This window comes from Synchiropus splendidus, chromosome 17, assembly GCF_027744825.2.
Source record: "Synchiropus splendidus isolate RoL2022-P1 chromosome 17, RoL_Sspl_1.0, whole genome shotgun sequence".
Lineage (NCBI taxonomy): Eukaryota > Metazoa > Chordata > Actinopteri > Syngnathiformes > Callionymidae > Synchiropus > Synchiropus splendidus.
This window is the reverse complement of record NC_071350.1, coordinates 11,212,692-11,332,181: the sequence shown is the minus strand read 5'-3', so window position 1 is coordinate 11,332,181 and position 119,490 is coordinate 11,212,692. Positions and strand designations below refer to the sequence as shown.

Below are 119,490 nucleotides of genomic sequence, written 5' to 3'. Positions count from 1 at the left end.
GTCATATTGTGATACTGTAAGCACAAGAATGTAAAGCATTGTCATATTTGTTCATAAAAGCCATTACTTTTAGAGTTAAAAAAGCTCATAAAATGCCGACAACGTATATTATATTACTGATATATTATAATACTTTTGTTAAGAACTGAGTTCAGACTTAATAAACCCTTAACTAAGAATATAACATTAGCATCACAAATGCAGCAGCGTATCCGAGTGTTTATTCATGGAATATTGATACAGCGGACTTTAAATATCGATACGATATCGGGTGATTAAATATCGGTATATTTTCTTAAACCCCAAGCTGTGACAAATCAGAAGGCCATTTTCTTTAGCCGATAATTTTGGATATGAACTGCTCACAAAAGAACTAGATCAGTAATAAGTGTGGTTTGCATTAGCGCATAAGAGATGGGTTTCTGTTGGGGACTCTAACTAGATGTTCTGATTCGGCACTTTTAGCTAAAAGATAGCGACGGGAAAAAATGTAAAAAGCTAAATCTGTTGCTTGTGAACCAAGTATTACCGACCTCAAACTCACAGTTTTGGCTTGGACATCTTGTGAAAGTGTCTGCGACCAATCAGGTCTGTTTGCATCATTTGAATTACAGTTCTACTGGCAGCGTCTCCCAAAGCCGCTCGGCGTGTAAAAACACCATTCTTCAGGCTCATTCAAGTGTCCTGTCTGTCGCCTGCCTTTTCTCCCCGTCTGACAGACAAAACTGAGGTACCACGTCTTGTCCTGGTTCCATGAGTCAGACAAGTACGGTTCATCGCAGCTGCCCAAAACACCCTAAATAACAGGCTCAGGCTGGCAATATTTTATCGCCGCTCTGACAGCTGTTATTTAACTGTGCTTTATCAGGTTCCGTCTAACCTACTGTGTGTAAATATGTAACTGAGATAAAGCCCAAGTTGTTATATCCGGCTTCTTGCAAACACAGCTGGGATCACTTCCAGCACTGCTGACAGGAGAGACTTGCAAATATGCTCCCAAAATACATGTACGAATGATTCACTGCTGACCCGTCCGTCAATTATCGGCGCCACTCGACCACTTGGATCTAAAATCTAAAATAAAATCCCGCATTTAATGAGGTTCAAAATATTGTTAAGCAGTTTGTTATTGAGAGCGTCTGTGAGCTCGATGTGAAAATGTGGACCTTTAACTCTTACAACAGCTTTGAATCCATATTGGCATGAAAGTATTGCAGAGTTCTAGTGACTGGAAATCACCCACCAACAAGCCTCATGACTTTCACAGGGAACTGTTGCCTCAAGTGTCCACTGATGCACATCACCCTCTCACCATGAACTCATAGTTTCTGAGCCAACATTACGTATCAGCGGCAGGAGCGAGGCATTTTACCTTGTTACTACAAATGTAATATGTATGTAATAGCCACTTTCACATTACAATACTGTATTTACAAGCGTCTATATTAGTAGCGGAGTTTCCATATTCACTATTTTGTAAACCTTCATTTCTCTTACAGCACAACAGTTGGTAAATATATCCGTGTTTTAGAATGCGTGCCTCATCATGTGTTGTTCAGAAACTTAAAAAAAAAAGATCACAAATCCCTTCATAAATACAACCCAGTTCCCATGAATCAAGAGCCTTTGGCATGAATAAACATATATCTGGGGAACCTATTAAAACTTACCCAAAAGCCAGTTGAGGGTTTTTGTATTTCACTGGTGAATATGGGAGTGTCAGGAAATGACACTCCCATATTCACAGCGGTATAAAACTATCTTTCTATTCAGCAAAGCTATTCAATTTTAGTTTATTAAAACTAAACGATTATGGTAAAAATGTTTTTATTTATTCATTTTTAACAAAGAAAATGGCAGTGATAACACTCGCACACTAAATCTTGTTAAACTTGTTATTGGATTTTTAAAGCGCAAAAAAAAAAAAAAACAAATTTATGATCCGTGAGAACGATTCTGCGCCTCTGTTGAACTGTTTCCACCAGAATCTCAACTACAAACATGACAAATTTCCATGTTTATTCCCTGCACAGCAGCGTTTTGCCTTCACCGTCTTGGTGCAGCAGGTAATGAGAACTCTTCTATTTTGGCCTAATAAATAATAAATAGACATTTCCAATAAGGTCAGTCCAATGAGACCAATATGCAGATACTCACTGAATAATTCAAATGATCTCATTTTATGAAACTGTGCACCTGCACAATCGACCTCCATCACACCAGGAAGACCCTAAACTTCATCCAGTCTCATGCAACATGCTACCTGTGTTTAGGTTCCGTCCTCGTTTTCTTATTCTTCCGACGGAACTAGAAGCAGGCCGCTGTCTGTTTAGCCCGCTACTGCCACCCGCAGGTGATGGATAACATTACAGCTGACATTTCTCATCTATTAATTTTATTTAAGCAGCTGTAGGTCATCATTATTTTAAGCTCCAATTATTCGGACATTTTTGAAGCCTTGTTTAATATGTATACACTTTGAAAATGATCTAGTTTTGGAAATAATTCCAATTGAATTAATAGTTCATAGCCTCATTGTAAATTCACCACAGTGAACTCTGAAACTTCAGTTAAGATCCCCCCCCCCCTTTTTTTTTTTTAAAGAAATGAGCATCATTTGTGGCATTAGAATGCATGAAATGATAATTTAATAGTCTGTATTAAGGTAACAGTGTGAGCCATTTCAAGCAGGATGTGACTTTGAGACCATTTATTTTTTATTCTTATGAAGTTATCCAGTGCATTATACTAAAAACAGTGAAGACACACTAAAAAGAAGCTCCATCTGATACTCCCATGATGCACTGCTCAATAAAATGAATTTACGTTAGGTGTTTTAGTCAAAGTTCAAGGTGATGAACTGCGGCCGACGGATCTCACCTCACACTTTCACACTTTCACTCCTCAAACCTGTGAGTGTCAGTGGCCATGTTTCTAGTGCAGACCTGTGGCACCAGAACATGAGAGGAAACACTGACAAGAAGTGAGAGTGACTCCCAACATGTTGGGTGACGGGAACATGAGTAAAGATGGAGGCAACATGTATCAACTGGGTGGTTTCTCTTGGAACTCTGCTGTGCCTTTCGAGGCCTCTGGAGGCTCAGATTTGAGTTCATACATGGCAGTATAATAAACATTATCCGGCAGAAAAATAATCTACAGCCTAGTACAACTACGGATGACATCGCTTTATAAATGTGAACTCAGTATCAGGTTCACGTTGTCATCACAGTCCAACTTACGCCCGATTCAGAGTGAGTGGTTACAGCTGAGATCGCTGCATCTGTGCAGTAGACCTTATGTACAGTTCTTTACATTCAAACACGTTTTTGTGCACATACTTAAAAAGTTCTTTTCAGAGTTGCACTTTAGTTTCTGTCTCCAAGACGTAATCATACTGTACCAAACGTCTGTACATCTTCTTCATCTGTTTGAATTTGGATGCTGACTGAGTTGGCAACGCAGATTTTAGATCAATACATGTTCATGCTTTGCTTGAACTCAAACACACACAGAGACTCAACAGAACTTTGGATTTGACCTCATTAGGTTTTGTTTTCTGAGATATGAATATGATTTCATGGAAGGAACGGAGAGAGAGAACAATGCAGCTCGAAGGCCGAACCTGCTGCCAAAACTCCCTCCGAGGTTCAGAGTCCCGCAGTGTGGCTCGTGTCCTGCTGGCCCAGTCGTCCTGGCCTATTCACTCGTTCATGTTCTGAACCCGGGGACCGCCCTCAATGAACCTCAGGACCTCCATCGGAAGCCATGTTGCCCAACAGGGGGCTCATTGTGGATGCTGGTTTTGGACTTGGACGCCGCATCATCTTCACCTGGAGGGTTCCCAGGATCTCACGCACGAATATCTGGGTTGAAGTTTGGAACCTAACAAGCCATAAAGTCTCCCATAATAAAGAGCTTCGCGGGGACGCGGCATCAGTCGGGTCAGTCAGGAAGTTCCCCAAAAGGGGAAATCGCTGGGCTTAAAAGCTACAATAATGAAAACATGTGGACTTGGCAGCCATCAGGACCAACATCAGTCACAGAGACAACTTCTTCATTGCAGCTGCCAACATCAAGTTTACTGTCACAAGCATTAGTCAAAGTGCTGATATTAGCAGAGGTTCTTTGAGGACAATCTCATAAATACCTCAAACATCACTCTTTCCCTCCTGCTGCCAGAGAGCCGGAGGCTCCGAAATTAAACTGGATGCCAAGCGAGCTGGCAGGAAGAACAATGGTGTTAGTGAGTTCCTCGGTGGGGGGGGGAGGGCAGGATTCTAGACAAATACTATGGAACCCCAAAGCTTAAAGTAATGATTTATGACCCGGCGCGCTTCATGTGCCGCGTGCTCCGGGACACTCGCTCTCCAGAGTGGACGCCAAAAGTCATTTTGGCCGGTTGTGACTTGACCTAATATGGGAAATTGAATTTGGAATGTCTGGAGTGTTTATTGTGAGTGTTTCTGCTTCATTTCTTTCCCTTCGGTTTTACAGTTCTATTCGTTAAAAGCCCGGCTCTCAAAGTGGGCCGATCCGGTTCATACACAAACAGGCGCTGACATGTGAAAGCCCGGGAGAGCTGCTCGCAACCCAAAATTCAAGTGACTTTTTTTTGGTGCTCATCCACTGTAACTGCAAAATATTAATAACAAATATAAAACAAAGTATTGAGTCTTTTGACACAGTAGCACACCACCTATTTTTTTTAATTATAAAATTATATAAAAATATTGAATGTAAAAATAAGTTACACATAGACAAGACGTTTTAAAATATATATATAAAATTAAAAGGGTGTGAAATCATGTATATAACATACTAATTGACTCATTTTATAATGAAATATTGATATTTATCTTTTTTTTCCATTGTGTTTGGTTCACTGTCTTTGCTGTTGCATTTTATGAGATGACCGAACCCAGCCATTGCTCAATAGCAGCAAGGAGCGACTGAACTCTTAATGGGGAAAAAAAGAGAAAATATCTGAAGGAAAAATAACATTTAATTTCACTAACTCTAGAGAGAACAGTAGATGGAGAGTAAATACATAAATAAATACATAAAAAATAAAATACAAAATAGAAATTTATAAATAAAATGGACACACACTGTTCTTCATGGAGGAGGGAAACAAAAGGCAGAAAATAACTTAAACCCCTCAGAGATGCATCGTATTATTTTTATTTTTTTAATCGAATTGATGTATTTATTTCCCAAGAGTGGGGTGTGCTTTTAGCTTCCCAAATAAATGTAAAAAAAAGTGTTCTCCAAATAAAAAAACTAAATACATGAATAAAAATATTTGGGATAGATTACAAGATCTTATGAGATTAAGATATGTAAATACATCAAATACATTTAGAAAGGGAAGATTAATCGATGTATACTCATCCCCAAAACACTAGTGGAAAACCACAACAAAATTCCCTAAAATATAAGTTACAGGTAAATAAGTAAGATAAATGAATAAAACATAATAAAAAAAACAGAAATAGATTAAATAGCTATTGCTGTTATTTTCAGCTTGCTGATACAAGCGCCACAGCTCCCGCCCTAAATTGGACTTGGCTCCGCAGACTGCAGTCCCCAAAAGCAGTGGTCTCGACCAGCGTCACATGCAAAAATACTACCATTGGTTTTGAGAACCGCAACAGGCTCAAGATGTCACTTTGGCCTGCAGAATTCCCAGAACACCGTCGGTGGGAAGTGCTGGAATGGTGACGCCTCACAGGTCGCATCGCAAACCTAGCATGCTAGGGCTAACAACGCTAAGAATTAGCAGAGACGAATGTCCTGCTGAAGAGCCTCCCCCCACCACCACACCCCCAGACTCAGCTCACCTTCTCCTCGGCTGGCTCTTGGCCCAGATGGCATTTTTCACCCCACACCACTTTTGTCAGCCCATAAAACACCAGCCGCGACTCCCAGGAAGAACTATGAAGCGCTAAGTGAGCGGTCAGCAACTTGAAAATCCTCACATTCGTCCATTAGCTGCTCTCCAGGCCTTTCATACGGACGCTCCCTTTCATTGCTATTCAGCTCAGGGAGGACCAAAGACAAAGGCAGTTACATGAAATGTCCTTCAGAAGAAGCTGCACCCGGCGTGAACTTGAGCGCCAGACACCGCTACTTTCACTCAAAGCAAATAAGAGCTTGAGTTCCGGATGCAAGCGCCGCCGTCCTCCACAATCTGCTGACTCACCGGATGTGAATGAAGAGTCATCGCGGCGGTGCGGGGTCCCAGGCTGCACCTGTGGAATAGATAGGGTCTCGGAACAAAACTCCAACAGGAACATGCTCCAGTCAGTCTGGCAATAATCCTTATCATGGAGGGAAGGTTGGAGAGGAACAAACCTCAAAGCTGTCCAGGCTGCTGAGGACAGATAAAGCTCAGTCCAAGTCTATTAAAGGGAAACAAAAGATGCCCACTTGGACAGTAATCTGGGGCCGGAGGAACCACTGGAGTCAGGCGCCACACTGGGCCCTTCGCCTTCTGTGTTATGCAGCTCTCATGAGGACTTATTTTAATATACATTACTAGTTGAATTCCAAAATGTATTCAGGTGTCTGAAAATAAAGTATTTATTTCCAAATTTCAAGTGTCTTGAATTATAATTCTTGTCATGCTTTTAGCAACATTATATTTAAAGCCCATCAAAATAAGTAAAATATTTTGGAAACCAAAAGATTACCAAAAGTTCTGTCACCAAGACACTTCTAATTCATATTGAGAATAAAATGCACTTTAACTGAATCAAATTACATATTTTACATTTCCCCCTTGCTGTAGAATATTTTAGAAATAAAATATAAGCCACATTTAAGACTCTTTTTCTTCAGTCTTTTGGCCCAGTCGCAGTATATATTGAGGCCTTGAGGACTTGACTCGACCGCCGAGCACCAGTTTGCAAACATGGAGTTTGATCTCTGCCAGGGAAGGAAATCTTGGCAACCCGACGCTGCGGTTTCCTTGACACATTTATGTCGAACAACCTGCTTCAAAAACATCTCCCGGGACCTTGAATGAAGTGCATTGTTTCACTGGAAAAACACTTGAAGTTGCCAACATTGTCATGAGTCGTGTTGAAACGGACACACTAGCAATGATGTCAGCTCAGTCGTCCAGCCAAAATTTTCTGTCAGGGAAATATAAATATATGTTCATCGAGTTCAAGTTCATTGAACACTTGCATAAAAAGTTCGAATGTTGAATGTGACCTGCTTTGGAACAGCGCCCCCTTCTGTTAACTACGGCTCGTGACATGCCCAGAGAGGGGCGTGGCTTTATCGCCACATACTGTTGCTGCAACCTTGAGACAGAAGGAGGCGGAGGCTCACGTCTGCCGCATCCTGCGACACCTTCACTACACTAAACACTTCAATTGATCTTGCAGGAGCTGAGGCCTGCAGCTCAGGTGCAGCCATTTCAGTGTGGTGAGTCCAGCTGCTGCAGAGCCATGATGGGTTTGGGGGAAACAACTTTTGAACGAAGTTGCGTTCAGAGGTGTCAGCGACGCAGGACAACATCCTTCAGTCCCTCTTCACTGTGAGTGGTCCAGTCCTGGCTGTTCACGTCCAGCATCTCCTCAGGAGAGTCGCCTTCCACCCAGCTGTAAGGTGGCTGGTTAGACGACACCTCAGGGAGGCGGTTTAAAGGCAACACGTTCTGCTGAAGCAGTGGAGAACGCTGACCTCTGTCTGAAGAACAAAAACATCCTCAACCTAACCATCACTTACCTCACTGGCGGCAGCTCTACTGTCCATAAAGCTGTTTGCGGATCCCCCCAACCCCCCAAAAACAAGCAGTCCCACGTCATTTATTTGGCCTAAAAGGGCCATAAATAAAACTTTTATTCTCTCAATTTATTAACAAGCCACAGAAAAGTCCCTGGCTGTCTACCACAGCACTTTAAACATCTCGCTCTGGCGCCGTCCACAAAGACGTGACAGCCATTAGAGGAGCGGCGGATAATTCTGAAGGCTCTCTTCTTTACTTGCTTAGAAAAATAAAACAAAGGTGGTAATACTGTACCAAACTGGAGGCAGAGCAGCAGGGGGCTCCACTTCACGTAGAGAGAGAGAGAGGGGTGTTTTCAAAACAGCTTGACTGGGCGAGGGAGGGGAGCTTCAATCGAAAAGCAACAACAACAATAAACTATGAAATCCCTCAAACTGGTTTCGCAAATATAAAGCAGAATGTGCCTGGAACTGCTGCAACATTGTCTCCATTGATCATGGACGACGCCTCTTTTCTCCTCCACAAAGAGCCTCGGCCTCTTGCTGTGTGTAAAACAATATTGATAATGATAAAAACTATAGCAGCATCGGAGTAATAACAGCTAGAAAGCGAGTTAGCCCTGGACGGGGAGGAAGGTGGGTTCGGAGAGGTCCATGTTTGACGGCCGTCAGCTCATCTGCCCTGGATGAGGACGCGGCCCATTGCCGCCATGACGTGGCTGAAGCGCTCACACAGCTCCAGAGTGGAGTAGGTGGGCAATTTGGGGGGGTCGTGGAAGCTTTTGATCTCTGTCGAACAGTCCAGTAGCTTGGGCAGGAAGTCCGTCAGTTTCTCCTGCAGGTTCGCTGTGAACAAAGGGGAAAAAGATCATTTCACACCAGCTGACTTCCACGGTGACCTGGATGGATGGAGCAGCTGAGGAGATGTTCTCGTAGAGACCGGACCAGACAGCAGAACTCACATGCCATCTCCTGCCCCAGGTAGGAGCACCACCGGTTCCTCATGTCCTCCACCGCCAGCAGATCTCTCTCCACGTCGTGGACCAGCAGTAATGGGATGCACGGGACCACCAGCTCGTTCATGATGCCCAGACCGGTGGTCACCTCCGGTTCCTCGCCACACTCAAACATGGTCGCCGCCTGCTCGTTCAGTTTCTGCGTGGAAATAGAACTTTAAATGGCCACTGAACAACTCAAGTTTTAGTTCTACCCCAAATGATTGCCCTACAATAAAAGCAGCAGTGGGTGGACTCTGCAGCACCCACAAAGAAGAGCAGCAGCAAAGCAATGCAGGCTAGTAGCTGGTGCAGCTCCGAGCTCCACCACAGCTGGTCACAGGACCGACCCATGCAATAAGAACCAACAGAAATCTTGTTTTAGAGTGAACCAGTTTACATACCAATAACAAAAGAACCGAGACCTTTAACACCTTACATCAGCCACTTGTACAAATGACCATCGGTGGACGCGGTTAATGGGCATCAGATAAAAGATGGTCTTTAAAAACAGTTTGTAAAAGGGGTTTAAAAAACTAAAGTACAGACTCAGGCAGGAGTATCTCCTCGGGCAGAGTGTTCTGAAGTCGAGGCGCCCCGACAGAACAGCACAGCCCCTCCACTTTATTAACTAGTAGGGACCCGGCTGAGGATGAAATCAACAGTTCACCCATATATTGCTGTGATCCAGCCCTCTACTGCATGACTTAGACATTTTTTTGTTGTACTGTATTTCATCCTTATAATATATGTATGAAATTATATTACTATAATTTATATATAGTATATAATTATATTACTATTTTTGGAAATCCAAACTACTAAAGCAGTTTGGATTTCCGTCTGTTCCTCTGAAGAGACAGAAATCAGATTTATTTTTAAAAGATGAAAACATAAAAATTCTAAATTGAGAATTGCAAAAAAATAAAAAATAAAAAATACACAAATCAAAAAGATGAATACAAGTAGTATACAATGCTACAATGCAGAACAGGGTACATTTTTCAATTTAACAAAACATTTAAAAGTTTTTGAAAAGCAATTGAAACTGTTTCCAGTTTCAGTAAATTGACAGCTAGCTCATTCCAAACCATCCTGCCGCGCATTTTAACTTAAAATAGTCAGCAAAACATCTGATTTTAATCGAGTTTACCAGCAGAAAAAATATCTTTGAAACCAAATTTACATAGAGAAAATTGGGGAAAAACAAGGACCACATAAAGAGCTTAATCTAAGTCGAGATAGTGTCTTCAGAAAAAGTGCATATGATGCGACCACCGAACATCCGACAAACAAGCGGCGGGTGCAGATGTTTCCAGCCTGTTCAAACTCCCTGAACCCCGGAGTGAGGAAGTGACTGGTTGTATCACAAAGTTGGCATTATCTGCACCAATAATAGTCAGTGTTTAAAATCAAAACAAGGGAGGTAAACAGCCGAGCGGACACAGGCGGAGGTTTTGGCCTGAGATGCGAGGAGGCTGAGGTTCGAGGTTAGCCGAGGACACGCTTGTGTCTCATACTAATGTGTTTACACTCGCTGGCCCTCCTGCTTCCCATTCACTCTCCATTGATTACATTATGAGCGCAGTGCTGGTGTAAGGTTACTGAGTGCAGCAGCGCCAGGGCCGCCTCAGACCAGTATGAGGCAGATCAGACCCAAATACCCCCGGTTCTAACCACAAGCACGGACCGCATCAACTCTATGGGAGCGAAATGAAAAGGGCTCACATCACAATGCCGAGAGGATTTTTATCTGCCAGTATCAAATGAAAAATCCTCCATGGAATCTTCTGTGGGCTGAGAGCAAGCCAAAGCAATATCTCAGCAAAAATGAACAGATTATATTAGAGACCGACAGTTGAAGGGAGGCTGTCTGCCTGAGTTGATGTCAGTTAGCCACAAACAAAAGACCAGAGAGGCTCATCAACGCACACAAAGCATTTGGTTCCCAGCATCGCTTTCCACCAGAATATAATCGCAGACATGAGATTTCTCACCAGCAAACACTCCCGCCTGTAGTGACCCAGCAGATCTTCGCTGTGACCCCGGTAGAGGCCTTTCGCCAGAAGCTCCTTGTTATACTGGTACGAGTAGATCAGGTACATCAGCGCCTCCACGTAGCTGCAGATGAGAAGTAGCCGTTACCAATAGGTCATGATCATTTGTTTTCTTCAGACAGATGAATGGGGATTTACTATTTAGGCTGTACAGAAGTGGCCGGGAGTAATAAACCTGGTGAACCCACTTCTGGAAAAGCTGAGACCCAAGAGAGAGATGCTGCCCTCTGCAGGTGGATTTCAACAGTTCATCCTATGTAGCTGTGATCCAGCCCTCAACTGCATGACTGGGACTTTTTTTTTTGTTACACTGGACCTCAACCTTATAATTTATCTATGAAATTATATTTGTATTTTGTAAAAAAAAAATTGGGATTTCTGTCTTCTCAATCTAAATTGAAACTTGCAAAAAATAAAAAAGATGAATAACTGAAACCTTAAACTAAAACAGTGCATTGTAGTATACAATGCAGAACAGAGTACACTTTTCAATTAAAAAAAAAACATTGAAAGGTGAGGAGCCTCTACGTGACTGAAACTCAGACACTGCCCTCTGCAGGTGAATTTCAAACTGCTCTCAGTGCGTCTTATTTCTGCTTACATTGGTTAGCGGCGGTGTTTGTGAGATTTCTCGAACAGACAAGGACGCTGCTGAACCTTAAAGGCTCTGGCTGAGCTGTTGAACCCTGTGTGTGCACAGAGGAGCCATGAGGGTATTGGATCTGCAGGTATCATCCAGAGGGCAGCCATTCTAGTATGGTTTGGAGCGGAGTGGTGAGACGAATTTAAAATTCATCAGCCAGAATCCACCGATAAGACCGCAATGTTCAGTCCAAAATCACAATACTGACTGCACAGCAATGGGTTGCAAACAGGACTGAGGAACTTCGGCTCAAATGGCTGTTCTCGTACTTGGTTTTCTGGAAAAGCTCCAAGCCGGTCACCATCAAGACGGTCGTCTCTCGGAAGTTCCTGTAGTCCTGGTGCCAGATCTGTTCAGGGAGGAGCATTTTTCATGAATATTTTAGCACTCACTTCGATATCACAGAGCTTCGATATCACAGAGGTAGTAGTTAAACTCTCCATAGTGGAGGGTTAAAGCACCGGCCGTATGGAAGACACATAGGCATCAGTGAGGTTCCTCTCCACTGGACCTGTGTCCAGCTACTTTGTGAATTCCACATTCATTGTCTGCATACACCGGCTCTGGGATGGACTGGTCTGCAGCCTGACAGCTGAGTTTTAGATAACTTATCCCAGAAGGGATGAATTATAGAAATAGAGGGACTCATTGTTCGGCACTCAACCCACTAAACAAAGCATCTATTTTCATAGGAACCTCAGGGCGAACACTACAAGAACAACACGCTTTTTCACATGGCCGACTGGTGTGAATTAAAAAAAGATTCCCCTGCTGACCTCATATTCGTCCATGTTGACTTCCTCGGGCTTAATGAGGTCCAGTTTGGCACGTGCCACATTCATAATGCTCTTACATCTGCAGGAGAGACGGAAAAGGTGGTGAGTCATCGGGAAGCACTCGAGAAGATGAAGCACGGCCTAATGCGCAGAGGGTCTGCCGCGGCCTAATGAATCACTCTTTAGAGCCTGAGTGAAACACTCCTCCGGAGGCTCCTATTCAGGCCACAAGCACACGTAAATCTAATTACACAGCTCAAAATAGAGGAGAGGGGAGAAATCAATTCTTCACTCATGAATATGGATCAAGGCCAACAAGACCAGGTGGAAAGTTTTTAAAGTGAAGCATGACAAACCAACGAAAAGGACTGTCATCCACAGCCAGGAGTCAAAGATTGAACAACCACTCCGTCTGTGACTTCATATTTGCATGTGAAGACAGGATATATATTTTTTCGTAGTGACTTTTCCGTCAAACGTGTTCCACCAATGAGGTTTTGTTTACACTTTGCTGCACTCTAGTGGTCATTCGGGGAATGAATCCGAATGTTAAAAGCATAAAAGCAGATTTATATCAAATTAGAATGGCTTTACATAATGTGACATACTATGATAATGTTGGTGAAGAAGACGAAAGCAGTAAATCAATAAAAAGCATAAACTAAAAAATACAGAAACGTCACCTCTCATCAAAAGCCAAATTCCTGTCTGCAAATTGCGTGAGCAGCGTCCTCTCCAGGATCTTTTTGGGCGCTTGGTTTTGGATGAGGTAAACAATGATGTGCTGGAGTCTGTAGTCGTTTTCGGGAGCGGTGTCCTCTTGTGCAAATCTCAAGAGACGAGTGTATTCCAACTTTATTGCCTGAGAAGACAGAGACGATTCACAGATGACAGATGTGCGCAGGGGCGTGTGGATGAATGGATGAACCTGAAAATGTCACGTTTCACTCGAACATCTGGATGCATGGAAGTTTTAACTTTAACAAACACGGACGTATAGTTACCTCAGTACTGAATGTTATGAGTCACAGATGAGTTTGCTGCTGTACAGTAAAAATGTGCTCCATAAAGATTTGTGTTAATAGAGATTTAGAGCCACAAGCTAATGTAAGGTGTGTCACAGAGCTGCATCAGTTTGATCAGTGATAAACAAACATGAAGAGGTCACTGAGAATGGAAACAAACAAAGTGACAAAAACACTGCGTGTGTTTCTTCCCACCATCATGACCTCACTACCTCAATAAAAGTAGTGGCAGAAGCAACCATGAAAACAACAACCCACAGAGAAAGCAGATGAAAGAGACAGAAGTGATGAGGAAAGGTGAAGGTAGAAATGGGGTGTACCTTAAAAAAGGCTGCCTCGGGCCCGTTTGTGTCATAGATGCTGCTGGACTTGCCAATAGCCATGATTACACCCTGCATGTTGGGGGTCATCATCGTCTGCCCAGGAAGCAGGAATCACAACAACAGTCTGTATTTGTGACGCATCAACCTTTACTCCACCTCCACGTTCAATCTTCTCACGGCCAAAAATGCTGAGTCATGCCAGACATCACTCGGAAATCCATGCATCGGTTAGAGGGACGACACCCACCACCTCGAGGGGTTAGCAGCTTCAAAGCACAGCAGCCGCGTGAGTTTGCTCATCATCACCGCCACCGTTTTAGTAACAGTTCTGCAGTGTTTATTTATATGCAATAATAATCTGGCCATTTAGTATAAATCAACATCTTTTTAAGCAAAAAAAAAAATTAAATCCAAGCTCTGAGTACTCACGATTCATTCATGCAAACTTAAAACAAGCTTTTAAATGCTGCGGAAGCCGGTTTTAATTCATAAATTGAATATGAGTTTGTCTTCCACACAATAACGCTGATTTCAACTTCTAATCCCAGCATATTTATTGCTAAATTATTATCCTTTATTTGTCCCATAGAGGGGAATTTCCATGTGTCACAGAAGCAACAGTAGAAGTCCTGTTATTTTGCATGTTACTGATTTATAATTGTTCCAGGGAACTGTACAATAACTTCCTGTTTCATGCAGAATACTGTTAACTATCCCACATGTTTCTACTCTGGAGATTACAGTCAAATTCCAGGGGCGTGACTGAACAATGCTGGGTAGGTTTTCCTTTTTCAACTCAATTCTGGAGGGTCTATTTTTGCCTTCTGGAATTACTGTCAAACTTTTATGAAGTCACTTAAAAACCTGTTCATTTGGAGGTGCGACAGCCCCAAAAGCTCTGCTCTTTCAGCTGAGATGCAGACAGGCTTCAGAAGAGATTTTCCACACAAGTTTCATGCGTGAGGAACAGAGGGGCCTGAAGCTACATCAGAGGGCCACCCCTGCAACAGATATCTGGAGTGTAGACCAACGCAAGGAGCCACGTGACCAGACAGTGAAGCTCTCAGTCTCCCTATCAGACAAGCAGACGACATAAAATACAGTAACGAGTGAAGACTACCTCGTCGTCATAGCCCCCCTCCTCTGACTCTATGACAAAGGTCCCCACATTAGGGATGGCCACTTCTATTGTGCGCTGGCCAGGAGAGTCATCCTCCTTGACCTGGTCAGGAGAGGGAGCAGAGGAGGTGCTCACCTGGACCTCAGGCTGAGGGGAGGTGGGAGGGTGAGGAGACTGTAGAGAGAAGTAGACAGATGAAAGAAAGAGAAGATGGAGGACGGATGGAAACAACGGAATTCTACGTATATCAGAAGAATAAATATCAAAGGATTTCGGAAAGCAATTTCCTTCTGCATTGATACATCCATGTGGGCACATACCAGTTGAAATACATTAAGAGACCCCTATAAAAAGTCAAGATCTAAACGTCCTTCATAATAATCTATTAATATCAGTGGTGTACTTAAAAGGGAGTAGTCACCAAACTGACACCAAACATTCCTCATGACACTGCATTTACACAAGTACACATGCCTATCATTGGTGACGGAGCCCATAAATCTTTCTCATTTTCAGGACGAAGTGAAGCACATGAAAAAAGTTCACCACAAAAGAAACTTTATCAGCAGTTAATCTGTGTAATTTATTCAACGAAAATTAATGTCTGTCACTTACTAAGGATGCAAATCTCTTTTATGCCTCATGTGCAGCATGAAGGATGTGAATTTTACCCGACCCAAAACGCTGAGGTCTATGGTGATGATGCTGAAGGCACAGTATTTAAAAAAGTAGCGTTGGATGTAACAGATACATGCAAAGCAATGTCTACAAATACCTGGCAGTTCAGACTAATGACCCCTCACAATAAACGCACCATGAAAAGCGAAGTGGACTTCACCAAGACACTAATGTACCTTTGGGATATGAGCTTTGCAACAATGGGTTGACACTGAAACTGAGCAGGTAGTTTAAAAGCCTGCCACGTGCTGGTTTCATACGTACTGTGTTTAACAATGCTTCTGGACTTCTCTCCTCCAGTTCTGCTGCAGCTTTTGAGATGGCTCTCACAGTGTCCTCTTGTAGGTGCTTGGACTCATTAGTGGGGGACGGCTGCTCCATGTACTCTGGGTCTTGTTGGTGTGCTAGAGAGACATGAAGAAGTTGGACACACATCTGCATATCTGAGGAACAAACACCTGCAGACTTGTTTTCAAGCTAGATTAAAACTCCCTCATGTGCCGTCTGCTATTAAATTCATCTTCAACGAAGCATTGATTCTCAATTAAACATCCATCTTTGAAATGCACCCTGAGCTGCTGCATGCTGTGACCCTGACCTGCGTTGTCTGGAGGGCTGGATTCGATACTCATGGGTTGAGGAGATGAGGAGGAGGTGGAGGTGTTGGAAGCTGCAGCAGCTGCTGTGCACAGAGCTAGCTTCTCCTGCTGAGCCTTGCGGGCCTGAAGTGAGTCCCACTCCTCGATCTCCTTGTCAAAGAGCTCATTGTCCTCCTTCACAAACTGCTTCAGGTCAGGTGGGAGTTTGTCCATACCACTGAGGACTTGGCCCGTCTCTTTATCAAACTCTTCTGTGGAGGCAGCAGAGACATGTATTAAAAAAAAAAAAGCAATGGTAAGCAAGTAATGATGCTTACAATAATGAAGGGAGCAACATGACTGTAAACATCAGAACAAAAACTAAGCATAAACAGCCTTACCTTCTGTGAGAAAAGGCTTCTTGTCATTGATGTACATGAGACAGTATGCGCTGGCATTTCTGTACCCCCCGAACGAGTCTCGCACCAGCTCCTCCCAGGAGGATTTGGTGACTGAGATATCGTTGTACTTCATCCAACACCTCTGGTGTGGATCGTAGATGTAAGCCCAGTAGTGTCCGGCATTGGCCTGACCCTCGTGGACCAGCACTGCATGGAGCCGATAAGGAACCTGAAAGATCATGTACAGTAGCCTTAAGGCCGCTGTTTGATTGAGATACGAAGAGAGCTAAACGCTTTCTACCTGCATCATTGATTTGTCAGAGTACATCATCTCTATGGTTCTGTGGATTCTTGTTATGCTGCCCTGCAGATCTGATGAGCACACGACAAAAATGAATGTCTGCAAACAAACCAAAAAACAGGGGCCACCTACCGCGCGTGTCGTTCTCGACCTCACTCCTCCAGCGGTGTAAACAGCCCTCGAGGACTCTCAGCTCCTCTTCCGTGATGTGTCGTGGCGCGGGGTGCATGGGGAGGTCGGGGGGGAGCCGGGATTGGGTGAAGGGTTTATGAATGGGGACTCTCTGTTGCTGTGGCGCACTGGGAGCTGTTGTGGTACCTGAGGCAGAGACCGGGCCTTCTAAGAGGGGCAACGAGTCCTGCTCCACTGTGCTGCTCAACAAAGAAGAGACAGAAGCAGAAGAAGAAACAAAAGCCATTATTTTGTGAACATCAGGATGCTTTTAACATAATTGAATGAAGTTGCCAGTAGGATGAATTTATTTATGATTCGCCTAAAGAGACAAACCCAGTCAGGCAAGATTTAAACCATAAATGCATCTGCTTTTCAAACAAGTGAGATTTACATTTAAATAAAAAAGACAAAACTCCCAAGACCTAGAAAAACATAACCGTTAAAACTCACCTTGGTGGGAGCTGGGGCCCCGTTGTGCCACCTGGGGGCGCTGATGAGTCAAAGTCGTCCACAGGTGAAGTGCACACTGGCTTACTCGAAGCAAACTCCATAGCGTACTGAAGGACATCTGCCAGAGGAAACCTCTTGGGGCCTGAACCGTAACTCAGATACCTGATGCAATAATAAGGTTTTATTTGAAAGTGTGAACATAAATTAGTGCACTTCAAAGTGTTTACCGTTCCAGTCGCTGTTGAAGCAGCGTCAAATGCTCTTTGAGCCTTCTGATCTCCTCCCTTTTGATTCTGGTTATATCCCGGTTCCTATCCATATACCTGAGAGTGGAAGTCACAAGACAAGTTCAAGAACTGTAATGCAGTTACATTTATGCCCTCCATAGATAATGATCTGGGCACATCACCCAGTTCATTTCTGAGTTCATCAGGCAGCTGCTCCCTCAGACAGAAACATCCCTGTCCAGTCTGCTAGAGCACAAATGACTCACCTGTCCATGTACAGCATGGAAGGGAACTCTAGCTTGTTGTGGATCTTCTCTGGTCGCCCAAGAGCCTGATTGAACTCAAATCTGGAGAGTTCAAAGGTCAGCACAGGAGGGAGTTCTGTGAACCAGTGCTGCAAAAAGCAAGTTGTAGATGCGATCAATATACAATTGTTCTAAAGAGGATGACTGATGAGCAACCTAATAAACAGCGACAGGCCTGATGGAAAAATCAAATCCTTTATATACAAACCTAACACTTTCATCCCAACAACGGCAAGGAAGGCGGATGTGACACAAGGGGGAGAAGCATTTTGACTCTGGCCGCTCCACTTTCTTCTCTCTCTGCAGCCAATACTGACTACTTTTGGGAGATCAGGGCGTAAAAACCCATCTGTGCTGGAGCGGGGTAATTATCTGTTCACAGCTGCTGTGGGACAGTGGAGTCAAGGCTACTGCCAACTAAAGGTCAAACTCGAAATAGCAGGGAAGGAGGTCAAGGAGGTCAGAACTTTGGATGGGATCAATTTAGTAATGATCTCATCACGAAACCTACTATTGGTCGCTCACTACTACGACACTTGTCTGACATACTCTGACTGGTGATGCCCAAAATCAATGTGTATTTAGTCTAAAAACAGTTTAACTCTTCTATCCTGCTCCAGCAGTGTCAGTTTTGTTAATATACATCATTTGGTATCTTCTCCTGAACACGTACAACCTTCATTTTTCAAATGTCTGCATTTCAACAGTTCCACACATCACACTTCCACTCCAGTGCTTTTCACAAACAATCCCTTTCATCGTGGGCTTCAGTCTGGAATCCTGAACCTTCACAAGCTACCATGGCACTGACCTCTTGACCGGACCTGGCAGAGTTTTCGGCTGAGTGCAGAGACTCTATCTCGCCCTCGATCATCGCTGCCTCCAGACACTCGTGGAGATCCTTGAAGCCGTTCACCTGCAGTGGGTACTGCCCAAACATCTCTGTGTTCTCAAATTTCTTTCCTGGAGTGAGGAAGACGAAGCTTGTGAGTACCTCATCAGCGTTATTACACTCAAAACAACATGTCTAGTAAGAATATCTACTGCTATTGAGATGCTCACCAACGATTTAAACTGGACTTGAATGATTTACACTATGCATCTAAACAGTAACACACAAGCTGAACCACACGTCAGGCCGCGGGAGATGGTCTTACGATGTGGTAAGCTACATGATTCCACAAGGACGGTCAATGTTTTTCGGTTCACATCTCATTCCTATTCAATAATAATATGAAGGAAACCTATCTTCCTTACAGCTTGAATACTCTCCATGCACTTCTAGGCCCAGTAGTCACACAGGGGCCAGTTGAAGGATAAAGTGGAAGCTATGACAGCACAACAGTTCCTATTAAATTGGGCTGGTTCAGCATTCGATCATGTGAACTTACAGTGCTGCACTCAGTGCGCAAGAGACGAGAGGGGAGTAGATGAGGAGTTGCCAGCAGACATGCAGATGAGGCATTAAGGTCATTTTATGAGTGCAGCTTTCGGTGGCTCTGAGCCAGTATTGTCATGCATAATAAGCACAATGTCAATCAGCCGTCAAGGTCTTCCACGATCAATGCAGGCGCGCTCCTGCTCTACATGGGCCACATCTCATTAAGACAAGGTCATCTTTCATTACCAGGGGCAAAGACTCGCCTGCTTTATGGCTGCAGCAATCAACCCACACTCGTGCTTGAGCTCTGAATCCCTGTCACGTTTTGGGTTTATCAACTTTAACTTGGCACCTCCGCTTACCTTCCAGGACGCCCACAGCCAGGAAGCGGCCGTAGAAAAGTTCCACCATGGGGTTTTTGGGCTTCTCTCCCTCCCTGGGAGAACAAGTAAGACAATGGTTATGCATCACCTAAAATGGAAATGTTTTTAACATATACATGCATGGAGTTAGGTTTCTAAATTATGAAACAGTTGCTGTTGTCAAGGTAACACGTTCCTTTCTCTACAACCGCAGGTGGGATGAACTGCAGTTATTAATATTTGCCATTCTGCTTTCAAAAATAACTCATCCATCCTTAGATCACATCCGCTCTAACACATTTAATACAAGCAAGAGAGGTGAAACCTGCTCGGTTGTCTTCGATCATTCTTTTCCTTACTGAAACCAGGCAATATGAATGAAGTGATAAAACTGAAGCTTCACGGCGGTTACCTGTCTTCTTCAGCCTTTATTTGGAAGGCGTCCTCCAGCCAGTCCAGCAGCTTGTGCGTGAACTCGCTCACGTCCTGCTGTTGGACAAAGTTAGCAAATGGACAATTACCTCACAGCCTTGGGGAGAGTTGGTTACCAGAGTCAAAGTACACAAGTGCCAGCCAGAGGGAGCAATCAGACGAATCAATGTCGGGTCTATCATCTGCTGGTGAACACTGAGCTTCGGATCAGAGGCGGGTTGACATATGTTGATGAGCTCAAAGATTGCTCAACTTCAAGACAACCTGCAGACCCTCAGGCCATCAGCTCGCACACATCAATGCCGTGTAGTGATGTGGGTCAATGCCAGACTGACCTGACTAATACTCGGAGGATTGACATGACTGATGAGCGTCGAGGCCAGGAGCCTGACCTGAGTTAACCTCCACACATCTGCTTATGTAAGGAGAACAGAGGAGTTTGGTTCATTTGAAACGTAGGCATTACATTATAAGGTACGAGGACGGCAGCTAAATCCCTGTCAATATTATTTTTGCAGTTTAGTTCAGGAAGCGGATGACGTGGGCTGCAGGATTAATCGTGGAAGATAAGAAAGGTGAAGCGCCACACATCATAAGAGCTGAGTCAGTATGAAGATAATTCACTTGAGTGGTTAAGCCTGAGCATGTAGGACAAAGAACAAAAAGAGGATTAAAAGTATTTTGTTTCCAAATGTAAAAATGGGCTAGAAAAAGAGCTCACTTTGAGGGTTGAGAAAAGAAATCGGTGGATGTCTTCAACGGGACCCACATCCGAGTTTTTAAACAAGGCATTGGCTTTTATATGAGATAAACAGTTTGAAAAGATTTCAGTTTCCACTTGAAACATCACAGACAGTGGTCGGTTAGTTTTATTTTGGGGTGAAATAGACGTATTCAAAAAGTGCAAATGATAACAATAATAAAGATAAAAAATAACTGCAAGGCAGACGTACTAATGTGTGAAAAGAGTTACATCTCTCAATATTTTTAACGATAACCTTTACAAACAAGGTCACTATACAACAAACACAAGAGATGACAAAAGCTTATGCAGCGAGAACAGCATATACTATAGATAGAAACAATGGATGAAAGCAGGAATGTCAGGCGAACCTGTAGGTTTTGAGTCGGAATTCTGTAGGCCTCCAATATTAACCATGGACGAATCAAATTCCCCAAAGATTCACTGTCACTGCCAGACTTACTTGCTGTGACTCAGTAGACTTGAAGGCATCTTTGAGGATTTCCACAGCCCTAGAAGGGTCCACATATTTCCTCTTGGAACCAACCATGAGGGAAAAGAGGTTCCTCAGCTCCTGCATGAAGGGCAGGTTTCTGTGCTCCTGGGGAGCAAGAGGGGACATGGTCAGTCTCAAAAGGCATAAACGTACACCCCTTTGTGAAGTGTCTAATGAGTACAACAGTGTTGGACAAAATGCTGGTGTAAAGAATCATTTAAGTATTGAGGACTTTCTCATCAATCACTCTGCTCCACAAAGGCTTTGGTGACTTTTTAAACACCATATATTGTCTCACACTATACAGAAACGGCTCATTCTGATGTTTGCATCAACACTAGTGAGCAATGTTAAGACAAGTCGACGACAGTTTCACAGTTGAGGCTTAGTTCGGATTAGTGACACGCCTCCAAGCACGAGAAAAATATTCTGTGAGATAAGGTGCTGGAAACTGGAGCATGAAGAGCAGCTGAGTCAAACTTTTTAGAACAGCAACATTCACCAAATGGCGTGTCCTACATCATTTCAGCAGAGCAACCACTGCTAAACGAAGTACACCATTGCTTAATTTGCTGGGATGACAATTGTACAACAATCTATTTAGTAATACACTGTTTTGCACTGCATTTTGAGTTGAAACAAAGAGTGCACTGCCACTACAGAAAAAAACCTCTCAGATTCATCTCAGAAATGCAGAAAGATTGTGCTCATCTTATCTCCAGGGATCAGAGCACATTCATATATGCCTGACATCATAGAATGGGTATTTGTTTGTGTCACTGGCTTCCACTCAAAGAACTTTTGTGTAGTTACATTCTTACTTTCTGATTGCGAGGCAGGTCGTGAACCCTGGCTGGGGGTGAGTAGTGCAGCACCAGCCTCTGGAACTCCAGCAAGTTGAACAGAGACTACATAGGAAAAAAAAAACATTTTAATACCACATATGTGCCGTTGTGTGCATTTCTATTGAAGTAAAAAAAAAAGTAGAGACACACAGCAACATGTTAATGTTTTACACAGTATTAATAGGTGAAAAGATAAAATATGGTGGAAGAGTTGTTTACTGCTCTTCACACTGGATCAGGTTCAAACTGCGAGCATGTCTGCAGGAGTGGGTTCAATTACACACAGGAGCTGAGCAACATGTGGTCGAGTTTGAACCAGGTCACATTCAACCAGAAAAGAAAAAGAGCGTGATAAATACATTTTTTTAACATTCAAAACAACTGACATGGAATTTTGTAAACTGTAAGCAGCTGAACTAAACACTTAAAAATGCTGCTGAAATACAGCAACACAACTTGGAATAAGACGTCAAAACCAAAAAGACAATAAAGGAACTAACTAACTTTGCTATAAAATAAAAAAGGATGGCTCAGACTTGTAGAATTCCCTTCCTATTTTTCAACTTCATTTTTTTTTCTTCAAGACTATTTGATCTTTTGTATCCATAGCAACAACCGACAATAAAGTGCACCCCCTGCCGTTGTCATCCAAATTATAACTACCTATTTACGTGTTGAGAAAGAAGGGTGGTAATGTGAGGGCCCAGAGAATGTCTTCACGCTTGTTTGAAAGCTTCTGGAATGTGTGTGTTTCTCACCTGGATGACAGCACTGAACCAGCATGTGTTGCCAACATTCTTCAAGCCAACAGGGCAGCTTTCTCTCCTCTTCCTGTCATGTGGATTTGGTGAATCACTCCAGACTTCTGTGTGAGTGCGCTTCAGACATGCCTTGTTCTCCGCTATGCTGGCCTCCAAAACTCTACAAGAAGAAATTGGGACAACAAATCAAGACAATACTTCATTCATTGCAAGTCATTGAAATGAATATCATGTCCATGTTGATGTTAATCGTCTTTGCCTAGAGCGTATATAAATGACTGAAACAAGGCAGCTACCTGCTGATAGCCTGCTCCTCATCAGTAATGCCAGTCTCTCTGAATGCCCGGTTGGACTCCTCCAGGCTGAGAGCGATGGCCCTCTGCAGGTCATCTTTATCATCTCCTGTCAGGTCAATCACATCTGCACCATGAAAACAAAATCAGATATATGAGCACAGTGATGCCACTTGGTAACAGTTAAAATGCACCACATCAACACACTCAGTCTGCAAGCTAGTTCTTGCCAGAACATTAGTCACAAAGAGCATGTCTCACTTGTGTCAGCCTGACTGCCCACGCTGATGTATCGGTCACTGGCCACTTGAGAAGTCTGATAGTAGGTGGTCTCATCCTGTTGTGGTACTTTAGCGTTCTTCTCCGTCAAAAAGGCCACGGCCTCGGCCAGGTCTCCATTGCTCACCTACAACAACAGAAGATAAGGCTGCGAATCAAGATTCAGTCGATCCAGGAGGCAAATGCACACAAACCTGGCTGATGAATGCAGTGTGAATTTTCATTCGTTCCTGTGTTGTGTGTTGAGTCACCATGGATACTGATATCCGTGGAAATGAAAAGCAGAATGTCTAAACTGGCAGACAGAACATCTACCTGGATGCAGTTAAAAACAACTGTGGTTTCGGCAGCCATTAAGGCTCAGCTAGCGTTGTCCAAATATTTTTGCCAGCAGACCAGTTTACACTGTCTATATCTGCATGAGGTGATATTTATTCTTGATTTCCATCAGATCCGTTTCAAAGGAAAAATGAACTCAGGAGTGCGTCCAGCTTGGTTTTGGTCTGCGACTCACCTGAAGAGCTTGCTGAAGCAGCTGAACATCCTGGGTGCCCGTCACCTCCCTTAACTGGTTTAGTAGAGTCTGCTGGTGCTGAAGACAGAGAGCAACAACAGGTGGTGATACATCCAATATCTTAAGAAGCAACAACATGCACACAGTGTGACATCACTTTTCCTGAACATAAGTGACTTACTTTACAATAGGTGCTTTGGGAGTATGAAATTTGAAATGGATTTAGAACATGTTATTGATGTAAATTGTACTTTTAGTAGCACTAGTTCCCATTGTTGCAAGGATGATCCAATACTTTTACATGTCTGTTTAACACCCAATCCAACAACTGTTTCATATGTTTGTTTGTTGTTGTTTTTTTGTTATAAATTGAAGACAGGCTTAAAATATGCAAGAAAAAAATACATGTTTTCATACAAAGAGCCACAGATGCGTCTAACTTGTGAATAATATAGTCAGGGCAAATGGCAAATTCAGCTGGAGTGTCGTCCAGGGGCTTGAACAAGGGCACTTCAAGAAGATGTCGAAAACAGACGTCTTTGAAGGGCAAGAAAGAAGGGTGAAGCAGGTACCAGACTGCCTCTTCGTGGCTGCAGTTCAATGAACTTTACAGACCAGTTAAAGATACAGTTTATAACAGAGTAAAAAGGTGTTTCTTCCACGATTTGGGTGTTTTAGTTCTTGTCAGATTTGTCTCCGACAAGGTCATGGGAAGTGATAGCTGCGGGGTGTTACCAGCCCTAGGGCAAGAATTTTGCACTGCACATACAGTAATTTGGGTCACAACAAACAAGTGTGTTCAACAATATAATCCAATGAAAATTTAAGTGGTTCATTAAAGAATTGCACACATAAATATTACAATTGATGAGGCTTGCTTTTTTTCCTCATTTGAAGTGCTGTGAGAATATAATGCAGTGTTTAGATAAGAAAGAAACATCCTGAAGGATCCTCTAACAGCTTAACAGTACATTGCTCTAAAACAGTTTAGATTGAAAGAACTGAGAGCAAGTTCATCCAAATTTTAGAGGTACATCGATGGTAAGCACTCCAAGACTGCGCAAGTAAAGAATCTGACTTGGTAGATGTTAAAAACACACCACAGCATTTATGCAATTTAACGTCTTGTGTCAAACAAGTGTTACAAGGTGCAGTTTATCTCCAGGCAAGATGATGACCACAGGCCAGTATGTGACACGTTAGCCAGGGGAGGGAAGTAAACATCAGGTTCCAGAGTGTTTTGTTCTACGTTGTCAGCCTGATGAATGCAGTTTGTTGGCACGTAAGATCAGTGAAGTGAAAGAGAAGCCAGAACGGTGACAGATTTGGGCCAAGTCAACAAGAGCAGTTACTCACACACACACACAAATACTTCTCATGTCCATGTGACATGGTCAGCAGGGCTGTTGGACAAAGTGGGGAGCCACGGTTTGTAAACTAACTCAGTGCAGGCATCAGAAACCTGTATATTAAGCACATGGTCCACCTATGATGCTGCAAGCTATCAAGGCAACCAGAGGCTAGGCAAAATAAAATAGTGGAAATTGAAAGTCGGGAAAAATGTTGCATTTTAATCTGATCAAAACCCATAAGCAGATCGGACAAAAAGTGATAGCAGTTATGACGATATTAAGGATTTCATTGTGCAAAATGTGACTTAACCAGATGACCTAAATACATATAAAAACAAGAACAGGGATAAGATAAATATCATTATGCAGCTTAATAAAACCAAAGAAAGAACTAATGATGAACAAAACATTATTGTTATACTAGAGAACATTCAGTTTTTGTCACGTCAAATGAATCACATGAGGGGACTTAGGCTAATACCACACCTAACACTGTGGAACAGATAGTGGTGCAAAGAATTTGAAGCTTGAAATGAATTCTTGTCAAAGACAGTTTTATTCACTATCAGGTCATACTGAATGACACATCAACTTGGAAAAACCCTGACATTGGATCCAAGCAGTGGAGGGTTTTCCAAGCAACGTTTCATGTTAAGTTTAACAGTGATAACAGTGGTCTTTCTAACTGAGTCTAAATGCACTCATAACTGTGAAGGTATATTGACAAGAAGACAAATAAAAACTTAAGCATCTATTTTAAAAGAACGTGCAGACTGCTGACTGTCATGAATGACATCCAAAATAAAGAAAATTGCACATAAAGTATCTCATCTAATGACTCCCACTCATAAACTATGTTTGGAGGTGATCTACTTTTAAGTGCATCATTGAATTTCATTTGTATCAACTACATATTAAACCTCTCGCAGGCCACATAAATTGAAAAGGCAGGCCAGATAAACAGTATGGATGGAAGAATAGGCCTGATAAGGCATGAAAATATATGTCTCACTTTCTGCAACTTACAGATTTCCATTTTTATAATTGCATTTAACAGAATAGGTCTGTCACTATTCACACACGTCTTCCTCTCTAAAGGTCAAACTGCATTTTGGTAGAAGCTTTCTCCGTGTTCAAGTCATCGACCTTAGGCTTCAGAACTAATTTTGGCCTGTGCTTCATTCTGTCTGCCCAATGCTTATTATGTTACATATAGCCAATAAGATGTTACGCAACAGCCCTGTGATGCAAAAGTTGTGCAGTCTTCTTCATACAAGTCATAGCTGAAAAAGATATAAGCTCCTACGATGCATTTTCCTTAAACAAATTGCTCATTCTCACAATTGTTGATGCATACTATGATTGCATGTTATGTAACCGGCTCAGAAAAACCAAGAAGTATGCGAATAAACAGAAGGGTAGAGACATCACATCTGCATTACTCAGGCGATGGTGAGAAAAGATAGATGCACACTGTTTGTTTGTCAAACCTTTACTTTCATTTGTGACATACTACTGTGTGTGTGTGTCCATGTTAAGTCTGCTGACACTTTGACTTGAATCTAATGCAGGCTTCCATTTCTCTTTCGATATTCCAACGTGCTTTTATAGTACGCAGATAGTCGGGGGCGTGGTCACGACTGTACACACACACACACGCTTCAGAGCATCTTATATAACGCGTTATGTGCTTGACCGGACACAATAAATGCTAAGAAAAACCTTAGTTGCTGTAACCACCTCGTTTGATTTTCCGATCGTTAATACCTTCAGAATACTTTGCGCATCCTGAAGCGACTCGACTGCTGCGGCTGCGCCAACTCCCGCCACGTTTTGTAAACAAAGGTATCAAAATAGACGAGATGAGTAACTTGGGACACATGCATGCACGACAAGAACACACATGATCGCAATTCAAATAAAAACTGAAGTTTTTTTTTAAACAGTCGGGGATGTAGATTGTAGTACGGAGCAACCCGTATTAAAACTGTCACCGTCACGTGGCCATGTTTATTTCATTGACGACACAGTTAGCCGTGGAGGCTAAGCTAAACACGAAAAGACGCGTTTTTAGTGAGAGAAAGTTTCACTGTTTGTCGTTTATCACACCCAAAATTCTGTTTTGACAGCTGGTTACATAACTGCCTTCGCTAGCGTCCGTCAAAACACTGCATATGGTTTCACGCGAGGAAAACACTGGGCCCACTATAAACAAATGACGATAGTTCATAACGTGCTCCGCTTCATGACGCACAATCTCCACGACAACGATAAACACGATTAGACAAATGATCGATAATAATATCCCCAAGGGTTTGCATTCAACATATCCGACCCCAGAACTATGCTCCGGTACAGTTGTGAAAGCTAAAGTCTGCTAGCTTCTAGCAGCTTACCTTCTGAGAATGCTGCTGGAGGACATTCTGCTCCACGGTCATGGCCGCTTCGGAAAAATATGCTGTTCGACTGAAACCGTGGTAGTTGAACGCACCGACTTATTTCCAGTCGCGCCAAATGTTTACACGATGCTATAACGTCCGCTCCTTCATTACGGGCGCCATGGCAGAGGGACTGGCGCAGGCATGAAAACACAGCTGCGCCCTGATCTGGGCTCGACTACTCTGGTCTGCGTGCCAACTTACGTCACCAATAAAATATATATATATATATATATATATATATATATATATTTTTTTTTTTTTTTTTTTCCTTTTAAGACCATTGGTAATTGTTGCATTATGTAATTATATATTGCTACACACATTCTTATTTCTATAGTTATTAATTGTCAGCACAATTCTTGAATTTGAGTGTAATTATCTGGAATTCTGTGTAATAATACATATAATAACAATATTGTTTATTTGTTTATATATATATATATATATATATATATATATATATATATGTATATATATATATATACATATATACAAAAAAAACCCAAATATAATATATATACATATATATATATACATATATATATGTATATATATATATATATATATATATATATATATATATATATATATATATATATATATATATATATATATATATATATATATATATATATATATATATATATTATATTTGTTTTTTTTTTGGACATGCAGTTTTGTTTTTGGAAACTGGAGGCCTCAGACCGAAATCGTGTTGCCATAATATAGTAATATGTTTTTGTGCAATGACAATAAAGAAAGTCTAATGCTGCCTTACATACCGAGCATCTGTTATAACTCACGGACACACATTCTAACAGGGATACTCAATGTTTAACACACATATTAAAATAAAATACACTGCAGCTTAAAATAATAATAATACAAAATCAAGGCAAACACTTGTCATTTCTTATCTCATTCTGGGCCTTGTTTTTTATTTTATTTTTTTCATCGAGTGTTATGCCTCACCAAACCTGCACTCAGTTGTTTTATTTTGGATAAATACGTCTGCGAGTCTTAGATTATTATCTGGTATGTCGGTTCAAATGTTTATTTTTATTGGGTTCATATTTCTTTTTTTTTTTCAAGTCAGGCTTCAGATATCTTTTTAAAGCATCATGCGGTTCTTGGATGAGGTGTCAGTTGTTATTAATAACGCACGGGTATTTAAATAAAAATAGTTCGCAGTGAAAACACGATGTAATTCAATATGTCCCCAGCAGATGGAGACATCCTCAAATGCAGGGGCAGGTTGGAATCCGACAGAGAAGGTTAGTCGACCTTTAATAATATTTAAGTTTATTAAAATATTAAAACTCACTTTGGCGATATTACTGGTTTAGAGAGAAGCTGACAGCAACATTCAGCTTCTTCCAAGAGCCCCATGGTGTGAGGAGACATCCTTGTGATTCACTTGAGTCAGAGAAGCTGCTGGGCTGTCAGGACCCCAAAAAGAGTCAAAGTTGAAGGCAAAGCGAAATGATGAGCACTTCTGACTGTTAGACTGGAACCCTGACACACACTTGACATGAAGGGCTAAGACTTGTTTGTGGGAGATCAAACCCGACCCTGCAGTAAGCCTGAGGGCTGCATGTTAATAGCTTCTCTCACACCAGGACGTCGACTCAGTCCTTCTGTTATACGTCTGAATCAGTAAAAGACCACAAGTAGAACATGCTGTCCGGGGACGTGAGGGGGGTTGAGAACTGTTTTGTGTTTACACCCTGCAATCCGCATTACTGGAGCCCTTAAGATGCATCTACATGTTCTGGCAATGTTGAGCTAATACAGAGAGGCAAAGATGAAGATGGATCACACACAGAAACATTCTCTTTAAATGTTATGAATACATTTTGTCATAAATATATTTTAATTATACATTAACACAATATTATGAAAATAAATAGTTTCAGTAAACAGAAAAGTGGCAATATTATATCGAAAAACACATTATTAATTAAAAAAAAAATCAATTGCTATTGCATTTGAAAAGGGACCATTAAAAACATGACAAAAGCAAATTTTCCCCAAAATACAATGCAAAATAACATAATTACCTCCACTAGTTATGAAGTAAATAATTATGTGTTGTCTGGCGGCAGAATAAATTTTAATTTGTACTTCAATGAAACTTTCTGGGCTGGTTGGAAATGAGCAAACTTAAAAGTGATTTGACTTTCACTGGTGTTGTGTAGCTTCGTCTGGATTCATGAAAGTTCTACAGTTTACCCATAAATTTTCACTCCATCGCGCAGGACATCCGGTCACGTGACAAGCTCCGGGTTATGGGAAGAAAACACAACATTCAATAGAATCACAGAAATAAATCAACTGTCATGAGACTATGATGGGAAAAAAATGAGAAGTGCCCAACGTCAACTCAGTCCCCTGAGGTTGGCATCTTCCTCTCTTCACTCATTTGTCTTCTTTCAGAACTCCGAAACACTACTGCCATTTGCTGTCCATTTGTGCAGATAATGCTTGAAAAAATATTTCTGTTTATTTAAAAAAAATAAAAAGGCATATAAATGTCAATGAGGAAACAAAATATTGAGATGCATAAATAAATTACAAAGCTAATATTAAATAAAATTATGAAAACTTTCATATACGATCGAAAGCCAGTGAAAGCAAACAGGGTTGTGACTTGCTTTTACGGTGAATATATACTAAAATCTAAATCATAAATATTTTCTTTTCTAATATTCTGTTGTGCCTACCAGGTTTTGCAATATATATATATATATATATATATATATATATATATATATATATATATATATATATATATATATATATATATATATATAGTGTCTGCTCCAACAACCCGCGCTAACCGGGACAGGAAGTTGAAATAAGCCTCTGCTGCCCTCTAGAGTGTGTTTGTGCTCCGGCCAACTCATCTTCTGCGCTCCAGGACTGCAGATGGATTCTATAGAGGCATTGTGAACAAAGCGATTTCTTTTTTATTAATAATGGGTTTGAAGCAATTCCATGTCTTCAAATCCGGCTGACAAAGCATCGGCTCGGGCCCCGATCTGCTGCAGGGGACGCCATTGTGTTGGTCACTATACGGAATTGAGACGCCATAATTTTTCACAAGGGTGTTCCATGACACTTAAGCTTTAGGTCCAAATGAGTTGGCAAGCAGCAAAGGAATCTTCTTTAGAACAGGCTGATACTTAAATTGCACCAAAATCCATTATGTGCCTCCAGTTATAACAGAAGCAGCTCTACAAATACTCCATTACTTCCAATTTTTTGATGACCGAGGCCGTATAGGAATCGAGAATATGCAGAGAAATCTAATTTAAATCACACTTAATATCAATCAAACTTTGTTGCGGGGAAAACACGGGTAGTTATTTTCCACACTGCAGACTTCCCAACAGGATATTTATCTGTCACAGTGCATGAAACTATAAAAACTGACGCTTCATCTGAAGGTATTTTTCCAGACTCCAGAGCATGGAACTAACCATATATGAGGTCTGGGTCTTCATATACGCTAGATAAGAGAGGGTGTGTGCGCAGTCAGGGGAAATTAAAGTGCCACCCCGAGATTTCAGCGGCTGATCCTCATATTTAATATCAAACACAGACTTCTATCATAGATGTTATTATATGATATAAAGAATAACAGCAGAGAGGAGCCCAGCCGTGTACAGAGAATACAGCCCAGCCATGGAAGCAGCAATTTAATTGTGTCCTTCTTCGCTTTGTAGGCCTCCAAAGCTCCATCTTACAGAGGTAAAGTAGCTTGAGCGTGTTGTTCATCCTGATGTTTCCGAGGATTTTACAGGTTTAGACTGTGTAATGGTCTCAGCTGATCCCAGTCTGTCCCGTCTCCTCATTCGGCAGCCTGCTTCGCTTCTACATATATTTCTCCTCTCAGAGATTTGTCTTCCTAGCACATTCTTGTAACCCAGAAAAAAAAAAAAAATAGAATGAAGCTGATCAGTTTCTCCACATCATGAAAATCACGTACTGAGATTTACTGCATACATATATAGCATTCACTTGAAGAAAAAACGTTTTCCTTTTTTTTTTTCATTTTTAACCTGAGCAATAAACTTATTGGTTGTTTTCTGAGCTAGTCATTTTTCCATATCTGCCCAATTTATTTTGTGTTTTCAGGCTTTTTTTTTCCAGTTTTGGGGGTATTTTCCCCTTAGTTTTTCATGCTATTTGTTTTCCACTATGGCTACAACCTGCATGCCATGGATGTGGGGTGAATCATGCCTACCTCCCAAGCTCCTGCCCTATACATCTTTAACAAAAATAAATAAATAATAATTCATTAAGTAAATAACTCTCAGACAATCAGGAGGAATTAGGAAAAAATACAGCATTCAATATATTCCTCCAACTCCAAAAACTACCACAAATTCACAAAAAAACAAAGCAAAAAAATGTTTTTTTTTCTTCAAGTGGATGGAATCTTTGTAAAAATGACACTCGCTTCTCAGTAATAATATTCTATTATATATCTATCTATTATATATATATATAATTTGACTTAATGTTCAACTCGAAAGGCACTGGGGCAGTGCATACCTCTGCCAAGCCACATGGTTTCACCCCATCTGTGCCCTCCCTGTATCGATATATTGTAATTCATGTCTCATATATTTAGAGTGTAATAGGGGAGCAGGTAGCATTTAGAAGCTCCGTCAATACAGCCGCATTTTGACACCATGACAGTCGATTTATTTCACTGACCGAAAGAAGAAGAAACAACAATTATTCATCAGTGTAGAGGTTCAGGTTGTTTTATACCCTGACATAATCACATCAATAGGGGCAAGAATCCGCATCTGGAGCTCCACTACAGGTAGTTTAAAACTTCTTGTACACTTTTTGAGACTCTGAAGTGGTATAATCGGTGAAAATACAGTATTTCTGAAACAAGTTTTCATTCCAAGTTTGGTAAGCACGTAAAGGTGAAAATGTCCTGGACCAAAGTAAGACCTTGCCTGAATAGGGTCATTCATCGGTAGATATAATCACATCTGCTGCTCTGCATAAACAGAAATGACCATCAAAGCGTGGACTTAAATCTGGTGTGCCTTTTCCTAATGGTCCATAACCCCGCGGCACAAAGTTCACGTCCTGAGCTGGTTGCAAGCAGACCCGGTTACACTGAACTCTTTTTCAGCAGGGGATTTTCAGAAGTGTTTACATGGGAAGTTCGTGACCCTGCAGATCGACCACAGAGTCCCCATTATCAACATGTAGGAATTAGTGATAAATATGTTTCCGGATGAGATTTCACACAGAGATGAGATTGTCATTTATGCACTCTGTGTATCTTAAGACTAAAAGAGTTAAGGTCGGAGGGCGGTCATGGTGGCGTTTCGCCACATCATCCAGCACAAAGAGGACAATCATCAGATTTTACAGAGCTTCTGCTCAAAGAAATTCTCCGGAGAAGACCTTCTCTTTGGGAATAATCGAGGCGGTGGACAGCAGCGGGATGTTACTCCCTCTGCTCCTTCACTTGTTTGTTCGACGTTTACCCTTGTGTCTATCTGACATGGCAAATACCATCAATGTTTTTTCTACAGCAGCCAACATCTCTCAAGCTGACAGGCTACTCTGTGGACCTCAGGGACTCTGGTTCATCATGAATATAACATCACATTTGTTTACATGCTCACACATGAGTGCCCATCGTACGGATGTGCTGAAATATACAGCAGCCCTCAGTCAGTATGGACTTTCCATTTAACCATTTTCCGCCGCTAATACTCCAAGGCTGTGGGGTTGGAGACAATTCCAGTGACATCGGAGGCATCCTGGAGTGGGCCATTGGTGAGCACTTGCACATTCGATAACTACCGAAGCATTCTCATCTCATCTACACCCACGAATTACCTCACCAAAACTTAATCCTTTTATGTTGTTTATGCATTTTGGCAGGGGAATTTCACTCAAAATACCTGTCCAATAAGACAATAAGAATGCAATATTGCGAATTACACTCCAGAACAAGCAAAAAGGACGATTATTGGAGGAGAACTGGGAGCATGGCTTTTTGCTGCAACAGAAGACAGAAGTTCTTCTGGAGCAACATCATTAGCAAGAGTGTTGGCGCAGCATTTCTTTGCAAACCTCCCTGCTACCACTTTTCAGAAGTCCAAATATTCTCACATTAATGATTCAACTGTTTCCACTCGTAACGTGTTAGCTTGCAGTCATACCAGTTGTCCTTGGTACTTACCTAGCCCCGCCTTGCAAATGACATCACCAAACATCAACTTTTTCCAGTTGAAAGTGGGAGAATTGTCACCAGAATTTTATACTTCAAGCGCACAATCCAAGATGGCTGCTTGGAGTGGCAACAGCAAGGAGACCTCCTGTAGTTATTGGGTCAATTTGACTTCCAACTACAGTAGTGCCTCGGTTTCCGAACATCCCGGACTTCGAACAAATCGGAGTTCCAACAAAAAATTCAAGATTTTTTTGCTTCGGTTTTCGCCCCCCCAAAAAAGCCGGAAACAACATAACGCGCGTGGACCGATCAGCTGACGCGCGACGCGCTTTGTTATTGTGTATAACACAGCCTGTGTATGCGGACGTGTCCCGTTAGCTACATTTACTGACTGTTTCTTCTTCATGTTGAGGTGTAAAACCTTTCCTGTCTCCACACTGGACCGTGGTAGAGTGTCACAGGGGAGGTGCTCGCTCTCCACACCTCCGAGGCTGGAGCGCTCACTCCAGGGTTTGATGTCCTGTTGTGGGCTGGAGCTGGGACAGGGATGAGGCGAGTCTGGGACAGAGCTAAGTTACTTGGTTTATGACTTTGTCACAGCCAAACTGCACAGAAGCGCACATTCAGAGCTGGACACGCACCGGGCACCTCTTCACTTCTGGAGAGACGTCACTCACTCGGCAACCCCTCCCACATGCAGCGGCCACACACATAGAGGAACAGCGCACCTGCAGCAGACACTCTACATTCACTCCTACAAAAGCCTATTTTAAGGCTTGGAACGCATTATTTCTTTTTCCATTCATTGCAATGGGAAAAATCGATTCAGATTTCAAACAAATCGATTCTCGGACGGCCGTCTGGAACAGATTGTGGTCGAGAACCGAGGTACCACTGTACTATTAACTATATAGTGTAATTTTAAATATTTGTGCTGTATATGCAAACTGCAATGCGGACAGTGGCTCGAAAGTTTACCGCCCCAATTATGCAATCCAAGATAGCGTCAACAAAACGTAAACAGGAAGTAGAAGGTTTGAATCACCAATGTACGACAAAATAATTCTGCGAATTTGTGTTTCCTCTCTGTGTATCTTAAGACTAAAGGAGTAAAGGTCGGAGGGTGTGTTTCCTCTTTGTCCTTCGAGTTTTATATAAAGACAAGACCCACATGATGTTACTCTCTGATAAGTAGAACGCACTGAACATGGCTGTGAGAAGAGTTTCCACTGCTCTGAATGTATTTGAAATTCTTCTAAAATTGAAAATCTTATACAAATATGATCAAGACATTAAAAGAGCTTGAGGTGGTATAAAAACTTCAATATAGCCACCATTGTGATTTATTGTCAAACTGATGTAAAATAAACAATATTTAGTTGTTTAACTGTATGTATGTTTCCATTATTTGATTCAGTATTATACCAAATTCATTAAAATTGAAAAATGTGGCTTCTTGTGGCAAATATTCTTAAACCATTAAACTGCGATTAATTGAGATTAATTATTCATAAATTTTCTAAATAACTAGATTAATTTTTTAAATCGAATCCCACCCCTAACTTCTTCCACTGAAGTGTCTGTGAGGTGTCAAAGTTATTCACACAAGGGGACTGCAGCTTAACCCCAGTACATGTTGTGGGCCAAACAAAATGCAGGAAATACAGGTCTAAGCAGAACGTTTAAGCATGAAACACTTCTCACTCCTTCTGATAGCGCCTCCTTGTACGTCGAACATGCATCCGCCTTCCCTTACTTGTTTGAATTCCACATGAATGATTTGGTTTTTGGATATTCAAATCCACAAAACGCTAGGTCGAAAGTTTTCATGACCTCAGAAAATGACTTGGCTGGATTTGGCCCGCTGGCCTTATGTTTGACATGAGTTATGGAGCCTTAAGTATTGATTTCCACAATGAAGTCAAGCGAAAGATAAAGACTAGACCTAACTCCAGAAATAACTGACCGCCCACATTACCCAAAGTATCAAAATACCCAGAGGTAATCTGAAGATGGTGACACATAGCTCCAGAATCCTCCGGAGTGAGGAGCTCTGTCGTGTAGTGCATGTGGAAGCGGAGAAAGCCGAGCAGTGACGTCTGAAGGTGTCAGAGGAGAAGCCGTGACGCCTCCTGTCATATCTAAAAGCAGCCTTGCTGAGAAGCTCGCTCAAGAGGAAGGCGGCGCTGCGAGGGGAGTATCACTGGGGAGGAGGGCGGGGTGTGCGCCACAGCTGCGGGGCAACAGTTGATCCCGGGAAACAGGATCAGCCTGGTCGGGTCAAGGAGGGGCCGAAAAGGTCATGACCCAAGGGTGACGGAACAGACTTCACAAAGACACCCAGCTTCAAAAGCAAAGGGCCCCACCAGGGGAAACCGGTGCGGGGTTGAGAAAATAAACCCGTTTGACCTGGATTTGGGAGCAGCAGTCCCCCAGGTGTTTGCTGTAACCTCCTCATTGTTGTCTGACTGAGGTTTTGTTCTCATGTGTCTCACACCCATCCAGCCCTGCAGGGGCAGCAACTGCAGAGAGAAGCTGTTTTTCACATCTGTTAGGAGAAGGTCACACATTTGAATATTTTATTTAAACATTGTGCCTTTAAGCACTTGGGCAGAGTCGCGACAGCCGCTGAAATATTCAGTGGATGTATGTGTCCTTGTCTTATAAGTAGCTCTGTGTTACATTAATGAGCTCAAATACTTGGAGTGCACATCACAATTTAAATGCTCTGCCATGAAAAGAGTAAACAAATTTCTCTTTGAAATATTTATTCCACTCACACCTACGACGTAGCGTCGTCCATTAACCCGCGGTGCGGGGGAACTGCCCGGAGGAAACCCACACAAGGAACATGTAAACATCACTTCAAACCCAGAGTTGCCTTCAGCCGGATTGAAGACCAAGCTGATTCTCCGCTCCCCAGAAACTCTGCTAGTGGAATACAGATGCGCTCTGGGTCTGCCTCAGGACCTCCACCCACTTCAGAGGAAGATGTCGCCAGGGCCACTTGAAGTGGAGAACCACTGTGCACAATGAAAAAAACATCTTTTGCTACAGCTTTGGTGATGGCAGGAGCGTAAATCCACCACTTTATTGGGCTTTTTCTTCCGCATTACACTGTAACCCCAGGTTCTGATTTCATAGCTGGACACCCTCCCATGCCCTTTATAATCCATGGTCTTTCCCGTACAAAAAAAAAAAAAAAAACACCCATCGCAAATATCATACATAAAATCATTGTCATTATTGTTTTCTTCTGCAACTGTACAAAGGAGATGAATGTTTATTTTTGGAAGGTGGTGTTTTCAGTGGCCCTAATGTTGCAGTTCAGAGGAGTAACCAGAGGAAAGAGGTGGGGGCGCCGTGGAGCAGGTTCTGTGAGGACCTCACATAAGCACCCAGTCTGTTATGAAGACACATTTTAGTCGGATCAGAGCCGACCCTTCTCACCCTGGACATGGACTGTTTGTTCCTCTTCCCTCTGGCAGGAGGCTACGGTCCATCCAGACCAGAACCTCCCGTCACAGGAACAGCTTCTTCCCCTCAGCTGTCAGACTGTTGAATTCGTGAACAGCCTTGTTGTTATTTTATTTTATTTATTTTTATTTGATTTGATTTGATTATTTATTTACTTTTTGACTGCACGTTATTCCAAAACACTTTCCTAGTTAGTGGGCTCCCCACTGACCATGCAATAAATTTGATTCTGATTCTGATTCTGATTCTGAACTGTGAGGGTCTTAAATATTGAAGAAAGGGCAACAGCAGAAAGGGCATTTTCCTCACGCTTGGCCAGCTGCTTGAGCATAGGAGGAACACAAACTGGACAGTGACAGAGCTCTGAGCCGGACACATTAGGCTCTTTCAAGACTGTCTAATGACTTATTCTGTTGTTATCAGTCATTGCCTAAGATGTTTGCGAAGCGAAAAGCTGGTTGTGTGACCGGCGGGACCTGTTGTTGAGTCACGTCTGCGGCGCTAGACTCACATCCTCTTTGTCTTCAAGCAGAAGGTCGGGAAATCAAAGAGCAAATTCAAGCAGACAAACATGCGATTGTCAAGTCTTACACCTTGACCTCCGCTTAAACTTGTGACTCCCTCCTTCATGTTTGGCGCTGCTTCAGCAATCAGAGGAAACTGAGAGGTTAGTGGCGGTTCAGCCTCGATAAGAATCTTGAAATGGAGAAGTTCACCGAGGGGAAAGGTTAGCGGGAGTTTAAAGAGAACTCACTCGGTCATGGGGAGGATTAAATAAAACGGGAAGTCAGGGGCTGAGGAACTGCGATTCCACAAGTGCACCGCGGACAAAAAGCTGCCTGTTCCTTCGCCGGGGCTCATGTTTAAGCGGAAGGGCTGAACTCCTCTTCACCTTTAGGCATTCGCACGCAACCTCCGCTACGTACGAGGGTGAGCGCATGTTGAGAAGCAACATCTACGAGGCGCTTTAATATGATACGTCCTCCGTTTGGTGATGCACGTCCTGGTACACATCTGGTGACCTCCACACGTCCTCCCTCCCTCAACTGTCTTTCCTGCCTTTGTTAAGATTCTGCACCATGGTGAGCAGCAGCAGCAGCAGCGCAACTTTTGGGCAAATACAGGACATCCTCTCACCCTTCTTTAATAAAGACCGCGCTCTGATAACAAGAAGTGCTGCTTGACTCCGATGTCCTTTCAGATAATAATAATAATCTTTACTTTGGAATATCTGGGAGTCACAGCGTCCACAAAGGATCTCTCGATACGATCTGTCAACGTGACTGAAAAATATATGGCGTCAGACTTTCTTTGAATATTTAGAGGGCGCCGGGAATGACTTTTAAAATGTTTTCAGAGTGCACTGGAGCGTCCGTGACTCCTGGGATGATCAAAAATTGAGTTTCCCACCAGGAGGATGATGCGGACATCAATGTGGATGAGTGAGAAGGTCGTTGTTTAAGAAAGTAGGAGGTGAACCATTCATTTAGGGGCCTCAGTCGACCCAAAGCCTGTTGCCTTGTGAAGTTTGCTGTGATGTTTTTTAGATGGCCACTTGTTCTAGTTCGAATTTATATTGTGTATTCAATAAGGTCTCGGTCTGGACTTGGATCTCAGGCCAACAAGGTCTCGGCCTTGGACTTGGTCTCTGCATGCTCTAGGTGGTCTCGACTGCAGCACTATCACACGACAAAAGTGAAGCCATCGGTGGATTCCTGTTTACAAAGAGATTCAAAAGATGATTCATGACAAATCTTCCACAGAGCCGCTGCAGCAGAGATCCAGCTTTATGTGTGTGAGGTTTAAAAAGGTGTCCTTATAACGGTTGGGTTCACACCGACAAGCCAAATCTAATTCAGAGGTCAAGAGTTTCTGAAGAATGTGAAAGAAGCACCTCATAACAGACAAGTGGAATGCACCATAGCTGCATCCGCCGCCCATTTCTTCACTGGATAAATGTGCAGGTGAGCCAGGGTCACAGAAGACAGCAGTCAGGCTCTGAACAGAAAACTAGTGCGAGCGCTCGCGTTTATGATCCAGTCAGACTGCAGTCAGAGGTAACACTTCACTTTCTGCACACTGGATTGCAACATCAAAATGATTGAATTAACATTTGGTTCCAATTTTAGTTTCTGCTGAGCAAAGTGAAGCGTGCAGATTATTTATTTCGGCATAAAAACCCAGATGCAGTTCTACAACTAGTCTAGTGAAATTAAGGACATTTTTGACAACATGGCACTTAAATTGAAATAGAACATCACTCTTTTACCGCCTATTACTTGAATCCTATTAGAAGAAGATGGCTTTTTAAGACATTTATTCATTTAAAAGATGCAATCTCATCATAATACACTTTTCAGACTTTGAGTACTAAACAATATAAGCATATATATATAATTGTTATGATTCATTTTAGAGAATATTTATCTACTATGTATGAATAAATTTATTTATTGCTTGAATTTTCTTGTCCAAAGACTGAAGGGTGCCATCATCTCTGAAACATCATATGGGATTTGTTAGGAGAAACTGAACGCTCAATGCTCAGCAGATAACTTTTGCGAAAGTTGAAAATAAATACATTAAAAATAAATGAATACATTGCTCAAGAAAAAATGTCAGACAAAAAATAATTGTCTTAAACAACTTCATGAATCCCAGGTTGAAAATTGCCCTAATGCATAGGTTGTACTTGATTTTCAGTCTATATTGAGTCTTCACTTAGCAATACATTATTAAATAATGAAAAATTGACTATAGCTACCGACTCAAAATCTGACCCACCAAGCCATTTTACGTGATTCACAGGGGATTTATATAAGTACAGTTGACACAACATGAATTTCAATACATTAATATGGCCTACAATGGTCACTCAGAGCATATACAAGAAAGCAAAAACTGAAGATTGAAGGCATTTCTGTCTCCGCCGGAAAAGCAGATTCATGTTTGTTGAGTGCTTGAGTTAACAGGTGTTATGTACTTTGACTCACATCATCACAGTGCCAGTTATAAAGTCATGAATTTCATTGCTTCGGGACTCAAAACAACAGCTTCTTCAAGTTTGACCCCTGATTTAAATACCATATATATATATATATATATGGTATATATACCATATATATACCATATATATATAGTCATTTGTAGTTGCTACGCAAAAAAGCCAGACCAGCGAAACACAAAAAGAGGCTGACATGGACACCATGGGTCATGCATTTTAGTACTTTATTTTCAGATACCAGTGCAAATGAACACCAAAAAATAAAGCATAAAAAAATGAAATTATGTTTCAGGTCCTCACATGAAAAAAAAAGAAACATCTTCTTTTAATAGTTGCTGCTACAAATGTATTTCTTAGATGCACAATGCAGAGCTATGATTGTACGTCGATCCCCCCACTATAGCCCGCCCCCCCAGCTCTCGCACGGAGCTTTGTTAACCAGTAACAGAAAAGAAAATCACAAAAATATTCAATGCACGTTTACTTTTCCACACTTGTCATGACCAACTTGCTCAACAGTCCGCGGTTAGTTTGTTAAGGGACTGTTCGTATTCCGGACCGACTTCTCTCTGAGATAAAAAGACCTATTTTAAGACTTGACATTTTGCCCCATCACCAGTAGGGATACACAGGTAGTTCCCATGCGTCTGCATGCAACAGGCAGCAGTGAGGAGAGTCAGACATTATTACACAACACAGCGCAGGATAGATTATCATTTACCACATAGAGACACATGCAAAGAACAAACCAACCGAAAAAAGATGAGCATAACATCCTTTGCCTTTGTATGTACACTTGTAAGCATATAATTCATATTTACATCAGGGCCATAAAAACTAGGGTAATATCTTTTCTTCAACATTACAAAATAGTCATCTTTCATACTGAAAGTACTATTTACACAAATATATTCAACCATTGTGTGAAAATGTATTCATAACTGGAGATGTACTTCATGTATTCAAAATATCACAAGACAAAGTGGATGATTCAGTTCGTAAAATCAACCAAAAGAAAAAAAAATAAACAAAACAAGTACAATCAAAATAAGGAGATCGATGTCGGACACGCCCACAAAACTGTCTTGGCAATTATTCTGGGGGGCAGATACACACACAGCTGCTTTAAAACAACGATGTCCCTGTGGTCTTCATTATCATGCGTTTCTTTTGACATTTATGAATAGAGATTGCCACAAAGTAAAATGTCAGTAAACCACAACAGCTCAGAAAGGATGGAAAATAAATCACAAACTCTCAATCAACCTCAATATATAACAATACTGACATTTTTTTACTACATGCCATTAAATTATTCTTGAAAAAGGACACTGAGGACTCGCCTTCAATAGTGCAAACTCTGGGTGCTCATTTATATGAAACCAAGAGGGAAAAAGTCATGTGCTTCACACCTAAAATGTGTGTAAGGAAAAGTAGTGTGGGTTGAAGCAGGGTGGTAAGATACGTTTTTTTTTTTTTGTTTTTTTTTCCCCCAGACACGGCAGTCTTTTAACTGTTGCTCTAGAAACCTGCTTACACACAGTTGCTGAGCTGTGAGCACCACACACACGCTCCGTTGACCCATCTGCTTGAAATTGCACAATCTGCAAACGCATTACCCTGAATTTGCACTGTCGAAAATTGGTCGTGGATCTTTATTTAAATAAACTCAGGATTGCGATTATTCAAACTCACGCCTCCGACTTCATGAGTGATTATATTACAGAAACACTGGCGCTGGATTGCCGGGACGGCATCCTGAGTCCAACCGGCGAAGGGGTTCGCCATGGTCGACCATGAAGATCCCCGACCAGTTGGTTTCTAAATCCAAAATTGACAGCACGCGATCTATCCGCCAATGCCCCGATGGATAAAACGAATAAACGTGCACTGAACCCAGCGCTAACATTTTTTGGAGTTATCAATAATAAATGCAGCTCGAAATGTTCCTCATAAATGCTTGATGTCAGGCAACTTCGACGGGGAATAGTGATATGCCGCAATTCAAACACAACAAATAGGTGCTCAACATCAAAACAGAAATTTGCAAATTACAAAATTAAAACAAACAACAACAAAAAAAAATCAAGTGCATGACTTTACTGATGGGAAAGATGTTTTTAGTTGCTTCGAAATTAAAGTTTGTCATACCGATCGGCAAACCAGCTATTGAACATTAAGAAAGCATTTCGATTTGAGCTTTGCTAGTCTTTGTTTGCATTCTTTGTCTCTTTAAACAAATTTGGCAAGTCATTAGAAAAACAAACAAACAAAGAGCCAGTTAGTTATGATCTGCCTTGTTTTTTCGTTGTCGTTCCGTGGTTACATTGTCTACTCCGATGACTGGCTCAGCCCTTGGTTCTCGCGGCTGTGCTTGTCGTTGTGGCTCGGTGATTGTGGGGTCGAGCTCAGGTTCTGTTCGTAGGCATGCATGTCACTGATCGGCTCTTCTTTCACTCGGACCGCAGAATGAGTTCCTTCTTTCTGCTCCTTAATCTCCTTCCTTAGCTGGATGCTGCCTTTCTGCAACATGTAGTAAAGGATGGGGTTGGAACGAGACAGTCGCGGTGAGTCTGGGTTTGAGTCACACCCGTCCTCTTCCTCGTTTTCCTGGCCACTCCACCGGGCAGGGCTCTCCGGCTCTTGTTTGACCAGAGTAGGCGGGTCCCTTTTTTGCGTGACTGGCCATGGCGCAGGATGATGAACCCAGGGGCTCCGGATTGGGCTGTCACTCGTAGGGGGGGTGGGCAGTGGTCTGAGATTACTCGTAAGCCCTGAGTTAATGGGAGCAGGGGGGTGCCAGCCGGGCAAGTGAAGGAAGCTGTGGTTATGCGCTGGCTGACCGTAAATACTGCCATTAGCTTTTCCATTGGCCTGCTGGGGAGATGGACTGGATGCCCCATGGGGTGTCTGGGACATTTCCTTTAAGCAGTTGTCAGACAGAAGTAACTGTTTCAGTACATTGAAGCCCCGACTTTCTCTGCCAATGGCTTTACTTGGCGAACTCCTTGACAGAGTTTCCTCTTCCTTCAGACACCTTTGCTGATCCAGCTCTTCCTGGCCTGCAGGCGGGGAGAAAATGTTCGGGTCACCACTTTCAAGCGCCACCCCAGACTTTGCAATAGACTCAGTCCAGTCAGAGCACAGACGCCTCTTCTTAGGGCTTGGACTTGGAAACTCCTTCTGTTCTTCTTTTACTCTTCTGGGCAGTGACTCAACCTGCAGGGCAGCACTGGTGTAATAGGTAGCAGTCTGTTGCTTTAGCAGCTGGCTAAGGAGGCCATATTTTGCTATGACCTCAGCAGGCCGTGGTTCTGTTTTGATGTCCGGCTGAGCATCTGACCGTGGGCTATTTTTGCCGATGCTGTTAGGTCTCTTTCTGTTACCTAAATCATCGGCAATCACGGGTGTTGGGCTCACTTCATCCATTAGCTCTGTTTTGGGCTTAACATCCAAAGCTGGGCCATTTGAGCTATCACAATTGGATGCACTCAGACTCTTTTCATTTCTTTCATAGCACCCACCTGCCACCTCTACACTCCTCCTTCCCTCATCACTTTTCCTTTCCTTGCGACTCCCGGGAGATGAAGTTGAGCCTGTACCTAGCAGAAGCTGCAGTACAGTGCGCCTTTCTAAAAGGTTTTCTATTTGTGGGGAAGGAGGATAAACTTCCTTTCGACTAAAAGGTGTTCCACTACCTGATGGTCCTTCAGAGAGGGGAGTGCTCGTGGTCCTGTTGATGGGGGCATTTAGTCTTTCTAAGAGGGCGAGGGGCCTGTTGTTTTCAGTTTCCTGGTTCAGCCCTTTAGTTGATGGTATGGGTGGGGAGGGGGATGCGATGCCACACTGAGCCAGATTCTGTAACAGTTTACTGGCACTGAAGGCCGGCTCTGTTGCCTTCTCAGCAGGAAAGGCTTTAGACTTGCACAAATCTAGTGGACTTGACTGGATATGAGGGGAGGAATAAGGATATGGAGAAAGCGCTCCACCTGCATCGCGACTTTGCGTGTAAAGAGACTGAGCTGAGGCTCCGGACCCATCAATGGGGCTTTTCATTCTAGGTTCTTCCCAGGGAACCAGCCCCTTCGCCTGGCCGTGTGATTCAGAGGAAGCATTCAAATCAAGAGTGAAATCCTTCTTATCAGTGTGTTTGTTCATCATATCATTATTTCTACGCTCAAGAAGAAGCTGCATCAAAGTGACCTTAGAGTGAGATTTTAAATCGGGATTCATTTCAAGTTCATTGAGGTTTGACCCCTTCGATGCAGATGGCTCTGGTTTCCACTTTTTTAAAAAGCTTTCTGTCAGCTTGTCTAGGGAGGCAGCAGACATTGCTGTAGTGACAGAAGATGGACCAGTAAAAGCAGGTGACAATGGTATACCAGTGTGGGGTACAGTGGCATGAGGTGACTGTACCCCTGCAGCGGAGGTTGTGTACACAGTGGTGGAAGAGAGATTTGGGGATGAGTAAGAGGAAGGGGAGAAGGAGGGTGTTGTAGTGTTTGGCCTGGTATCTTGGGCTCGATTTCTCATTGAGAGATCGATTGGGGAACAGCAAGAATAAGAGCTGTCAACATCACTGCTGTCCTTGGTCAGGCTTTTCTCTTGTGTAGAACATTCACTATCTGATGCAACAGAAGACGGACCACTTTGTGGCAAGTTACCACAATTGTCTTCCAAGTGTCCATTTTTTGTTAGCTGCTTCTGGTTGTGGTTGTTGAGTAGGAGCAGAAGCAAGCTGCTGCACGTCTGAGGAGGCCGGGTAGGACGCGTGTCAAAACCTCTCTTTTCCTTTAGTGGCTGGGCATGAATGTGGTTGGCCATGTGCGGTGGTGTTGGTGGGGAGTTTTGGTTACGACTTTGCGGAAGAGGTGGACTGCGAGGACTGGACAGTGTTGCCTGGGGGAGTGTCGCTGTTATTGTGGTTGGATTATTCAATCCATTTTGGGTTGTTAAAGAGGCGAGTGCATCTGTAGCCACGGGGTGGGGCACCCCTACACTTGCGGGCCTTTTCTCAGGGCCAAGTTGCTGGTTTGCCATGGCAGCTAATCTTTCACTTGCAGACCTGCCAGACAGTTGAGCTTTAAGAGCATGTTCTCTGGAATATTGCTGAAGATGAGCTTCACTTGACAGCAAAAGAGCAAGTTGACTACAGGCAACGCTTGGTTTTGGAGAAGGTGCTGGACTTGAGCGTATTTTAACCATATTCGCTACAGCCTTTAAACGCTCTGCACAGGAAACCGATTCAGAGGCTGAGGGTGCAGGAGGAGTAGCGCTGTGTGCGGACCGAGGTGACTCAGGGGTTCTGTCTTGATTTTGTCCTCGACGACTGTAAGGTGTATTGCTGTGATTTTGAAGTTTGCTTTTTCTCATTAGACCCTTTAAACGACTTGATGCGGTGCCGTACACAGGAAGTGGCTCTCTGTCCACAGATTTGTCCACAGATGGGGCCTTGGATGGAGAGGAACACTCACTTGGGGGTTTCACTGTGTTCTGGGACAATGCCACACTTTGAAGCCTTGAGCTGAACGACTGCAGCAAGGAAGCCAAAAGAGTGCTCTCTCCCCCTTGAGGAGAGCCTTCTAAGGACCCATTTTGTAGACCTCTGACTTGGCCATTCATCTCCGCTGGTGGGGTACCAATCCGCTGGTTCCCTTGGTTGTTCCAAGCCTCAGAGCGTAGCAGACGGGCTTTTTTCAGATGCTGAGAAGCCCCATGAGTGGGCCCATTGGTGCCTGCCTTTGGCGCAGTAGGGCCATGACTGGGCAGTTGGAAAGAGCCACCCACTTTCTCAGCCTGTTCTTGATTGCTATGGGCAGCTTCAGACCTTCTACTTGCCGCGGCCCCAGGCCCGGCCACCACTGGATGCATCAGTAAACCTTCCAGATAAGTTAAAACAGCTGAATCCTTGTGTGTCTCAGGGCCAGGCTCCTCCCCATGAGTCATGTTCAATACTAGGATCTCCTCGTATGGTACAGCACTGCTACGGGGAAACAAATATCCACTAGGTCATTTGGTTGACAGTGGCATGCACTTCTTAAATACCAAAGTGAGGGCAGCCAGATGCACAGTGTGAGCTTGCAGTGAGAGGGACAAAGATGCAATGCTTGAACGTGATCCTTCTCAGTTGTGGGCACAGTCAGCAGTGTGGTGAATCACCAACTATGTTTGGAGGCATTCTGGGACAGGTGAGCCTCCCAGGCATTATTGTATGCCTTTAAACAGCATAGGATCCCAGTGGGCCCAGCTTGAGGCTTATGACAGCAGCAAGTGAGGAGTCAGCGGGATTTCACCACAAAGATGTTTACACATTCCGGGGCTCTGGATGTTTGGGATGTCTGTCCTAAGGCTTGGCTATGTTTCTGTCAGTGGCGCCTTTCAGCTTTGCAGATCTCACATTGGGGACCTATGGAGGAGAGCGTGAGACAAGAGGATGGGGGAAGAGACAAGAGAAAAAAAAACAGTGTGAGAAGCAGGGATTTGCACGGCACAATATCACATTCATTTCTCCACCTTGTCTGCCATCTCTGTTACTTAGCAACATTTCAGATTGACTGCACACAGCTCCTTCTCCACTCTGCACTCTCCCCTCAGCCACCGAACAGACGACAAATGTAGATTAGGTCTGATTGGATCCAAATTGAAAATTCAAGCCTACTACCTTGAAAACATTCAGGTCCTGAGCTATAAGCCCTTCACAGCATTGTCTTTCAAAAGTGAAGGGCCTTGTGAGAGCTGTGAATAATTTCTTATAGGGCCTGTCATTTCAGTGGATTATCCCCCCCAACCCACTACCTCCTGCTCTTTATGCACTTAAGCAGCATCTCTCACAATGTGAACCTCAGTGCACACAAGCTGGAGCCTCCCATCCACTTACCATAATGCGTACAAGAACCAAGCTATGCTTAGATGACAACAGAAAACAGGTGACTATCATTTGAATTTACTCATGTATTTATCATCATTTTAGAAAGATTTGATTTTTCTGCTACACGGCTAATGATCAGAACGGTTCCCTTCTACTTGTATTTCAATTAATAAAATAAAATATGAGTTCAATATACGTGATGTACCGGCAGACGTCCCACACACTTGAATGTGTATGTGTATATTTGGGGATGAGGGAGGCTTTAAACAAAAAAAAAAGGAACTTCTTACTCAACACTCCAGAAAGGACAGTGCCGAAAAGTGACACCGGGGTGAGTATTGTGCCAGTTACCATGACAGTGTCAGCGGTGATGCCCTCAGAGACCTTTGCTCTGAACCCTGTCAGCGTGGTTTCCGTGGATACAAGACAACTCAGACAATCCTGGCTGAACCACATAAAGGTTAATTAATACAAAGATTCCACCTCACCCCAACTGCCGCCCATGTCCTTGCTTAGTGCTGTCCTCACCTCTGCTGGCTGTCTAGAGGACCAACATGGGGGGGTGGGTCACACAATAGGACAGCAGCTTTTGGTTATGATGAAAGGCCGTGGCAATCCATGTCTCCAGCAGCCTAAATACTTAACTAAGTCTTACAAAGGGCCAAAAAAAAACAAGGCAGGGAGCTTTTTATGAGGCCATAATCCATTTTTGTGGCGTCAGGCGGCCGTGACATTAAGGTCAACATGGTTGTCCTTTAAACTTCACCTTGAAAATGAGCTGGGATTAGAGGTTGGATTAAGGTTGACCAGTGCACAATTAAGTCTGAGTAGCAGTTGGAAAACAATACGCTTAGTCACTTTAAGACCTGTTCAGGTCAAAGGTCCGGGTTGTTCACGATAAACCATAATGTCTGTCATATGATATTGAAAACTAAAATTGGCCCACCATTATCAGTTTCAGATGAAGGCGCTGTACAAACAGTTGACCCAGATCTGACAACAACAGAGGCCAACCTGGTCACACTGGGCCATCTGACGTCTGCTGTCATGCTAATCTTAGATGCTGTGGATTAGGGCTACTTTCCCGCCAGTGAGCTTAAACCCATTTGAATAGAACGTCCTTTAACACCACGTTTGATCTGCATGGTAAACACGTACACATGTGTACCTTAACAACACTTCCTATCTGAGAGACACTTAAGTGTTGGTTAATCTTTCCAGGCCTTTGAAATTTAGTGATGTATTTGCTGAAAGAAGCATCATAAGAGGGTGAAAAGCAGATAAAAAAAAACAGAGCAGGGGAGTTGCATTCATGAACCTCAAGCTTTCATTTGACACCAAAAGGCAGAAATTGTGACAAAGTGCCTAACAACATCAAGGTTAAAAAGAAATATGTCCTCTTTCCAGACAAAGCTCTCAGCAAATATATGACCTTAAGATTGGGAGAGCTGTCCTCTATGCCGAGTGCCTAAAGCGTACAGGGCGTCTCTGTTGCCCCTTCCGGCTCTGTGAAGTGTGCATTATTATTACATTATCTTCCTCCGGTGTATACATTGAAAATGACCTTACACATCTGTTAACATGTCATCTCATTGGTAGTGGCACCCAAAAAGCCTGACCTTCACCCCTCCTTCCCCCACCATGGGACGCAAAAGCACCAATGAGCTGCTTTACGGTTTCTCTGGTGATTATCTATTATCCTTGACAATGTCAGCCAATGACAGAGCCGGCAACACTCAACAGTGATTTTTACCCCTTAAGTCAGATGTGGACTGAGGGAGAGGCCAAGTGACAGGAAGAGAGGAGAGCTTCACAGGGGTTTGGGGCTTGTTTGTCCTACTTCTCTACAACACCAACACAATTGAAAAGAGGTCATCGCATATTTCACTTGTTCAAATGAAATATCGAGAATAAAAGTGAGTATTTCACATATTGAGAAAAGCAGATATTCATCACCTTTTTGTCACTTTGTTGGACCTTTATGGACGCTGCTTAACAACAAAGTTTGTTGGTGACAGCGGCCCTTGAGCCCAGTTGTTTCATAAATTGCAAGCTACTTCTGTGTACATTCTATATCTATCTAGCTTCTAGACTACGACATGAATGAATGTTGTATTAGCAGTCACATCCCGTTTGAGTACAAGGCTTTACAGATTTGATTTATGAGACACCTTCTGAAGAAAAAAACATGTTTTAAAGCCTCCCAGAAAGTGACCTGATGGACAGTAAGCACCCTGTTAAAGTTCCTCGCAGGACATCTCAATATCATCATAATGAAAACCAGTTCAAAGAAATGTTAATCAGCATTTGCCTGTCCAGAGCAGATGTCTTGTTTTAAAAAACAAATATTTTAACACAAAATAACCTTGACGGCCAAACACAAAATATGCATACAAGACATTTTAAGACAGTCTTTATCTTAAATAAAACCTTCCTAAAATGACCTTAACTGACGGGTAAGGTAATCCATTTCAGCCATTTAAAATGTATGAGACTAAACAAAAGAATTAAAAAGGGGACGAGTCAGAGGAGCTGCAGTTAAAGTCACGGTCATTCATGTCGCCCAGGCTTTTCCACTTGATGCAACAGCTGGTGTCCATGCAAAGCTCTGAGCGTTAATAAAAAGTGACAATGCTGCCCAAGCGGTGTGTATTACTAATGTCTGACACCAGCCTGGCAGATGTGTTCTCCCGGCATTTAAGGGGAGTCAAGGTTAAAAGAATTTAAAAAGGAGAGGCAATGCCTAAACACTATTATATCATGTAATCTGTAGTCCATCCCTGAGGCACCAACTCAACAGGGTGGCTCACTTACACATGCGGTGTGACCGCTATTTGTAGATTTAATATGGCCTGACGTGATTAAATAAGACAAAACATAAGCTACCTGACCGAATGCAGAGCTCGCCACAAGTGTGGAAAGTTGAATTAAAAGCGCTTGTTCACCTTGAGAATGGTAAACAAGTTTAAAACATGCGACCTAACAGCAGGTGAGATGGAAAAAGAGAAGGTTTCGCAGATAAGTCAATCAGGACAAAAGCAGTGCTGAAATGCAATACACAGATATGCAAACGCCCACACAATGAGAACTAGGGCACTGTGACCCACTTCTTAGGATGCATTGACCAAACAAGTCATGCACGGCACACACGCCCGCATGTGTGGACACAGAAACCGGTGGATGTAGCCCACATAAAGGAAATGTGATACACGAAAAGTCAGACCTCTTGTGTTAAGTAGCGCAGGCTATCCATTGGGAAAAACCATCCTACTCACCGCACTCGTCGAGAGGAACAGTCGGTGATGACTGAAAGCTTAAATCAAACCAAACGGGAGCTGATTTTTTTTTTTTTTTTCTTGGCCTCGAATGCGTTACACGGGGGTGGATTGGTCTTCAACTGGGCTCCGGGACAAAGAGGTCATGGGGTTGACAGCGAGTATTAGAAAAAATCAATTCACGTACTGGCATGACAGCAGGTATCTAAAATGACCCAAAACTCTATTTTTATTTCACACCGGAATGCAGGATTTTAAGTTCACAACATTCAAAAAAATTGTGCCAGCCAGAAGCCTCAAATGCATGAATTACCCACTGCCATATAACCATTAAACCCAAACCAGGAAGAAACTATCAAGTGATTTAATAAAATGAAACCATTAAAAAAACAAACCATTAAACATCTAAGATGTCTTGTATACTTTTTCCACAACCTATTTAGTTAACTACTAAAATTTAAGAGGGGCTGTAACTTTAGAGCTAGCATATGTCAAACACAAAATCCATGGGTTGACTGTCGCCCGGAACTTTTGGTTTGTTCTCTGCGATCCATACTTGACTGATGCCTGAACACCTGGCTTCAACCCAACCCAAAGCACCTGGCCTGTTTGTAAATATTCATTTACCATAGGTATTTTTAAAAATCCACATAGGTAGGACACTCTGGTACACACTTCCTTCTCAAAGAGGAGTCACAAGAGCACGAATGAGGACGGACTCCAAACGAATCCGGCTGTACTGTATCATCTCTTCTTTCACCTAGCAGGCACAAGTCTGTATGGATGTGCTTGCAAAAATATTTGTGTCCATAGTAAATATTTGTGTGCCATTTAGAGGACCCACCCAAGGGCCATTTCCTGAGAGGCCGTGAATTAGAGCATCAATTAAACACACACACATTCCTTCTTAATGAGCCGTGTCTGCCATTAATCTATACCTGATTCATTTCTAATGGGCTCAGAGGTAATCTTCTGCTTCCATCGCCTGCCCAAAACGCGCCTCATTTCCATCCCGCAACAACACATACTGTCAATTTGTAAACACTGCTGCTGGAAATAGGAACAGCTGACTGCCCCGTGGCCAACATGCCAGCAGCACGACTCAGCGTTCGAAGCAGCCTGCAGTGGTGATGATGTCCAAGGGAAATGGGCCACTTTGCAATTGAGATCAAATGTCCCGCTGTCAGGCGGCCCTGGAAGCTGGATAAAACCAGCTAAAAACCTTGGCCTTAATGAATCATTTCCATAATATCCTTGGCATCAACCCTAAAAGGACCATCGCCGTGAGTCAGCAAGATGCTCGCCTGGGTTAAAAGAGTATTGCTTTTTCCCCCCTCTGAGTCATTTGCAATGATTCGAAGTAATATGGCGCTTGACAGATTTCTTAATGTCTAAAAAGGAGGAGGACACATCTCTGCTGTGTCTTTCATGTTGCCCTCATTAATTTTATTTTCTCACTTCCCATGATCCCCAACGGCAGCTCTGATGGAATCAAAGTTAGAAATCACTCTCGATGATCATAAAAGAAAATGAAGCAGAATCACAAAGCCATGTTAAAACGGCAGGTTAATATATTTGTACCACGACAATTGCAAGCCAATTTTAGACTTCAGTTTTAATATATTTACCTGCAGCGATTCTCTGCTTCTCTATGAAGGGTGCAGACAATACTTTTCAACACATAAAAAAAAAATAAACTAGAGCAACTGTCAACAACTGGCACAAGATGGCGACTAGAATGCTAAGAGAATTGCAGCTTAACGGTCTGTTATTGGCATGTTTTATTCTACAGTGGGACGACTAACCCTGAATCAAATTCATTTGGAAACATGTGGTCAACTTGAACAGCGTAGCTAATTCACCCAAAACAAACAAGCCGGATTTCAGGCACAACATGTCCTTTTATTCAGAGTGACAACAAACGGCCCGTCGTCCACAACCCACACCAAAAACAACAAGCAAATTCAATAAGCTAGCGTCTCCATCTAACTCCCGCTCCCCTATTGGTGCGCGTTATAATTAAAGCGACACACTGCAAATTTGGGTATTATAAATTAAGAGTGCACACTGAATTAAGAGAATATTTGGGAGCTGAGATGACATCTGACTTAAATATGGATGCACTTTTTTAAAGCTACAAAGCGTCCTGTAACACAATCACCAAGCACCATGATGTTTGCTAATATTTATATCCAATTTAACCTGACAAGTTAAAGCGAAAAAAAAATGTTTTTGGTTGCCACCCAAAAATGATTCCAACTGTGAATGAGCAGCTAAATTGATGAATTTAAGTTCAATATCGAAAGGTGCGCCACACGACCAGGAAACCATTCCTCCAAATTTGACACAACATAATGAATCTCTCACATTATTTAGTTACATTTAACCACATTACAATTATGTGTAACCTTTTCAGAGGAATGCTGGAGCTGCATCAATCCAGCTGGCAGGGCAGAGCCGAGTACATGCCAACTAACAGGAGACTTCAATAAGATTAGTCTGATCCTGACGCCCGACCTAGTACTCATGGAGCAGGGACCGTCTAACCTGACACAACAGGCACACGCATTCACAATTCACATATTGTCCACCTGAAACCCAACCGCTATTCTCACTATGGTTTTGGCTTACGCTGATAAAAGCGGCAACAATAAGTGTTTTTTAAGTCTTTTCTCCGCCCTGTTAAGACTTGGAGAAGACCCAAGTGTGGGCTTCAGACAAACGTGCTATTGAAGTTAATGTTACAAGCTTCATCTGATTTCTTCTCAGGCAAAACAAAAGCCAGCATGTTGTTGTGATGGAGATTACCATGCCTTGCCACGATCATAGCAAACAATTAACAAAGGAACACATCAGTTTAATCTAAACTGTGCTAATTGGAGATTAACGCAATTTAATTCACAGTCATCATTGCCATCACAGTTGCGCTGTCAACATTGTTTCTGAGGCTCTTTTATGTAATATTTATAGAACGCATCAAATGTATTACAAACAACTGAAAAGAGAATGAATAATAAAATACATTAGTGATAAATTTGAGTTGCATTGACAGACAACAGAATGATTATTCACAGTAATATCATTCATGTTTTTTTTCCAAACACACATGGCTGCTGTTGAGATGATAGTATTTTTCGATTACTGTCTCACATTGTCACAATTCAAATCATGAAAGGAATCTTACCATCAAATCCAGATTCCACGTCACAACGCAGCAAAACGGACACTCCTTAAATCTTCACAATGTTGAAACATTCTGGAAATGCAGAAAAGAAAACAGTACGTTGAAATTGTAGGAAAGCATCTCAGCGTGACTCTTGTATATATAATTCTACATTCAATAGAAATACAGTTTGTGCCAGAGTTGTTGCCTTGGACACTATCTAGGAGGTTGAAAACATGTCTGGTGCCAAAAAGCTCATAATCTCTCTGATCTCCAGGCCTGAGCCAGCAATATGTGTAAATTCTATTGAAACTTTGTCAGCTTAGCTGTCTCTTTACATTTAAGCCGCCACCTAAAATTCTCCACTACACTCTGTCCCCGACTAGAGCAGAGATGTTGTCGGACTTAGCCGGCTCTGATCTGTAAGGAATTATTACTGAGCTGGAGGCCTCATATTGTAATGCTTTTTTTGTGTTGTCTGACTTATGGACTGCGTTTCAGGGATGGATTGTCATTTAAAATGTGTAAGGAAAGCACATTTTGACGGCTAATAAAGTTGCTCTGCTGTCAAACAGCCCAGTTTACTGGGGGTCAGATAAAGGAATACACTATGGAGGTAACTGATATTAAAACAATGTTATAGTGACACATTTTAGAAGTAGAAGCATTGTAGAAATAGGAATGCAACAACTTGTTATCTTAGCATAGATGCATGGCTAACATGCTCCAAATAATTTCATCACCAATAAACAGACAAGAGTTCCATGACAGCTAACAAATCAGACAAAAGTTGAATAAAAGAAATTGCCAGCAGTATATTGGTTTTGAAACATTCCGCAATGGCAGTCGTGCGGCTATCCCCTCAAGCACCAACCCAAGCATATGAAATATATTAAAAGATATAAATAAACAGATTTGATAAGGAAATATTGTCACATGGAAAAAGGTTCGGGAGCAATATTCGTTTTTGAGCAACAGCAATAACAAGCCAGGCTCCACGAAATATAAATCTAATAAACTGCATTTCAACCATGTCCTTTCCAAACAGGTGGAGATAAGACTGCGCTCGCCTAATCAGCTTTCAGTGGTCACATTCCTCAGTGAATAGAGCATTCTTGATTTAGGCCAGGCCACCAACAGGCTGTGAATATTAAAATGTGAGCGGAAGCAGCTGACTATTGACGACGCAGGGCACGTAACTGCGGGGGCTAAAGTGATTGCCGTAATTGACTCGGAATTGAAATCTCATCTGAGCAGTGACAGGTTTGAGGAATATATGTGTATAAATGTGCATTTGATATTCAATTTATACTTAAGGCACTGTTAAAACGCTGTTCCTCGCAATAGTCCCATCGTAATAGTTGAATATCATCTGTGTTTCAGCCCTTCAAAATATTTTTCATTTTTCCTAAAGGCAAGTAGTTTGTCCATCCACCCATCATGTCCACTATGTTTTTCATTTGTTTTGATTTGTGTGACAAGCTGTGTGTGACTGACCAAAAGTACATCAGATTGGGGTTATTTCATGGTATCCCTTTCTATCTCAATATCAATATTGCTTTTAATGTCACATAGCCCTCAGTTTGGGCTAATTCAGGGTTTCCCGCAGCACTTTAGATTTGACAAGAAGAACAGCTCCCGCCTGGACTGTGGTGTCCCAAAAAAAAAAAAAAATCCAGTCTGTCAGTCACCATCTCACACAATTGAACCCAAAGTTGACTAGAGGAATTTGTGGGAAACTACTTGTATAATAACAGTATATTATTCTGTTTATAGTGTAGTCCTTTTGTTAGCTCACCCGTTCCCTCAGAATAGTTAGGTACTTATTTCCCCCTACACTGTTCAAATGTTAAAAAGAAAAATTATATGAATAGCACATATTGAAGGTTTGGTCTACAACACTGAGTCAACATCGGTTCTTATAGCGTACTCAAGAAAATACAACTAATTATATGTAATAAGTATATAATAAGTGGATCCAATCCAAAAGTCAGTTTTTGTTTTACAACAATAAAATGATTACTACATTCAGTCTTTTATGGATCAAATTCTCCTCCCAGCGTTGGCATAGAGGTGTAAATACTCGTCGCTACCGCTTCACACTGAGAGGTAGACCACTGAGATACGCGCAGAAGTCTCTGGTGATAAACGTACAAAGCCGGGGTAAAAGGTAAAATCCACACTAAGCCAACTGCCACCACGCCGAGTTTGCTGCGGTTGTAGGGTGAGAGAAGACACCCATCATGCTCTCGTACCTTGTCATCCTTAGCTGTGGAGGCTGATACAGGTAAAGTGCAGTAATCAATTTGCTCTACTGGCAGCGCTGCTCCTTCGGAATACTAAACAGGCGTCCGCCCTCCCCTCCTTGCCTCCATCCCGCCATCCCTCCGCCAACGCCGCCCCCTCTGCCTTTCTCCTTCCTTGTTCACCTTTCTCATGACTTGACACCCCCCGCCCCCCTTGTGCCCCAGACCTGACCAAATGTTAAAGGAGGGCGGGCTGTCTTCTGCACAGATAACTGCTGCCACTAATCAAGCCTACGTGCACCAGGGCGTGGGATTAAAGGAGCTTGCACAGCTTGACTCAGAGACTCTGGTGCACACACACAACTTCAAATATAAGATACAGAGGAGCCCGGAGAAGAAACACACACACACACACACGAGTAAACAACACAACAACAGTGAACAATGTGGCGCCCTAGAAGAACACACCCAAGAAGATTAGATCTAAATTTACTCCGTCAGTCAGAACGGGGACTCTGTGGTGAGCCACCCATCTGTATCTCTCAGAACACATGTCACGCAGGGAAGGTGCAATGTTGTGCGAAAAAGAGGAACAAACTCGACAGAATTGACAGGACCTTAATTCCTGTTCGTTTTTCATTTGGAGAGATGGCTCACAAAGAGGAGGGGATGGGGGACTCTACACCATATCAAACACAGCAAAGTTGCCTGGAGGCTGTAACACAGTGTCCTCAGTGCTCCTCCGCACGCGCACAAACACACACGCACACACACTAAAGGGAAAGAAGTGTGACCGACAGACAGTGAGAGAGACGCACCCAACGCTCGCCTATGCATCAGCAGGGATATTTCATTATGTACATAACGAGTGCCATTAATCGCTCTTAACAAGAGGACACAACCTCACCTTGGCAGTCTCACACACACACACACAGCAGGAAGGTGGAGGTGGGTGGGTGTGTGGAGGGGATCTATAGTACAAACCCAAATTAAAATTCAACACACTCAAGGATTTGCCGCCTCCTTTTGACCGACACTGTGGCCCGGGGGTGTGAGCGCGCAGGCATGCCAGCAGCCATATAGAGGCTGCGCGTGTGATAGACACATAAAACAAGTGGGAAGAAGAGAGGAGGAAGAGGAGAGGATGAAATACATTTATAAATAAAAGCAGGGGGAAATGCCGCAGTGGCGGCTGCCAGCAGGGGCTTGTGCCCTTGACTTTATGACATGGGCCAAGGGGGGAGTGGGGAGGTGGGTGCTGTCATGTGACACTTGTCATTTTCCTGATCACCCTTCTGTCTGCTCCACCACCTGGCAGGCCCCCCTCCTGAATCCCCCCACACCAATATTGCGCCCACCTTTGAGCGACCTCATCTTCCACTGACCTGATGCTACTTGCCCCCCCCCCTCTCCTCCCGACACCTATGCCCACAGCTGCTCCCCCTCTCTTGCTCCGCCCCTCTGCGGTCCTAGCACCCTGTCTGCCCCACCCCTAACGCTCACCACCCCCCCACAACCCTCTTCCTCCCCCGCGGCTGTGCAGCAAGGTCAGGCAGGTCACTGTGTCCTCATCTGTAATCCGCTGCCATTCGTCAGCAGCCCCGGCCCAGGCTGGAGGAGAGAGAGGAGAGGAGAGGAGAGGAGAGGCAGGCACTCCGACGAGGGGAGAATGCCCAATTAGGCAGCTGTCACACACACACACACACACACACACACACACACACACACACACACACACACACACACACACACACACACACACACACACACACACACACACACACACACACACACACAATAGAGAAAGTAAGTGAGGGAGGATGCAGAATCAGCCTACTGTCCACAGACAGAGAGGGGACTGAGGGTCAACAGAAATACTTTTAGATGTGCCTTTTTTGGGCGGGGTGTGCAAGTGTGCGTCTATAGGGGGTCAAGTACAGTTTACACACGTATGGCCGTTACCTAAGGCTTGTCAACTGGAGGTGAACCAGGTCGAACACACTTTTGGATTCTGACAGGGGAAATGCAAATAAAGAGCTCAATACATGATGGAACTCTACCCCATGTGGACCAACTTCACCCTAGTAGTTAACAACTGGACACCCAAAACTAGTGCTATCATTTGGGAGTGGGGAAAATACCAATAAGCCTAATAGTGCTGCTCTTCTGAGACACATGTATCACTATACCTGCAGTAAGCATTGACATTTCCTTTTTTTTTAAATGTTGTATTCCAAACCAATGCAGCTTTATTGACTGATCAAGTACACAAGTAACTGTACAGTGTTTTCAGGACTTTACCTTGTTTAAATGAGGTCACTCACAACAAAAACATGGAGCAAAAACACCTTTGCGAACCAGTAGACGACAACTACAAGTCTTGGAAACTGCTGAAACTGCAAGTTGCCTTTATTTGGGCTAAACGAAGCATAGAAAAACATGTTGCAGCTTGTTTCTGGATCTTGCTTCACCACAAAAATTTAACACTATCTGGTTTCTTTTTTTTACACCGGTTTGCCAAAACCCCAGTTTATATGACACACTACTTGACTTGCTTAAGATGCCAACCTTAGCCTTCTCAAATGTTTTGAGGAAACAACAGTTTTACTTTCAGCCTGGCAAATTTAAGCTACCTCCATAAGCTTTTAGAGGACCTAACAGGACATCTAAAATTCACTCGCTCAACCTGTGCTGCTTTTATGATCTTGACTGCGAGCTACGTATCAATCTTAAGTCTCCAATTGAACTTATTAGTGGTGATCAAGAAGGCCGACAACTCTCTCACACTCCTCATAGCTCCAACTTCATACAGAGCGAGAGCAGAGGAAAGAAGTGTGGATTTAGTATCCTCTAATCAGCTGCCACGCGATTTAAAAAGATGATCAGACAGACCCAGCGTGAGGCAGTCTCTCTGGGACTCCCGGTCGTGCCATTTAAGTAAATCCAGAGGCCGAGTGGACCCTGGCTGGCGGCTCAGCGGATTGGAGGGATAGCGCCAGACTGAAAAATCTTTACAGTCTTATACCAGCAGCAGATATCAAACGGGTGACAAATATCCCATAATTGGATCATTCATCACCAGAGAACACATCTGTTTTGAGTAATGGGAAAACTAATCAGCAAAAATGATACAGAGACGACTCCATGCCAGGCACAGGGGAGATTTATGCCGGGGCAATCCACGACTCAAGCCTGTACCTATTGATTGTTTAGTCTAAATGCTTTTTCATTTAATCAGAAGAAAGAGTGGAAATGGTCCACTGCCAGCCCGGCCATGAACAGGTGTGATAGAGGGTCCCGGGGCACGGGGTGGTGCAGGGGAGGGGGCGTCTTTTCTTCTGCGCTTTTCTGACTCGGCTCAAATGGCAAAGTTCACCAGGGTTCAGTGGCGCTTCAAATCCAGCTTTGAGTGGTTAGTGTTCAAAGGGATTGCGTCACAAGTACAAGAGACACTTATCCAGTAAAGCCTGTCTGAGAAGAAAGTACTGTTCATATGGACTTAGAATGGATGTCACACATATAAATGTCTTCAAACCCCGAGAGAATTCCTCGGTGGTTCTGGTCTGATCTGTCTTTTAATGTTGGACACACAGGAAAGACGCGCAGGCAGAAGGATAATGCCTTATAGATTTTTCATAGAAGAGCTGCTGAATGTGCAGTCGTGATCCCGGTCTACACAGTTAGCTCAACACATATTGAGCTATAGATCTGAATACAAAATTTAATAAGAAATCCTTTTTATCTTACCAAAAGTGTTGCAGCATTTATAACAATAATCATTACATCAGTTCACGGATAATGTGGCAGATATTTGTGGTGTTAAAGATATATAAACCCTATAATGACTGACAGTATTTGCATTCATTAAAATGATTGTAAAATAAATAAAAACAAGCATAACTACAAACAATGCCTCATAAATGTCGCAAAAACATTCTATTCTATAATAGAGTTAAATTGTTGGTATTTTGTTTGCTATTCATTTGTTAAAATGTCATGCTAAATGCTAAAAGGTCATTACCATTAGACACTGATGAAGAAACTGCGTGACTGGTTTCCTCTGTAATTGTCCTTTAGAGGCAAACGTCCACTGAGAACATGAACAACAAGTATGAATCCGACTGACCGTTGTCAAATCTATATGACAACAACTGCTCTTTCATGGGCTTTTGTAATGCTGAGAAATTGATGTCAGAAAGGATGCAGTTTAATCATTTAGTCTTTGTTTTCCAAGCATCAAAATGTCCTCCATCTTTGTGGGCAAAACTATAAATCAATGAGCAGCCAATAAAACTGATTCAGAGTTCTGTCAAATGTCATAATCAGAGGGACGAGCAAGGCAGTAATGGAACTAGCGATTAAATGGCTATCCATGGGAATCAGCAGTTTTGCTGGTGAGATACGGCCGATTCAATTAGACGGTCAGATACGGCAGAAATCTGGTCAGCAAACTCTGACAGTGATTAATAACTAATAAGGAACTATTTCTGAGCAGACTGAAAAACGGCTGCGAAATTTTGATTGCCTTTATTTATGATATTGACTTACAATACAACACTGCGCCAAATGACATCCATAGTTACCTCAATAATGAACTACATATTGAACCACATTGTTTACTGTATATTATCACAACTTGACCCAGGTTTCTTGAGAAAATGGAACTTCAAAGCTTGAAAATATAAAAGAAAAAAAGCCAACCAAAAGACAAGACATATTAACCAAAATTAGCTTAATGTGTACACTATATATGCCTATTTTAGGGGGGGGTATCTTTTTAATTTAAGTCAGACTGTTTTATGAGGATTACAATGTAGGTATTATATAAAAAAAATATATACAAAAATAAACAGCCAAGATGCACTATTTCAAAAACAAAATGCTTTATGTTAAAATATATTTAAAGAAGTATAATACGATGGTGTCAATAATAATAATAATAACAATAATAATGTATAGTAAATGTCTATGAGTTTATCACATTTAAATTAAAAAAAAAGAAAACTAAATAAAAGTGGCATGCGCAATATGTAACATTGTTAGGAAACTGTTCTAAAAATAATATTCAACAAAGCGTTATTCACTCATTAAACATTAACAACACAATACTATAATGGCTTAGAAGTATCTCAATATATGTCTCTAATGCAGAAAGTTTTACTCAGTGAAGTTGTATCAGAAATATCAAAGAGTTCCACTCTAAACAGTTCACTCATGGTATGATTTGTAATCCATCGTTGACGTCACATGGACCAGACTGGCCCGGTCAGACGGTCGTATATGGCCCAGGGGCAGCACACTAAACAGATCTGTCCTGAAATGCTCCTTTTTGAACAGACCACACACTAAGTGGAGATAGATGAGCTCTGAAGAGTTTGGTTTTAACTACATAAAAAAGAAACAAAGTTCACCGCGGCGCTCCGTTGGGAATACTAAAGTAATTCATCTGTACAAGTGCAAGACTCCACCCTCATCTCTGTGATTGTTATTATAATGACTCAGTGTTTCGTCGGCCAGTTCTTGCCTCACTCTTCCAGCACTGAAAGTACCTAAAGTGCTCCCAAAGTCTAAAGATTGTAATCTGTGATGTCATATTGATGCATGGCCTGAAGCTGCTCCATTAGCCAGACTGACTTTGTAAGCTCAAACAATGTCTGCCTGCACTTTTACATCGACGAGGAAATTTAGATGATAGTAAGGCTATTAGTTCTGTTCCAGAAAACAGTCTTATCTCCGTCCAAAAATCGTCCACATTACATTCACCTTGTACCACCACATTCACCTTGCTGGTGTAAAGCCATGGATGGGGAGCCTTTTACAGTTCTGGCACTGGCCAGTGAACAAAATGAGTAGTAAATAAGTACATTTAATGAAGTTGGAAATGCACTGGAATCTGACATATTCATGACGTCAAGGTGACGATTTCAAGCACATATGAAAGACTACAATTTCAAATTAATTAAACACCATCATCAGGGGCACAAACAACTGATCCAAACGCACACTGGACAGCTACACGGACCAAATGCTAATGAGGTAGTTCAGAACCTGATCCCAAGTTTATTCAGATACAAGTGCATTACAGTTCCTTACATGTGATTAAGGCAGCAAAATGACGCAAAAATATCACGCAGATGTAGCATACTTGTGAGCCGACTTACCAAGTAATATACACAGTGCGTACACTTCGGTTTGGTATACGTCCTAAAGCATAATAATTACAGAACTACCTCTCTAAACCGGCGCTGTCACGTTAAATTCCCAGACAAAGGTAACTATTTATCCCGACAATGCAGAGCCCTAATGGAAGAGTAACAATAGCTCAGTGTCTGTGTCCCAGTAAAGCACCACAGTGTGACAGCGAGGCTGCACGAGCAAAGACCCAGAACACCCCCAAGCAGTTAAATGGAAGTCACCCATTATGAATTATACCGTTAACACCTGTTTCTTTCCTAATTTGCTCACAAGTCTTACGACATGTGTGAAACACCTGATGCTAAAATCCACAGTTTAAAATCCCAGTGGGCCTGTGGGCTGACACGCTTTAAATTTTCTTCCCGCGGTGCCACTGTCGGATGTTTTAAGGGTGGCACAAAGCTACATTTCAGTGTGAAGTGAGTTACTTCATCCCTCCCAGTGTTAGGAGGATCATTAGAAATAAGATTCAATGGAAGTGTTAGGGAATTGAATCATGAATGAGAGCTCATAAAGACAAAACAATAAAAGTGTTTTGAGGTTGAAAAGGTACAATGCTGGCGTCAGAGAAAATTTCAGATGAAAATAAAAGCCTTGTAATACTGAATGTTTCCATGGCGCTACGGCATATATATTCACAGACATTAAACTAAGAGAAGCTGTTTTAAATATATCTGTTTGCTTTATTATAATGTAAAATCTTGTACTAACTAAATATGGCTGCCACGATGAAAGTTTCTGGGAGAATGAAGTCATTCTGTACTGCAAGTTAATTCTACAATCTGTTCAGGAACTAAGTGAGAATGTATCTGCAACTTTGGCGCAGCAAAATGATTTAGGATAGTGAAATAAAATGAACAAGCTGAATTAGCATTTTGCGTTAAATAAAATAGTAAACAAAACATTCCAAAATATCCCAAAATCTGCCACAAAAACAGAAATAATGACGGAAAAAAAGCAACTTTATTTTATGAACCAAGAAAAACGTTTCATGAAACATCTGCAAGTATGACTAAGAAAATGATATGCCTCATTCAAATGAATTCTCTCTATCATCGACTAAGTTTTAGGTGAAATGATTATTATGCTCGAGCAAATGGAGTCGCTGATTAAATTCAAATCATCAATTTCGTTGTTCCTCCCATCCTGAACTTGAGCCAGGGCTAATTGGCGAAAAAGTCCAAACTAACTTAGATGAAAGTAAACTTGGGCCAAACTCTTCTAATGCAAGTGTCATTAGTGGAGTGTTCTTTTAAAATAACTTGGAGACATTTTTCTTCCCAGCGCTTCCTCCCCTGAAGGCTTATTACTGTGCCGCTACCATTCTCTCCCATACATACGGTATATAGAGGCTTTATGTGTATCTGGCAACTACAAAGCCGTTATCCAACCATCGCGTTGCAGTGTGCTGAGAGACAAAGACACACTCATTACTGCCCTTCAAAAGCTCCTGGTCTCATAAGAACTGCCTGTGGATGCAGACACCAGAGGAGAAAGTTATTTAAGGAGTTAATGGTTGATTTTCCCCTTACACGTCAATTCTGGGTGGTGTGTGACTACATGTGTGCGTCTGTGGTTGATGGCTTACTGCAACCACCCCCCCCCCTCCTCCAGTTCCCCTTTCCTGTTCCTCTTTAATGTCACAGTGCTGGCTCATATGACCTTGAGCGGCAGCGTTGGCACGGCAAGAGCGAGAGCTGCCTCGCCTGCGGGCGCCCTTGAACTGGATCTGCAAGACAAAAAAAACCCTTCATGCAGCCTGATAGACATCTCAGCTCTCCTCCTACACCCCCCCACCTAACCTCCGTCTTTCTCCCTGACTCTTTTATTCAATCTACGCCACCCCTTATCTGTTCCCCCTGGTGGGGAGAGATTTATCAGAATGCTGTATCTTTAACCTCTTTATCAGACTAGGTTAGAAACAGAATTTCAAAATGTCTGACTGGCCGGTGCAGATTTATTTTAAACCCCCCCCCCACATCTCCTTTTCCGCTTTCATGAACAAGACCAGAACTGATTCAGGAAGATGGATAGGTGGCGTGACAGTGAAGGCGGCTTTATGGAACACACCTGGGTACTTCTCACTCCCTCTCGAGGTGTTGTTTACATAAAAGGAAATTCCAGACTACTTTTCTTGTTCAGAGTCAGAGCCACCAGCACAGAGTGACCTGTAGCTCCAAAACAAATATCCAAGGATGAGCCACTCATTCATAGCAGCCAATCGCAGCCCTTAATTCAGAGAGGAGGGAGTGTCCTGCAGCCAGTGTTTTGACAGGTTGATGATGACCTGCTGGCTTCCAATGAAGACCTCTGGAAACTCCAGAGTAAACAGCAGAGTCCAAAAGTCCAAAGTCTGGCTCCACACTGTCAAACTGCCCTTTCATGAGCTGATGGAAGTCTACTGTAAAAGCACAATAGAGAGCTTTTATCGGTGTGTAAATATTGCAGCACCCTCGCAGCGACTTTGACGCAGGTCACCAAGGTTCAACAAGTACAGTAAATATTTGTATTGCACTCTTAAAAACATACATTTCCCCAGCATTCAAAACATGGAGTCATTTAAGATAACAGTAAAAAAAAAAAATCAATGTGCAATGACAACTAGTCGTGGTTAGTTAAGGTCATGAGGCAGATGAAGCCAATTGCAGTTGTTATTCCGGAAGTGGCAAGGGTCAAAACAGGACACAGAAAGACAGTCACACCTTACTGAAAGCCAGGTAAAGACAGACTTACTCAGAGCCTGTGTCAACACAAGCACCATGAAGTGCACCGTTTCAAGAGTTTTAACAGTTTTCAGTATAACTATACACAATGTGGACTGCTGGGTATTTCCCCAGTACAAGCATAAGTCAACATATTAATCTGAATTTATGTTTAATTCCAAAAAACATTTGAAACTTCTGGTAGACATCACACTCCAGAACGGTGGCTCACAACAGCAGACTGGACAGGCTGAGTGGACACTGCGAGAGCGGCTCGGCCCTCCCACTGCTTCTCTTCATGTCTGACCTTTCCAAATTGTAATATTATCACGTCATGTGCAGCCTTTGCTGGAAACCATCTGCTAAAGACACTGCGGTGCCTCTCTGTCACCAAACTAACAAACAACAACACTGGCTTAAGTGGGCCAGTACCGGTTCTTACGCCCTTCTGTTCAGGGCGTATCACCTTCCAACACAGAGGAAGACGGACGGTTCCACACGTACACACCTCCTCAGAGGCACGTTGTTGAGCGACACCGACAGCCTCCGCAATTACCGTTAAGGGGCTTTTGCGCAGAGACATGAAGTTCTAGGGGCTAAGAATAACACGAGACAGGTCTGCTGAGGAGCCGGGGCACTAAGAAGAACCGCTGCATGTACTAACCCGAGTGTCGCAGCTAATCCAATCCCCCGACATGTTTAGCCCCACCCGGGGATATTACGCTGTGTTTGTAGTGTGACACCTTTGCTAATAAGGTTGTTTTCACACATAGCGAATCCAATATGATTAACATTGACTGGGAATAAACCAGACGGGCATAAACATCTTCTGTTCACACAATAACATCTTAACTTAAGAATGAAAAAGGGGCTAGTTAGCCTTAAACCAAAACAACCTTCCGGACCCTATAAGAGATAATACGTAAATAAGTGAACTGAAAAATAGTAAAAATAGTAAAAGCAATACTTGTGATCCATTCCGAATGCCTCATTTTGAATACTTCCACATTTTGATACCACAATATATTGAAGCTACTTCAAACGCAAACGCTCATATTAGCATGCAAGTGGTAATACAATGTGTAAAAGCCAAGCTTGAATGAGACACAAGAGCCTTTTCGTGTCTCATTCAAATTGTAATGCATTGCACTTGTTTCTAAAATACATTCAAATACCAAGGAGCATTTTCATTTTGTAGATTCAATATAGATAAATCAAAAGTAAAATTGCAGACAAAAAAATGTCCCGAAAGTATTTCCCTCGGAGTTTTTGCTATTGCTCCGGTAAATTTGTACTTTTTATGTTTTTCGGAGGTGTTAAAGCCTCTGTGTGTCGGAAAACTAAGAAGCGTGCGGTCGATGCCTCTTCGTTGATGAGCCAAAACGCAGAATCTGTTATGAAGGCCCCACGGTGTCCTGGGAGATTCATTACAGGCAGATTTGTTCCACATAGTGAAACACAAGCGAGATTCACAGCTTGGAAGTTGCGTTGCTCCATAAGTGGACCCAAATGTGAGAATAAGCCACAATTTTCGGTTCTTTGCTCTGGAGAACAGCCACAGCAATTATTTGTGTGTAGGAGATCAAACCCAGTGTTTATCCGGCTTTGTCTGTGTGACACGCCACCAAACACGAGCAGTGCGAAACAGAAAAGCAGCAACAGTGGCCAGTGTGAAATCAATAAGTAAAATATGATGAATATTTCTCAAGCAGTACCAAGAACACTTCTGATGAAGACACTTTCTCTCGCAAAAAAAAAATAATAAAAAAATCAGCAAGAAGTCCTCATGTTAAGTTGGTCACCACAGTTATGAAACCGACTTATCAAAATCTGCCCCATTTATTTTGGTCAGAAAAAAAACTCTCAAGAGGGCTCATGTAAGCAAATTATCTATTCACGTCTGGCTTTGGCACAGATGATATGCAAGGAGGTCATTGCAGCTGAATAAGCATCTGCACCGCTCATTTCTAAACCACAGTTGAACTTGGTACAGTAAATAACCTGACCTGAATGAAGTGGAGCAAATCTGAGAGGAAGTGGGCTATATTTAGTCGAGAGAAACCCGTGTGCTGCAGAAAGAGAAATGTGAAAAGATCCTTTACTTAAAAGTGTGTGTGGCAAAGGGCTTTGAGCTTGTCAAGTCTGACTGCAGTAATCAAACGCTATTACTGAAGACTGTACAGGGCAGAGGATCAACTTATAGAGGAGGCGGCAGTTCTTCAGAGACTCCTGAACTACACTCAAGCTTCCATGTGTTTTTATTTCAAGGAAGGACCCAGGGACCGAGGAGAAACCTCAGTGCTCAGCTTGGGGCGTATAATCTATGGTTCATTTGCAGCTTTTCTCCACAGTATGACAAGCCGTTTACAAGACGTAGCCTTTGCTGCTGACCCAGTTCTGAGTGGCTGCGTCTAACGACAAGGCCCTGCCTCCCCATCAGGCCCTGCTCCTCGTCTAACTGACGATAACACCGCCACCCTCTGCCTCCGTGTACTGTGGGAAAAAAAATAGGTCGCCCTGACCCACTTTTCCTCTTTTTATTCCTCCCCTCCCTGAGATCGTGTGAGGAGTTCTACAGAGCATGATCGAGGGAGACAGTAGCAGGGAGACAAAGGAAGAGGAGAAGTTTAAAAAGGCAAGATCAGAGACTGATGTGCTCCTGTGGTCTTTGGAACAACAGTGACCCTCTACTTGATGGCCCTCCCACGCTTTTTTTATGCAACCACTGAGGGTTAAATATCCACCCATGATCCTCACCTACTTTCCTTACCTTCACTTTTAGATGGCCGACATCACAACACACTTTGATGCAGTTGAAAAAAAAGAAACTTTTGAAGGTCCACAAAAGATGAAAATAGTCACTACAAATCCAATAAGTCAACTCCAAGGACGTCATTTCGATAGTGGCATACTGAAGCAAGGTCAGCAGCACGACACTCAGGATGCATTTGAAAAAGGAAAAATAGTCAAGACAATTGATCACAGACATGATTGCGTTTGACGAATGATCCCGCTGGGTGCTTGAGGACAAAAGCATATATCAAACTGCTTCTACTTGTAAGACATCAACCTGCCTTTGTCATGTACTGTATTGTACACTGAATATATGAATATAGAATTAATAGTTTTGTGGTCTCTTAACTAAAGTGGTCCCGTTTCTTGCACACGTATTCTCTTGGGTTACCTTCTTTACTAATAAAAGGGAAATGACACAGAAGGCTAACAAGTGACTCTCAACAGCTCCCAAAGCCTTGCAAGCATCCGGGCTGGTATGACACGTCTCACAGAAAAATTACGACCCTGTCTTAGCTTAGTAGATCATCTGGGACTCGATGAGCCCGGAGTTGCCCTAATGTCTGCTAGCACGACACTGGCTCTCCTCGAATTCCTCAGCCCGGGTCAGGACAGCTCATGATATATCTCAGAACACGCATGGCACTCTCATGCGAACCCTCACTCTCATTAAGCGCAGCTCGCTCACGCACCACATTTGTAATCCCTCCATACATTAACCTCCGCCCGCCTCAACCCTACTGTCAACAGCTGAAAGGTTAATTCATTTAGGAAACAAATCATTCACTCCGCGGCACAGTTGTGCACAATTCCTCTGTCATGACATTTCGATTGTTCATTTGAATATTAATTCACCTGACAAAAAACATCACTCGTCACTCAGCAGCGTCTCTTTCCAACCGTTGTTTAGCTTTTGTTCGGGAGCCATAAATGTCAGAGTGACTGACGTTTCATTATAAACTTTTAAATACCTTTCGTGTGAAAGGAGGCGAGGCCACGGCCGTACCAAGAGTCAAGTGAGCATTCTAGATTCACATTCTAAGGAAAATGTGTGAAGCCTTTTTATTAATAGACTTTTCGAGACGGAGCTGATGTAAGAGTGTGTTATTTGGGGTGCCGTAGAGAGGGTGTGTAAACATGTCTATACTGATCCTCAGTATAATGTGGCACAGAAACATCCTTAATCCATTCCATGGTGATGTGGACAGTGTTTCCAGTGGCCCATCATCTAAACCATAGTCAATCCGCAGAGCACGCAGATTCTGGACTATATTCATTCCAACTGTGAATCATTTTCTGATGTTCATTTCGGGATCTTGCCTCAAGAATGGTTACATGCAGCGACTGGAAACAAACTCACTAGTTAGTATATTAAAGTTAAGAGCACATTGTCGGGTGAGGTCAATTAAATCTGCAGCAAAAACATAATAGTATGTTGAATATTATGATGAACAGAGGGTTTTTTTAAGGCTGCTCACATGACCATACGGAGTTGCATGAATTTCCTCACTGTGCGACTAATAAAGGACATCTAATCTCATCTAATGTAAAATCATTCAAGGAGGCACTTTGACTTTAGTTTAGACATACAGAGGTTGGACAAATATAATGGAAACACCTTAAAGCTTTTTTAGCATTAAGTTGTTTACATTATTTTGTCCAACCCCTGTATAAAAAAATTTGACTGTTCTTAACTAGACACTCTCTGAATTAAAGAAGACTTTAGACACAAAAGAACTTAATCAAAATCAGTTGTCTTTTTTAAATTCTTTGAGTGCAGTGACCAGGATGACTGCGCAAGCATATTTTAGGGATCTGAAACGCTGCCAAATTGTTGACCGTGAGAAGCTTATCTATATAAAATCAACCATGGAATTTCCAATTCCGTACCAAGGCCAGCGGGTATATTGAGCAGATTTCCTGCTTCTGTATGAAAGGTTTCAAACTGTTTTAAACCTCAGTGTGACTTCTTCAACATCACACTAACCTTTTACAAATCCACTGTCAAATAGCACTTAAGCGTGCCTTATGTTAGCACCCCAGTGTCACATGGTTTGCCTGCATGAGGACATTAGTCCCACCAGATGCTTGCGACTACATGTGTTTGCGTGTGTACTCATTTGCATCTGCCACAGTTTGACACTCTGCTTTAAAAAAACCAGAGGAGGGTTGACCCGCTGCTAAACTCTCACCAGTCCAGTGCTAAGCCCCTGCGTGTTAATGGTGACCTAGTGCACACAGACATGTCGGTGCCTCTGAGAAGAGTCATGAAGCCCGCTGCTCCACTTTCCTACCGCTGGCAGCCTCACATGGCAGAACTTACACTTCTCATGTGAAGCAAATGTGAGCAGAGAGAGATAAACCAGCTGTGGGATGTGAAAGAGAGAGATGTTGGGGGCTTTTTTTATTCAGTGGGGGCTTCAGAAGGTTCGACTTCCAGTTATGGGGGTGAATGTAGGTCAAGCCCTGCCTTCTAATAAGCACCAAGGTCAACTCTGAATGGAAGAGAAGGTGGCTTAGCGAAAAAAGAGGCCCCCGGATAAACCACATTCTTCTGTGCCAGCACCAATGCAGACATGTGACACGAGTTACACAAGTTCCACTCACCAGTCGGAAATCACACATTGTAAAAGCATGTTTTAAGACGCGAATTAAAAAGACATGAGTTAGTGACCCCTGATTTGTCGCCCTACCTGAACAAAACAAGGTCACGGGAGAGCTGAACTGTAATGAACCAAGGACATGGACAACAAGAGGTTTGTCAGCGACATTTTTTCTAATGCTGATTTCCAATGCAGGCAGGAAGGCAGAGCTGTTTGCTTTTAAATGTCAAATCTTCACAAGCACTCCCCTTTATCACAGAAACAATCGTGATAGTTGAGCAATGGGGCCCGAAACATCACAATATCTCACCGAGTACAGCTCAACTCAAAATGCAATGGCATACATTACATACTTTTCATATTCCTTTGTCATTAAATGCCTAAAGTGACTACACTATAATAACGGTAATAATAAATGCCAGAGTAAAGTTAGCCCACTAAATCCTATTTAATTCCTGCCTCTTCATAAGTCTTCACCATATAATTTAGGTTGATTGAAATATAAAAATAATGCAACTGAAGTTATTTGAGGACAACAAAATAACATCTGAGAATTTGTTTATTGAACAGCCGCACCACCATGAGCTTGTGTTGCATCATCACGTTTATTGTTCCGTTGACATGCATCTGACCCACTAACAGTCCGCTTAGCTCATATTTTTAGATACAACATGAATACCATTTTGAGAGGAAAGTGATACAGTAGTGTAAATTTTGTCTCTCCTTGTGTGACTTTATTGTCTTTTTGCTTGTATGAAAGGCTTCTGAGGGAGTACACTTATTTACTAATGACCGCTCACAAGAAAAGGAGCATTGAAGATGTGATGACTGGACAGTTGACAGGTTATTTGCTTTAACCACTGCTGGTTACAAGGCAGCACGGCTTCAACGATGAAGAAAAATGAGCTTTAATTGGGTTGGACACAATACAAATGTGAATTATTCATGAGACGCTATTGATCATGAATTGATAATAATACTGTATCTAATCTGCATTGATGTGAGGTCATCACATCAACATCACAATCCATGAAAAATGAATCTCTATGGAGGACAAGCATGTCCTGGGCGGCTGCCCTGTTGAACATGAGTGGCATCCTAACAAGAGTCACCTCAGCTGGCTTCTCTTGATACAGAGGAGAAACCAGTTCCACGACCTTATAACTGCTCCACGTCCTACCTCAAAGGTGAATTCGAGACAACTGTATTTTGTTCTCCTGGTCACTACCCAGAGGTGATCATAGGTCTACAAGGAAATCCAGAGCTGCTTTGTTTAAACCCCTACATAATCACACCTTTTATTACAGGGCATCATAATCTTGGTATTCAAGGAGTTGACCATGAAGTTGCAAAGGACAACAAATATTGTATAAATGTAACTTCAATTCATGACTAAAATGGCAAATCTGACTTTCTTGTGAGCCGTTCCACTGAACTAATATAGTTGATATCCCAATTTTCTTCCCCCCATGTAGATATAAAGTGCACTCACAAACAACACAACAATTTTGAAGTGATCATATAGTGGCCGACAAGTGTTGATGGGGGTTTCGACAAAATGAGCCTGGATCCTGATGTACTCTGCCATATGGCAAACATAGCCAGAGGGCTGAAATGTTAATGTAGTGGCTTAAAAAAATACTTTGAAGCAGAGACAGGAGTGAGACGGTGAGCCAGCATGGTTCAAACAGCCGGGGCAGCTGTAGGGAGCGAGAGAACACAACCGCAATAATACCAATCCTAACAGAAGGCTCACTCTGGAAATGAATCATCCCGGACGTGACACGACCTTTCCCTGACACACACTGGTGTCACTGATTGAGAATTGAGAAGATGACTAAACCAGTCTGTCACCAGAAACACCTAAACTCCGATAAGCAGAGGGCACTGTCGGAGCCATGCGTATCAATCGGACACAACCTCGACCCCGTTTGACTTCAGGATGTGATTAGCCAACTGAATGACGGTTGCTGCAGTTGCATGCATGTCTACGGCCAGTGACTCCACCCCTCCCTCATCCTCTTAGACATACAAGGTCAGGAGAGAGGATAGGGGTGAAGGGTGTCACATGATTGGATCTCCTCAGTGGAGAGTTACTTAAAAAGCCTCCTCAGCAATCAGGTCAAGGTCATGCTCTAGCCCTGAAGCTAAAGAACAAGCGAGAAGTCTGTGAGATACAAGAGAGGAGGGGCCTCCACAAACTGCTCTACATGTTCAGCAGTTCACTGCTTGATAAGTTGAAAACATCAGCTATGATTCTATTGGCTGTATTAATCTTCCTGCTTAGTGGACATTTTTATCCAAAGTCACTTACACAATTATCACTCTTGCACATCTACTTCCTTTTTCTACAGCTGGATATTTACTGGCAGAATCCAGGTTAATTGCCTTTGCTCAAGGGCAGAGGGTGAGCAGAGTATGAGCCAGCGTTCTTCTGGTCACCGGTCCATTTTCCCTAAGTAATAGGTCACACGGCCGCCTCAAGTCACCATCGCACTTCTCCTCTCAAATAGCTTCACTCTGGTGATAACAGTCGGAGAAAGCCGTGGTCCTGAACTGCGCGTTCGCTCGGCATGTGTGGCGACGTGCTGAATGCCCCCTTGCTCTAATGGGTTTACGAAAAGGTTGCATATTCACAAAACTTAATAGAGGTTTACACATCCAGGACACCAGGCAGTTAAAGGGGAGAGGCAGGGATTAGGTCAGACGACCTTGTTCGAGTGTGTGAGTGTGTGTGTGTGTGTGTGTGTTTTATTAAACACAAACATTTGAAGAAAAGGCGCCTGTCATAACACTGACATTATTTTCATACAAAACACCAACAAAAGTCAGAATACCATGAATTAATAACTAAATAATCTACTCTTAAAAGACGCTCTGTGGCCAGTAGCTTTTAAGAAGTACACAAAGACAATTAAAAAGATATGATATAAGATATCATTATATATAAGATATAAGATGGCAGCCATATGATCATATGAAACAAAAAGGGCCACAGGTCACATGATTTAATACTGTGGCTCTCACAATAAATATCTATTTGCTGGTGAAAAGGTGCATGTCATAAGCACAATGTACACATTTTCTGGTGGACACCCTAAAGTATCATTATGTACTGCAACAGTCTGAGCTCTTTGGACAGTTGAACTGACTGCAGATAATCATCCACCTTAAGTGTCCAAAAAAGGTGGTTAACATGGGTAATATAGATGTAGTTTGTTACCAGGAAACTTCTACCAGGCATTTTTTGGGCTCCAAGATTGTGCTTTGTGACATGATGGTTCAATATTTTGTTTGAGGGTTCAATATCATGGATTCTTTCGCCAACAACCAAAAGTTAAAAAGATGTACAGTTATCAACCTTCCAAAAAAGGACGGACCTTCATCTCATATCACTATTGTAAACATGGCAATGGAAACTTTCACATTTGCTTTGGAAACAATGTAGGTTATACAGATGGAATCCGGAAAATCCTTGGAAAACCATGGATGCTATCAAGTCTGTTTAAGATGCAAACATGAAATAATAATGATGGTAGGTTGAGTAAATGGCTTAGTACCAAAAGGCATGTAATAGCTTGGTCACGAGTCAAAAAAAAGCACTCTTTCAAAAATGACATGCTTCTGTGGGCATAGTGTGACATTCTTCACTAGAAACCTGGATAATATGATCTGAACTCACTGAGCTCCAACTCTCCACGGCCACCCGCACAGGTCTCTTGTTGCCAAGCAACAACACAGCTCATCACTAGAAGCCAAAAAGTTACACAATTACATTACAGGCCAAATGGGGATTTGGTGAGTGCGGGGAATATAGCAACCCTCGGCAGTTAGAACCAACTAACTTCTATGGAAAGCAAAGCTGGGAAACACCACTTCTTACCGAAGCAGCATGACACAATAACCCAAATACTAGCAGAAGAATGGCGGAGTACGACCTCTGGATTGTTGTGTAGCAAGTGGGAGGTTCTCGGGCACACGGTTTGAACTGAATTTAGCCAGGACTTTACCCTTTTTGCAATGAAATAACTCAAACTAAACGCACACATTTCTCCATGCCATGCTGTGTAATATATGCATCATTCATTCATATATTCTGAAAACTCCTCTTTACGTAATTGCTTGGGAAAATTTAATTTCAAATGAAACCTTTTAAAAAAATATAATTGAGTTGCAGCGATCTCTCTCTTGCTCTGCCCCCCCTCCTCGCGTAGGAGGACCGGGGGGACATGTGCTGTGAGCCGTGCCGCTCTGCACCGCACTGCTCCGTGTCAGGGAAGTCATATAGCCATGTTTAAAGCAGAGAGTTACGTAAAGCCTCCCCCTCTGCTCGGGCTTACTGCACCAGACACTGCGTCCTTGCCTGGGCTGTTCAAGGTTCCCAAAAGGACGTGCTGCTAAGAAGTTGGGAAGGACGGGGCCCTGTGATAGAGTGCAAAAGCAGAGAGGCGGGAGGGTGGCGAGGGAGTGGAGCAGCTTCCTGTGACAGCCTTGGACTTTGAATTCAGCGCCAGACAGGCTCATGCATCAATCCCTCAACTTACAAAGACAAGCCACTAACCTTGACGAGGCCAGGGACTCTTCAGGAATGAGTGGCATTTTCACTTAGCCCCCAGCTTCTCCCCTGCTCTCCTGCCACATAACCTGGTTAAAATAAGACACAGTTGAATAACAGCCGACCTCGGTGTCTGGACTTCGTGACCTATTGTTCTGGCCTTCAAACCTCACAGTTCTGAGAGTTCCCGTGGAACATGCATAAGACCAAAGGGTGGGAACATAGCACTAGAAGAAGCCAGTCACATGACACTGGGAAACTCCGAACACTATATAAAATGCAAAAGGAGCCATAAGAATGCAAATAATGACACCCACATTACACCGTATGTATTCATAGAATATAAATAACTTCCTACAACTCTATGTCTCTTTAATCCCCTGTTTTTTAGTAGTGTTTTTGAGTCAAAATGAAAATGTGTCGATAGAATTATTTGTAAGGTAATAAACATTTTTTTGTCACTGGACGGTCACAGAGCTGCTTGTTTCTATGACGAAGACTATTACATTTTTCAACACATTCACCAAGTTAACCCAACTTAATAAACAATGAACTATTGCCATGTATTATGGGATTTGGTGTTATACTGAATGATACCACGTATAATGGTACCACCGTGTTATAAAAGTGAAGCTTGTGAATGGATTCAAATTTCTTCTTAACAGTGAAACCAAACTTGGTGCATAATATAAAACATTCTTATTAAAATGAATTAATGCAAAATATACAGATGGGCTAGACCAGGAGTTTAACAATAATTATTCGAAGAATTTAAATGCATATGCCAAGAGCAACATTTGAAATACAGCAGACTTTTCTACCGTGAAAGAATGAATGAAAACACAGGTACTTTGTATTACATTATGTTATCATTCACATCAAATGTTACAGGTGAATGCCGTCTTTATATACAGACAGCAGGAGTAGGCAGGCACAAAAAAAGTCTAAAAAAAAACAAAAAGTACTGCTAGTGCTTGTTTTGTCATTAGTTTTTAGTTTTTCTTGAATCTACATCCACATATGCATTAGAAACGATTAAAATGAATGTTGATGCACTTATGAGTCGGAGTACATACGGTGTCGTCGTGACTGATTTTATTCCACAAATCTACTTCTCACTAACAGTAAACATCAGTTTCCTTTTGTCTCGTCTATATGCAGACGAAGCTGATACTCCATCACAAACAGGCTGCCGAATATCTACCAGCGTCTGTCCTCATTCCCCGCGCAATCCGCCCACTCACCGCCTGTGACATTGGCCTGCTTGTGGCAAACGCAGAGACCCTCCCCTCCTCTCTTCCGACTGCAGCAGCCTGGCAGCGATTTCGCCACAGTCATAGAGAAATCTTCCTTCTACACCTCTACAGCACCCCTGGGGGGCAGCAACTCCGCTACAAGAGCTGGACAAGTTTCTGGGAGGAAGGTTAGGAGGAGGCGAAAGTCACTTCCACTCCACCGCTGTGAGCACACCAGCATGGACCTGGAAGAGTCAGCTCCTTTCACGTCACCCAGGAGGTCGCCGCTCTACTCCCTCTTCACCAATATCGCTGTTTATATGTTCAAGAAATGTATCTCTGGCACACACAAGCCCAGCAGTGGAGGAAATATTCGCAATATACAGAAAGCAAACAAAATATCTGGGAAATATACTATAATAGAACACCCCAATGATATGTTGTTAATTTAAGTTAGCAGTAAATGTTGATGAAACAAATAAAGCTCAGCAGGTCTTTTGAGGTTAACCGAATTGTAGTCAGCTACTGGTGGGGTCAGGACTGCAGCCTGCTGGTCAAGGGGCAGGTGTGCCTCTCTGCATTCTCAATTCCATGTTCGCTATGTGTGTGTTCATGAGCAAAAATGCCATACGAGTTTCACACTATTATTGTACTGTTTTTACCAGTGAAAAATGAGTTTAAGAATTAATAGATGGTCTTTTCTCTCCCAAAGCTACACTTAATACTAAATAAATTAAACTAAAACAAATGCTGACTCAAACCAAATATGATTCCTACCACACAATTTCATTTAACTTCAAAAGGTGCAGCATTATGGTATCTTATAGCAGCTGAGAGCAGAGGCCAGTATACCAGTAGGTGTGGTGTGTTTGCAAAGGGATGGGATGTTTATGATATGTGGCCTGTCTGTCAGTAAAACCAATGCGTTCATACCAAGAGAACAGAGTTCAGTTTTCATTCCTCATGTCTACGCCACGGTTAGATGTTCTTTGACAAAACAAGACAGATGCTCCATGTGTATTTACTTGATCAGCAACATCTTTCTCCTTCGCTCCCATCCAATTTACCAAGCAATTTCTGCAAAGACTAAATAATTCACGGCAATTGCAATCAGCAGCGATCAATTGGCGGGGATAATTGAGGGGCCTGTCATTGCTCCAAGGCCAAGGTGAAGCCGTGCAGGCAAGAGTTGGGGGTGAGGGTGAAGGGGGAGGTGGGAGAGGAGCCATTCAACAGATGAGCTCCGGCCGGTATAGCTCTTAGGGGTTGCAACAGAGGTATCCATCTTTCTTCCTCACATTTTGTCATCGCAGCCAGCGCTCAGGAGCAATGGCTGTAAAAGCGCATTTAGCAGTTCCTGCCGTGTCATCAAAATGAGTCCCATTGACTTTGGTCGCCTTCTGTTCATGACAGAAGCACCAACAGGAGCTGAAGTGATTGTATCTGAATGAGACAATGCCGCTATAAAACCATAGCTCCCCATCTTCGGAGCGGTGGAGGGACATCAATAACAACACGCATAAGAGATGTTATTTATGAAAACAACATGGACAAGAAGATGGCACAAGCTACAGCAGTCGCCTGGATCACCCGTTATGTTGCACTGAAAAGCGTTTTTCTTGACTCTTTTCCTCCTAAATCTTCATCATACTCACACTCTATTAACAAAGAAATTTTAGCATCTTAATCAGGAATGATATGATACATGCTTCAATGATAACGTCGCATTAACAAGTGGCACGAGCTGAGATGGCAGAACTTATTTCACTACAGTGAAACGTAGTGGACTGCTGGTTTGCACCATGATCATGGACAGAAGCAGTAAATAGGGGTAAATGATTGATTTAAAGTGGCACACATCAGTGTAACATAAAGGAATCCATTCCATGCAGTCGCACTTTTTGAAACTACACGAAAACTAAACATGTCTACATGGCGAAACTGAACTAAAGAAAGTCATTGATAGATTTGACAGCATTATGTAGCTCCACCTCAGCAAAGCAGGCCTGCAGATGAACAAACAATAAAGAGAACTGTAAAGTGATTTGGCTTGATGTATGCTCCCCTTACAAGTATTACTGAGCCCAGACAATTAGAGAAATGAGCTTGCAGCCAAGAGGTCCCTAGTTTGATTCCTCATTGGGCTGACAAAGTAAAGGCCTCTAAGTAGATGAGAATTGCACTTCTATTCCTCAACATATGCTGTCAAAGTGCCCTTGAACAATGTTCGGTGGCCAACAACACAAGTGCTGGGCAGCTCCCAGGTCTATAATAAATCAAAAACTCTGCAGCAAATGCGTGACACTTGTTCTGAGAGATTGCACATTAGTTTGTTTCTTCATCGAGCATCTTTGCATTCGGGAAGCGCGAGGCTGTCCTGCGGCGTGGTTCGCTGTTATGAGAGACAGATTTACAAATAGTGGCATTTGAGCTGGCACAGTGGTCGTTGTTAGACAAGCTGTTAGATGAGATAAGTGCCCGGGCAGGTGATGCCTCATCTGTGGCATTATCCGGAGTGAAAACACACAGTGACATCCAGATATTTTTCACCTAAACTAACACGTGATAAGGTAGATTAGGTCAAAGCTGATCTGGGCTTTTCAATTTCCTGGCTTGCAAGCGGCTTTTAAATGACCATGCTTTGCCATTTAAAAATACTTTTGTTGACACAAACCCAAGGAGAATTAATGTCACTAGTACCCGCCACACCAAGCAGAAAAAAACCCAACAGCGTTATGCATGTTTTTTTCATGTGATATACCAATACTGGGTACGTTTTTGGAAGCACTACCTGTATATTAACCAACATAGCCAAATGTATGTCTTTTTTGCGTCATAAAGAACTAGACTTTCAATTCACCTGGGCAGCTCACATAATTATGCTGTTCATTTGAAAGAAAATAACGCTATACATGTTAAAACATACATATTGCACAATAAAAAAGCAACTGAAATTTTCACCTTGGAAAGTTTGACACGCCAATACATTCACTCTATTACAGCCATTGACATTCAATAAGTAAATAGCACATCAGTTCCACTTTATGTAGTCAAACAACATGTCCAAGCTATGAACAGAACTAACAAATAAATGCCATCGGAAGAGCGACCACAGCTCTACATGCCATGTTGCTCACTCTGCATGAGCATAAACCCTAGACAGGGGATCTCAGTTCAACAAGTGATTAAGGATTAAAATCACTGCGACAACAAGTGCCAACCTAACTAAAGTGAGGGGTCAGTTGGAACTTCAATGCAACAAGAACAACAACCACACAATAGCAAAATTGGATGAGCAAAAAGGCTGAACTTAATCAGTCTACAAGGAAAAAATATAGCAGGAGGTCACATTTATTATTTCTTAAACAGAAAATTAAGTAATATCCACAAGACAGAGCGGAAAATTGTCTCTGAACAATGCAGCTGTGTTTGAGGAGAAGGTGGATTACTTTAAATTTAATTAATTCCAACATTACGGGCACACTGAGGTACACTGCGCTTTGGAATCAATGTATTGATTTTAATACACAAAGTGTGCATAAATTGGCCCTTACTATAATGATATACATTAACTATGAAGCCCATTTGTTAGACAAAGCTGCTGAGCGCACACGCATGTCAAAAACACACCAATAGGGCCATGTCATTTTGATGGAGGAAAGATTTGCTGCCATGAAAAGGAAGCCAGAAGGAGAAGAGACTAGAGTGCAGAGTCCAGTCTTGTGACTGTTCAGCAGCTTTGCCATGATTTGCATTTGGCCATTTGAATGTCCTCTGGTTCTGTTGCAGGCTGCTGCACATCACTCAACAGCAGCTCCCTGGATAATAGCAGATTGTCCAGTCAAATCAGGCTTTTTCCAAAATAGAGGAGCCTTGGAGTGACAGCAGGCTGACTCCACTAATCAAACACGAGTGTAAATTTGAAAGTTGGGCTGGAAATGTGGAGCTTTTTTGTTATCTACCGCAACAGAGGACACGCAGGACTACCTTGAACATCTTGTGTGAGTTCAGGTCAAATAATTAAGCAGCTTAAGTGCTCAACAAAAGAAAGGCTAAAAGGCAGACCCCCAGACACAGACGGTATTTAGACAGCTTTTTAAAAGTTGGACTGTACTTTGCATGACTTTAGATTCTTGGCTCAAGTTGGAGAAGTTCAAGTGGCGACAAAAAAAAAAAAAAAAAAAAAAGATGAACTCCCAGTCAGTTCATTACAACGTCCAAACAGGTAGGTTGGGTTTAGAGGTATTTGGCTGTGACCTTCAGGTGAACTCTGCCCTCTTTTTTGCAGCACACTGTAAAATTTAACCATTGACCTTGCACCTTCTCATCATGGGTCCAATGAAGCAACAGGACTTAAGAATAAGTAACACAGACAGAATGGTGTTAATGAGAAAGTTAACAGCAGGTTATGTGAATCCTGAATTACGAAAACAAATAACTTACCCACTTAAATATGGTCTTCTTATATATGAATCCATTAAAAGGATCCAGTTTTAATTTAATAATAATTTGACATGTTTTAAACAAAAAATATCTGAAGATCAAATTCGATTGTTCTTATCAACACAAAGAATGTAAGTTATATTAAAACACTGGTTTCAAATCTAATTCAGAATCAGTATTTGGGGTTTTGTGGTGTCAATATTACTCACCATTTAATGTTATTATGAGACCACTTCCCTTCTAACAACAAAAGACTGAAATAAAATCGGCTTTCTTTTGCAAACTATTTCCATGCATTGATGTTAGACTTGATTATTTTTGAAGCAAATATATGTAAGAAAAACAACACTGCTTCCTCACAGAAACAGATACACAATCTCCAAAAAAACCACCACCCTTCGTACAGTTCTCCCTCGGATCAGGAGCTGTCAATCATAACGACAGGTCACTTCCAAGGACGTGAAGTAATTCCCACTCGCCGGACCCAAAATATGAGGTTTACAGGACAGTGCAACTGTCAAGTGTTTCCCGTTGGTGGTGCTAAAAGTACTTCAAAATAAGAGGCTGCCTACTGTGTTGACCCAGTGTGAGACTGAAGCGGTGACAAAGACAGGACGACGTTTTCGTGGCTCACTTGTTGGCAACATCTGACCAACACTTGGTGTGTCGTTCCAGTGGACCCCTGACCCAAACGAACCGGACATCAGCCTAAGAGCTACGAATGAAATCAGATAGGGTGTGTGAGTGTGCGGTTTCTGACGCCTGTGTTTATGTAGCGTTTCATTCATATGAACGTCAGCTCGGATCACAGTCAGCCCCGCTGGCCTCCATTCAACACCACACCACCCCTGAATTACAGTACACCGCTAACAACGTGTGTTCCCCGCCGTTGGAACACAAACAGAGTGTGTCGGTGGTGCGTGTGTGTGTGTGTGTGTGTACCTGCGGGGTCCAGCCCTCAGTCAGCCGGGGAGGCGCATCGCTCGGCTTCGACACAAATCCACTGAAAACGACTCGCATCTGCCTTGTCACCTCACGCGGGAACCAAAAATGGCCGGGCAGCCTCTTGTCGGGGAAATGTAGTCCGAAAAGAAGCACTCTTTTGTCGTGTTATCTCTCTCTGCTTCACCCGGGAGCGAGCCGAGGTGCGTGTGTTCGCGTCTCGTCTGGCAGAATTGTTTATTCGTGGAGTCCCCTCACTGTGGACAGGAGCAGACACACTCCTCCTCCCGCTGCTGTGCTGACACCACCCTTAAAGGAACACGCGCGCGCACACGCACGCACGAACACACCAACACACGCGCACTCTACTTTCATACTGTAGTGATTTGAATTCATGTTCTCCACCCTATAATGTTCGAGTCTGTCTTATAACATATGATGAATCACACTTTTAAAATATTCATATTTTTGACTTTGTTGTTATTTACTACCTGAACTCGGACAAAGTGTGATAAATCAGAATCAGAAAACCTTTATTAATCCCAAGGGAAATTGTGTTTGTAACATGCTCTGTACACAACATATCACAATAAATAAAAAAAGAAATAATATTATAAAGTGCAAAAAAAAAATGACACAAAAGAGCTTAGAAAACAAAGTGCAACAAATGCAGTTCAAGAACAGAAAATGTGCCAAAAATCCTTCATTATATTTTTTTCAGGGACGAATTGTATGTTTTTATTGCCACCGCAAGAAATGCCAGTATAGTTGTTACACTATATCATATAGTGAGTAAAAATGGAAACTGTTGAAATGCGTCTTTGAGGATCGATGTGACTTGAGAGGATGGTTCTGGCTTCACCCATACGTAAACGCACATTTTCCGGAAAATTTTCAGAAAAGGGCCCAGTGAAGACAAAGCTGTTTCTACCGACCACACAAGTATGAAACTGAAAATGATGTAGTACATATATGAGGACTGTAGGGGCGCTGTATGGCACTAACAACAAATAAGCACTGCACATGACGCTGATGTTAGCATTAGCATAGCAGCATCTCATGTTTCGAGTGGTTATAGCTGCTCTGTGGTCACCAGCTTTCTGCTCCGTCGACATCCAAGGTAGTAATTTGTATGAATTTCAATTCCGTAAGTTGTTGTTTGATTATGTTTTACATGTTAGCTCGAAATATTTTTGTGACCCATATCTGCATAGCAATTGCTCACAATGATCGTCTATGGCTCATTATCCTGGAAGAGTAGCAGAAGACTTTGTATTAATAAGAACAGTAAGCAGAACAGTTGTTACTGAAAGTTTGTTACTATGCGGTGCACTGGTATTGTTGTGAAGTGGTGTCTTTCGGGGAGATAGCTGAGGCAGATGGGGGGAGTGGCATCATCCTTTTCGAAACATAGATGTACAAACGGAAACACGAATTCGGTGGAACTTTCAAAAAGTACCAGATACGGTGACTGAAAACAGCCGAGCCATGTGGACAAAAGGCCTATGTGACTCAGAACCTGTGCGGATCTGACCAAGTCTCAGACAGGAGGAGGCGTGCTGTGACAATCCCAACTAAATAAGAAGGTGCAATGTATGTTTCTTATTTATTAATCTTTTGCTGTTTTTAACAACTTCTCATTTTTAAATGTCAATATTAATCTACTGTTTCAACATCATATGCTGTTCTTTGTGTATTTCCAAATAGGATTCCATTTTAAAAAAATAGTCTATATATTTTTGCCCATGTATTTACTAAGCCTACTAAACCACTTGAATGAAGGTGTCGCATGTGTTAAAGTGGGAGAGGAGTTCTGCTGTGTCAGTGACAGTCTGAACTCACGGTGGTCATCTGGTCATATCCAAGTGCAGCCCTCGGGTACAAAGCAACTCTAGCCCTTGTGTCTGCAGTTGTCACTTCGTACTCAAAGTGTGGGGTGTAAAGTGGACAAGTGTTCGCTCTGGGTCCCTGTGCTGACCGCCAGCAAAATGATCACACAGAGGAATGTAAAACCAGAGATCAACTGTTGAACGATGCTGCCATTTCGCTTTTTCAAACTTTTTTAAAAAGCAAAACATATCAAAATATTACAGTTTGATCGTGTGTGTGAGATTGCTGGTATGAGCTGCCCGTCGGGGAGGTGTTAAAATGAATGAGAATTTTAAAAATGAGGGAAGAAGGAAGGCCAGACAACAAGGACAAGGTTGAGAACCAGAAGAGCGTGGTGCGTCAAACTATTATGCTGTGCAAGCTTGGTGAAGGGGGGGGGGGTCAGTGAGATACAGCTGGCGGACAGTCTGTAGTGCAGTGGTGAAAAGGAGGGATGATAGCTTTGAAATGTGAGGTCACCAAGACGCTGAAATCATCTTCTCAATGAGTCAAAAATATATCCCTTGAATCCTGTTGCCTGCCAATGCGTTTGAAGGGCAATGCAGCGGGTGCGCTTCAGGGCACTGGTGTCAGGTGTGTCTAGAATAGTGAAGACCTTTTCTGCCTATCAAACCAGCTGGCAAGGACTGTTCACCTTTGTAATGCACATCCACTGTGTATCGATTTACTCACCACAAAAATTCCATCATGCAAATTCTTTTTTTTTTTTTCGATGAAATTCCAGATTAAATCTGGCTCATGTCCAAATATGAAGTCATTTTACAACTGTTGTGACATTTGGGCATTTAGCGTCCACCTCACACCACTTGATTAATGAATCCAGAGTGATTTACAAATTGTTTGTGTTGTCACAAATCACACTTGTCTGTTCCACCTCTAACAAAAAGACTCAACACTAAATCCATAAGAACGGGGACTAATACCACGAGGAGACTGAAAACATCTTACCAGTCGTCTCATATCTGATGAAAAAGAGCATTATAGCGATTAATAATGAGGTTTATAAAGGAATATTTCAGTGAAATGAGGGACGTACAAAGAAGCAGCTCCACTAACCTTTTAGTCAGCATTTCTGAACAAATCACCAGGCCTCTCCTTGGACGCGCTCCAAAACTTAGAGTTAAAAGAATATATCTGCCACTGTTGTGGAGATTTACTGTCCACTCTGGCACACAGTGACCGAGTGGATAAAATGAACAACATAAACGTCATCGAGGTGCCCTTGAACAAGGCACTGAGGCAGCTCCCAGGTGTGAACGTGTGTCACTAAAGTGTGAAGACGGGTTTGTCACAAACAGCAGATGTGCACTGGAAAACCTATACTTTGTCACTTCAAATATAACATCCCGTTTCTTTTTTCCTCGAGACTCACTTGGGTGGTGACTGCAAGTGTAGACGAGGTCGAAAATAATACTTTTTATCATCCTTGGCTAATCTGTAATGTCATGTCTAATAGACTCTCAACTCCAATGGCCTTGAGGTGAAGATCTCTCAGGACACGACAACTTCTCCTGTGTGACAACAACAACAACACCTTCATTCACAGATACAGCTTATAGCGTCAATACAAGATCCTCATCCCTCACCTTTTTCAGACGCCTCTTGGCTACTGATGCTGAGTTAAATTCCAAGGATAAGAAGGTATATTTCCCCTATAGCAGTCTTGCATAAACATTTCAATGGAGGGTAGAATACTGCAGCATAGACTGACTATATCATCTCAGAGCAGGGTTTTCGCCAAGATTTTTTGAGGAGCCGCCACAGCCCCCCTAATGGAACGGAACGCAGCCAATCAAGATGTGATAGAGAAACAGAGGGGAACGTTTTTATTTCATGTACTGAATTGGTGACAGTAAAAATGTTGAGAAGTAAATGTGCCTCCAATCCGAGCCATCCTGCCAGCTGAAATCTTTTCATATGACCAACAGGAATATGCGACTTCAGTTCCGTGATCGCAGGACTTTCTGTCTTCTGTTTCTTTTCTCAGGATTTTTCCACAAATAACTCACCGATAACTGTCATGTTCACCCCCACCTCCAAGATGTGTTATGTGTTATCAGTTACTTTCCATGTTTCCACTTTGTTTAATACATTTGATCACGTGAGCGTTCATCAAAGACCATTTTTTGGAAGGCATGGTGGCTCTCATCTCTACTTTATATGTGGCAGAAACCCCACAGGGAATATGTTTTCATCGACACTAAGTTTCCTGGAAAAGTAGAATAAAAACTTTTGTCAAATCAATTTGCTCAACTTGGGTTACATGAGTGTTAACTGTTGTTTAATCGTTATGACGTAGGTGTCGCCCGAAAAATGTTGTCTCCCGAATTCCAAAATGCTCTAGAAACCTCATTTTTAAGACTTCATTACACACTCCTGGAAGAGAATATTCAGATGCTGAATACCGATACCTACCCTTCGCCTCCTCAACTAAAACTGTTAACGTTAGCTACCATACCCGCAATGGAGCATCCATTTTGGAGTGATATGAGAGGTTGATTCCAAGCTGATAAATCGGATCAGGGCTGTTTGCCAGCCCTTCAACCTTAATTGTACATTCGTAAGCATATTTTTGTGTCATAAAACCAGGAAAAAAACAAGCATAACATGCTGTCATTCCCCCCACTTTTCATCTCACATAAACCTTTCTGCTATGCTATAGGTGTGTTGTGTTCAAATGGCATGGGAATTTCAGCTACTCGCTTGAGAGGAGCGAAATCGAATTGGCTTAGTGGAAAAAATAAATAAATGCATTTTTTAAAAGTTGCATAGAAGATTGCAGTATGCAAATCTAACCTAAATGCATAGCCATCAAAACTTAAATATTCTTTGGTAAATTGTGCTTAAAAAGAAGAATATTAACATATACTTATATAAGGTAATATTTAGTACCGAAAGGCCCAACAGATGATTTCAGAGTAGTTCAAAATTCGGTTCCAATTGAATACATTCTGACAAGGAAGGCTGCTTTTCCCAGCCTTGTTGGTATATGGCTCAGCAGGAAGCATATACTGTAACAGAGTCAGGCACTACGAAATGAGCACCAGTAAATGCTTTTACAGCGAAGAGGAAGTTCTTGTGTGTGTGTGTGTGTGTGTGTGTGTGTGTGTGTGTGTGTGTGTGTGTGTGTGTGTGTGTGTGTGTGTGTGTGTGTGTGTGTGTGTTTCGATGGCAGCCGCCGCCCCTCCTTCCCTGTGTTATCACATCATGCTGTGTTATTGGCCACTTGTCCTCAGCCAGTTGGATGCCCGTGCCTCCTAACCTGCTGTAACCTCCCAGTGGTGTTTAAACAGTAATTCACTTCATTGCCAGCGGTATAAACAGAGGCGGCACTCAACATGTCAGTCAGCTAAATTGGATAGTTTTCTTTTACAAGGCTGTTGTTCACAATAGGTGTTACCTGCTATTTGCATTTTGAGTGTACCAGCAGTTAAAAGTCTGACCAAAGTCCAAACCAAAGTGTCGTCCGTTAAAAAAAAAGAAAGTTGATGTTTTATTGTTTGATTTCAACACAACACACTCTCAGGTTTTTATTCGGGCGAGCGCTTCAGTTGGTAAATCAACTCCCGGGTTAGTTGAGCACGACTGGCTCAGCAATTTGGATGGCATCCCACCTTGTAACCTCTGAACTGGAATGACCCTCTGTGTTTGAACTTTGACCCCTCATGCCACATAAATGGAGATACAATATCCTCCCTTTCATTCCTTCTCCCCCAACCAGCGCACGTTGAACTTTGCCCTTGAAGCTTTTCTGAGAAATCTGGCTGAGGGAACTTTGTCCTTTGACCTGAGCGCGGGGACAGATTGCAGTTAACAAAAAAAAACCTAATGAAACCATTTTAGGGAGACACATTTCAACCTCATTTTAGTTTTGTGTGTGACTGGCTTTGTCGCTTGGAAAAATGAGATGACAAGAACTTTCTTCCTCACCAGTAAAGCAGGCTTGTGGACGTGGATAATCACTGTATCACAATAGCTTTGCACCGATTTACATGCTTCAGATGTGAACTATTTAGAAGCACGCCGCAACTCAATAACAACGCAGTACTGTACATATGGCACTTGTGTTTTCACTGAGTAATGATAAAACAGATGAAACTATGAGGCATGTAAGATGAGGCTTCCTAGTCACTCATCTCACTGCTCTCTGTTGAGCCCAATCTTTTCAAAGCTCCCTAGGATGCCAACAATTGTGGTGACACCACACGATATTCTTGTACCGCCTTGATCGATAGAGCGTTGTTTTAGCTTTTCACCGTCCAGTTACGGTTCAACCTACAAGTTACATTACTGGGTTCCTCTCTTCCTGTCAAGTACCCCACCCCCACAAATAATATAAATAAATAATTCACATCCAAAATCTACCTCTCTACCTGCGATCTACGGTCATGTTTGTGGAAGCACCATTGTCCGTAAACATTCCATGTTTATACAGTGAATGCTGCTTCGGACATTTCTTCAATGCGTGCTCCCGTCTATGCCACAGTAGGCATGTGAACAGTAGCAGCCACTCGCGTTGATCTGAGTCAGAATTGATTTAAAAGTGTGAAAACAACTCCGCATGAGAACAATTGTTCCGCTCAGTCTGAAATGAAGCCCAACCATGTGCCGACCAAAACGCTGCACTAAACTACAGACAGAGAGCATAGTTAAAATGTATAAAAAAGGAATGGATTGAAGTCTTCAGTTAAAAATATGATGACCTCCCACACTGACATCACTCTGTGATGGTCGTTGGCCAGCTGAGTTGATCGCTGTCTAAACGAAAGCGTCATGAGGCGTGAGTTTTCTCCGGTTCCTTGGTCAATGTAGCCTAAAATCTAGGTCTCATGTCCTGAAGTCCAGTCATGTTCACACGTTGCTCAGAAGAGCAAAGCGGACTTTGACCTGAAGAAGCCTCCGTAGGTCGTCTTTAGTCAATTCAGGTACATTGAATTGACAAGCAGAAGATAGATACATTTTTGCTCTCTTAATTTTTTAAAAGCATTATGTTTCCTTTAAAGAATAAAATATTTCAGTATTATTTTGTTAGCTGACTGAAGCCTCAAGTTAACCTTTACTTTAGCAGTAGTCAGTAGCGCCGTGGTTTGCTATGCCGCAGGCTAGTGCTAATTCCACTTGAAGAAAGATTCCACGTGAAGATGTGACTAAAAGATTAATTTACTGAGAAATTCGGGCTTCTGACTTCAAACCTGTGATAAAATCAGATGGGCCAGAGTGCAAAAGTTATTCACGCCGAAAGAAAAGAAAAAAAATCTGCAAAGAAAATGAACAAAAGATTCTCATCACCTGCAAAATACATTTCTTAAACATTCACGTTTCTCAGTTCAGAGTGAAAGATAAAGGTCAGGTTTGTTGATTGGGAAAAGCAGCCACACGCACTTCATCGTGTGTGAGTGGGAGGTAAAAGGTTGTCGGCACAAGAGGCCGGGTTAGACGTGACCAAGAAGGACTCTTTATTGTAAATACCAGCCCTTATGACATTGTTTGTAAATCCGCGAGCAGATTCTCTTCCCTTGAACAGCAACAAAACAAAAATAATTTCATCTGTGACTCACCTTTCGGAGTTCACTCGGCGGTTAGTGGGGCAGATTATCAGCCAAATCTGAGGATGAGATATGTGGATTTGATTTCCGCTCCTATTGAGCAACAGTGTAATCTGACCTTGGCCTCCTCTGAATGAGGATTTCTGCAAACTGCAACAGTATTTTGTTGAATATATCAAGGTAAGCAGAAAAAAAGGGGAATGGAAAACGTATGAATGCGAGGTCAAAGGTCAGGTCTGAAGCGTAGCTCTCCTGGCCCGTCAGTGCAAACAGAGGAGAGTTTAGATGCAGACGCCTGATTGTCTCAGAGGGAGGGAGCCCGAGTGTCAGCGGACATTAACCCTTCCACCTTCGACCCTTTACCCCCCAAAAACTCAACCGCGGTGACTGGCAAGGTTTGTCGGACCTCTCAGGGGGGAGGAGGCAGGTGCGAGCTGTGGTGGGAGGGCCCTCTGAAAGTCACACCATACTGTAACCTTTGAACTGGAATGAGCCTGGGACGGTTGTGACATTCCCCACGTATGCAGCTGCAGGGAAACTTCTGCTTAAAACACATGACACAGCAAAACGTGTCTCAAGAGGCAACAAAAACATTTCAGAGCCCAGCGAGAAGAAGCTACTGAACAAGGACAGCAACAATGAAAAATATAAATTACATTTTTGCCGCACTACATCTGACATTTAAAAATATTTTTTTAAACATCTCAAAAATGACATGTTGAATTTAATATATAGTTAATCGTCTCATCTCTCACAAAACTCTTTCACTCTTTCAGTAAACTCCTGTCCTGAACTGACACATCGACTCTGAATTGGAGTTTTAGTAGCTACAACTAAATTATTGAGTGTCATGTGTTAAAAATAAGGAGAAACTTGATCTGACAGCAAAAGACTTCACACCGAGTGTGAAGGGGGTCTTAAATAAATCAACTCGCTTCGGGTCATGACGGCTCCTGTTAGCATGAGACAACCTTTGGACGTTTACCGGCCGCTTACTTTGAATTTGACTCGACTTAGGTCAAGTGAGCCAAGTACCTTCTTTATACAACAGATTTTATCCGATTATGACAATATTGTTATTTTTATATCACCAGTGAGAAATTGAATAGAACATTTAAATCTAAATGTGGGATTGACTCAGCTGGAAAAACACATTTTCAGTCACTTGACCTTGTAGCTGAAAATAGCTGACCATGAAATCACCTAACGTTGAACATGCTTATCACTACACCACTGGATTTTGCTTGTTGCTGGAACTTATTTTCATGTTTTGAGAAATGAACCAGAGGAAAATCCTACTTAAAATGTATTTATACAGTATAATATATCCATGAACAAACACAGGCTTGTGAAACTCTTGTAATTGCCTGTAATTCTAATGCAATTATCAAATTGTTTTATGATCTCTGCACAGACATCGACAAAAGAGAAATCTTCACTATGAGTTCCATAATGCACTGCAACACTTTAAGCTCTTTATAAAATCCAAAGGTCATATTTGTACTCCTGATTTGGACAATGGCAAAATCAGATGAATGTTAATCCTCTTAGCGCCTAGTTAAAACTTGATGAGTTTCAAATATTAATCTTGAATATTAAAAAAGAAGAATGAAGAAAATAGTTTGTTTACCCTGAAAGTGAGACGACAGATTCACAGACTGAAACACATTCATTTTTCAAACCCACCAATGACGATGGAATTGCGATGAGCGGATTATCCATTAACAAGAGAAACTGTCTTTATTAGTGCCACAAACTACGATCAGGGAAGAAGATTCTTGACCTCTGAGCAAAATAAACAGACAAGAGTGATTATGAGTGGATTATGGCCGACATGCTAAACAGCCATCTTTGTCGCCTCAGTAAATATTCAGCTTTTGTCCTTGAAGTGTGTCAGGGAGATGAAAGTGTGTGTGATCGACAAGACAGATAATTCCAGTGGAACGGCGAAAGAAGAGATACGTGAAAGTCACCGCTGTGCTTGTCAGTGAAGGTGTGTCGGACTACTTACATATTATGATGACTCCATCTCTGCTGTTTAATCACATTCTCCCTCACAGCACCGTGAATACCATTGTGTAGTGGGGCTGTACGTCGGATTGTGCGGCAGGTCGGCGTCATGCTTTGTTTAACATACACATCAGAAATGACATCCACCTTAGGAAGGCTGGATTCCAAGTACAGGACCTTCAACTGAATCCCTGGTAGCGGAAGACAAGTCAGTTTTAACGAAAAACAACCAGTCTGTTTATAGAAAGCCACGTTTGCTGTAGCCATTAGCTATAAGCCCACACTTCCCTCTCTACTTACACCACCTCAAGCTCCAATTCTAATATTGTTTTTCCACACGACCACTCCCAGTTTCACAATGGCTCCGATCCATGGTATCCATGTTGGCAAGACTCTGTTTTCCCCCTTAAGGATTTACATTGGGTGTAAGGACGTCAGGTCAGTGCAACAGTGCACCATTGCCTTAAGGCTTTTAAGGTGCACGGGTCCAAATCCCAAGCAGGATGGTGCTCAAAAACAAGGAAAAAAGTGTAAAAAAAATCCTGTAAAACACACTAGTAATGAATAATGATGCTATCCAACCTCTGCCATTATATACATGACATAGTTTATATTATATAGCCCATTATAGAGTGAGTTTTTCCTTGATATCTTCAGTTTTATTGACATTACATCACATAATCCTGGCACCTCTTTGTGACATTACAAAAGGAGCCAACAGTTATGTAACAGTTTATGTTGTTCTATGTCTTTTTTAAAATCATGAACATTCTCTTGACCATTCAGAGTCAACACTAAGTAAAGTTATTTTACTTTTAATTCCACCTTACTCTACAAATGAAATGATTATGCTTTAAGTGGTTTGGTTGTCCATGTACATGCTGCAATTTATTATGGACACAAATAGACTCCATGGGAATGGAGTGGCGACTGAATTCGAGGAAAGGTTGAGTGAGGACGTCTGTCACTATCAATTGCTTGGTGTTTGTAAAAAGATACGTGTCTCCAGCATATGGTGAATACATCGTCCTGCAGATGCCAGGCATGTGTGAAATGCATTCTCCGAGGAGACCGCAGCAAAGACTGCGTCCCAGTAGTCTGCAGCTGTTCGTATAATGTAAACCATGGATGCGCTGAATTTTCACTCATATTCGCTTTAGCATAAAGCTCCATGCAGCTAGGGTGGTACTGTAGTGAGCTGTTTTTCTCTCAAAAAAATAGAGGTCCGTATTAAAGGAAAGACATGCCAGTGCAAGACTCAGATTTTGGGCGGTATTTTTTGGTGTTAAGGAGGTTATTGAATTTCAATACAAATACTTACCGTCATCTGAGCTACTGATGTAGTCAAGATCACACCTACCGAGACCAAGACATTATCGAGGCTGGAGATTATCGAGATCAAGACGAGACCAAGCTATTTTGAGTCGAGGCCGAGACAAGAGCAAGATATATGGAGATCAAGATCAAGACAAGACCAAGGCAAAACCAAGACAGTACATATGCAGAGTCTCACACTGACTCACAAATTGTTCCAGTGATACATTGGTGTTGAGGGAATCCTTTTGTGGATCAGTTTGAGACCCCTGATGAATATAAAGGAAAAAAAAAACACAACAAAACTGAATAAAAAGCCAGAGGCCTTCTTTTACCAAATATGCTTTCACGCAAATGCGGCACCTACATTTCTTTTCAGCAAGGTATTTCATAATATGCGCACCTCCAGCCGCTGTGCCGCAGCCCGAGTGTGTGACACTAGGAAAGTTGCGGCTGTATTCCGGTTTTCTCTGTGGGTCTCGACCAGTCCAGAGGGTCAGGAGCCTGTATTCAGAGATGCTATTTGAGGTTGCTTGGGCATCTTGTCAGGATGCCTTCTGGACACCTCTCTGTTGATGTGTTGCCGGCATGTCTAGCTTGGAGGGAATCCCGTACTGGTCTGCCCTTGTAAGCAAACAGCTTATGTATCAGGGAATTCAGTTGGGTTAGACAAGGAGTCCCAATCTGTGGCCACCAGAAGCATCTAATGAGCCTGGTTTCGTCGCGACGACACCACAGAACAAGGTGCTAAATACGAACTTTCTGACTTCACTGCCTATTTGAAACATAAGCACTTATTTGTACATGCAGTGTCAGGAAAGCCGCTCCAGGAAAGCAACATTATATTTAACCGAGGTCATTTTGGGATGTTGAGAAATGTCTTCTGGGGTTCTGCTAAGACAGACGATACGGTAGTCACAGTCAAGGTATGTCGGTGTTATTTAGTGCGGCAGTGTCGTGTTGAGTTTCTTGCTCTGCGCTGGGATATCATCATCACGTTGGCCTCACAATGAGGATGGTGTCTGCTTTCCCATTCAACTGTTCCTCCTGTCTGCTTCTGGCACCCAGATAAATAGTCTGAAAGCTAATGGCTTAAAAAAAACACCATCTGCCTGAAGGTGTTTAGTTAAGGAGTGACTGCACTGATGTTGATCAATAGTTTGGATGACAAAAACACACAAGTCGAGAGGTGAAAGAAGAACTTGGCTCCCAGGAGGATGACCCACTTATCCGCACTGTTCATTTCGTCATTCTACTTTTTAAGCAATCGTCGTGCCAGGCAATCAATTGTAAGTCTGCTGACAGCGATGGGAATGTTTACATCTCCCTACGCCTGTCCTCATATCTAGTGCTTAACCCGTACCCGCTTGCTCTGAAACAGGAAAAATCAAGAGGAATTTTGGAGTTGTTTTTGGATAGCTGTCAAAAGTATGGGAAAACAGGTCACTGCGTAAGTGAGGCAGCCGCTCGGTGTTTGTGTGTGCGTACGAAACAGAGCGGACGGGAGAGAGAGTGGGAGAGCGAGCTCACACGTGTGAATAGGAAAGCAGGCAAGACTAGGCCGACTCCTGAGTGGGTGAGTTGCCTCATGTCCTCCTGAACAAGCGCTGGCCCGGCATCTTGTTGACCTAGTTGGTGCTCTTTGACTAATCCCTGGTGATTCCGGCGGGTGGTCTGGGAGGAGCGCTCCTCCGGTTTCCGCTGTATTTGAATATCAGATGGCAAAGGGCGGGGCATCAGAACTGCCAAGGGATTTGACTGGAAGGCCTGCCAAAGCAACACGCATGTTTTTGGAGTGTCCCACACCTCCTGCTGCCTTTTCCTTACCCTGTGCCATCTAAGGTCGTCCTCTTTAATCCACTTGTCACACTTAAAAGACCGACATATTACGCGGCCTACAGTGATATGGCTTACATTCCCAGAGACCCTGAATCGAGTGGTCATGGATGGGGATGTCAGGGATTCCCTCACACGACCTCTGCATCATGGCCCAGCAATGCATAAGGAGCAATTTTAGAAATCATCTATTAGGATATAAGGATCTTGTCACCCCACTTTGACACTGGGTTTACGCTTGGGTGCCAACAATTAATCACCAACCATCCAAGTAGGCAAAATATCGACGTACAATGAAAGATAGGACATTTAACAACAGACAGGAAACTAAACGTCAGTTAAAAACTAATGCTTTTTGTGCTGTGAGGCAGTTTTCTCACGAAGAATCGCAATTAATCTGCAAAATTCAGTTTAATATGCGGTCGATCCTTCTTGGCAGTGGCTGATCGCAACCTTTGGCTGTTGATGTGGTTGTTCATTCATGGTCGAGAAGGCAACAAGTCAAAGGTCAAAGACAAAGTTTAACTGAACCAGTGAAGAAGGGCATTTGTGACAGAACACAACTGAATCTCACTCAACAAAATGAGTCAAATAGTCTGAAATATTTTTACAAGTTGAAGTTATTTTTCACAGTGCGCAAAAGATGAAAGATTTTAAACACTATTTAAGTTGCGGACCGACGAAAATTCGAATTGACGGATATGAACAGGCAGAATTTTAAGCGTAAAGAATTGCTGTTGTTATCCTCAAAGTAATAATAATAATAAATTAAAATAAACCAGCATTTTCTTTGCAGTTTTTGGAGCACATCACTTTTTTCTTTACTTATTTAAAGTATATGCAGGCCACATAAAATCACTCTCTGAGCTGCAATTGGCCCACAGACCTTGAGTTTGACACATGGGAGTCAGATGCTTCACCACATACTCAGGAATTTCAAAGTTGATTTTGTGTTAATATTCAAACATTTGCTTCCAGGCGGTTTAGTGTCGGGAATATTGTGTTCTCACGCTCATTTAAACAAAGAACATGCAGCTCCAACACAGAATGTCCTCATTTTTTAAAGTGTTTAAAGTCTGAAGACTTCTAAAGGATTCAAAGGAAATCAAGATTGAGACCGATTTTTCCATGTGTCTTCATTCTTGCCTGTGCCGTCTGTTCTCAGGCAGGTTGTTGGTATCATGTGACCATTCACTCTATTCAGCCATCAATGCCGCTCTATCAGCTTACACGTGCAACACAAGTTTGGCCGCTGACACACATCTGACATGCTGTCGTCTTGTATGAGGTTTTATGTTTGGGTGATCCAATTACTCTTTCACCTTGTGGTTTATGGCTCCTCTAACCTGCTCATTCACTCACTATGGGCCATTTGCAAGCATAATGAGTCACAGATATGCTGCTGAGGCACAAATACTGCCAGATTTTTGTAAAACACCCACAAAATGATGTTCAGCTGGAGGTGAAAGTGGAGATTTGACCCCTGGTTTAGAGGAGAAGCTGCTTTTGTGGAAGCCCATTGACTTGCGTCAAACTTAAACAAGACAACAACAAAAAAATAAATCTCCGTTTGAATGAAGGACCTCATTTGTCACGCGGCAAATTCAGTCTGAGGTAACCAAACCATTCTTTACACCGCTTAAAGATCAAGATGATGACTTATTGTGACAAAACAAATTTGCCTCTATCTTTGCAAATCAATGAGATAATTCATCACAAACCTAAATTGTCTTCGCTTGTGTGATTAAACTTCCAGTTTTAATAAAGGACATCGGCAACTTTTTAAGGGATATAAAAAATGAGGTTTGGCGACCAAAATCTCTATTTTCTGACTGCAACAAGAGGAGATCATTTATGAACACTGCCTCACCAGTGCCCCCTTTATCTTTATAAAGAAAAAAAAATGTTTGCGAACTCCACAACAAAAGCAGTTCAAACAGCCTTCAACTTTTAACCCGCTTTCTCAAGATGGTCCCCAGCAATATGTGCAAACTGTCCGAGCCCTGAACTTGTTTTTCCCGATTCTTTCATCGGTGCATAAACGCACGACTAGATGAATATTTGCTCTTACATGTGTACAGCTGGAGATTGGCGACTAATCCGTAGTCAAAGCTGCTGTGTTTATGTTGGTTTCACACTGGACCGACTGCTTTGTTTGACTGAGGCTTTAGTGGGAGGACACAGCGGGGGTTGAGCTAAAGAGTCAAATATCAGGGACAGAGCCACCTTACTGTCCCTGCCACAGACGCACACACACACACACACAAACAAGGGCGCACAGCGATGAGGGAGGACGTTGAAAACACAGCGTCCCTGGGCCCTCGTCCTTCTTCCACCCATCCACCAGCCGCTGTTCCCACGGGGACGTTAACATCCTATTGACCCTGCTGGCTCATTATCAGATCAGCATGGAACACGCTGGGGCACTTTAACCCGCACACAACACACACACACACACTTAAACTGCAGATTACTTTGCTCTCAGATCAGTATTTTGGCTCACGGTGATAGCAATCCTAGCCCCAGTTCCACAGCAGGGCACTAAACTAACTCCAGTTATCAGCCCGGCGTCCATTGGTGCGTCTCCTCCGCAGATGCCGCTCGCAGCTCCCATGGGACAGCCGCGCCTTCCCAGCATCCCCCGATGATTGTCAGTAAACGTGTTGACATAAATGTGGTGTGGCCACTAATGAGCTGCCAAAGCAGCAACCACTCCTCAAGACTCGTCAATGTCTGGCTACACTCCGCCGTCTAACAATAGATTAAAGAGTAAATCACCAGATTTTCCTCAAGTGGAGACCCCATCATCATCATCGGCACGGAAGACAGACATTAGAATGCAGCGTGGACATGTGACGGCCCCTTGCTGCAATTGAAATTCATGACAGGTCTGAGGCGCTGTGATACTCTTGTAGGCACAAAGCCCGCGCCTCTAATGTTTATTGATAGCAAAGCCTACATAGGCTGTTATTATTTCAAGGTAGTATGGGAAGGCTTAGTTTCAATGTCTACATGTGTATATGTGTGTGTGTATACACACAGCCTCCGTGTTTGTTTGCGTCGCACAAAAAACAGATTAGTGAAAACACTGAGGTAAAATAAGCAGCCTGACCTTGCTCTGAAACTGAAAGGCAATCCTCTGAATGATCCGCGGGTCAGTAGCTTTGTCCTTCAGACAGTTAAAGTCTATCCTTCTCATCCCCTCCCTCCAACCCCCACCTGTCTCACTCTCTCACCCTTCATCCCTCTTCCTTCTACACCACTCGCATTCACATTAGACCCTTCATTTCCTGCACCTAATGTGACACTTTTATTCTCATCAATGCCTCATCTTCCCTAAACTATCCCAACGTATACACAGGCAGATGTGCGCGCACAAAAAACACCATTCAGCACTCTTGATGTGGATGTCATCTTTTCATGTCGGCTCTTTTGAACACGGCTGTTTGTGTTATTTCAAGACGTGATTGTTCCTGGTGACAAGCCTTGATGGCGCTGATGCGTCTGATCCGCTGCTACGCCTCAAAGGCAGATGAGCGAGATGCAAAGGCAGCAGCAGATACCAGCAGTCGAATTAAAGACTTCCCCCACAAAACTCTTTGAGCTGTGAGATGTTTGACGCTTTAATAAGAGTGTTGCCAAAGTGGGCTGCCAGGTGAGTGTTGGCAGACCCCTCCCCCCGATTCCTTCATGAATAGGACGCCAAAAGACTTGCAGCTTTCACTTGGAATTGCGAGCGTGTCAGCAAGATCCAGCTGTCAGTTATGCAATGACTAATTACAGCGGGAAGTGCAGCTTCTTGTGTTACTTTGGAAAGTCCGCGCTCGGATGTGTGCGTCGGCTCACTCCAGAACTTTCATTTTGACGGAGGCATTTTAAATAGGCTGTAAATTTTATCCCAAACAAAAATGCAATGAAAGTGTGAAGCATTTGGTACTGCATTATTATGATGATGGACAAAAATATGGGCTAGTCCAGGCAGCACCTGTGCACCATTTTAATGTCCCTCTTACTATATCCATAATGCACAGCAACAGTCAACTATTGTAAGTAAATGCAGTGGTGCCTCGGTTTTTGAACAAATTGTAATTCGAACAAATCGGAATTCGAACAAAAATTTCTAGATTTTTTTGCTTTGGATTTCGAACGAATATTCAGAACTCGAACGCCCCCGAAAAAAGCCGGAAAAACATAACGTGCACGAACCGATCAGCTGACGCGCTTTGTTATTGTGTATAATGCAGCCTCTATATGCAGACGTGTCCTGTTAGCTACATTTACTGACTGTTTTTTCTTCATATTGAGGTGTAAAACCTTTCCTGTCTCCGCACTGGACCGTGGTAGAGTGTCACAGGGGAGGTGCTCGCTCTCCACACCTCCGAGGCTGGAGCGCTCACTCCAGGGTTTGATGTCCTGTTGTGGGCTGGAGCTGGGACAGGGATGAGGCGAGTCTGGGACAGAGCTAAGTTACTTGGTTTATGACTTTGTCACAGCCAAACTGCACAGAAGCGCACATTCAGAGCTGGACACGCACCGGGCACCTCTTCACTTCTGGAGAGACGTCACTCACTCGGCAACCCCTCCCACATGCAGCGGCCACACACATAGAGGAACAGCGCACCTGCAGCAGACACTCTACATTCACTCCTACAAAAGCCTATTTTAAGGCTTGGAATGCATAATTTCTTTTTCCATTCATTGTAATGGGAAAAATCGATTCAGATTTCGAACAATTCGCTTCTCGAACGGCCATCTGGAACGGATTGTGGTCAAGAAACGAGGTACCACTGTATAAGAAATCGTGTCTAAGCTAAGGTTGCAGCCAAGTGTGCGGTGCAGATGAAGAGTTACTTGTAACGTGTAGCGTCTCAGAACGATGAGTCTGGTTGACTGACTGATCATCTGCTCCCGTCCCCTTGGACACACCCTGGAGCGCATTCACATCGAGGGAATATGAAGCCATTCTACGCTGACACTAAAACACTATCGAACATTCTCTGTCTACATGTTTGCTTTTCCAGGGAGTATGAAAACTTTGCCCAAAATGAGATGAATGTAAGTCTCTGTGACAAAAACGCGGTTACAGAATGTAACCTGGGTTCTACGAATATGTTCTCTACCCTCGAATGGGCTCCACTCTGAGTATTACCTCCAAGGCACTGCCTTAGTCAAAGGGTTCTTAAGGCCCAATTGTTGTATGTTCCCTTTACAAACGGAAATGCTGGTCACCGATATGTCAACCGGGAGAGGGGGCAGCCCTGAGTCAAAAGTTTAGAACAACAAATTCTAAAAATGGGGACTCTGGAACAAGCACTGATAAAAAGTAAAAACCAGAGGCAGTATTGTCGGAAGTGGTGGTCGGTGAGGCCGATAAATAGATCGCGAATGGAGGACAGTCACAGTTCATGCTTCATTGGAGCTGCATATCAGGTAGTAGCAGCAACACCACCCCCGTAACAGTGTTACTGCTCCGTTTGACCCGTATCCATAAGCTGAAATGAACGCAGAGGACGGACAGAAGGCTCTCTCTGTATCCGGATTCGTATGGCACTTAAAAGGGCCATTAATGCCACTGGATGTTTGCGTCTCTCAACAACATTACGCTGCTTTGTGGGATTGTCCTGGAATTGGCTGAGATGCCTTGGGCACCTTCATGATCCTTGGCTTGTTGACCTATACTGACTGGTGATGTAAACTTGTTAGGACCAAACTTGAAAATGACACAAACATTCGGAGCAACTTCAACAAAACACTGCCTCTTTAAGGGGTCGAAGTGGATTACGTAACTTATTTTCAGGTGCGGATTGCGCTCATGTTTTGTAACTTCGTGTCTCATTATTATCAAGGCTTTGTGTCTGCTGAGATGTCTTGTCAGCTGCTTCGCAAATTAAAAAAATTAAAAAAAGTCATTTGCAGGGAACTAGAACCAATCGCTGATTTAATTAGTCACCCCTCCCCCTCGCGCCACCCCCGCCGCCGCCGCTGCTTGGCAATGATGCAGAGACGGACATGTCTTTTTTAACTGTGACCTTTAGCTGTGATGAGTCTGTCTGCTGCACACAAGAATAGCCAGACTGGGCTGCTTTCACTAGCACAGTTCAAGCGTGGCTATAGGAGGAAGGGTTCTGTTGGGCACGAGATTCTGCTTCAAAAGCAAGTTGAAGCCATGATGAAACAGATTGTTTGTGATAAACATGTACGCCCTGAATATTAAAATATGAAACAGAATCGAAAGGAAAGAAGGTATAATTTAATGCCGACTGCAACTCAGACTCCCTTCTTTCTTTTACATTTTTAATATGAGCATTATTCTCATCAGGTAGTTGCTTGGCAAGCTTCCACGGTAAAATCTCTTAATGCATGGCATGATATACTGTATATGAAATGAAAACTGGCCCTTAAACAAACCACAGACAGACAAGGGCGCTCCCCTCGGTGGATCCGTCCAAGCGCGGCCGAAGTTGATCAACTTTAGATTATGCGCGCTCTTCTGAATACTGCTGTGTGTGCTGTTATGTTAAAAAAGGCTATCATGTTAAGATGACCCACCGGCCCATCCCTCGCTCCCGGCCCACCCCTCCACCTCCGCGGATCGATCGGGGAGTGACAGCGGGGAGGAAATAGAGAGATTCAGGATTTACATCGTCCTCTGACACGCTCATATAAACGCCCCCAATGATAAAGAGACTGCACTCTGGCAAGGACACCAGTCCTCATTTAGCTGCTCTCAACTTAAAAGATTTGCCATGCCCCCCTCCTCCTCCACCCACTCTTTTCCTCTCTTTGAGCAGATTTCAGGCCAAAGCATGTAACCTTTGTGAATTATTTAGTTTATTGACCTCTGTGGGGATTTAATATGAAGGTCGTTTCCTGCTGGTGGAGCGAACGCCGGCGGGGTCCTCAGGTGACATGGCCAAGGTCGCCCGTCTCCCTCCAGTTAATAATATATTTGTCACACGCAGTGTGTTCGCCCCCGCCACACCGCTGCTGCCTTCTACTTGATTAGTGCGACCAATAAGGACTGCCAAAGATAATAAAGTAGACATTGGCTTAAGGAGATGTGTCAAATGTCCACAGCATCTCTCTCCATCTCCCCCCACACACTAAACACAGACACACACACACACAAATTCACACCATGCCTCTCACCCTTCCCACCCCCTTCCTCCTCCTCCTCCTCCTCCTCCTCTCTCTTCTTGTTTTATTGTTTCCTAGATGAAGGTTAAAGGGAGATGCTGAACAGACAGAACAGCCAGAGGGCCGTGGAGGGCTTGACTGCAGTGGGGGCTTCGGCGGGTACCAGCCCCCCCCCACCCCCCACTCCGCCCACCTCCACAAGTGGTGCACTGGCGTGTCAGAGGGGTAAAAAGGGCGAGGCGGCTGGAGCCACGGGGGCAAGTGGGTTACACAGTCTGCTTTACAAGGGGGGGCAGTAGAGAGCTGCTACATGTCAGCGATAATAATCACACAGAGCTATGGAGTCTTATTAGCGCTGCCGTTTGGCCGAGACAAAATGGCGCCCCCATAGGTGAAGCCCAGGTGATTTATTGCAGCAGGAAGGAGAGCATTACAGCAGCAGCACTGGCGGATATTTTTCTGGCATGGCGCTGTAATGAAGTTGTGAGAAAAAGGAGGAGAGGGTTTAAATCTTTAAGGGGGTGAACAAGCCCTAAGTGCAACTTTATTGATTTGTTTGTATGAGTGCTTGTGATAATGTGCGAGGTCCGGTAATGACAGGCAGATGAGAGGTGGAGGAGAAGGCGAGCAGGCAGCCGAGGCCGAGCTGCAGTCTGTCTCCTCTTTGTCCTTTTCTTTCCCCGTAATAGTTTACATCAGGAGGTCAGAGCAAGGTGAGTTTGACAAGCACATACACCTGTGAGATACAGGAGATATGTGCTGACAATGTAATCAGTCTGCCGCGTGCGTGCGTGTGTGTGTGTCGTACACGCACGTAGACATAATAGGACTTAGATAACAATGACTAACAACGCAGCCAAACACTTCTGGGTTTGGACAGAGATGTACAAACCTATAGTGGTAATGTTGAGCGCTGTATACAGTTGACTTAAACACCTCTGGGAAGGGTTTCTTTTTGTCCTCATATGCTCCGCCTACTGTCATGCATGAAGGAAATTTCGCCTTTTCATTGTAATATTCCATTTTTGATCTCCATGAAGACACTTTTTTGTATCTGCCTTGTGTGTCAGTTGGGCTCTGCTAATGACATTTCACTTCACTCATTTATTTTCTGCTGCTCATCTCATTACAGCATGTGTCAAACACACGGCCCGGGGGCCAATTCACTCAGCTTTGTTCATTGTGCAAGTATCAAGCAGAAGATGACTTCCATAGTACGCCTTGTCATTTGTCTGGATGCTTTGTAGCAGGCAGCATTAGAATGGCAACAATAATCATAAATTCTGGACTATAGAGTGCACTGGAATATTAGCTGCACCCACTAAATTTAAGAAGGAAAATAGATCTTGCTCATACATAAGCCACATCTGTCTACAAGCCGCGGGTGCAGTGGTGCTGTCTGCATCATAGAAAGGTCAGTGGTGCTTAATAAACCATGAGGATCACTTCTAAACTAGTTTTGAAAACAGAGTCCAGCATGGAGACTGACTCATGAAACAAACTGGGCAATGTTCTGAACTTGAATGAGGAACTCCTCACATCTTTAAATTCACATTAAAGCAAAGTTCCAACACCTCAGCCGGTCTCAGTTGCTGCTTCTCGTCTCCGGTCCTCCAGGACATCAGCTCTGCTGGCGGAGCTGCAGACACATGGGTGAACACAACGCATTTTGAGCACTTTAACGTCAATAATACACCGTTGATTTCATCAGTTTGATGTGACATGGCTCTATATTATGGCAGCATGAGCCTTTTCAGCCTGTAAAATCCTTATATGAGCCACGATGTCATATAAATTGAGGGAAGTCTAATAAAAGATAGAAGCCAAAATGTATGTTTGTGGGTCAAGAAGAGCGTGTTATGAGGTACAGACAGCAGGGAGGGATTCATTGTTTATGTGTTTTGAAACTAATGCCAGTGAATACCAGGTGACTAAAACATCGAACACACACATAGACTGAACATATATAAGACCTAAACTGTATAAACCAGAACGGCACTTCGCACCAACATTTATTTCAAAAGTGCAGCCAGTTCCAAAGCTGAATGCGAAGAAGAGCTCACGAAGGTGCCATGACCCAAATTAAACAGGGAGGTTCAAGATGGGGGGCGGAACCTGGCAGAACATTAGCATGATGTATGATTGGACCGGTGCAGACACACGGCACATTTTCTGGGACTGAATGGATTTGTTGAGTCTGTTAATGACCTTCTATTCTGGACCTTTTTCTCTATTATCTGAAGCGGGCAGCGTCATCCATAACCCGGCTGATAAATCATTGTTGCAATCCTCATCTTTGCTCTATCATGACAATTAGGCTCCGCGCTAGAATTCATGTTTGCTAAATCCAGATTAACTCACACCACCTCTGTATCTGAGGAACGTGTGAGGAGGATTAATGGATACAATGCTCCCCATTATATTTCAGACAGTCGCGTGTCAGAAGGAATTAACACCAAAGAGAATTTAATCTCTGCAGTTGGTTTTAATGTTGGAAAGTGATACTTTCCCCTGAATTGGACCCCGTGAACATCTCTTTTTCTTCCCACCCATTCTCTTTTTCAATAGGCTGTATCATTTGGTGAATAAATTGACAACAAAAGTCTCATCTATGTCAAATCTAGTGCATAACAGCTTAAGTCTTGTTTGATCTCATAGTCCATAAAGGTTTAAATTGTCCAAATTTGTGGGTGTTGGCTGGCTACCTTTCCAGGATTTTCCCTGCTTCTGTCACTGGAACATAACGGCAGACGGAGTGAATAAAGACTAGGGGAAAAATCCATCTGTTAAAGAAGATTTTTATTCTTATCAATTTATTTTTAAAGGAAAACATTTTTTCCCTGTTAATGTAACCCAAATTTTCTGCCGTTTTAAGTGTTTACTTTGGTCAAAAAAAAAAAGAAATAGCATCAGGAGGTCAAGTGAAGTTCTCAAGCTGTTGCTGGATCGATTCGCTTGGATTTTAGCGACATGTAGCAATGTTTTCAGTGGCAGTGATGTGGTTCATTCACACTGTTTTGACCTGTCTGTCTGATGCTGCAGTTCAGAGGAGCTGTTTTAAGCTGCTCAGCACTGCATGAGGAAGAGTGGGAGGGGCTTGTACCACCATTAGAAAAACTCAATTGTCTGATACCAAAATACAAGAATCGAGGGACAAATTTTATAAATAAAATGACTCCAGCAAAAAGAGCACCCTCTTTCTGTTGCATATATCATGCCATCCAAAATATTTTTTTGTGACTGTGACAATAAACTCACTTCATACAGCAACGCACTGATCTGATATCTCAGTCAAGTGGGTGCAGCATCATCGGAGGACTTGTGCTCGCAAAATTTGGGCTTGTCCTCCTTGGGTACTCGGCATTCTCTGCTGCGTCCTAATAGCGTATTCATTAAAGCAGGCCGGGGCAGGAGTCGAAGGTAAGGTCTCCACTTCCAAAGTAACTCTGCAGCACGGACCTCATTTGCACCCAGACAAGCCTATTGTAACAGCAAATAAAACAATATTGATTTTGCAAGTGGCAACGGGGCTGTGCATCTTATTGATCGGGATCAAGCACTTATCACTCTCCAGACCCGGAGTGTGCCAATGTTAAGCACAGGTTTCAAGTCTTAATTACGGCGGTGGCCTTTACATGCCTCCTCGCCTAATGATGCTTCATTTAACCTGCTGAGTTTGACCTTCCCGAAACACCCGTCTCTTACACATTATTAACATTTTACTGTTGTGTGATTTTTTTTTATTTTTTTTTTTAATGCCAGGAGCTGACCGACGCTTGACTCCGCTGCGGTTATGAAACCGTTCCTTTATTGTATTTACCTCAGCTGCTCAGCTCCATCACTCTGTCAGTGCGGATCTATAGAAATGGTGAGCAGACCGGAGTCAGGATAACCTTGTGTACACACACTGACTGCTCCAATAATGGGAGGCTACAGCCTTAATGTCAGGTCTGACCCTGCTGCAGCATGTTCCGCTGGCAGATAAGTGATAGATAATAGCCTCCTCTGCAATATTGAACATTAACTTGATCATGATACCGCTATCTGAATAAATATGGATCGATATTCTGTAAATATCCATCATCCTATTTAGCCACCGGACTTTCGCCACCACTTTAACCAGCGCCAACTGATGCCCTGCAGCGGGATGATACATATATTTAAATCATCAGCTGTGGTCTGCATTAGAAGGCATCCTGCCTCCGCCACATTAAGACTCCCATCCCACCTTAGACACTGCCATACAACACCGCCGCAGTGAGCATCTGTCTGGGCTAATAACACACAATCTAAAGGCAACAATGCACTTGTCTGGTCATTTGGATGTCGAAGATAATCGCACTCAGACTCAGAATTAGACATAATGATAGGAATAAAGCGCAATTATCTTTCCATAGACACTTTACCAAAATGCCTATGAAACCTTTTGTAGCTCCTTTTGCAAATGTGTTTATTTAATCTACCTTCAGGGCGAAGTCGTCTGTTTCAGATGGGAGACAATATCGTGCCACCTGAAAGACGCACTGCATTATGAAAATTATCGCAGCCATTCTGAAGCTCATGAATATATTACTCATGAATATAGCAGGTGGGGAAATCTGGATATGCAGCAGACGAACGGGGAGGAATCTATTGCAAATAATGGAATTAGCGTCTGAACATATTCGGCATGGCGGCATTTCTTGTTTGTTTGTGGAAAGATTTAGCCTTTCTCTGCGCGGATTTATCAGACAGTATTCCGAGAATGAACTGGAGAGCTCAGTCGTAGATTAGCGGGCTAACAGAGAGCAATGCCACTCAAGGTTCTGCTGTCAATCGTTGAATCTTGGTACTAGGTCAATCAATGGTTCCTCTCCTCTCTCTCCTCTTTTCTCGCTCTCTCACTCTTCCCAGTGATCTTCTCAGATCAGTGGAGGAGGGAGAAAAATCAATGGAGTAAAGTAATCACTTGGCGGAAGATACAGCGAAGGCCCGAGGCCCGCCCAGCTACCTGAGTTCCATTTCACGCATCAGCAGCTGCAACACAAACACACACACAGCGAGTCTGTACTCCCATCTTAAACAACATGAGCAGCCCCGGCCCACACTTCCCCTGCTGACCTATTCCTCCCCAGAGGAAACTCCCAGATTGCACTGCAGCACATCGTGCCGTCTACCCACGAGAGGGCTATTGATCTGCAGTCTACCGCACACTCTGACAGGTCTGCTCGGACCATATTTCCAAAATATCATGTGGCAAAATATGCCTCTCTGCCTCTGACATCATCAGCTAATGCACAGAGGGACATGTCCATTTGAATTCATGTCTGCTTTCAAGCAGCCCAACAAAGTAAGAGAGCTGAAATTCAAATGAAGAGCAGGTTGGCGATGACTCATCGCAGCGGACTGGAGATAAAGTTTGTGAAGCCTTTACATTTATGTTGATGCAGATCACCCCTTCATCACTGTCTTGTTCTCAACTGCAACCATCTTTAGCGTTCCATTTCTGTTTGAACTCTCCACTACATTGTATTTTACTGTCTCAACTGTGCTCTGAGCTTTGAATTTTTAAACTGAATGGTGATATTTGAATCAATTAATTTAAACTCTAAAACATGCCGCCGTCCGACTTCCGTGCAAATTCATCCCCCTTTTCCATTAGAATGAGATGAACTCTGACCCTTTGCCCCTGCAAACATTTGGAGCCATCTCCCCACTGTTTGGCTGCTGTCACCTTTGGCTGACATGAGAGAGAGTGGGCGGAGGTTCACCGTGGGTGACAGAGTCATGGGTGGGTATTTGCTTAACAATTCTCAAATGCAAATGCGTATGTACTCGGAGGAGCTGCTGTACTAACAAAGGTCCTGAGGGAAAGGTCAGCAGGGCTCCAGTGAGGTCAGGATGGGAAGGGATGGCTGCTGCATTCAATCCTAACTAGGCTGCCTTCCCCATGTCTACTGTGTGTGGAAGGTCAATTCATGTTTCTGCGGGGTCATTTGTTTGAATGCTCAATTTTACTTGAGGGAAGAATTCAGCAAGTCATTATCACGGTTTAAAAAATGCCGAACAGAGTCATTTCTATTGGTATCATCATGTTCATGCATAACTTCACACAAGTGGAGTGACACCAGTGGTCAGTCGGCCAACAGGACATGAGCAGGAAAATCTGTGAGGTCGCCTGATAATAAAAAGTCTGAAGTCCCACAAGAAATATTCACTTTAGAATTATTATATGAATTATATGTGTCATAAAGCCTTGTTGTTTATTATTATTCTTACAATGCACCAGTGTATCATGGGATCTTCTGACCTTGGGACATGCTCAGCTCCAGAGCACTCTTTATCAGGCATTATTTGCCCTTTTTTATGATGCAGCTTGACACCACTGTCTAATCTCAGCACAAGAATAACATCATGGCAAAAAAATCGACCTATATCACCAAATCACGGTGCAAGAGTCTCTCTGTTTCTTAACCTCAGGTACTGGATTGAAGTCTGGCACTCTGCAGCGATGGCTCAACCGAATGTAGAGTACTTTTTCAGACCCCATACTAAGGAGGTCAGAACTTTCAACTCCACCATCTGGTTGGTGTGAATTTTAAAAAAGAAAAATAGTGAAATATCTGATGAATGGATTCATAGCTAAATGTGGTATAAACCCAACAAAATTTTAGCTGCTGTTAGGGCAGTGGTGGGCAATTATATTTCCTGAAGGGCCACATGAGAAACTGTAACGGCTGTGACGGCAGAAAGCGATGACTACAAAACATGACTCCAAAATATATACTTAAGTAACAAGGACAAAATGAACCTAAGGATATGAAGTGTAACTAAGGATATTAAGAAGTGTAAATATGTCATGAAACATATTGAAATATTTCATTTTATATGCACTTAATTTGAATATAAATCAACTATAGACAAGACGTTCAAGATAAAAAGACAATTTATTTCAAAATATATTCTCTGTATTCCTTCAACGTATTTTGAGGAACAAGAAAAACAAACATGGCCAGTGAAAAGGAGAAAATTTTAGTCTTAAAACAAGAATATGCTATATTTACTGCTGAAGGTGGTGGTGGTGACAAAAAGAGAAAGAACGGAAAAGGCTGAAAAATTAGGACATATTAGTTTTAAATTGACATCAAACGGGCCACGAAAATACAGGCATTGGGCCGCATATGGCCCCTGGGCCGCACTTTGCCCAGGTCTGTTATCGGGTTAAGAACATGTCCTGATGAGATAAACAGAAATCTGTAATGTATTGAAATGTAAAATATCTGAGAAATAACATATTTGCAGATCTAAGAACGTACATATTTAGCAATGGTTTCCATCCTAGTTCTGCATCAACAATCTGAAACAGAGTTTTGTCATCAGAAGTTGCGGTTTCGGAAAGATCACATTTAGCACCATGGACAGCATTAATACAGTTGTCTGCAACATAATCGGATTGATGGCAAAATAACAGACGTCTGTCTATCATCTGTCCTCACCACAACATTTGTCACTATGATAAAAGATTCAGCAGAAATACATGGACACAGTCGGAGGTCATAGCTCAAGCCATGGACAGACTTCACAGAATCTTAGGTGGCTATTTACAACTGATGCTTTCAGAAATATGAGTGCAGATTTTAGCAAAGGAAGTGGCTCTTAGTTCCATCGACAGGTAAGTAACAGATCATTTAAAAAGAAAGCTTAAACCAGAATTCTAACCACGAAAGAACTTGGGTCATTCGCTGATCCTCAGTCCACTGACTGATGTTGAACAGGTCAGGGATCCTCAGTGAGTGTGAATTTCCCATCATTGGCTCCACAAAAATACCATACTTGCGCATGCACGTCATCCCTGTTTACAAACTCTGAATGGCTCTTTTCGAGCCTGGCGTCCAAAATTCAACAAAGTCACAATCAGTAACAGATTGCTGAAACTTCAAGGTGGAAGGGTTGCCAGGGATGGAACGACTGAAAAGGGAGGAATAAAGACTCTGGGGTCCAGATGAGAAAGAGCCAAGGCAGAGGAACACTGGCAGATGCTAAATGTCTTCAATGACATTGGGCTGGATGATTAAGAAGGTTCGGAATGGTCACGAAGTTGGCCTCAAATAAAGGCAAGATGAGACAAGAGGGAAGACTTGTTGATCGAAAGGCATGTGTGTGTTTGGAGTGTGAGACATATTAATGCGTTATTTCTGAAGAATATTTCATCCAGAAATGTTTGTTGTTAGTCCTTTCTGAGCTTTGTGAAATGTGTGGTTGTCACGCTGAATTCCAAAGTTGGAGTGACTCGAAGGGCTGTTAGGTTGATGGTAATACCAACAGTCAGAATGAGTTAGAGTGTAAATTATGACTGAATTGTTGTTTTACACATGTGACAGATTGTCATTTCTGACGTCAGCTGAGGCTTGCTGAGGACAGGCCGCATTCATTGTTAACATTTTAGGTGACAGAGGGTTCACTGGGTTTCTTTGTCACAGACTAATGCACATCAGAGCTCAGGCGGTGGAGGTTTGTTTGGATTTGATGGGAGGTAGACTCCATTTAACCTGACATATATCACGGCGAGACATCACTGCTGGGATGTAGCGTCTTCTTTATCCCCCCTGCTCCGCTGGAAAACCTCTCCTCTATTTGTTCTCCTGTTTTACTATACATCCCTCACTGATGGCGTGAGTTTTTACTATCTATCACAGGGAATTGTTTCGCCTAAACATGCTCACGTCATGTCAAGCTTTTTCCCAGAGTTTGGCGAGCGGGACCACGGTCACAGTCAAGGCCGAAGCCCTGCGTCGATAACAAGGCGGCAGATTACGGTGTTCCAAACTAACGGCTTTTCCTTACTCTCATGGGCAGAACATGTTCCTGAGTGGCGCAGGGTCACCCTGATCTCCGATGCTCTCCTTCTCCTTGTCTGTGTGTGTGTTTTTGTGATGTTATCTTTTCGCTCTCCTCCCACTCACTGCTGTTCCCTGAAGCGCTCTCAGGGATGAACACCTCATTGTTTTGTCCTAGCGCTGTGTTCCGAAACTGACTTTCTGGATTTGAATGTCAGGCAGACTCACATCCAGTTTTATTTTTAAATGACAAGTCAGCTGCAGTGAGCAACAATGTACCTCTCTTCACAAGAAAACAAGTGGGAAACTCGAGCTGTTGTGACGAAGCCTGTCAGTTTCCATGTCTGAAAAATGTAGATAATTCAATTCCATACTCACATGTTGCTGCAAATAATCAGATTAAGTGACCTACTTTTTTAAAGTTAAAGTGCTGTTCTGAATCCATTTTCAATAAGATACATATTTATTGAGTCATTTTTTTAATTGAGCCGGATCATAGATCTAGAAAAATAAACCTCTAAGCAACTGTGGTTGATCATGGGAAGAAGAGGCAGCATGTTTTTGTTTACGAAACTCACCTCAGCTCGAGTTATTTATTGTAATTCCCAAAGCACATTTTTAATTTGCCATATTTCTTGTGTTTTTCTTTTTTATTGAACAAAATGTAAATGTAATTAGTTGCTCTTTCATTTTCATTTCACATTTATTTATTTATTTTTAAATGAAAACATGTTCATTATTTCTGTTTGCATGTCAGCAATGCTTCCACTCTTTTAGCCTTCAATTTTCAGGCAGCTCTGATCAACATATATTGTTCATTTTTAAATGGTTTGTTCTTTTCACCAGAAGAACAAAGGTGCAACTTTACAAATAACTGGTCAGTCTGTAAATTAGTGTTTGCATTCTGAATATTCTGACCAATATTCCATCTGAATGAAAACATAACTTCATAACAAGTTGAACTTGTGTTGAAAATCAATTGGTGATTGGTGAATAATAAGAAAAACCTTTAATAATTTGTTATTTTCAAATGTAATTGGAGTGACTGCGATATTAGTTATATAGTTATATAGTTATTATATCAGTTTGTATTCGGTAACTTTTCATACTTTTGTCGACTCAATGTACTTTTATTTATGTAAACCATGATCAACTCAACGGAAAATACTTATTTAAAAAAATAAAACTAAAACGTTAAGACTGCTGCATCTATGTATCACAACATTTTATGAAAAAGTTTTTACATTTTATTGTGGTTTCAAAAGCAAACGTGAAGTTAAATCTCCAACACTTCATAAAAACGCAGCATAATTTTGAACTCACAAGTGCTATTGGCCTTCAAGTGGAATCTGCTCTTCTTCCGTTCCTGACGGAGATGTTGAAGGTAACATTTGGCTCTCAACATGCTCGCACCGCTCGCTGTTGTGATCTGCTGCTGCGACGAAAATGCTCAGTAAGTAAAACTTACCAAACAACATACTGTTCCTGACAACTGCCAAATTTCTAATCAGCCACCTTCCAGTCGCTGGCTGCCGCCGTCTGGAGTCGAGATGCCATCCATCTGTTGGCCCGGGTTACTTTCGGTTTTCATTCCGATCATGCACGGAAGCAGGTTCCGCACAAATCAAGTGCACCTTCAGATGTCGTGTCTGCGCCGCAGGGGGCTGAGTGATCGAGGAGAAGACGCCGCACCTCCTCATGAGGGCTCTGAAATTGATGTGCCCTTTTGGCTTTTAGCGAGGGTGACCTTAAAAAATCTGAAGCACTCAGCGAGCCGCAAAGACGCTTTCCCGCCGCTGATCAATCTGGAGCCTACCTGCGCCTCATTCAAACTTTAAATACCAAACATCCAGGTGTTTATTTGGCTGCTGCCACGCAGCTGCTTCTTGCTATATTGAGCGAATGTCTCGCATACGAGTACCTTATGTCAGATAGCGAGACAGACCGGTGGATAGTGAAATCTTTGAAACTAACAGATGGCTCCAGAATTCATATGTGACAGTCTCTGACAGGCGTTGACAAGTAAGTACTGTCTAATTGAATGCAGAAGACGTCCACTGAACAGTCAAACACTGCGTTTACAGACAGAACTCAAGGAAATTCGAGCTCTTGTGCAATGTAGTGAAACTCTGTCACGCTGGGCTTCTTCTAGGAGCTTGCTGACCCTTTTGGAAAAAAATGTCAGTCATATTTGAATCTATCTACTGTGAAAGCTTTGTAGCAACTGCACTGATGAACTAATGGCGTATTCCATTTACCGCAGAATTTGGAGTTACACTGTAGCATACTAGTCAGCTAGTCGGAGGACAAGACGCCGACGTACACGAATGCTTTTGCCTCGTCCAAATAGGCATCTTGAAAACACCAGATGAAGATGAAACACAAAGATGTTCCACAAGGACGTTTTGAAAATGTACTTACCATTACAAACATCTACTTCTTGTGCACGCTTGGGGGAGGCCATCTTGGATTCTAAAGTTGCGGTGGACTTTCCAACATAGAAATCTGACTGCAGAAGGGTTAAACTTCCGACCTTAACTTCCCAACTGCCCAACAAGGTACAGGGATGTGCACTGATACACCCCAAGTGATGCTCGAGCACCAGCCCTTTTTCCCTGCACGCAAAAATGCCCTTGCTGTAGTCCATTTTTTAAAATATTTTTTCTTAAATTACTGAGAAAAAAAAGGAATTTTCTTGTCAATTCCACCAAAATATATTTGGGAATCTGGGGTATTTAGTTGACTTTGCATGAGAATTGTTCCCCAGCTGCAACATAGCGCTCACAAGGCCCCGCCAACAGCTGCTAATGCCGCGTTGAGCAGCACTCAAAGTCAGACAGGTGAAGATAGTGTTTGGGTGATCCCCCTCAGCCAAAGTATTGTTACAGTATTAACTCCCCAAGCGACCGTGTTATTAGTTTGACATTTCTAACTGCCTCACAATAAAATGCATTAAACTGAAAAGCCTTATGCCGGGCACTGACTGGCTAACAGCAATAAAGAGTTCTAATGCGTCGATATTTTTGTCACGATGAACACTTTAAAGTTGAATATTTCAGTGACAAACCCAACAACTATATAAGTTTTTGGTATGTATACCCTTTTTTCTGACTCAAACACCAACCCCCCACTGGTGTCTGTGTGTACCTTAAGAGGTTGTTAGCAACGACTGTATGTTGTCGAGAAATAACAACTACAGTATAAGCAAATATCATCACTTTAATTTAATTTTATGAAGCTGACCATATCTGGTCAGAAATACAGATTACATCTGCTCACATAACAGTTGCAGCACATTGTGGGATGTGTAGGGCGGAGTGTGGCTTGCGTACCATGACACAAACACACTGCAAACAAAAAAAAAAAAGAAAATGAACAGAAAAAAAATCCCAGTAAGTAATTCCTTTTCTTTGTGTTTATTGGTCCTTTATGGGGGGAAATCAGGGCCCTGTGAAGCATGGTATGATTGTCTCCTCTGTCAGATGGTGTTAGAGGTGGGATGGACAGTGATACATAAAACACACATAAAAGTCTCTCACATTGCATGTTAAACCCCTTTTGTTTGGCGAGCTTGAGCCCTCCCTCCCACTCTGTCCGCTAATGTTGTAATTACATTAGTTTTGACTGTATTAGCAGGCTCGGCTCCCCACTGTGCACTGAGAGGTACATTTGGTTATAACTGTCTGTATGTTATAAATGACCCAGGTGTTGGTTTACTTCAAGGCCCGCCTGTCCATTATTGAATTGTTCGTGTCATCATTGTTTTCTCCCTCACTGTGATGTTGACCTTGGGGAAGAACACGCACTGTGGACAAGCAGCGCTAACAGAACACACGCAGGGACTCCGCGCAAGCCAACTGGAGCAGAAAAGGAAGTTCAGAAAGCGTGTTTGTAAAAAAAAAAAAAAAGTGATGAAGTGCTGCACTGGCAAGACGTCCTCACCCCCCCTCCACGCCCCCCTGCTACCGGTCGCCTCCATGGCAACCAGACACATCAGGATTTTGTAGCTGGACACACATGCACACTCTCAATAGCCCATTACCTCAATCTGCTTCTCCACCTCCCCATGACCCTGTCATCCTGTCCTTCCCTCCAACCCCCCCCCGCCCGACTCATTACTCCCTCACCAGCTCTCCACCTGTTCGCTCCCCTCATCTCAGTCTCGCTGGCTCCCCGAAGGTTGGCTCCCTGTTGACGTGGAGGAAGGCGGCGTGGTGAGTAAATCTCCCAGTGATACCAGCGCCTGACCTTTCATTGCACCTGAAGGAAAGTGGGATTTTTCTCCCTCCTCGCCGGCGTCTCTCCTCATCGACTGTGACGGCTTCTGTGGCTCCTGCCCGGCCACGGACAGTGTGGGAGGAGGTGGGGGCGGGGGGTGCTGTCAAGGCGCCGAGTGTCAGGTCTGACCCCCCAGGTGGCCTGCGAGCTGACAGCAGACAGAGCTGCTATTTGTTGCCTGAAACACCTCTGAGGAAGATGTCAGGCGGCATCACGGCAGAACATCACCTGCCCCTGAGGCCTCTTTATGCACTCTACCTTCACTTTTATGAACAACCTCCAGCCAACTGTACAAGTGACATACATCACCTCCATTTGCTCAATATACAGTCGCCTCGGAGGAGCAGACCTACTTGACCACCATGTTCTCTTCTATCTTCCTTTGGTCAAAACAATGACACCTTGACCTTTTCGTCAACCCTCAAGCTTAATGATGGCTGTGGTCAGTGCCCCAAATGCTAAGTCGTACAAAACGCATCCATTTTTTGTTATTTTATGGCAAATATAATTCTTATCAGAGTCTACCAGCCAAAACCAAGCACCCCAGAGCTTATGTAAACTTGTGGACTAAGATGATGCCCTTTAGAAATGTCTTTAAATGGAGCCCAAACCCTGTGGCTATAGGACTCCTCTTTTGCTAAAACCTCACTGGTGTGTCGCATCTTCCTCGAACAAGCTGGGGTTCGAGGTCAGGTCAGGCATTCTCCTCTCTTTGGTGTCAGAAGTAGGATGGGGTCAAGCACGAGTCACCACACAGAATATTCACATTTTCTTTCCATAAACGGCCGTTTTTTAGGTTTGTATCTCAAAAGTGACTTCATCGGCAATTGTAAGTTATTATTCGGGAAGCCTTGATGCCAAGATCAAGCGGCAATCCGGTTCAGTTCTGCCGGTTAAATACCACACAGAGGCAGTGTTGAAAAAAGAAAGCGTCTGGGGAGTGGGTCGTGTGGAGCCTACAGAAGAGTGTGCCATTGGAGGAATAGCAACGCAACATGATGTGGTACAGTAATCCCTCACTTCCGACCTTTGTTTGTGCTTTTGTTGTGGTGTGGGTTAGTGTTTGGGATGGCAGTTGCCAGGTGCCTATGAGCAGCAGATGAGCCTGGTTTAAGAGTGAATTGAACATGTGAGTTTTGTGTGTCAAAATGACAGGTTTTTGAGATTGATGAGGCCTATCTTTCTCGGGGAAGCTCTTCACATACTGGGAACAACAACGGCAGCTCGCAGAGTAGAAGTTAAATCTGCTGTTGAGCTCATTGGAGATATAAGGTCAAAATTGTCCTCTGGTGAGCCATAGTTGCTCATGGTTGGACCACAGACAGAGGTCACGGGAGTCAGTCACGAACACAAGTTCTGTTTTTTCAATCCAGAACTATTCAGATTAGTCGCAGTGATAGAAGATGGCAACATCACCTGACCACTTTCTAATGGCTTGGCTGATGTCTCGTGTCATGGTCGGTCGACACCAACGTCTCTGATCTAATTCTTCATTTTGCTTCAGCTTTCAGCAAACATGGAGGAGTCTCAGCCATCTCCACCTTTAAAAGTTGATCCACTATTAGATTTTATTCAGGGAGGTGCCAAACACACATTTTTTTTCTTTTTTCTCCTTCATTTCTGCTTCAAAATACAAAGCCTATCGTTCTAGTTGCTTAATATTGTAGGCACCACATTAGAAGAAAGGTGGGTCAATAAAGGAAATGATTGAAATTTCAGTTGATCCACTAAAATATCAGGCTTGTCAACAACCTCCAAGATGGCGTCTTGCTGCTGTGAACCTCTCCCCTTCTTCAGATGACTCCTTTCACCCAAATTTCCATTTTAAACTAGTCTGAGCTAGAAAACGCACGTCCACTCCCTCTTCACCTCAACACGCTTCTGCAACGTTTTATTTCCGTAAGTGACTTGAGTATCACCACTTCATATTTTTTTTTGACCCAGATCATTTTCCGAACTGAGTAAAGTTCAGACAGTGTGTGTCTTAATGATTTATGTTCATTACTTCCTCTTTCTCTCATGTGATGCGGAGCGATGGAGTAAACAGTCCCATAATCCTGTACGTCCACAGTGTGGCTGACACCAGAGGCAGATGGAGGAGGGGTCACCGGGGTCCGCTGTCCTCTGTAGTTCAACACGAGTGGGAGGTGTTTGATTTCCTCCCTGCCAGAAGCGAAAAACCGCTTTCGAAAACACAAATCCGGCAAACAAATTTGAGAGCACGGCATCACACGGAGCGATGAGCAAGAAGGGGAGGCCACGTCGTCTGTGAGTTCATGACAGGGTTGGCCGGGTCAAGAAGAAAAGATGTCATGGAGCTGCATCTCCTCCCCATCTGGTCTTCAAAGCAGCCCTCTCTCTCTCTCCTGTGGTTCTTCTTACTTTCCTGAGAGGCGAGATTCGGGCTAATTGCCAAGAGAAAACAGGTTTATTTTGCCGTCCCTATTAAGAAGATGGTGACAGTGTCCTTCCTGTGCTGATCAGAGAGCAGCACTAATGCTCTGGGCTTCACTCAGATGCACATGCTGGAGTGGGATTCTCAAAATGAGATGTGGGATCACACTGGCACTATAACAAGTGACAGCTTCTCTCTTTAATACCCTTTATTTTCTCCATCCAAGGAGGGAGTTGGTTGTTGAACAAGGCTTGCGCTCAGGAGTCCTCGCTTCCTCGCGCTCCCACTGTGACACACTCTTTGTCAGTGACGAGGGCTTTGTAGATATTTGCGTGCCAGGGGAGAGCATTTTCTTTTTTTTAATTACTATTATTGCAAACAATGGAGCTCACGCAGGGACAGAAATGGGTCACAAATGGATTATCTATTTTGTGTTTGTTTGTATTTTGACAAGACTTTCATGCTGTTCTATATTTAGTGGCTGCGAGGAAGCGTTTCATTATTCGCCCTTTGATAAAGCGCTGGCTGAGTTGTGTTGCGCTGCTGAGCGCTGGGCCACTTTAAGGCATAAATTGAAAACACAGGAACTGTTCTAATGTAAAACTCGGTTGGAAAGTCAGAGAAAGAAATGTTTTGGGGAAAGAAAGACGTCTGGCGGAGGCTTCCCCGGAATGTTTTGTAGCTCTTAAATGAGTCAAAATGAATGGGTATATATTCCTGTGCTATTCCATTACAAATTCTTGGATTATTTTGTAAACCTTACTAAATTCTTTCATATTTTAACACTTGAATTGAAAATAAAAAAGAACATTTCATTTCATATGACATGATAAATAATCCATAGCATATTATTATATTGATATATTTTAGTTGAGACCTTAAGGTTTATTTATGGATAGGTGAATAACAATTTTGATAGAAATTCAAAATATTTTTAACACTACTTTATGGACTATAAAGCCACCATTATGTGTGTGTTATTATTATTATCTTTATATTTTATTATATTTTTTTTAGTATATATGTTTTTATTTATTTGTTTTTTAGAGAAGAGGCAGCTTCAGAAAATAAAGAAACAAAAGATTGAGATTTTCTGAATAAATAAATTTTATGTTTGTTCGTTTTTATCAGAACGTATTTTGAATGTTTAACTAAAACAGCTCAATGTACTGTTTAAAAGTGTTTTTCGACAAGATGCAGACCACATTTTCAAATTGAGGGAGTTGTGACTCCAATTCAGAATCATTCGATCAAGCGATGAATCAGAAATGTAAACATTCTGCCCCTCTGTAAGCGCTTGCACAAGACTATTTACTGAAAGGCCGTGGGCAGGTTTCAGACGTGACGGCGACGGGGGTCGTCCTCCCGCCTGTCATGTTCCTGTCTACCTTCGCTCACCTTCATTACTGGAAACATCGAGCCCTCACACTCCTTCCTCACCTTCTTTTATGGTCCTCAGTGATTCACGCTGTGTGTAATTAGCTGAGCTTTCACCACACTGCCGGGAATGACCTCTGACCTCTGCGTTATTCCGGTGCAAAGGTCACTCTCAGGCCCGGCAGATAGAGGCTTTTCCTTGTGCGTATCACAGAGTTTGACGACCTGCCGTGACACGACGGATTATACAAAGGTGGAGTAAACAGTCGACGTAAAGACGCGCTCTCATCTCCGGTACTTTTGCGCCGAGGGAAGTGGGCTAGTGATGGTGACGGGCTTAGTGAGAGTGACATTTAAGATAAGGATGACATGAAGTGTGGCACCGCAGTGTCCTGTGGCGAAGCAATGTCAGCATAATCTGCCTTACCCCCCTTAAGAGTCTTCTGGGAAGGCAGCACCTCTCCAGTAATGTGCGCCCCATCCCACCCCGCTCCCCTATATCTCTTACACATGTCAAATGTATCTCACGCCGAGTGACAGTTAACAAGATTCGCCACCCTCCAGATGCGAATGTGCTGCTTAAGCTGCAGGGCAGATTTAACAAGATGGCTTTTATGTGAAATAGACAATAAATGTCCCCCTATTTTGGGCTCTTTTCGGGACGGTGTGTGTGTGTGTGTGTACAGTGAAACCCACTGCGATGTCTTTAAAGTTGTTTCTAACACTTTGTGATGGTTGAATCAAAGTGTGTCATGTTTACAATCTGCCTCCTTCTGGATGATCCCAGACCCAAATAGATCTGAAGGCTGAGCCCACGTGAAGGGTCTCTTTCTCTAGTCATCATCATCATCATCTTCATCACCATCATCATCACGTTAATTGGTCATAAAATAGAGTCAATAGTTTCAAATCAGAATGTGATTTAATCCAAATTGAGTTTGGTATCCTGGAGGGAACCGGGGTCCTCAGTGCGTGGTTTGTATCATCGCCCCTTGCTTTAGAGGGTTTCCTCCGGGCACTCTGGTTTCCTCCTACTGCCGAACATCATGCAGAAGTTAATTGGTTTCTGTAATTTGTCTGTAGCTGGGAGTGAGTGCTGGTCTGTCCATGTGGGCTCAGGGAATGGCAGCATCTGCCCCCACCTCTTACCCCGAGTCGCTGAATCCATTGTGGGAATAAACAGAGTGAACAAGTCACAAGCAGTATGTTATTAATAACATATTCATTGAACACTTCTTCCTTATTTTATTTTATTTTATTTTATTTTATTTTATTTTATTTTATTTTTGCACGCTACTCCAAAACACTTTCCAAGTTGATGGGATCCTCCTCACTGACCGTGGCAATAAAGCTGATTCTGATCCCCAGTTAATAAAGGAATCACTCGACCAGTGTAAACACCTGTGTCCAACTCAAGGCCTGGGGGCCAAATCCAGCTCGGCAGGGGATTTATTTATCTTTTTTTCTTTCTTTTTTTTTTTG

At 42.8% G+C, this 119,490-nt stretch overlaps 2 protein-coding genes and 1 long non-coding RNA gene across 7 annotated transcripts; 1 reads left to right on the top strand and 2 right to left on the bottom strand.

Moving 5' to 3' along the window:
• Window positions 1-7,821: 7,821 nt before the first annotated feature.
• On the bottom strand, window positions 7,822-27,864 carry usp25 (ubiquitin specific peptidase 25). 3 transcript variants are annotated; one of them, XM_053847028.1, is made up of 26 exons: window positions 27,647-27,864; window positions 23,899-23,976; window positions 23,367-23,511; window positions 23,109-23,232; window positions 22,810-22,972; window positions 22,028-22,114; window positions 21,174-21,311; window positions 19,949-20,025; window positions 19,537-19,610; window positions 18,605-18,756; window positions 17,755-17,882; window positions 17,489-17,584; window positions 17,262-17,423; window positions 16,770-17,008; window positions 16,638-16,708; window positions 16,337-16,565; window positions 15,956-16,207; window positions 15,622-15,761; window positions 14,680-14,853; window positions 13,557-13,652; window positions 12,895-13,073; window positions 12,212-12,290; window positions 11,705-11,784; window positions 10,733-10,856; window positions 8,703-8,895; window positions 7,822-8,586 (listed from the first exon to the last, which is right to left on the bottom strand). In XM_053847028.1, the coding sequence occupies exons 1-26, from the start codon at window positions 27,686-27,688 to the stop codon at window positions 8,414-8,416; spliced, it is 3,495 nt and encodes a 1,164-aa protein (XP_053703003.1). In that variant the 5' UTR covers window positions 27,689-27,864; the 3' UTR covers window positions 7,822-8,413. The 3 variants fall into 3 exon arrangements, with proteins under 3 accessions (XP_053703003.1, XP_053703004.1, XP_053703005.1); XM_053847029.1 differs by having other exon boundaries at window positions 14,815-14,853; XM_053847030.1 differs by lacking the exons at window positions 13,557-13,652; window positions 14,680-14,853 and having other exon boundaries at window positions 7,823-8,586.
• Window positions 27,865-40,599: 12,735 nt separating this feature from the next.
• nrip1b (nuclear receptor interacting protein 1b) lies at window positions 40,600-81,700 on the bottom strand. Of its 3 annotated transcripts, XM_053848135.1 has the most exons (4): window positions 81,410-81,700; window positions 74,796-74,878; window positions 53,717-53,788; window positions 40,600-46,795 (listed from the first exon to the last, which is right to left on the bottom strand). In XM_053848135.1, exon 4 carries the CDS (start codon window positions 46,333-46,335, stop codon window positions 42,721-42,723), a length of 3,615 nt encoding a protein of 1,204 aa, XP_053704110.1. In that variant the 5' UTR covers window positions 46,336-46,795; window positions 53,717-53,788; window positions 74,796-74,878; window positions 81,410-81,700; the 3' UTR covers window positions 40,600-42,720. The 3 variants fall into 3 exon arrangements, with proteins under 3 accessions (XP_053704110.1, XP_053704109.1, XP_053704111.1); XM_053848134.1 differs by lacking the exon at window positions 74,796-74,878; XM_053848136.1 differs by lacking the exons at window positions 74,796-74,878; window positions 81,410-81,700 and adding an exon at window positions 59,963-63,718.
• Window positions 81,701-82,465: 765 nt separating this feature from the next.
• LOC128748833 (uncharacterized) lies at window positions 82,466-85,473 on the top strand. The gene is made up of 3 exons (XR_008412852.1): window positions 82,466-82,529; window positions 84,756-84,940; window positions 85,024-85,473. It is a non-coding gene; the product is annotated as an uncharacterized LOC128748833 (long non-coding RNA).
• The last annotated feature ends 34,017 nt before the right edge of the window (window positions 85,474-119,490 follow it).

Excerpts from the sequence above, each read along its gene's own strand:
- usp25 (XM_053847028.1), bottom strand. The coding sequence starts at position 27,688 with ATGACCGTGGAGCAGAATGTCCTCCAGCAGCATTCTCAGAAG. Across the intron at positions 23,977-27,646 it reads TCCAGCAGCATTCTCAGAAG|CACCAGCAGACTCTACTAAA; the intron begins GTAAGCTGCTAG and ends CTCTGTCTTCAG. Across the intron at positions 22,973-23,108 it reads GAGGAGCAGGCTATCAGCAG|AGTTTTGGAGGCCAGCATAG; the intron begins GTAGCTGCCTTG and ends TTCTTCTTGTAG.
- nrip1b (XM_053848135.1), bottom strand. The coding sequence starts at position 46,335 with ATGACTCATGGGGAGGAGCCTGGCCCTGAGACACACAAGGATTCAGCT.